Genomic DNA, 144,179 nt, shown 5'->3' on the forward strand with positions numbered 1-144,179 from the left:
TGAAGGGGTTTCAAAAAAGCCTGCTAAGACTTATAAAACAAAGACTGAATTAAATGGGTTAAGCATGGAAAGAATTAATAAAATAACAACAGTATTGTAATGGTAAACAACTTTGAAAGACTTAAAACTCTGATCAATGCAATGACCAATTATGATTCTAGAGGACTCATAATGAAACATGTTAGCCACCTCCTAAAAAAGATTTATGATGGATTTAGGAGAAATATATACATCTGGAATATGATTACTATTGGAATTTATTTTGTTTGACTATACATATTTGTGATGAGTTTTTTGCATTTTTCTTCCTTTTCAATGGGGCGGGGAATGGAAGGGAAAGGAGGTAAATTTTTAGTTATTAAAATATTAATTTAAAGAAATTCCATAGATTGTTTTCAAAATTGTTATCTGAGCTTCTTTCTAAACTTCCTGTGTCTTCCCTTAAAGATACTTAAATAGCCTTCTTTTAGGGAGCCACTATTATTCCCTCACACTTTCCCTCCAATTAGAAACAGAGTTAAAAAAAAAAAAGAACTTTGTATAATATGAACATAGTTGAGCAAAAGAAATCCACACAGAGGTCATATCCAAAAATGTAAGCTTTTTTATATATCTTGGGCCCATTATACTCTTAAGAGGTGGGCACTACTCTTCAAGATAAGTTCTCTGGAAACATGTTTGGTCATTGCTTTGATCAGACCTCACAATTTTTAAAAGTAGTCTTTCTTCATAATGTTGTTGTCCTTATAAAAACGGATCTGCTGGCAGAAGCTAGGTACCTTGGGGTTTTCTTGGCAGAGATATTGGAGTGATCATTTTGCAGATGAAGAACTGAGGTAAGCAGAGTTAAGTGTTAAGAGTTAAGAGAACCAGGCCTGTAGTCCGGAGGTCCTGGGTCCAAATCTGGCTGTGTGATCCTGGTCTACTCACAATCCCAGTTGCCTAGCCCTCACAGCACCTCTGTCTATACTTGTATCAATTCTAAGACAGAAGATAATGTTCTTTCCAAAAATTCCATTTTTAGTGCTTATCATTCCCAGCCTTTGGGGGCATTAGGTGGTTTCCAAAATCTTGCCACATGGGTCCAAAATATAAGCCATACCTCCTCCCCCTTTCTCTGTCCAATCTTGCGTGTATAAAGCACCTATTTTAAAGCCTTACCTTCCATCTTAGAATCAATACTAAGTATTTACATGTCATCAGAACATAAAGCTTTTTGTGTTTTATGAGATTTCAGATTAGGCATTTTCCATTTCCCCTGAGCTCAGCACTGTAAAATCAAAGAGATGTTTGTTTTCTTTTGTGTGGCTGTCCTTTCTGATGCAGATTCTTCCCTCACTGCCAGCCTACTCTTCTTGCTGCTGTAAATAAACACTCTTGTTACTGGTCTCAGGACCTCTGAACCCTTATCAGTCACATGGAAGATAGGGGGCAGCTAAGTGGCACAGTGGAAAGAATGCCTGGCTTCAAGTCAGGAAGACTCATCTTTCTGAGTTCAAATCTGGCTCAGATACTTATTAGCTGTGTGACTATGGGCAAGTAACTCTGCTTACCTCAGTTCTTCATCTGCAAAATGATCACTCCAATATCTCTGCCAAGAAAACCCCAAATGGAGTCATGTGGACTGAGACACAATTGAAAAACTGAACAAAATCACATGGTTACTACTAGTCCTGGACATGTTGACCACAAGATATTTGTTCACCTAAGGAAATAAAATACGGCTGCTACATATTGCAGTGGATAGAGACCTGAGTTCAAGTCTTGCCTCAGATTACTACTAGTACTAAGTAGGACTGCTTAGTAGCTAGACAAATAACCTCTCTGAGGCTATTTCTTCATATGCAAACTAGGGATAATTATAACATCCACCTCCATGTATTTAGCATGAGAAACTGCAGAGCAAATGAGATAAATGTGTAGAGCTCTTTGCAGACTTAAAGTGCTATATTTATAATTAGGTCATATCACATATTATAATTTATAAGAGTGCTAGCCATTATTTCTATAGCTATTAAAAATAAAGACAAAAGAGGCAAAGAGTCAGGAAATCAAATGAAAACTTGCCTTGGCAGTCCATACTCTTATGACCACAAGGAGTTCAAGCAGGACTTAAGGAATACTTGACTCTGGGAATGCAATTCAGAACAGTCCAAATGCTACACAGTTGGAAAGGAAATACTGCTAGCATTTCTATGATGAATCTATTCGTATTGTGAATGTGAATTCATACTACTTCTACTATTATCTCCACCAGTTTTAGCAGCAGGAATTTCTATACTTCTCACAGATCGTAATCTAAATACTACCTTCTTTGATCTTTGATTATAGAAAGAAGAAACCTCCATACTTAAGACCTTGATGAACTTTAGTACTGATAACTGTCACTCAATTAACAAGCATTTTTGTAAGGAATAAGGAATGGCATTTGGTGGAAATGAAATTAAGAAGTTCCACTGGACCTAACGAAATGTATGCAAAAGGCAAATCAAAAGGCACTCAGAGGGGCAGCTGGGTAGCTCAGTGGATTGAGAGTCAGGCCTAGAGACGGGGGTCCTAGGTTCAAATCTGACCTCAGAGACTTCCCAGCTGTGTGACCCTAGGCAAGTCACTTGACCCCCATTGCCTAGCCCTTACCACTCTTCTGCCTTGGAGCCAATACACAGTATTGACTCCAAGACGGAAGGTAAGGGTTAAAAAAAAAAGGCACTCAGAGATAGATTTTTAAGATACCTAAAAAGGATAAAGATCTTAAAAGAATGTAAAAGATCGCGGATGCTACATTTACCAAAAATAAAATGAAATGAGAAAAATCAGCAACCACTAAGCCATGTACCTAGTTTGAGTGAGTTGTGAAGATCTAAGCTTGAGAGATGGCTATGTGAGCTGAGCGAGGTATCGTGAAGGTAGAAATGAAAAGATTTGAGAACAAATTAGATGTGTGAGGTGAGAGTGAGTAGGAATCAAAAACGGTATTGAGGTTATGAGTACACATGATTGGGAAGATGGTGGGATACTCTTGACAGTAATAGGAAAGTTAGAAAGGAGAAAATTCTGGAAGAAAAATAGTGAGTTCTATTTTGGACATGTTGAAACCTATGAGATATCCTGGTTAAGATGTCCAAGGGGCAGATACAGGACTGGAACTTGGGAGAGAGATATTGGATAGAGATGTTGTGAAATCATTCTGCTATGGCTATTATTTTTTAACAAAGGCATTTTACTTGGTAGAACCCAATATCACTTCAAAAATTATCTGTAAACAAGACATCTCCAACATGAATTTTAATGTATGTAATATGGGATATGATATAATATTCTATTATAGATGTGATTGTAAATATCAGTTCTTCAAGTAATAGCCTGAACTTGCCAATAATGTGTGATTTTCTGCTTAGAGACAATACACCCCAGAAATTTTATAGCAAAAGCGTTTGATTAAAACATGAAGGCACTATCAGTTACAAAGGGAATAGTACTGGTGTCCTTGATAAAATATTAACCAGCACAGAACCAAGTACGGGTGACTAGATTACTGCACTGGAGACCTCCTGCCACACTGACGTTGAATAACAATTATTCTTTGAGTCTGGCAACTCAACTTATCCATGCTGGTGACAGCAACCATCTCATTGTATTTTGCTCTAGCCTATTTCTTGGCATCTTTGCCATAAGATAGTATGAGACATTTAGTCTAAATTTTGCTCCTGATATTTAACCCTTAGTAAGCCACATAATAGATCTGCACTTTTTCCCCTCTCTGTAAATTGAGGCAATAACACCAATGGTTACCTCCTTCTTAGAACTCTAAGAGGGTTGTAAGCATCACTTTAAAGCACATAAATATTAGCTATTTTTATTTAGTGGAGGCAAGTAGGTGGTTCAAAGACCTGAGTTCAAACCCTGCCTCAGATTCTTACTACCTGTGTGACCCTGGGCAACTCACTTAACCTCTATTTGCCTAAATCCACTGGAGAAGGCATTTGCGAAGCTCTCCAGTATCTTTGTCAAGAAAACCTCATGAACAGTGTTGGTGTGACTCATAAGGATTCAGATACTACTCAATAACAATTTTTATGTTGTTTGTCCCCTGTGAGCCTTTCAATTTCTCTCAGCTTATCCATTTCATGGAATTATTGTATGGAAAGCACTTTATAGATCTAATTTTACATAGATATGCACACACATCCACATAATCAATAACTCTAAACATTGTTTCAATGTACCTATCATGTCCTTAATCATATCTCTTCATGACCCAGTTTGGGGTTTTCTTTTTTGTCATTCCTTCTCCAGCTCATTTTGTAGATGAGAAAACTGAGGCAAAGTTTATATAAGTCCAATTTGCTATTAAGTGAAATATTTTCCATTAAAAACCTTTCAAGTTTCCTTTTAATTCTATAACTGTGCCTTTTTATTTCAAAATTTTCATTGTTACTTTAATAACTCCTATTTATTCATAATAGTCTTCTTACGTCATCCTTCTCTGAGATGAGTTTTCTCAATTTTTTAATTTAATTAAAGTTTCTTTTTCTACTTAGGCTGACAGATTTCTTTAAAATAGAAGGGAGACATGTCTATACACAATATAAAAACTAAAAAAATGGCAAATTCCCATAGCAAATGGGGTGTGTAGTTGTGCCAAAAATTGAAATCTAGTTTCTTGTCTTTTGAATAGTCCAGTTACCAGTAACAAGTGGGGATGTAGGCCTCTTCTTTGGCTGTAGCTGCTCATAGCAATTTTTGTTCATTAGCTAGTGTTCCCATTCCCCACTCCCCAACCCCAATCAAGAAGTTTCTAGATAGAAACCCAAGGCTATTTGTTGCTGCTCCATCTTTCATCTGTAATGGATGGGAGGGAGGGGAAGGAGAGAGAGAAGAGAAGTAATGAGGGGCAGTCACTTTTAAAGCAGAGGGGATGATTACAATATCCTTTTTTTAGCCAAACTGAAGCTGGCCCCTAAAGTCTACCCTCTTCCAGTTCCCAACATGTGGGGCCAGATCTGGAGGTCTGTGGTAGAGGCACTCAAGGTTTTTAAAATCAAAGAAGCATCAGAGAACATTTTTCTGTTCTCAATCCAGTTCCCTTTTCCTCCTTTCATCTGTAAGGTGGGACCTCAGAGATCACAAACCGCCCTTTGTCTTCTTCCCATCTAGGGTCATCCAGATAGAGAAAACTCAGTAGTATAATAGAAAAGAGATGTCCAGGGGGTCATAATACCCCAGTTTCTCCCTTTCCCCCTCATTCTGACTTCAAGTTTTGTTAATGTTTAATAAATGTTGATTGAATACTTGACCGATAAGCACCACTGGAACTGTTCAATGGGTCTGTTGTCATAACAATAGCTCAGGGTAGATTAGTTTGTTCAGATAGCTTTACTCAATAAGATGAATTCAGAATATAAGTGCTTTGATGAGGATGCCAGGAAAGAATAGGAGGAACTTTTGCAGGAAGAGGAACTTTGGAGAAGGCTATCATGACACCCCTTCCTCACCACTGCCCCCTAATCCTTTCAGTTGGAGCCTCAATCTACAACTCGTCTCAGTCTTCAAGCTTAGTAGATTCTTGTCCTTGCATTCAAGGCCCTGCTTAGAAACTTCTCCTCTGAGGCGCAGAAGGAAGTAAAGAATGCAAAGCTTTGCCTAGGCTATTAAAAAATTCTTCATAGTAGAGAGAAACCAGTCTAATTTCAACTGATCTTCCTGGACCTTTCATTTACACTTCAGTTTTCTCCATACCCAGACCTGTCAATACTAGCAATGAGAGTGACTCAAAAGAAAAAGCAAGTGTGACCTTGAAACCCAGATGAGGTTCAAGCAAGTAGATATGAGAAACAGTATAAGACAACATGTGATTAAGTACCAAAGCATGTGGAACAGACAAGAAATAAGTTCTTTGAGAATTCAAAAAAGAGATTTTGATGCACAGTTGAGTTGTGAAAAGCTTCATAGAGCAGATGATGAGATTGAGCTCAGTCTTGGAAAATGTGTCCACCTTGGATAATCCGAGTTGTGTATGGCATGGTGTAGCCAGAAGACAGATTAACGTGGTTAGACCAGGGCATATATGTCAAGTAGGAAAAAAAGTAAGTTCATTGATTGAATGCAAGATAATGAAAAACCTTAAATACTAAGTTGGGAATTTTGAGCCATATTCTCTTCACACAAAAAAAGTAGAGCAGGCTAGTGATGATGAAATCAGCATCTTAAGATCTTTTGTTTGGCACTATGATTGAGATACATTGTAGGAAACTAGGATGATAGCAATGGGAACCAATGAAAAAGGATGGTCAGTGAGGCATCTGGAAAACTTGATAGGATTTGTTATCTGAGAGAAAGAGAAAAAAATGAAAGATGCCGCAAGTATGATAGAATGGTGATTTGACTAACGGAAACAAGAAAGTTACAAGAAAAAAATTCTGAGGCAAAGGGAAAATTGAATTTAGCTTTCTTTAAACCCTTACATTGCATTTTAGAATCAATGCTGTGTATTGCTTCTAAGTCATAGGTGCAGTCAGGGCTAGGCAATGAGGGTTAAATGACTTGCCCAGGATCACACAGTTCAGAAGTGTCTGAGACCAGATTCGAACCTGTCTCTGGGCCTGGTTCTCAATCCACTGAGCCACTAGTTGGTCCCTGACTTCTTTATTTCTTGAATTGAGAGTTTCTGGATTGTACATGAAGGCAGAATTCTTTTAAAGCTTAACTCAATGGCCACCTATCCCTCAACCTTCATATGGAACAAGTTCCTTTCCCATTCTCAAATGTACTTTTTATTCATTTAGGTATTATTTTTGTATCATCTTCAGTGAATGTATCAGATCTTATTATTATTCTCTAAATTCCAGGGGAGCAGGAACTCTCCCTCAAGTGAAAGTACTCACACTAGATAGAACTTGCCACTGGTTTGTATTGCCTAACCTTTCTAGCCTTGAGTGGAATTATCAATTCTATCAGTTTTTTACAAATTTGTTCATCCCTTGGATTTCAGATGCCCCAGGGATATAATAAAAACATCCATAGTTTAGAGGTTCCAGTACTAAATCACTTTTGCTTCTTATCTTGTCTAACCCTGAACTTGAGTTCTAAACCCTGAGTTATTTTTGACTCCTGGGACCAAACTCCTCTATCTTTTGCCAAATAACACACACACACACACACACACACACACACACACACACACACACACACACACTAGCACTTTGCCTTGTGAACTAATTTCTTCACAGTTGTGGTACTCCCTTATTTATTCCTCTCCTCCCCATAGGATCCAGGGATCCTGACGCTAATCACCTACCAACCCAGACCTCTGCCTCCTACCATATTTCTCTGGGGTATTATCCACCTTTCTTTTTTGTCTATGAATTCTACCATCTCCCCAGATTGCCTTTCTATGGTTCTTTCTATTTCCTGGGCCTTGCCTGGCTTTACACTGGCCTGCTGAAGTAGCTGAGACATGCTAATGCTAACAAATGTAGACTTTGATTGAGGTGTTACTATGAAGAATTGCAAAATGACAGGGCAACAAGTAGTAATTAAGAACCAAGTGTATGCAAAGTCCTACAAAGAGCAGTGTGGCACTAAGTTCATGAGAAGGGAAAAAGTCAGGAACTAAGAGAGTAGTATTGGTCAATAAAGTGAGAAAATTGAGTTTATAGTGAAGTATAAAGAAGGTTCTTGCTACAAAAAAAAAAGTGAGCAGCACAAAGATGGAAAAGAGGAGTGTAACTCTCATTAGACAGATGGATTCTGTCTTCTATCCTTTTGTCTATCAAATTAATTATGTCACACCCAAATGGAATAATGACTCTAGTACCTAGTCAATAAAGAGGAAGTACTTGGCCATGAGCAGACAAATGAAAAGAAGGGAATAGATTTTATGATATTTCTGCCTGGAGTCTCATCTCTAAAAAGAAGCAGTCTGAGACAGTCATTTACTTCAAGTGTTAGCCAATAAAGCTCTGAAAAAGAAGACCAAGGATGAGTAAATTTGCATCAATAAATATGGAAGGCATGAAGAAATTAGTTATAATCTATGCAGAGGGAACATGCTATATTTGGGTTTCTGCTGCTCCCACTCCCCCCCAAAACAAACTGTTATGAAGAAGAATGAAGTATTTCTTGAAAGAATGGAAGGTCTGTGCCTATGAAGAAACAAAGGAAAAGGATGTCAAAAAGCAAAGTGGAATTGTCATCTACAATCAGGTGTTTGAAGGATGGCAAGAGTGTTACACAGAGAAAGAAACGAAACACCCCTGAACATTTGCAGCTTCATTTTAGGCATCAGAGCTCTTCATGTAAAAGGGGTGTGAAATACCTGGACATTTCTGGAGGGAACAAATAGTTGTTTGTCAAGGCAAGGTGATCTAATAGTGTCATCAAGTAGGAGGTCATCTGGTAAAGAAGAGAAGAAAAGTTTGGGTCATGACATCCTGCTGAGGGGAACCAAAGCAGCTATTTAGTGACCTGACATAGTCAAGAGAGATCTGCTCTGTTCCTGGAGCATATATCTGGTACACAATGGAAGCACAGTATGCCAGTAGGCTCTGGCTATAGAGTAGACTCTTCAGCTCCCTAGTTCTTGATGCTAGATAATCTGTTCATGAAACCTTTGATTGCATTACATTTTTGACTACTATATCACTCACTATTGTTTTATATTAACTCAGAGTCTATTAAAAACCTTGGATTTTTACATTTTAGAATTGCCATTTAGCCTCAGGTTCTCCATTTTATACTTTCAAAGTGATTTGAGTTATAGACTTTTTTCTTTTAAGGACAACTAATTCATATGAAACAATGTCCAAGATGAGAATCAGCAATAAAGCCCATGGAATCAGATGACTATATGTAAATGTACATGTATGAATAATACATATATAAATAAGGAATAGGATAAACTACAGGTCACACTGTGAGAAAGTGAATCTGCCCTTACACATTTAACTGAGACTTGGTGGGAAGGAACTTATAGCTAGAATGGCTATGGGACGTTGAAGCTTATTTGGAAAGTAAAGAATAAATCAAAGGAGCGATGAAGTAGTAGAACTGCATACATATTAAACATATAGACACATGTAAAGGAGACTAGGACCCTAGGAACCATTACATGTGAGGCTAGTAAAACTCCTGAATGCTGCCTAAATCAGATTAGTATGTAATTGGGAAATGTTTAACAAAACAAAAATAAAAAATAATATAATGTTAGCTTGTGGTCTAAGTCAATGCCCCAGGGATCTGTTTCTATTTGAGTTTGGTAACACATATAGTGCATTTGGGTAAGGATCAATAGAGTTAAACATAGAAATTATATTAATAGAAGCAACAGAATACCTAGACTAATGATTCTTAACCTGGGGTCTATGAACTTTTGTTTTTTTCAATTTTGAGAGTATTGGTTTCTTCTGTAATCTCATATATTTGGAAATAATTATTGTTTTCAAAAGCAACTGAATTTATTTTAAATGTAATGATATATTTGGAGACATTATTCTGAGAAGGAATCCATAAGCTTCAATAGTCTGAGAGAGAGGTGCCTGACTAAAAAAGAAAAAAAAAAGCCAAAGAATCCTTGACTATTCAGGAGGAATTTGGGAATAGATCACAGAAACCTTGAATGAAAACATGAAATAATCATGCTATGGGACCCATTTTCTGGATATTTGCTAAATTTGTCTCTGCTAAGTATAGGAAAGCTGATAAATTTGTGACTATACAAATCATGACTTCATCCTTCAAACAGTGGAAGAAGTAGCAAGGAGAACTGCTTACAGGTTTGAATTGTGCCCAACAAAGAGAAACTGGTTGTTGTGAAGTAGAAGTGATAGGAATATTGAGGGGCAAGTGGCAATTTTATCACAGAGTTATTAAAGTGAATAAGAATAGTATCTGATTCCTCTACAGTTTGGAATTGACACTGACACATTCAGAGGAAGGCCGGGCTAGTATTTTGCAGGGAAAATTGATCCAAGAGGCATGGGAAAGTCCTGAATAAAATTCCACAAGAAACAAGTAACAATTATTCTTATGAGTAGGAAGGGGAGAGCTGCTTTAAAAGAACAATGTCGATGCAGAGGAAACACCAATATGTTCAGATAAAAAATACATCTGTAGAAGATGGAAGCAAGAGTATGAATACAAAAGGGCAGGATCTTACAAGAACTATATCAGCAGCACTAAGGTCCACCATGAACTGAGTCTGGTGATAAATACTAATAACAACAACAAACACATTTTAAATTCATAGTGGGAGAAAACGAGGATCAGAGAAGGAATTAAACTGCTAAGGAGAGTGTATGGTATGACCATAAAGATAAGAAGCCTGAACAACTGAAATATCACTTTGTTTCTCTTTCCTCTGCCACAGAAGATGATCGTCAGACTTGGCAGGATAACAAAAAATGGTGATCATAGAGAGGAATCATGAAAAGTGAAGAGATGGTCAGACAATATGCAGTTTCCCTCAAAGAGCTCAAGCCTGCTGGCCCAGGCTATTTATATCAAATTGTAAGAAATTTGTGATCTTGGGAAGAAAAGCAGACCTGGAAGAGCTGCAGGATTCCACAGCAGTAGGGGATGGGCAGGAAGGACAGAACTTTGGAGTGAGGGGGGGAAGTGAGCTGACCTGGCAGTTGGGGAAAAGACTTCTGTCTGGAAACCACACCAGAGAAGTTGGCTTGGGCTAGATTCCCAACCCAGCGATCTCTCTCCCTGTGATTCCTGACCCAATCCTGCCGAAGAAGATAACCCAGCGAACAGGACTTGCGCTATAAGCTGTTCACAAAGAAAGATCTTCTCCAACCCTCCTGAAGCCTTGAACACTGGGGACACTTGCCTGAGCAGTCAAAAGTCTAGGTTTCTTCGCTCTGACCCCAAAGGGCCAGGTTAGCCAATTCTGATCTGCCAGACTTTAGGGGGAAGGGTGTTAGCCAGCTAGGGGCTCCTTGTTAAACCCTGTTAGTGAGATCCAGTAACTGGCTCCAGTCATCAATCTGAAGGGGGGGGGGGGACAGGGGATGGAGAGAAGTGACATTTCTCTCCCCAGGGAGAAAGAGTCTTACTACAACAAGTCTCTTCAAACAAGATCCCTGAGGGAACAGCAGTTAGAAGTTAAAGGCAGCCATAGTGGGGTTTTGTCAGGGAGAGCTGAGAGGACAGACAAAACATCCTCTCTCTCTCCTGTGACTTTTCACAATATCTCCTTCCCCACTCTAGAACTGTCTAAATATAAGAGAAGACTCCATTTTCTCCTCTTATATTACAGGATAGCACTGGAAGAAATGGGAAATGTGTTTGGTGAACTGCTGTCAGTGACCTTTGATAGATCTTGGAAAATGGGAGAGATGCCTTAGAGAAGGGCAAATGTCCTCATTTTTTTTTAAAGGAAGTCGTGCTGTGAATGAGACTTCTTTCTGACAAAGTCAGATCACTTGGATAGGGAAGTATTGATCACTAAAAGTCAGCAAGGCTTCATGAAGACTAAGTCATCTCACAATGGCCTCATTTCCTTTTCTGGCAGAGTATTTAGATGAGTAAAATAGATTGCTGTAGATACAGTAAATTAAATTATAGCAAAACATTTGGCAAAATATTTTGCTTGCTTATCAGATAAAAAGACATAGGCTATATTATCATATATTTAGATTGAATTAGACCAGGTTGAATGACCAGACACAAAACATAGCTATTAAAGGAGTGTGATGGGAGAAATCTACCAGTTTTCCCCTATGTTCCAAAGAAAGCAGTTTAGTTTTCCCCTCAAATGATTCAAAGTTGTCCCTGGGATCTGACTGGCTTCTGCCTTCCTTTTCACAGCTTCCTGGTAACATAAACACCCCACCAACATGAGTTGGAGATCCTCTGATGTGTGAAGTCTGATGAAGCTCCACACTCAGATGTGTTTTCCTGCAGGGATGAAGGATAATGTGTGTATTCCACCAAATGGAAGAGGGCATAGGCTTCTGTGGAAGGATTAGCTCAATGGGTGCTAGAAGGAGCTTCTTGGAAGAGTAAAGAAAGCACCAAGATGACTGTATCCTGGTTGTTTTTGACCATCCTCCAGAAGCTAGATTGTCAATACAATAAAACTGGAAGTGTACTGGATCTTGGTTTGGGAAAGCTAATAAACCTGGTGGATGCATCAGTGTTAGGTTCTTAGCTGTTAGGAGTGGAAAGTGACAGGCTACAGAAAGGTACCTGTTGTGTGGTCTCCAACTCCGAGGTTATTCTTTCATTCTGTGTTCCATTAAAATCGGAGCCATGAGGCAAGAAAATGAGAGTGAAAGTGAAGAAGAGATCAGGAAATTCTCACAGTTGGTAAAATCATGAAAGCAAATCAAAATAAAACAAACAAACAAAAAACCCCAGACATGATTACTGCTTCTGGGAGGGTCACAATTTGTGTGTGTATGCGTGATTATTCTTTCTATTTGCATTGTTGTAGTCATTGTGTATATTGTGTTTTTGGCTTTGCTTACTTCACTCTGCCATTAATTCATGTAGAGCTTTCCATGGTTCTCTGATTCACTCCATGCATTATTTCTTATAGAACCACCATATTCTATTCTATTCATATTTGATTTGGGATTTATTTAAAGAGATCTCTCTTTTGCTCTAAGCATTTACCTAAAACTTGCTGGAAATGAGCTGCTTTTTATGGAAAAGGAAACAAGTTTATAAGAAAGTAATAAAATTTTTAGATGAACTCAGTCAGGGGCTCATTTTCCAGACTTTCAAGGAAAGCAAGTCAGTTCTTTGTAGCTCAGTCTACATGACCTGGATTATTCTGCAGGAGTAACTATAAACTCCTTGAGCATGAAACTGCATAACAGAAGTAATATTTTCTCTTGTTTTAAAGGCCTTTCATGTTTTGATATGCTATAAGATTGATTGGAGAAGGAAAGGCAAATTATTCCAATATCTTTGCCAAGAAAACCCCATAAAAGAGTCAAGAAGAGGTAGACATGACTGAACAGCAATTAGGTAGACAGAAAAAACATATTCCCTCTGGCATATTCCACAACACAACTATGATCTATGACAATAATTTCATGTTGAAAAAGTAGGGACCAGGTGGAGTCACGATGGCAGCACAGAGACAGCAAAAGTTCAGACCTCTGAAAACCCTTCCTCACTAAATAAAAACAAAATACTTCTAGAGGACTGAAAACCAAATCTAACAACAGGACTGAGCTAAGGAACCCTCCTGCTGGACCCAACTAAAAAGGTACGCCCCCAAAAAAGCCTGAATTCTAGAACATTCCGGTTTAAGGGGAAGAAAGAAGGAAGGCCCCAGGACCCCTCCCCCACCTACAGTACTGAGCCTCCAGCAGTGACTGGAATCTCTTGTGTATTAGAAATGGATAATCTGTGGAACTATTTCTAGTTGCAGTAAAGGGATACTCTTGCTAGTGACTAAAGAGATACTAGGGGACACCTCAGGGTGCCTAGTTATAATGGAAATAGAAGTACTTCTGAGAGATAGAGAACTACTATTAGAGAGAGAGATTCTGGGGTTGCCTATTGATCACTACTGATGGCTAATAGATTAATATTTTTCCTACCCTACTCCTCCCTCAATACCACTCTTTTCTGAAACCTTTTGGCTTCGCCCCTCCCAACTGAGTGGATTCTGAGGTTTATGAGGAAACACTCTTTTCTCTTCCTTTCCCAAGTAAGGGGATTTATTGGGAACAACAGGATGGAGGACTGAGGTAAGATGAGGTGAGGGGGATAATGGTTTCCCTAATCTATAATGAGGGATAGGAGGATTTTAGGAAATGTCAGTCCTGTCACAACTGTGACACAAAAGTCTGTCAAGGAGATGGAGGACAACTGTTTAATCTTCTTTCTTCTTCCTTCAAATTCAAATCTCACATATACAATCAGTTTGTCAGATTCAACTACCACCATCAGTCACACAAAACCTTCTTTTTGCCTTCCCTCTCCAAAGCCAAGAGCCTTCAGCTTAGGACAGAAGCTAACATGGATCTGTTCAGAGCTTCTTCCCCCTTCAGCCTCCCTTAACTCCCCAACTGACTTTCCTGGGAACATTCTATTTGGAATCTTCACCTTGATTGACAGATGAGGTCCCCATCTTTCTGTCTTGCATGCATGAAGTTTTCATGCCTCTTCCACATTCCCCCCCTTTTTTCTTAAAAAAATGCACCCTGTATTTTTTAATGATACTTACCTTTAATATAATTCTATCTACCTATTCTCAACTCCATACTATCTGAAATATACCTTTACCTTCCCAAAATAACAAAATCCTAACTTATTTTAGCTATTCTGTCTACCTAGATTTATGCTAAGAATGATATGGGAAAATGGTTTAGGTAAGGGATTTACATGAACACAGTTTTTTACAACAAATCATGTAACAATTTTTCAAATCATTCCAACAATTTCACTAACATTCAGAATATGCAATTGTCCTATTTCCTAATATCTATAAATTTAACCAAGAAAATTCCTACCACTAACAAATACTAACTTATACTAACAATGCAATCTAACTTCTATACTTAAGAACTATGTCTGTCTCTACTTCCTTAAGACTTGAACAAATTCTCTAGGCTGTTACTATAGTTAGTCATTAGAATATATTAATAAATTACTCTAATATAGTTAGCTTGTTAGTCAATTAGTATTTACAGGTGTACATAGGTTGTGCCTATTATATATGTACATTCTTCTAGACTTCTGTGCAAACTCATGCAAATAAGAAATTTCTTAGTCTGTATGAATTTTTCACAGAAATTTTATCAGTGTGTCTTTTTGTTATGCAACTATGCATGTTGTATACTTACCCATTCAATGAGATATCTTCCTAAAGTGTAATCCTATGTAGCATGTGCATGCATATATGTGATGTTATCATGTATGATGCAGTCTTACATATCTTCATGATCAAAAGCTCCAAAATCTCAAAGTCCTTACATGTCCTTTTATGTTGCTTGTAGAAAGTCTTTCTCTCTGGTCCGCATATCACTCTTCTTTCTTCTTTCACTTTTGAGTGAAGTCTTGTGTTCTTCAAATCAGGATCCATCTGGAATAATCAGGAACCAGGAACACATGGGAACATATATGCATGTTAGGTTTTTATGTGTGCATGAATGTAAGAGTAAAATTTACATTTGCATGGAAGTAGGTTGAAATTTCATGAATGTTTGTCAGAATTTATCAATAATTCTTCATGTTTACAAGTAAGCCATACATGTGTTCTCTTCATGCATGGGGGTAATATTTGCATATGTACATCTTCATGAATGCAAATAAGCTGTACATGTGTTTTCCATGGGTGGGTATGAGCATTATGCATAAGTTCTCAAGATTTTTGTTAAGAATAGTGATTTGAAGTTGTTTCTAATCTTTTTCTGTGTGACTTTTTACAAGAAGATTTATTATATGGTTACTGTAATTGTTTCTTGTATGGTTACTGTACTTATTTCTTGGAGATAGAAATTAGAAAATCATGCATTCATTTGAAATAACATTGTTTCTCTGTTCTGTTATTTTGATTGGCTGGCAGAGATTTCATATAAAAATTATATAGAGGCTTTTTTATGGCTGCTAATCTTTTCAAATGCATATCCTTCATCTGTGTTACTGGCTGCATTTCTTTGTGAAACTATATTTGCTTCAGGGGTGCTATCCTTTCATCATTTTAACATGTGCAGTGCTCTCTTTTCTGTATTCTGGTGGCAAGTACTCTCATGTACTTTCCTTTGTTTTCAGTAGGCTTTCATTCACAAGACTATTTAGGACTGGTTTTTTAAAATCATTATTCTTGGGCTATTCATGTTGCAGTTCATGACTAGAACTTTTTCTTTTTCTCAGATGTCACTTGTATGTATCTTCACTGATGACATGATTGCATTATTGTGTCTAGTGAAGTAACTGAAACTCTGAAGTAATATCTTCATGGTATACCCACTCTCTTTTCCTTCCCCCGGTAGAGACTGTTTTAGGATGAAGGTAAAGAGATATGGAAAAATTTTTTCAGTTTTCATCTGTAACTCGATGTTAAAGTCTTGTTATAAGAAATTCAGCCAATGTGAATCCATGTTTCTATAGCATTCAAGATGTTTGTGTCTGTCCTAGTGAAGAAGTTGAAGTTTTATGCTACAAGGTTAGGAGTGTTCTTGTTGAATTACTTGTTCCTCTTTTGCTGGAATAACTTATTTTCTATGCTACCCCAAAACTAGTCTTCATTCTCATAAGGTTTTTTGAGTAGTATGATGCCCTATGGAAGTACAACTAATCTAGGTTTCACTGTTACAGCATGAATGGTACTTGTCATATTTTTTGAAGTTAGAGAATAGAAGTGAAATTGTGTATCTATCTCTCCTCCAGTTCTCTAATCTGTTCCTTAATATCCACCTTCCCATTCAAAATCTATATCTGTACAAGACATGTAATTCAACTTATCTATAAAGTCATCTTCATTATCAACCCCTAAGCTTGCATAAATTTCTTGCAATGGTATGCAATGTGTTCTGTACCCAAAGAATAATTCCTCATCATAGTCTTGGTAATATTTTGATTGCATTGGTTCCAGGTATTTTATCTTCTCACTTGTGTCCCACACATCCCCTTCTGCATCTACCTCTTCATAAAGCTTATAAAATTGATAAGGCATCTGCTCTAAATCATCTTCATTCATTATAATTATGCCTTCTGATATTTATTATGATTCAGTATCTGAATCTGAATCATTGAATCCAATCACTATGTTCTTTGGATTTTTCTCAATATCATGTAAACTTTTGTCAGATGTTGGTAACTCTGGTTTTGCATTTTGATCTAAGCCTATGTCACCAGCTCCTGTGTTTCTCATATCAGCTTCAAGTAGTATCTCACTATTAAGCTTTAGAATTTCATTTTGAATTGATAAACTGGATGGTATGGGGTTAGCTTCTTCTTGCAGATCTATAATGTTAATAATCATAGATCCTACTCTACCACTAGTCTGAGTTTTATGTTTATCTTCATTCTCATTTGACTGTGTAGAGATAGGAATATTTCCCTCTACTTCATTATTTTCTTCTGGGAATAAGTTGGCATGTCCCCCTGCATCATCAGTAGGATGTGTGCCTTTATTCTGTCCCACAGCACATACATATGTTTCTGGATTTGTAGCTAAGGTGTTTATAACCACTAAATCAGTGTCCATGTATTTACTACTCTCTGCCAGTTACATATGTAGCCCAGTTAATTCTATTTGATTTTATTCATTTCCTATGAAGTCTCCATTTGAGGTTGTATTCTCTACTACAATGGAACATGAACCTAAATCACTGGGTAGGCAAGAGTGCTAGTATGGAGGGAGTACCTTGTTGGCACAGCTGTGCCTGGCTCGGGGCTTTGAACACAGGCTGCAGAGAGGCAGCTGGAGGAGAAGCTGAGAGAAGGCAGTCCAATCACAGACACTCCATATTGCACCCCACTTCCTGAGGTTTTTGCCTCAGGGCACATCCAGCTCTGCAAGATCAACTCTGCCCTGGCTTAATATTATCAATAGGGCAGATAAGAAGCCTTCAGAGGACAGGGAAGTTCAAGCTCCAACACCCCTCCCCCAGTCCACTGAGAGCCTGCTGACTAAACTCCAAGGGTAAAGGCTGCAATTACTACAGAACACCTTAATAACAAGGTTGGAAACCCAGCTTCTTTTCAGCTTCTTCTGACAGATGGAGAAGATATGGCATTAGGGCTCACTCTGACCAATCAGCAGAACAGAGAAGAAGCCCCTTCAGGACAGAATAGCCCAAACACACAGATCCAGAACATAATGAGAGGAGAAAGACTACAGGCAATTACAGGGGGAAAGAAGGGGTAAATATGAGCAAACAACAGAAAAAGAAAAAAGAAATTACAATCAAAACTTTCTATCAAGGAAATGAACAAAAGAGCAAAGGAAACAGAGGAAAATCAAGGAACACCAAGCAAAAACACATAAACTCCAGTATATTGGATGCAGACTTTGGAAGAACTAAAAATATAATTAAAAAAACAATTAAGAGAGGCTGAAGACACCTGGGGAAAGAACTTAAAAAACAATATAGTCATCTGGAAACAGGCACTTGAACTAAAATAAGAAAATAGTGTCTTGAAAGCCAAAAGTAACCAGCTTAAAAATGAGACAAAGGAGATGAAAGATAACCTCCAAAGAAAATCAGACCAGAAAGAGAAGGATGACAAAAAGTCAGGGATGAAATCCAGTCTTTAAAAAGTAAAATACAACAACTAGTAGCAAACAACTTCACAAAGCAGCAGGAAAATATAAAACAAAATCAAAAGAATGAAAAAATTGAGGAAAATATGAAACACTTCATCCAGAAAACAGATGATTTAGAAAACAGGTCAAGGAGAGACAACTTAAGAATCATTGGTCTACCGGGAGATCATGACAAAAGAAAAAGCCTGGACATCATACTACAGGAAATTATCCAAGAAAACTGCCCTAAAATTCTAGAGCAAGAGGGAAAAGTAGAAATTGACCCAACTAACAACTCCCAGGAATGTGATAGCCAAATTCAAGAACTATCAGACCAAGGAAAAAACATTACAAGCTGCCAATAAGTCATTCAGATACCATGGAACCACAGTGAGGATAACACAGGATCTGGCTGCATCTACACTGAAGGACCAAGAGGCATGGAATATGATATTCCAAAAAGCAAAGGAACTAGGTCTACAATCAAGAATCAATTACCCAGCAAAACTGACTATATCCTTACAGGGGAAAGTATGGTCATTTAATAAAATAGAAGACTTCCAAGCATTTGTGAAGAAAATACCAGACTTGAACAGAAAATCTGATGCCCAAACAGAACTCAAGAGAATCATCAAAAGGTAATTAAGAAAGAGGGAAAAAAGAAAAACAAAGCAAAGCAAAACAAAACAAAAACAAAAAAAACCTTTTTTTTAAGAGTCCCAATAAGTTAAAATATGTATCCCTATAAGAAAAGAGGATATTGGTAACTCTTAAAAATTGTTATTATCACCTGGGTAGCTAGAAGAATTATACTTAGAGGGAATAGTGACAAACTGTATAGGATGAAATGCCAAGACATAAATATGTATATAGATATATGTATGCATAAATATATATATATATATATATATATATGTGTGTATATATATATTTAAAACTAGAGGTAAAAAAGAAGTTAATGCTAAGGGAAATGGAAGAAGAAACAAAATGTGGTAAATTTATATGTTATAAAGAATCACATGGCAAGAGTGGGGGAGAACACCAATGCACTGGAAGGATAAAGAGATTGGTGATAGGAAATACTCAATTCTTAACGTGGATTGAAATTGCCCCAAAGAGGGAAGAACAATCAAATCCATTGGAGCAGAGAATTGGTTTGTGCCCTATAGAGAAGTAGAATGGTAACAAACAGACTGGTGAGAAGGGAAGCAATACAGGGGAGGGAGAGGGTGGGTAGTTTAAAAAGACTATAAAGAAAATAAGGGGGGAATAAGAAGGGAGTGGAGGTAGAAAGGGAAGTAAAATAAAGGTGGGAATTAGGGAGGCTGATTAAAAACAAAACACTGGTGTAGAAGGAAACAGTGAAAGAAGAAAGGGCACGTCTAGGAGTGGAAATCAAAATGCTGGGAAATACACAGCTGGTAATTGTAATTCTGAATATGAATGGAATAAACTCACCCATAAGACACAAGCAAATAGCAGAGTGTATTAGAAACCAAAATCCCATCATATGTTGTCTACAAGAAACACACATGAGGAAGGTAGACACACATAGAGTAAAAGTAAGCAGATGGTGCCAAATCTATTGGGCATCAACTGAGAAAAAGAAGGCAGGAGTCTCAATTATGATATCTGACAAAGCCAAAGTAAAAATAGACCTAGTCAAAAGAGACAGGGAAGGTAATTAGTAGTGGTAGTCTCTCGGTGACCGAGAATGACTATAAAATCTCTATCAAGTAATGTTCTGATGTTCCATGCTCCTAGTAGGAGTTTCTTTGTATTTTTTCTTTGATTATGACCACTTAAAAGGATGACCTGCCAGCTGCAGTGTGCTGACCAGGTGTTTGTAGAGCAGGCAATGTTTGGGACACCTTTTCTAGTCCCCTCCCTTGATTAGGGTGAGCAGTGAGCCCTAGGGTGAGCCCTAGAGAGGGCTGCTCAGTCACCCAGGATGCTGCCGAACTTCCCTGCTGCCCACAGGGCTGAGCAACCACTGGTCCGTGGGCCGCCTATGTGCAGGATTGTGACTACAACTGCCAGTGGTCACCTCCACCTGTTGTGTCGCCACTCCCCCATCCCTGCAGGTCTTGAAGAGGGTGGACGGGGTTAGGATAGATGAGTGTGCACAAAGATACTTGTGCTTGAAAGAGATTTAAGTGGGAAAGCCGATGCACAGAGACAGTCCCACTCTCTCGGCATTGGAAGCCTGGGTCCAGTGGCATGAAAAATTGTTACATCTAGAGACTTCCTCAGCTGCATTGGATAGCCATTTTGTCCTTTGTGCTCCAACACGTACTAAGCACTCCACAGTGCTTTGCTGTGTCGCCCTCTCAGCCTTTGAACCTTTTTATTGGTTTCTTCCGTCTGTTCAGCCGAAGCAGTCTTCACATGCTGGGTGAGCAAGGCCCTGGTTCACCTGGGGTCGATGACCTGATGGCTACACTTACAAGGTTTGGCCTGCCTGTCGAAGCCTTTGCCCGGGGTGTGGCTGCTGCCACATGCTAGCAGCTACTGGGAGCCACAAGTGAGATCTGGGTGTCAGGTGGGGGTCAATTACATCCTGATAAAAGGCAGTATACACAATGAGGAAATATCAGTACTCAACATGTATGCACCAAATGGCATAGCATCCAAATTTCTAGAGGAGAAACTAGTGGAGCTCAAGGATGAAATAGATAGAAAAACTATACTAGTGGGAGACCTGAACCTTCCTCTATCTGAACTAGATAAATCAAACCAAAAAATAAATAAATAAGAAAAAAGCAAGAGAAATGAATGAAATCTTAGAAAAATTAGAGTTAGTTGATATGTGGAGAAAAATAAATAGGGACAAAAAGGAATACACTGTCTTTTCAGCAGCACATGGTACATTCACAAAGATTGACCATGCACTATGGCATAAAAACATTGTAAACAAGTGCAAAAGAGCAGAAATAATAAATGTGACCTTCTCAGATCACAATGCAATGAAAATAATAATTAGTAAGGGGTCATGGAGAGGCAAATCAAAAATTAATTGGAAATTAAATAATATGTTTCTACAAAACTGCTTATTTATAGAACAAATCAGTATGGGAGAGATTAGTTTTAGATCAACATCTCACAACATACACCAAGATAAATTCAGTATGAGTGAATGACTTAAATATAAAGAAGAAAACTATAAGTAAATTAGGTGAACACAGAATAGTATATATATGTCAGATCTTTGGGAAAGGAAAAAATTTTAAGACCAATCAAGAGTTAGAAAAAATCACAAAATGTAAATTAAATAATTTTGATTACCTTAAATTAAAAAGGTTCTGTACAAACAAAACCAATGAATCCAAAATCAGAAGGGAAGCAACAAATTGAGAAATAATCTTTATAACAAAAACATCTGACAAAAGTCTAATCAATCAAATTCATAATGAGTTAAATCAATTGTACAAAAAATCAAGGCATTCTCCAATTGATAAATGGGTATAGGACATGAATAGGCAATTTTCAGATAAAGAAATCAAAACTATTAATAAGCACATGAAAAAATGTTCTAAATCATTTAAAATCAAAGATACAAACCAAAACAACTCTAAGGTATCACCAAATACCTAGCAGATTGGCTAACATGACAGCAGTGGAAAATAATTAATGCTGGAGGGGATGTCAAAGTTGGGACATTAATGCACATAATGCTGATGGAGTTGTGAATTGATCCAACTATTCTGGGTAGTGTGATATGGAAATCACTTTAAAAGACATATATATTAATTTAAGGTCGCCAAGGAATTCAGCTATGTAATTCTTAAATGAAAACTTAAGTCAGCTGCCAAACCTTTTGTGGAGTTTTTAATTACAAATAGGAGGAAGAAAGGTATGAGAAAGAGAGAGAGAGAGAGAGAGAGAGAGACAGAGAGAGAGAGACAAAGACAGAGAGACAGAGAGACAGAGAGAGAGAGAAAGGGGAGAGAAGGGAATAGGGCTTAAATATGCACTCTGCTTAGGCTGGGCCAAAGGCCCAAGACCTTGGATAGAGGTGGCAAAGAAAAGAGATCAGTCCCTATCACTCACGTGACCAAAATGGAGAAACAGTCTGAGGGCCTCCACTCCAAGCACCAGGCTCCAACAAACACACTCCTCTCCACCCAGGAAGTTCCAGCACTCCTCAGCTCTCCTCTACCTCACTTCTTGTGTCTCACCTGTGCCAATGGTGGCTCTAGCTTAACCCAGGACCTCTCAGAGATCTGTCCCCTTTGCACATGTCTGTTGAAGGCCATATCCTCAAATAATTAAATCTTGAGCTTTGCTGCAGCCCTTTCTAAACCCTGTTACCTTGAGTAGGGTGGAGATTGTAGTTTCCAAGACCTGATTCTGTCATTCCAAATATCTCTAATGTTATTGATCAGGAAATAGCCAAATCCCATCCTCTAAAGAATGGTTTCAACAGGGTTGAGTAGTTTTGAAATTCACAACCCCCCTCAAGGCCCAAGGAAGGCTAACCTCTCCGATGGGTTTTGTAAACATACTAGCTATGAAATCACAATAGTTAGAGATAAGGGAAAAAATAGGAGAGAGAGAGAGAGAGACAGGAAAACCAATGTTTTTCTGGGCACATTGACAAAAGCCTATTAGGGGGCAGTGCCCTTTGGCAGAAGAGTGTACATTCAAAATAAATTCAATCAACCTTCAATTCAACCAACCACAACCCAAGGTTAATTCTTGATCTTGACGTAATGTAGGTTTTCTGGCATCTTTCTGCAACAGTTCATTCTCTGGATTTAGGAGTTAGCAAGCTTCTTCCTTGAAGATGTTTCTCAAACAAAAAAAAACTTTTCAAAATCTTGGAGTTTTATTAAAATACAATCCCCCCCTGAAGTGGGTGTTAAAAAAAAATCCAGTTCAGCTCAGGATGCATTGTTGAGTTATGGGGGTATATGAGTCAGTTATTAAAAGAATTCAAAAACAATAAAAATAAAACAAATAAAAAAACAAAAATATATAAAGGGAAAAATATGGAAGAAAGTAAAACTTTTGGGAGAAAGGGAAGAAAAAAATTCAAAATCAGAATCAAAATAACAAAATCTATGTATAAAATGTTGAGTAAACAAGAATAACTTCATCATGGGCCTCTGTAAAGGTCCAAGGTAAAGTAATTTTTATCCCACAAGTCTGTAGGACAGAATGCAGTAATATTTCACTTACTCATTTACAGCCAAGCCTACAGGAAGTTGTCATATTATAAGAAGGAAAGGAACTAGAATTTTATTTTGATAGGGAAGAGTCATTTCCTGGTCTGACTTTTTTCATTCTCAAGGATATAGGGAGCCAGCATGATAGTCAAATTTTTGTACTTGTATGAGTACTTCATAAAGAGTGTAGATACAAGGAAGTCCTATGACTTAATGTATGTCAAGCATTGCAACCTCGAGTCCACATTAGTATTTCCTGTGTGCTCTTTTGGCACTATTCAGGTAAAGTCTGTGCTCCTTGTTTTTATCCCATTTCCTGGAATAAGACACAAACATTAATCATAGTCCCATAACATTTTATCAATAAATGGCAGGTTCCCAACAGTCTAAAGCTGTTTGGGTGTGTATATTTAAACTTATATTACTGTAGAGAGAGAGAAAAAAAATTAATTGTATGTACCTTTTGTGAATGGGCATCCCAATACTAGATCAACAGTTTTTGTCACTAGTAAGGCTGTAGCAGCTACTCCTCTAAGATATGGTGGTGCTCCTGATGCTACTGGGTCCAGTTGGGCAGAATAATAGGCAATTGGGTGCTGAGAAGGTCCCAAAGTCTGAGTTAAAACACCTGAAGCTACCCCTCTTCACTCATGTACATACAAAGTAAATGGCTTGCTGTAATCTGGGATGCCTAGAGTGGGGGCAGACAGGATAGCCTTTTTTAGATCTGATAGAGCTGACAGGTGTTCTGGTTCTAATTTGAGGGGTTCAGGGACCGAATCCCTTGTTAGTGCTATAAGGGGTTTAGTAATTTCCCCATAGCAAGGAATCCATTGTCTACAAAACCCTGTTGCTCCCAAAATTGCTCTCAACTGTTTCTTAGTGGTAGGAGCACTTAAATTTTGAATATTCTCAATTCGTCTGGGAGAAATCAAGCGGGCACCTGCAGTCAGGATGAACCCCAAATATTCTACTTTAGGGAGGTAGCACTGAACCTTATCTTTCGAGATCTTATGACCTCTTTTGTGCAATTCCAAAAGAAGGTGCTTGCTATCTTCCTGACATGTTTCCGCATCTGTTGAGGCCAAGAGTAGGTCATCTACGTATTTGATTAATTTGCTGTTTTTAAATTTTATGTTATTGGTATCTTGGCTCAAAATTTGCTCAGATAAGCTTGGGCTGTCTACGAAACCTTATGACAAACGACTCCAGCAGTATTTAAGGCCCTGCCAGGTGAAAGCAAAGATATGTCTTGAGTTCTCATGTATGGGTATGGAAAAGAAGGCTGAGCACAAGTCTACTACTGTAAAGTATGTAGCTGTGCTAGGAATAGAAGAAATAATAGTATTGATATTGGAAACTATGGAGTGTCTCTTTAGAACGTGATTGTTCACAGCCCTCAAATCCTGCACGAATCTATAGAGGTGTTTGCCATCAGGCCCTCTTTTTGTTTTTTTAATGGGCAGGATGGGCGCGTTGTATTCAGATTTACAAGGGATTATTATTCCCTGTGCAATTAATGAGTTAATTACTGGGGTAATTCCCTCAATTGCCTCTTTTGAGAGGGGATACTGAGGAATGGAAGGAGGTGGGCTAGATTTAGTTTTTATCTGCACAGGAACAGCTGACTTAAGTAAGCCTACATCAGAAGATGTGGCCCAAAGAGACTCTGGTATATCTTCAGGTATTGCAAAGGTGGGATGCTCTTTTTTCTCCTGACTCTCTGAGAGAATTACAGGGAGTAAATTTAAAGATTCCTCCGGTACTTCCAATGATAAGGAACCATCTGGGGAGCGGGTTATTGTGGCTCTGAGTTTGCATAGAAGATCCCTCCCCAGCAAATTTAAAGGGGAGTCAGGCATCAAAAGGAAGGAATGTTGTACCTCTAGGGGTCTTACAGACACCATTCTAGGAGGAAGTCTTTTAATTCTTTGGGTTATTCCTGATACTACCATTACATTCTCTGAGCCAACAGAATAACATTGTAAATCAGGTGTTCTCTTTAATACAGACCAGGAAGTTCCAGTGTCTAATAGACAATCATAATAGGTGTTACCCACCTTTAAAGTAATATGGGGTTCATTAGTATGGGGGGGGTAGTGGACAGGGACAACGGGTAGTAGGACATCAGTGTCCAGAAAATCAAAGGTTGTATCCTCTTATTCCTGTGCCCCAGCCCCCCGCCCCAGACACCTTCATTGTGTTTGGGAAGTTCCTTGGGCAACCCCCTGAAAAGCACCCCCATGAAGGGCACCCCCCCGAGGGGCATTCGCGCCTTGAGTAATTTTTGGACGACCACCATTTTTTATATTTTGTTGTGGAGTTATTTCATTTGAGTTATCATTTTCCCAATATCTATTCCTATAGTCATCATTCCTAAAGTTGTGGTTTTCATTGTCATAATTATATTTATTTCTATAATTATCCCTTCTGTAGATGTTATTAAACTGAGTATTCCTTCCTATAATCTTGAGAAAAGCTCTACACTGTACCGTATTGTGGCACTTCTTCCCACAGAAGTGGCAGGTAATGGATTGATAATTAGATTTCTGGAGAGGGGCAAGTGTCGTTGGTTCATTATCATGCCCACTTTCTAATTTAGTTATCCTATCTATTACACATCTCGTTTTTTTCTTCATTTCCTCCACGTCATCATTATATTCTTTCTCCTTTTCTTTGTTTCCCTTTAAAACATATATAGCTGTTTTTCGCAATTCTTCAAGGTCCATATCTGACCATCTTGGGCATTGTGTTCTAAAATAATTCTTAATTGCTTTGCAAGAGTTATTGACAAAGATCCTTCTGACTTGTCTTAAGCTACTCTCTTTAGTTAGGTCCCAATCTAAGTATCTGTCCCCAAACTCGATTATTCTTTCCATGAATCTGGAGGGTGTTTCTTCCTCCTTTTTCTTAATTTTTTCAAGTTCCATCCACTTATCTGTACTGTCTGCACATTCCTTCATTGCCGTAAGGATGGCCTCTCTACAACGGTATAGTTGTAGATAATCCTCAGGATTGTTATAGTCCCATTCAGGATCCTGAGATGGCCAATGTGCTGCATTAAGCCCCCAGGTTTTGTTGACATGAGCAATTATTTTATTTTTTTCACGTTCAGTTAAAAAAGCCTGTAGCAAGTTCTCAACGTCTTTGTAAGACGGATTATACTGAAAAAATATGTCTCCCATCTTTTTTGTTACTAGAAAGGGATCTTGTTCATATGTGGGGATATTTTGTGTAAATTCATTGATTTCTTGGGGAGTAAACGGTACCCTGTGTCTTAAAGTCACCACATCTCCATTCCGTCCTATTTCAGGTACTTCTCTTAGAGGAAACAGGCTTCTAGTTGAGTTTTGTACCTGTGGGTCAGTTTGACGAGGACAGGTTTTTCTAGGATGGCAAGATTCCCTTTTGGCTGGAATTTGGTTTTCTGCAGGAGAGGGAACATGAGAAACTGGGATTGCAGGGGAAGGGTTTTGGGGATTAAATTCAGTCAAAATTTGCACTACACGAGAGAAGCAGTCTGTTAACTGAGCTACAGAGAAGGTTTTTTTTTTTCCATCTCTATTTCAGGGAGGAAAATTTCCTCATTCAAAGATTCAGAAACAGGTCTGTTTCTGATAGAGTGGGTGTTTGCCAATTGATCCTGTAAGAAACATTTTAGATCTTCTAATTGGGCTTGCATTTTATCCTCATTTTTTTTTATTTTAGCATCTCTAAATACAGTATTGAGGAGTACAAAAATGACAGTACATATTAATATAAAAAATTGGAGGTATCCTGCATTCCTCAATGTCCCTAATTCTTCAACTGCCATATAAATGTCAAAGAATGTGTGTGTGTATATATATATATATATCTATATATATATATAGTAATTATTTCTCTAACAGTCTTCACAAAACACGTGGGGAGCAGGGCAAAGCAAAAAACTTTCCACAGGGTATTTTTTTCTAATCTAGGAAGTTGTTCCTTAAGGAAAAGGATATTTAGAAACAGCTCTCCCAGCCAGGACTTTAGGGTCCTGTTGCTAAGATTTAAAACAGCTGTTTTCTATCTAACTATCAGAGACACAGCTGGGAAGTATCTGAGGTTGGATTTGAACCTAGGACCTTCTGTCTCTAGGCCTGGCTCTCAATCCACTGAGCCACCCAGCTGCCCCTTAAGATTAAAGAGAAGAAAAATAAAAACTGCTGAGTCCAATTTAACTTAAGGAGAAAAGAATAGAGAGAAGAAGTTTTTTATACTCACTTGTTCTAGCAGCTGTGTCTTTAAACCAAGTTAGCTGTTAAAAAGGACTGAGTTGTGAGAAAGTAGAGTAAAAAGGCAAGAAAATTCAGAAGTTTATTGAGAGAATTCTTTATCGACTTACGTGGTCAGCCACAATGTGATTTGGAAATCACTTTAAAAGACTGATATATATTAATTTAAGGTCGCCAAGGAATTCAGCTATGTAATTCTTAAATGAAAACTTAAGTCAGCTGCCAAACCTTTTATGGAGTTTTTAATTACAAATAGGAGGAAGAAAGGTATGAGAGAGAGAGAGAGAGAGAGAGAGAGAGAGAGAGAGAGAGAGAGAAAGGGGAGAGAAGGGAATAGGGCTTAAATATGCACTTTGCTTAGGCTGGGCCAAAGGCCCAAGGCCTTGGATAGCCGCGACAAAAAAAAGAGATCAGTCCCTATCACTCACGTGACCAAAATGGAGAAACAGTCTGAGGGCCTCCACTCCAAGCACCAGGCTCCAACAAACACACTCCTCTCCACCCAGGAAGTTCCAGCACTCCTCAGCTCTCCTCTACCTCACTTCCTGTGTCTCACCTGTGCAAAGGGTGGCTCTAGCTTAACCCAGGACCTCTCAGAGGTCTGTCCCCTTTGCACATGTTTGTTGAAGGCCATATCCTCAAATAATTAAATCTTGAGCTTTGCTGCAGCCCTTTCTAAACCCTGTTACCTTGAGTAGGGTGGAGATTGTAGTTTCCAAGACCTGATTCTGTCATTCCAAATATCTCTAATGTTATTGATTAGGAAATAACCAAATCCCATCCTCTAAAGAATGGTTTCAACAGGGTTGAGTAGTTTTGAAATTCACAACCCCCCTCAAGGCCCAAGGAAGGCTAACCTCTCCGATGGGTTTTGTAAACATACTAGCTATGAAATCACAATAGTTAGAGATAAGGGAAAAAATAGGAGAGAGAGAGAGAGAGACAGGAAAACCAATGTTTTTCTGGGCACATTGACAAAAGCCTATTAAGGGGCAGTGCCCTTTGGCAGAAGAGTGTACATTCAAAATAAATTCAATCAACCTTCAGTTCAACCAACCACAACCCAAGGTTAATTCTTGATCTTGACGTAATGTAGGTTTTCTGGCATCTTTCTGCAACAGTTCATTCTCTGGATTTAGGAGTTAGCAAGCTTCTTCCTTGAAGATGTTTCTCAAACAAAAAAAAAACTTTTCAAAATCTTGGAGTTTTATTAAAATACAATCCCCCCCTGAAGTGGGTGTTAAAAAAAAATCCAGTTCAGCTCAGGATGCATTGTTGAGTTATGGGGGTATATGAGTCAGTTATTAAAAGAATTCAAAAACAATAAAAATAAAACAAATAAAAAAACAAAAATATATAAAGGGAAAAATATGGAAGAAAGTAAAACTTTTGGGAGAAAGGGAAGAAAAAAATTCAAAATCAGAATCAAAATAACAAAATCTATGTATAAAATGTTGAGTAAACAAGAATAACTTCATCATGGGCCTCTGTAAAGGTCCAAGGTAAAGTAATTTTTATCCCACAAGTCTGTAGGACAGAATGCAGTAATATTTCACTTACTCATTTACAGCCAAGCCTACAGGAAGTTGTCATATTATAAGAAGGAAAGGAACTAGAATTTTATTTTGATAGGGAAGAGTCATTTCCTGGTCTGACTTTTTTCATTCTCAAGGATATAGGGAGCCAGCATGATAGTCAAATTTTTGTACTTGTACGAGTACTTCATAAAGAGTGTAGATACAAGGAAGTCCTATGACTTAATGTATGTCAAGCGTTGCAACCTCGAGTCCACATTAGTATTTCCTGTGTGCTCTTTTGGCACTATTCAGGTAAAGTCTGTGCTCCTTGTTTTTATCCCATTTCCTGGAATGAGACACAAACATTAATCATAGTCCCATAACATTTTATCAATAAATGGCAGGTTCCCAACAGTCTAAAGCTGTTTGGGTATGTATATTTAAACTTATATTACTGTAGAGAGAGAGAAAAAAATTAATTGTATGTACCTTTTGTACAAGAAATGAGGAAAGGGGAAAAATTCAAATATTCAAAAGAAAAGCAATAATTAAAAAAATAAGGAAAAGAGAAGAAAAAATCAGGAGTTCAGTGTGTTTTTGAAAAAACAGCATCCACTTTTCAGTGGATTATTATCTTCAATGCATGCGATAGGATACAGTCAATCAGTCTCAGCAGAAAATGCTCTCTTTACATGTGAGCAATGAATCTAAGAGTCGTTTTCTCCAACCTTTATAGATGTTGGAGTAGTTAATATTTGGAATGGTCCTTCCCATGAAGGCTGAGTTGCTCCAGTATGCTGGAAAATTTTAATATGCACCTTGTCTCCTGGGTTCAGGTCGTGAAGTGAAAAGTCTAGTGGTCAGGCTTGTACTGCAGCTCCAGATTCATGAAGTTCATGCAGTTTAGCCATAATTCCTGTATATAGGAAGCAATAGTAGTATCTCCCCCTAATAGTGAGGTATATGTTGGGGAGAAAGGCTTAGCCTGTATAGGCAGATGTCCAAAAAGCATCTCAAATGGTGAAATATGTAAGTCTCCTCTAGGCCTGCTTCTAAGATAAAATAGGGCCAGAGGGAGAATTTCAGGCCATTTTAAATGAGTCTCAGTGCATAATTTTCCACTCATAGTTTTAAGTTCTTTATTCATCCTTTCAATTTGGCCTGAGCTCTGGGGATGATACGGAACATAATCCCCAAGCAAGAATATATTTGGTTTAAGACAGAATCAGTAAAACGACTTCCTCTATCAGAATCAATACGTGCTGGCAGGCCAAAACGAGGAATATTTTCTTTTAAAAGCACCTTAGCAACAAAAGCCGCCGTGGCTTGGGTCGCAGGAAATGCTTCCGGACATCTGGTCAGTTGATCTACTATGACTAGACAAAATTTATAATGTCCGGCCTTTGGCATTGTTATGAAATCTATCTGTAGGTGCTCAAAAGGTGTGTAAGCCAGAGGACGCCCACCGAAAGCTTTGCCACGAAAGGCGTGTTGGTTATATGCCTGGCAGGTAGAGCAGGCTGAACACACTTTAGAGGCGATGGTAGTTATACCGGGGGCTATCCATACTCTCTTAACAGAGTCCATAATGCCCTGGGTACCAAAGTGACCATTTTTATGTACAGACTGGCAAATTTGGCGATAGAAACTTCTAGGGAACAGGGGTTTCCCTTCAGATGATACCCACACTCCATTAATCTGTTTTGCTTTAAAATTTTTGTTTCCATTTTTCCACTTCCTTTTCATTATAGGAAAGTGATAAATTTAAATTATCAGTGGTTGTTAATGTTAAAATTAATCCAGGTCCTTCTATGGCTGCTAGCTTTGCAGCGACATCTGCTCAGTCATTTCCTCTAGAGACAGGGTCAGAGCCACCTGTATGGGCAGAGCAATGAACTACAGCTAGGGCTTCATGCAGTTTGAGAGCAGAAAGAACTTCACTAATAATTTCTGCATTAGCTATGGATTTTCCAGCTGAGGTTCAAAATCCTCTCTGGAGCCATAGCATCCTGACTGAGTGACAAATGCCAAAAGCATATCTAGAATCCATATAAATTGTTGCCTTTTTTCCCTTGGAAATTATACAGGCATGTTTCAGAGCTATGAGTTCTGCCCCTTGAGAGCTAATATTAGAGGGCAGTGAAGCTGACCACTCAGTGGCAAATTCTGTGACTACAGCAGCTCCAGTGTAGCGTATGCCATCTCTCATAAGAGAAGAACCATCAGTAAATAAGACCAGATCTGAGTTGTTTAAGGGAGTGTCCAAGAGGTCATCTCAAGGCTTTTCTGCCATGGACACTAGTGTTTCACAACTATGTAATGGTTCTCCTGAAGTTGGTAAATCTGGAAGCAAGGTGGCAGGGTTAAGAATTGAACAGCGCTTCAAGGTAATGTTTTCATTGTTTAACAAGGTTATTTCATACCTTGTAATTCGCTGATCAGAAAATGCCTGTGTTCAGTGTCTTAGCAACAATGCTTCTACCTTATGTGGGCACATAATTGTGAATGGGCATCCAATACTAGATCAACAGTTTTTGTCACTAGTAAGGCTGTAGCAGCTACTCCTCTAAGATATGGTGGTGCTCCTGATGCTACTGGGTCCAGTTGGGCAGAATAATAGGCAATTGGGTGCTGAGAAGGTCCCAAAGTCTGAGTTAAAACACCTGAAGCTACCCCTCTTCACTCATGTACATACAAAGTAAATGGCTTGTTGTAATCTGGGATGCCTAGAGTGGGGGCAGACAGGATAGCCTTTTTTAGATCTGATAGAGCTGACAGGTGTTCTGGTTCTAATTTGAGGGGTTCAGGGACCGAATCCCTTGTTAGTGCTATAAGGGGTTTAGTAATTTCCCCATAGCAAGGAATCCATTGTCTACAAAACCCTGTTGCTCCCAAAATTGCTCTCAACTGTTTCTTAGTGGTAGGAGCACTTAAATTTTGAATATTCTCAATTCGTCTGGGAGAAATCAAGCGGGCACCTGCAGTCAGGATGAACCCCAAATATTCTACTTTAGGGAGGTAGCACTGAACCTTATCTTTCGAGATCTTATGACCTCTTTTGTGCAATTCCAAAAGAAGGTGCTTGCTATCTTCCTGACATGTTTCCGCATCTGTTGAGGCCAAGAGTAGGTCATCTACGTATTTGATTAATTTGCTGTTTTTAAATTTTATGTTATCGGTATCTTGGCTCAAAATTTGCTCAGATAAGCTTGGGCTGTCTACGAAACCTTATGACAAACGACTCCAGCAGTATTTAAGGCCCTGCCAGGTGAAAGCAAAGATATGTCTTGAGTTCTCATGTATGGGTATGGAAAAGAAGGCTGAGCACAAGTCTACTACTGTAAAGTATGTAGCTGTGCTAGGAATAGAAGAAATAATAGTATTGATATTGGAAACTATGGAGTGTCTCTTTAGAACGTGATTGTTCACAGCCCTCAAATCCTGCACGAATCTATAGAGGTGTTTGCCATCAGGCCCTCTTTTTGTTTTTTTAATGGGCAGGATGGGCGCGTTGTATTCAGATTTACAAGGGATTATTATTCCCTGTGCAATTAATGAGTTAATTACTGGGGTAATTCCCTCAATTGCCTCTTTTGAGAGGGGATACTGAGGAATGGAAGGAGGTGGGCTAGATTTAGTTTTTATCTGCACAGGAACAGCTGACTTAAGTAAGCCTACATCAGAAGATGTGGCCCAAAGAGACTCTGGTATATCTTCAGGTATTGCAAAGGTGGGATGCTCTTTTTTCTCCTGACTCTCTGAGAGAATTACAGGGAGTAAATTTAAAGATTCCTCCGGTACTTCCAATGATAAGGAACCATCTGGGGAGCGGGTTATTGTGGCTCTGAGTTTGCATAGAAGATCCCTCCCCAGCAAATTTAAAGGGGAGTCAGGCATCAAAAGGAAGGAATGTTGTACCTCTAGGGGTCTTACAGACACCATTCTAGGAGGAAGTCTTTTAATTCTTTGGGTTATTCCTGATACTACCATTACATTCTCTGAGCCAACAGAATAACATTGTAAATCAGGTGTTCTCTTTAATACAGACCAGGAAGTTCCAGTGTCTAATAGACAATCATAATAGGTGTTACCCACCTTTAAAGTAATATGGGGTTCATTAGTATGGGGGGGGTAGTGGATAGGGACAACGGGTAGTAGGACATCAGTGTCCAGAAAATCAAAGGTTGTATCCTCTGATTCCTGTGCCCCAGCCCCCCACCCCAGACACCTTCATTGTGTTTGGGAAGTTCCTTGGGAAACCCCCTGAAAAGCACCCCCATGAAGGGCACCCCCCCAAGGGGCATTTGCACCTCGAGTATTTTTTGGACGACCACCATTTTTTATATTTTGTTGTGGAGTTATTTCATTTGAGTTATCATTTTCCCAATATCCATTCCTGTAGTCATCATTCCTAAAGTTGTGGTTTTCATTGTCATAATTATATTTATTTCTATAATTATCCCTTCTGTAGATGTTATTAAACTGAGTATTCCTTCCTATAATCTTGAGAAAAGCTCTACACTGTACCGTATTGTGGCACTTCTTCCCACAGAAGTGGCAGGTAATGGATTGATAATTAGATTTCTGGAGAGGGGCAAGTGTCGTTGGTTCATTATCATGACCACTTTCTAATTTAGTCATTCTATCTATTACACATCTCTTTTTTTTTTCTTCATTTCCTCCACGTCATCATTATATTCTTCCTCCTTTTCTGTGTTTCCCTTTAAAACATATATAGCTATTTTTCGCAATTCTTCAAGGTCCATATCTGACCATCTTGGGCATTGTGTTCTAAAATAATTCTTAATTGCTTTGCAAGAGTTATTGACAAAGATCCTTCTGACTTGTCTTAAGCTACTCTCTTTAGTTAGGTCCCAATCTAAGTATCTGTGGGAGTAGAAACACAGAAGAAATACAACTGCTTGAATTAATGAGTCAAGGGGATATGGCTGGGGATGTAGACTGTAAATGAATATCCTAATGCAAACACCAACAACATGGAAATAGGGTTTCATCAAGGACACATGTAATACCCAATGAAATTGCAGGTCAGCTGCCGGAAGGGTTGGGGGAGGGGTTGGAGGAAAAGAATATGATTTTGTAACCAAGGAATAATGTTCTAAATTGACTAAATAAATTTATTTAAAATAAAAAAAAAGAAAATCTTGTACTGTTGGACTTCATCTCCTAGCATCCCTTTCCCTTTTGTCTTTACATTTACATTTGTTATGTGTGTATATATAGTTTTTCCCTACCCTCACTCTTTTTTCCTACATGCAGGCCTGAGCGAGCTGTTTCTCTAGCCCTTTATTTTCATTTTTTCTTCGTTATTATTTATATAATTCTTGGAGTATTTTGGATATTAATTTTTAATTTAATTTTTAATCTACATAAATCTCAAAAGGAAGACACTAAAATTAAAGAAGGATTTGGAAAGGCTTCTTGCAGAAGGTCTGAGTTTAATTAAGAATTAGGGAAAGTAGAGAAAGTCAGGAACCTGAAGTGAGGGAGGAGAGAGTTTTAGGAATGGGGGACAAAAAGTGAAAATGCTTTATGTTGACACAGAATGGGATTTTTCTGTCTGTAAATTAAAAAAAAATTATATTAAAAGCACAGCCGTACTCACACAGATAATTAATGTTTTCAATTATGATGAAATTTTATAGCTTGGAAAGTCTAATGTGCTTTCTTTCTTTATATTTCTTTTAAAAAGTATTTTCCAATTATCTGTAAAAAACTTTAACATTCATATAAAAAAATTTAGAGTTCAAAATTCTCTTCCTCCCTCATTATCCATTCCTCTCATTGAGTAGGCAAGTAATTTGATATGTAAGACATTTCCACATTAGTAATGTTGTGAAAGGAAAGAGATTAAAAAAAAGAAAAAGAAAGTAAGAAAATGCTTTGATCTGCATTTAGAATTCATCATTTCTTTCTCCAGAGGTGGATAGCAATTTTCTCTGGATACTAGGTCACTGTATTGCTGAAAGTAGTGAAATCCAAGAGATAGAACGTTATATATGAAAGGAAGAACAAGGACTCTAATGTCACTGAAGTGCAGGGTATAGGGAACTCATAGTAGGAGAAAGACAGGCATATAACAAGACTATAAAGGTAAGAAGGGTCCAAGTTATGAAGAACTTTAAAAGCAAAAGAGAACTTTTTATGTGATCAGGGACGCAATAAGATGCCACTATTTATAGTGTTTTATAGTATTTATATTTATAGTATTTATAGAATAGACATTGTCAAACCTGTGCTTAAGGAAGATCATTTGGCATCTGAGTGGAAAATGGACTCGAGTCAGGAGAGACTTGAGGCAGGAAGTCCAACCAGAAGCCAAATGAAGCACCTAGACTTGACCTGAAAAAAGGTGGGACCAGAGTGGCGGCTGTGGCAGAAAAGGGAAAAGATAAATATACAAGAGATTTTACAAAAAAAGAAAAATAAGACTTGGCAACTTTTTTTTTTAATCCTTACCTTCCGTCTTGGAATCAATACTGTGTATTGGCTCCAAGGCAGAAGAGTGGCAAGGGCTAGGCAATGGGGGTCAAATGACTTGCCCAGGGTCACACAGCTAGGAAGTGTCTGAGGCCAGATTTGAATGTAGGACCTCCAATCTCTAGGCCTGGGTCTCAATCCACTGAGCTACCCAGCAGCCCCCTTGGCAACTTTTTGAAGACAAGGGCAGTAAAGAACCAAAGTAATACCTAAGTTGTGAGTCTGTCTAAATGAGAGGAGAGTTGTACTCTTCATAGTAATAGGGAAGTTAGCATCGAGCTGTTGGAGGAAAGATGAATTTCTTTTTGGACATGCTGAATTTAAGATGCTTATGGGACATCCTTCTGAAGATGTCTAATAGGCAGTTGGAGATATAAGACTAGTGGTCAGGAGAGAGGTTTGGGCTAGACAAATATATCTAAGAATTATCTATATAGAGATAATTTAATGCATTGGAGCTGAGGAAATCACCAAGTAACATAGTACAGAAGACTGAGCATTGGGGGATACTGTGAGATTTTAAATGGTTGAGGTCTTAAACTGTAGTGATTAAAATAGTGGAAGATGTACATTGTGATAGATATAAGAGAGGGTGAGTAAATTGTGACTGCAGAAAATATGTTTCACTACAGTGTCTTGGTTTTTAAATCAAATATAAGGTGGTCGCCAGGGAAATATTCCCAATTATTCAAATACCCAAGTGAACTGGGTTTATAGAGATTTTAATTAATACAAATGTGGAATTAAAGAAAAGAGAGAAAGAGAGAAAAAAGGAAATAAGTATGAAGGGCCTTAAGCCAACATGGCTTAGACCTGAGTCTTAAGAGAGAGAGATCAGTCAGTCAGTCTTTTAACACTCACCACAAGGTCTGCCTAAGCAAGGATTCTAGTGACACCAGGCCAGCATCATCTCAGCTGCTTTCACCAGCTCCCTCCTCCATCTGAATGTTTCAGAATCAGTCCTTCCTCAATCTGAATGTTTCAGAATGACCTCCTCAATCTGAATGTTTCAGAATGACGTCCAGCTCTTCTCTGAGCTCTTGTTGTTAAGGGCAAAATCTCCTATGTCACCTCCCCTAAGTTCTTCCATCTACCAATCACTGCAGATGTTTTCCAAAAGACAGCCCATTTTGAATTCACAGCTGAGTAGATTAATCTCTTTAGTAAGTCAGAAAAAAATGCTGCTCTGTCGACTAATTTCATTAAGAGAAAACCTCTGAGTAAGTTTTCACCTTTTAGGTCTAAGTAGTTTACAAGTTGCCCCACCTTTATAGGCACCTAGCATCCCATTGTATCAATTCCAAAAACAGGCATGGCTCAAAGAACTCCTTTCCTTTATAAGTATGGTTTTCAAGTACTTTCATTGTTTAGCAAGGAGTTTTCTGCCCTAAAGCATTCTTAAGTACAGGTGGAATCAAGGTCCTCCCATAGCAAGGATTTTTCTCCCCTAAGGCAGTCTTAAGTAGGGGTGCAGTAGGGATACTCCCATAGCAAGGAGTTTTCACATTCAAGTAGAGTTCTCACTCTCTGGTAGGGAATTATTTCAAGTAGGGAATTGGAGGATTCCTCAATGTGGAGTAAAATTTTTAACATTCATAAGTCTGTGAAATTTTAAGGTTTACAATACCCATTTATCAAGTATTGCCCTCACAAAGGAAACCAAAGAGTGGTCAGACAGGAATGAGGAGATCCAGAATGAAGTGTAAGGATAAAATAGAGATGAAAAATAGAGATCAAAAAGAGGGAGACTGACATTGTCAAAGGCTGTAGGGAAGTTAAGAAGGATTAAGAAAAGGACAGATTTAGCAATTAAGGGAACATTAGGAAGTCAGCTGAGTAGCTCAGTGGATTGAGAGTCAGGCCTAGAGACAGGAGATCCTAGGTTCAAATTTGGCTTCAAACACTTCCTGGCTGTGGGACCCTGGGCAAGTCACTTGACCCCCATTGCCTAGCCCTTACCACTCTTCTGCCTTGGAACCAAAAAATAGTATTAATTTTAAGGTGGAAAAGAGAGAGTATTATGAACTTTGGAGAGGGCAGAAACCTGTTAAGAGGAGAAGAAGCAGAGGCATTCATTGATTGCAAATGGCTTTCTTAAGGAGTATAGCCAATGAAAGGAGGAAAGATGAAGGACTAAATATAGAGGGTCTGAATAGAGTTAGGGAGGATTTTTTGAGGATTGAGAGCTGAATATCTTTTTCTTTTTAAACATAATTTTGTTTGGTCATTTTTATACATTATTCATTGGAAACAAAGATCATTTTCTTTTCCTCTCCCCCCACCCCTCCACCTCCTGCCACCCCTCTCCTAACCAACTGCACGATTCCACTAAGGTATCACATGTGTCCTTGCTCTGAACCCATTTCCTAGTTGCTAGTATTTGCATTAGGGTGCTCATTTAGAGTCTTTCCTCAATCATATCCCCTGTAGTCAAGCTGTTGCCTTTCCTCTGTGTTTTTACTCCCACAGTTTGTCCTCTGCTTGAGGACAGTGGTTTTTTTTTCTCATAGATCCCTGCAGATTGTTCAGGGACATTGCATTGAAACTAATGGAGAAATCCATTACGTTCGATTGAACCACAGTGTATCAGTCTCTGTGTACAATGTTCTCCTGGCTCTGATCCTTTCACTCTGCATCACTTCCTGGAAGTTGTTCCAGTCTCCATGGAATTCCTCCACTTTATTATTCCTTTTAGCACAATACTATTCCATCACCAATATGTACCATAGTTTGTTCAGCCATTCCCCAATTGAAGGGCATCCCCTCATTTTCCAATTTTTTTGCCATCCCAAAGAGCGCAGCTATGAATATTCTTGTACAAGTCTTTTTCTTTATTATCTCTTTGGGGTACAAACCCAGCAGTGCTATGGCTGGATCAAAGGGCAGAAAGTCCTTTATCGTCCTTTGGGCATAGTTCCAAATTGCCCTCCAGAATGGCTGGATCAATTCACAACTCCACCAGCAATGAATTAATGTCCCAACTTTGACACATCCCCTCCAGCATTCATTACTTTCCTTTGCTATCATGTTAGTCAATCTGCTAGGTGTGAGGTGATACCTCAGAGTTGTTTTGATTTGCATCTCTCTGATTATAAGAGATTTAGAACATTTTTTCATGTGCTTATTAATAGTTTTGATTTCTTTAACTGAAAACTGCCTATTCATGTCCCTTGCCCATTTTTCAACTGGAGAATGGCTTGATTTTTTGTACAACTGGTTTAACTCTTTATAAATTTGAGTAATTAGACCTTTGTTAGAGGTTTTTGTTATGAAGATTGTTTCCCAATTTGTTGCCTCCCTTCTAATTTTAGTTACATTTGTTTTGTTTGTACAGAAACTTTTTAACTTGATGTAGTCAAAATTATTGATTTTATATTTTGTGACTCTTTCTAAGTCTTGCTTGGATTTAAAATCTTTCCCTTCCCAAAGGTCTGACATGTATACCATTGTGTTCACCTAATTTACTTATAGCTTCCTTCTTTATCTTCAGGTCATTCACCCATTCTGAGTTTATCTTGGTGTAGGGTGTGGGGTGTTGATCAAAACCTAATCTCTCCCACACTGTCTTCCAATTTTCCCAGCAGTTTTTATCAAATACTGGATTTTTGTCCCAAAAGCTGGGGTCTTTAGATTTGTCATAGACTGTCTTGCTGAGGTAATTTACGCCAAGTCTATTCCACTGATCCTCCTTTCTGTCTCTTAGCCAGTACCAAATTGTTTTGATGACCACTGCTTTGTAATATAGTTTGAGATCTGGGACTGCAAGGCCACCTTCCTTTGTATTTTTTCCCCATTATTTCCCTGGATATCCTTGATCCTTTGTTCTTCCAAATGAACTTTGTTATGGTTTTCTCTAATTCAGTAAAAAAGTTTTTTGGAAGATCAATGGGTATGGTGCTAAATAGATAGATAAGTTTGGGTAGGATGGTCATTTTTATTATGTTAGCTTGTCCCATCCATGAGCAATCAATGTTTTTCCAATTGTTTAGATCTACTTTTAATTGTGTGGAGAGTGTTTTGTAGTTGTGTTCATATAGTTCCTGTGTTTTTCTCAGCAGATAGATTCCTAAGTATTTTATATTGTCTAGGGTGATTTTAAATGGAATTTCTCTTTCTAATTCTTGCTGCTGAACCAGGTTGGAGATATATAGAAATGCTGATGACTTATGCGGGTTTATTTTGTATCCTGCAACTTTACTAAAGTGGTTGATTATTTCAACTAGCTTTTTGGTTGATTCTCTAGGATTCGTTAAGTAAATCATTATATCATCTGCAAAGAGTGACAGCTTGGTCTCCTCATTGCCAATTTTAATACCTTCAATTCCTTCATCTTCTCTAATTGCTACTGCTAGTGTTTCTAGTACAATATTAAATGGTAAAGGTGATAATGGGCATCCTTGTTTTACTCCTGATTTTATTGGGAAGGCTTCTAGTTTATCCCCATTGCAGATGATGTTTGCTGATGGTTTTAGATATATACTGTTTATTATTTTTAGGAAAGACCCTTCTATTCCTATTCTTTCTCGTGTTTTCAATAGGAACGGGTGTTGTATTTTATCAAAGGCTTTTTCTGCATCTATTGAGATAATCATGTGATTTTTGTCAGTTTGCTTTTTAATATGGTCAATTATGTGGATGGTTTTCCTCATATTGAACCATTCTTGCATTCCTGATATGAAGCCTACCTGATCATAGTGGATAACCCTTGTGATGACTTGCTAGAGTCTTTTTGTTAGTATGCTATTTAAGATTTTTGCATCTATACTCATTAGAGAGATTGGCCTATAGTTTTATTTCTGTTTTTAATCTGCCTGGCTTTGGGATCAGTACCATGTTTGTGTCATAAAAAGAACTTGGTAGAACCCCTTCTTGGCTTATTCTGTCAAATAGTTTGTATAATATTGGGATTAGTTGTTCTTTGAATGTTTGATAGAATTCATTTGTGAATCCATCTGGACCTGTGGATTTTTTCTTAGGGATTTCTTTGATGGCTTGTTCAATTTCTTTTTCTGATATGGGGTTGTTTAGGTAATTTCTTTCTTTCTCTTTTAGTCTAGGCAATTTATATTTTTGTAAGTATTCATACATATCACCTAGCTTGCCATATTTGTTGCCATATAATTGGGCATAGTAGTTTTTAATGATTGCCTTAATTTCCTCTTCATTAGAGGTGGGGTCTCCCTTTTCATCTTGGATACTATCAAGTTGGTTTTTTTCTTTCCTTTTTTTTTAATTAGACTGACTAGTACTTTGTCTATTTTATTTGTTTTTTCAAAGTACCAGCTTCTAGTCTTATTTATTAAATCAATAGTTCTTTGACTTTTAATTTTATTGATTTCTCCTTTGATTTTTAGGATCTCTAATTTAGTCTTCATTTAAGGATTTTTAATTTGTTCACTTTCTAGTTTTTTAATTTCCATGCCTCAATTTCCATTGGCCTCTGCCCTTCTTAATTTGTTTATATATTAACTCAAGGATATAAATTTCCCCCTGAGTACTGCTTTGGCTGCATCCCATAGGTTTTGAAAGGACGTCTCACCATTGTCATTTCCTTCAATGAAGTTATTGTTTCTATGAATTGTTCTTTAACTAGCCGGTTTTGTAGAATCTATTGCTTAATTTCCAATTAATTTTTGATTTATCTCTCCATGTACCCTTACTAATTATTATTTTCATTGTATTGTGGTCTGAGAAGGTTGCATTTATTATTTCTTCCCTTTTGCACTTGTTTGCAATGTTTTTGTGCCCTAATACATGATCAATTTTTGTGAATATACCATGTGCTCCTGAAAAGGTGTATTCCTTTTTGTCCCTATTTTTTTTTCTCCACATGTCTATTAACTCTAATTGTTTTAAGATTTCATTTGCTCCCCTCACCTCTTTCTTATTTATTTTTTGGTTTGATTTATCTAGTTTGGATAGAGGAAGGTTCAGATCTTCCACTAGTGTAGTTTTTCTGTCTATTTCATCCTTAAGCTCTTCTAGTTTCTCCTTTAGAAATTTGGATGCTCTGCCATTTGGTGCATACATATTGAGTACAGATATTTCCACATTTTCTATACTGCCTTTTATCAGGATGTAGTTACCTTCCCTATCTCTTTTACCTAGATTTATTTTTACTTTGGCTTTGTTAGATATCATGATTGCGACTCCTGCCTTCTTTTTATCAGTTGATGCCCAATAGATTCGGCTCCATCCTCTTACTTTCACCCTATGCGTATCTATCTTCCTCCTGTGTGTTTCCTGCAGACAGCATATGGTAGGGTTTTGGATTCTAATTCACTCTGTTATTTGCTTGTGTTTTATGGGTGAGTTCATTCCTTCACATTCAGAGTTATGATTACTAGCTGTGTATTTCCCAGCATTTTTATTTCTATTCCTGATCCTGCCTTTTCTTCTTTTATTATTTCCTTCTACACCAATGTGTTTGTTTTTAATCAGTCCCCCTAGTCCCCATCCTTATTTTACTTCCCTTTCTATCCCCTCCCTTCTTATTACCCCCCTTATTTTCCCTGTAGTCTTTCCAAAATTCCCCCCAACCCTCTCCCTCCTTTGGACTGCTTCCCTCCCACCAATCCATTTTTCACCCTTATACTCCCCTATAGGGCTCAAATCTATTCTCTGCCCCAATGGATTGGATTGTTCTTCCCTCTTTGGGTCAGTTTCAAAGCACGTAAGAGTTGAGTATTTCCTGTCTCCAACCTCTTTACCCTTCCAGTGTATCGATATTCTCTCCCCTCCCGCCATGAGCTACTTTGTGACATATCAATTTACCCCCATTTGTTTCTTTTCCCATTTCTTTTGGTATTAGCCTCTTTTTTTTTAGTTCTGGTTGTGTATGTATGTATATATATATATATATATATATACACACGTATATGTATTTATGCATGCATATATCTATATTCCCATTTATGTCTTGTCTTTTCATCCTATACAGTTTGTCACTGTTCCCTCTAAGTGTAATTCTTCTAGCTGCCCAGGTGATAGCAACAGTTTTTAAGAGTTACCAATGACGTATTTTCTTATAGGGATACATATTTTAACTTATTGAGTCTCTTAAAAAAATTTTTGTTGTTGTTGTTGTTGTTGTTTTGTTTTGTTTTTCTTTTTCCCCTCTTTTTAAATTATCTTTTGATGATTCTCTTGAGTTCTGTGCTTGGACATCAAATTTTCTGTTCAGGTCTGGTCTTTTCTTTACGAATGCTTGGAATTCTTCTATTGTGTTGAATGACCATACTTTCGCCTGTAAGAATAGAGTCAGTTTTGATGGGTATTTTATTCTTGGTTGTAGACCTAGTTCCCTTGCTTTCCAGAATATCGTATTCCATGCCTTTCGGTCCTTCAGTGTGGATGCAGCCAGATCCTGTGTTAACCTCACCGTGTTTCCATGGTATCTGAATGGCTTCTTCTTGGCAGCTTGTAATATCTTTTCTTTCATCTGATTGTTTTTTAATTTGGCTATAACATTTCTTGGTGTTGTCAGTTGGGGATTAAATACAGGGGGTGATCTGTGGATTCTTTCAATCTCCACTTTCCCCTCTTGTTCTAGGATCTCGGGACAGTTTTCCTGGATAATTTTGTGTAGTATTATGTCCAGCCTTTTTCTTTTGTCATGGTCTTCTGTTAGACCTATGATTCTTAAATTGTCTCTTCTCGAACGAGTTTCTAAATTGTCTGTTTTGTGAATGAGATGTTTCATATTTTCCTCAATTTTTGCATTCTTTTCATTTTGTTTTATAGTGGCCTGCTGCCTTGTGAGGTCACTTAATTCCAGTTGTTGTATTCTGGTTCTTAAAGACTGAATTTCATCCCTGGCTTTTTGGTCATCCCTCTCCTTCTGGTCTGATTTTCTTTGGAGGTCATCTTTCATTCTCTTTACCTTGTCTTTCATCTGCTTTTTCTCATCTTTCATCTTCTTCAACTCATCTTTCATCTCCTTTGCCTCATTTTTCAGCTGTTTGATTTTGGTTTTTAAGACACTATTTTCTCATTTTAATTCAAGTGCCTCTGTTTCCAGATGACTTATCTTAATTTTTAAGTTCTTTTCCCAACTGTCTTCAGCCTCTCTTAATTGTGTTTTGTGTTCTTCCACAGCCTGTATCCAATTTGCTGGGATTTCTGATTTATCGTTTGCTGATCTCTCCCCCTCTGTTCCATTTGCTGAGTAGAAGCTGTCTATTGTAGTTTCTTTCTTCTTTTTCTGTTGTTTACTCAAATTCACCCCTTCTTTACTCCCTGTATTTGTCTGTGCTCTTGTTGCTCTTTTTTCTTTTTTTTTTGGTTTGGGGGCTTCTGTCAGTCTCCCCTCTTTGAGCTTTAACAGGAGATCTCTTGGTGTATCTCTGGTGGAGGTTTGTTGGGGTTTGAGCTTCCGTGTCCTCTGGAGGCTTCTGATTGGATCAAAGTCCAGCATCAATGAGGATGGGTGTGGAGCCTGGGCTTCCCAGAGTTCTGGAGACTTTTGATGGGATTAAGTTCAGCTTAGTTGGGCTGGGTGTGCTCTGAGTCCAAAACTTCCTGGGAGGCTGGAGCAAATATGGAGGATCTCCACAGCTCTGGCCAGGCTTCCAGGTCTATGCTCCCTCTCTAGCTCCTTCCCCCCACTGTCTGTGTTGGACACTCTGAACTTATCACAGCCCTGGTTGCAATGTACACCCTCCAGACCAGCACCTTTGCCCACCAAGAATTTCCTGCTGCTGCTGGAGTCTGGGAGTCTCAGTGCTCTGGGTGGGAGGGGGGATGGGTCCTGGGAACTTCCTTCTGTCTTCCCCTTAAACCCGGGTGTTCTTGGATTCTGGCTTTTTTTCCCGTACCTTTTGAATTAAGTCCAGCAGGAGGTTTCCTTGGCTCTGTGTTGTTGTTAATTTTGTTTTTCAGTCCTCTGGGAGCATTCAGTTTATGATCGGTTAGGAAGGGTGTTCAGAGGTCTGAACTTCTGCTCCTTCTAGGCCACCATCTCGACTCCTCCTTGAATATCTTTTTAAGCAACAGGAAAGCAGTCAATTGGCATGGAGAGAATGAAAATGAGTAAAAGAATGAGGATGATAGAGAAAGCAATCTGCTGGAGAACACAGTATGGAACAGGATCATTTGTGTGTGTGATTTTGGCAAAGAGAAGGGCCATTTTTTGTATTGGAGATAAAGGTAAAAGTATCTAAATGATGAGTATGGAAGAAAAGAAAGGTCTTAGCAAATGACCTTATTTTTTTTTAAAGTAAAATATGAGACAAGTCAGCTGAGAGTGTAAGGAAGAAATATTAAAAGTTTTAGGAGGGACAAAAAGTTTTATTAAACATGCTCTTAGGCTCATTTACTTCTGTTCCAATGTTTGGCACAAATCTTTTCTTTTTAAAACTAGTATAAAGGTTTCAAAAATCACTCCTTTTTTAAACATAATTTGAGCTGTGGTACTGCTAGGCCTCCTTCATTCCTATCCCCTCCACTCCCACCCCCTGCCATTATTTCCCTCGAAATTCTTGACCTTTTTACTCCATATTAATTTCACTATGATTTTTTTCTAGTTATATGATATAAACCTTTGGTAGTTTGATTGGTATGACATATAACTGAATTAAGTAGTATTGCCATTTTAATTTTTGCTTCATACTATGCATAAGCAATGACTTTCTCTAATTTCTCATTTTTGTTTCCTGTAAACAGTATATTTATATGTATTTAGTTCTTGTGTCTGTTTCCTGTAAATAGTAATTTATAGTTGCATTTGTATAGTTCTTGTGAAACTTCATAGGCAGATCTGCAAGTATTTTATATAGTCACTGGTCATTTTTAATGCAACTTCTCTAGCTCTTTTTGTTGGGTTGTATTAGCCTCACATACAAATGCTGATGATTTGAGAGAATTTAGATTACTCATGTAATTGTTCCAACTAATTTTTAAGTTGATTTTTTTAGAGTTAAGCACACTATCATATTATTTCCAAAAAGTAGTAATTTTGGTTCTTTACCTATGCACATTTCTCTGATGTGTATTTCTTGATTTATTATTATGGTTAGCATTTTTAGAAATATTATCAAGCATGATTTTGAGTGATTCTGCTGTTTTGGTTTTGTCTTGGTCATCCCTGGCATCATAAAAGGATTCTTTGGTTTACTTGTTTTTATTGCTAAAGCTTCATGAGGTAAGTTGAGTTACAGGTCTTCTCACCTCCAGGTGTCAGATCAAATCGAGAACTTTTCTTTATTATGTTATTTTTTTTTTCAAATTAGACTTCACTTTTTCATGGGAGTCAGACTATGTTAAGCCTCTTTTTTTGCCTTTCCCTTCACCATAGACACTAAGACTCCCCTCCTCCTTTTATGATCAGCCTAAGTTGAAGTCCTTTCCTTGAGAAATGAGGAGAGAAGAGAGAGACCTTTCCTTTATTCTTTGCTTAAAGATGAGGTTGCCCCTCCTCTGGTGGAATAGATCATGCCCAAAACATTCCTTATAGGGATGTGTAGGGAATAAGGACTTTTCATTTTTGCTCCTTTCATTACCTATTTAAGTTCTTTCCCACCCCAACCAGCTGACTCCTTTTTTCCCCCTTTAAAAGCAATAGATAGCCATTGTTGTTCAGTTGTTTCAATTTATTTTTGTTTTTTTTTTTTGGCTCTGTGTCCCCATTTGGGGTTTTCTTGGCAAAGATGCTGGAATAGTTTGCCATTTCCTTGCCCAGTTCATTTTAAAGATGAGGAAACTGATACAAACAGGGATAAGTGATTTGTCCAAGGTCACAGAATAAGTCCCTGAAGCCAGATTTGCACTCAGGAAGATGAATCTGGCCTGGCAGCAATAGTAGTTGTGTTACAAAATGAAACAGGGATCAAATAGACTTATTCATTAGACATTTCATAGAATGGAAATGGATTTACATCACTTAAGTAACCCTTTATTTTGAAGAGTATTTTTATAGTATTTCTCATTTTAAAAATCTACTAAATTAATATTTCTCAAAAATGCCCTGAGAGAAAAAAATTGGGAAATATTACAGCTTCTTATTAGTGTTAACAAATGGAGATATTTAACTTGTCTGTGTGACATTAAATGAAAGAAGTTGGCAGAAAGTCAACAAGTAGTTGTAAGTGGCAAAGCCTTAATGCTACAGCTGTTAGGGAAACATCAGTATCTACCTTTTTTTTTTCCTGCAAATAACCTCCTTTTAAAAAATTTTGGGTATCTTAAAAAGGAGGTTTTATTCAAGGCAAACATCTCCTTATAGACTAGTAGTAAGTTTAGTGATCATAGGTCTCATATTTAAATACCCCTTTTTGGTTGAAAATAGAAAAAAGAAGTAAAAATGTTTTGTTTGGAAGTATTTGCTCCATGTGATAACCAAACCACAGGCATAGTCAGTTGATAAATCAGAATTTATTGAGTGTCAGCTAAGCACTGGAAATACAAGGCAGGCAAAAATCAGTGCTTCTTTCCAAGAAGCTCATAAAGTGAAATGACAATATCAACCTTTGCAAAACCAGTGCCCTAAGAAATAATTAGAACTCAGAGAGCCTGATATTGGTTTCTTTGCATTCAGTATTAGGAATATGCTGCTATTTTATCCTGTCTGTTATTAGAACTTCTGGAAATTTATTCTGGAAAACTTCTTAGGAGATTCTTTGAAATATTATTCAGGAAAAATAATGACAGTTATATATATATTCCCTGGAGAAAATTATTCAAACCCTTTATGGTGAAGGTAGAAGAAAATATCACTGATGATGTGCTTAATATAAAAACGGAATTATAATTTTCCTTAACTTTGGATAATCTTCAAATTTCTCCAGGTACCACCTTAAAAAAAGAAAAAAGTTACATTAATTTTTGATATGTTTTTATAACCAATCAAGTGATTTGATTCTATATTAAATTTTCAAAAAATGATTTTCTTTTCTTTCTTCATTTTTCAGCTTCTGCACTTATATAATTATATATATATATTGTGTATATATATGTATGTACATATTATGACTTTCATTAACTCTTCTTACCAAAAGATATATGGCTGCAAAATGCCATAAGGAGGTCAACATCCTTTCTTAGATCATACATTCTTTATATATATGTGTGTGTGTGTGTGTATCTTTATCAAATTACAAATGTTCTTTCTTCAATTCTCCACTTTGTTTCACCAATAGGTGACTTAATCTATGATTTTACTGATATAGAAAACTCTTCCATGAGAAAATTCCCTCTATCAAGGCAGGCTGGCAAATTCTTTTTAATTTAGTGTTCTTCTGGGATTTGTGACCTTGTTTTTCATTTTCCAATATTTTGATGACTATGTCAATATTGTTGTTTTCCTTATTAATCATATATGTTTTTTTATGCATTTAAAAACATGATTCTGAGAAAAGGTCCATAGGCATTATAAGACTATCACAAGGGTTCATGACAAAAAATAGGTTAAGAGCCCCAGTCTTAGAGAGTTCTCTAGGGAAAAGGTGTCAAATGTATGGCTTTAAGACCACCTGAATATGGCCAGAACCAGATTAAGAATAGGAAATATTTAACAAAATAAATGAAAATACAAGAAAACAGAGATAATATTTTATTAATTAATTAATAATAATAATATAACACTTTAAAACTCAGTCAACATGTAGCCCACAGGAATCCTTATGTAGGTTTAGGGGACCCCATTTCTATTTCAGTTTGACATCACTGGCTACTAAGAAGTAACTTACCTAAGGTCACAATATAAAGGAATGTAATTTTTTTTCCAAGCAATATATCAAAGTTTCTTATGGTTATTCTTTTATATGTGTGTGTGATTTTATATATATATATATGTATATATATAAAATCACTTCCAGAAAAGGTAGATAATATTCTGATAATAGGTAAGATCAGTGAATCAACCATTGAGAGTTGGAAGGTACCTCAGAGAACATAGAGGCCAAACCCCTCATTTCACAAATTAGAAAATCTAAGTCCAGGGAGTTTAAGTGAAGACCCACCCATTGTTCTCCAGGGGTGTCAGAGATAGCAGCTAATCCCAGGTCCTAGATTTCAAAGTTAGTGCACTTTCAACTAAATTGCAAGTGTCTAAGAATTCTGTTCTTAAGTCAGTAAGAAAGCTTTGCTTCTAAAAACTGACCTAAGACATGGCCATCTTAAAAATTATCTCAAGAACAAAAGCAGGTAGATATCTTCAAATATGAAGGGCAGAGTAGCCTCATGGGTCACTGATAAGAAAGCAGAGGATGGACTTAAAAGAAAGGGAAGAAGAAAGAACCAAAGTTGAACTGTTTGAGAGTTATATATTAGAGCAGATGGATAGCAGATAGTAGTAGACCTTGGGGAATAGGAGGGAAAAAAAAGAGGGGCTAGTTTATGATCCAGCTTGGACAGAATATGCCAAATCTAGAAGAGCAGGTGACTTCAACATTTGTCTACCCTTGAGGCATCAGTAATTTTGTAGTTGAAGTAGAAAAGATGAACAACATTGTCATACAACTTATGTCAACACTGCCTTCTTGATATCTAACCTGAAGATAATTGTAAATAAGATTATGCCTAAAATATACCAGACAGCTTTCCAATTTTACCAGCAGTTTTTGTTGAATCAATGAATTCTTACCCTAATAAACTAGACTATTATGTTCATTTGCCTTATACTAAATCTATCTCACTGATTAAACTCTCTAATTTTTAAGCAGTACTAAATATTTTTGATTACTTCTTAATATAGTTGTGGATTCAGTATGCTAGTTACCCCCTTTCCTTCCTTCCTTCCTTCCTTCCTTCCTTCCTTCCTTCCTTCCTTCCTTCCTTCCTTCCTTCCTTCCTTCCTTCCTTCCTTCCTTCCTTCCTTCCTTCCTTCCTTCCTTCCTTCCTTCCTTCCTTCCTTCCTTCCTTCCTTCCTTCCTTCCTTCCTTCCTTCCTTCCTATTTTTTGTCATCATTACTTTTGAGATTTTTGACCTTTTGTTCCTCTAGATCAATTTTATTATTTTTTCTAGTTCTATAAAATAAGCTTTGGTAGTTTGATCTAAGATAAATATTTAACTTAATAATTAAGGCAGTGTTGGTATTTTTTATTATATTGCTGTGGCCTATACATGAGTAATATTTTTTCAATTACATAGTCTATATTTCTATAAAGAATGTTTTATAGTTGTATTAATATAGTTCCTCTGTGTCTGGATAAACTACCTATTATTTTATATATTCTGTAGTTATTTTTTAACTAAATCCTTCTTTTAAAAAATTAAATTACAGTAGATTAAAATTTTATATTTTTTACCAATTAAATATTATGACAAAGAGATATTCACACATGTTTTCCTGAGTTATATGACTGAACTTATCACACATCTTCTCTTCCCTTCCCCCTCCCAGTGCTGGCAGGCAATTCGATTTGGGGTTATACATTCATTATCATGCAAACATATTTCCACATTGTTTGTTTTTGTGAGTAGTAATCTTATAAAACCAAAACCCCAAAACATAAGCCCAAATAAACAACTGAAAAAACATGCTTTCACCTGCATTCTGACTCTTAACAGTTCTTTCTCTGAAGATGGATAGCATTCTTTGTCATAAGTCCCTCAGAATTGTGCTAGAACGTTTTTACTAATTCAACCCTTCATTCCTAATATAAATCCAACCTGATTATATTGTATAATTGTTTTACTATATTAATATAGAGTTAGTTAGGGTAGTGTAGTAGCCTTACTCTTTACCAAGAGAAACCCTTCTACCTGTTCAAGTGACCCCATTCCATCCCATCTATTCCAAACAACTGCTCCTTCTGTTATCTCTCATTTTCTACTAATTCCCTAATGCTTACAAACAATGTACATGTTCCTTCATAATGAAAAAAACTTTCACATGATCCTTCTAGCCCTACTATTGTCCCATACCTCTTTTGCACTTTGTAACTAAATTTCTTGAAAAGGTCATCTACAATAGATGCCTCCATTTTCTCTCCTCTCACTCTCTTCTTAACACTTTATAATCTGTCTTTCTACCTCATTATTACACTGAAATTGCTTTCTCCAAAATTATCAGTGATCTCTTAGTAGGAAAATTCAATGGCCTTTTCTCAATATTCATTCTCCTTGACCTTTGTGAAGACTTTGACACTGTTGATCACCCTCCCCAACTTGATACTCTCTTCTCTCTACCTTTTCCAGAAACTATTCTCTCTTTCTTCCTTTAATTTTCTGATTGTTCTTTGTCAGTAACATTTACTAGATTCAAATCTCCCTCAGGGTTCTTGTCCTGGACACTCTTTTCTTCTCCCTCTTACACTATTTCATTTGTTGATCTCATCAGCTCTCATGGGGTTTAATTACCATCTCCAAGCTAATAATCCTCAAATCTACCTATCCTACCCCAACCTCTCTAATGGCCTTTTATTATTATTATTGTCTTTTATTTCCAAATGCCTTTCAGACATCTCAAACTGGATGTCCAGTAGACATCTTAAATTCAACATGTACTAAACTGAATGCATTATCATTGTCTAAATTCCCCTTCCCTGCTAAATTGCCTATTTAAGGTAAAGGGCAATACCATTCTTCCAGTTCCTCAGGCTTGCAACCTAGGTGTCACCTTTGACTTTTCAATCTCACTATCTCTCACCCCCCCCCCCATATCCAATCCATTGTAAAGGTCTGTCAATTTTTACCACTACAATATCTTTCAAATATTCCCCCTTTCCATCTCTAACACTGTTGCTACTCTAGTGTAGGCACTCAATGCCTCAAACCTGTATTACTAAAATAGCTTGATGGTGGGTCCTCCTGCCTCAAAGTCTCTTCCCACTCTAATCCATCTTCCATCTAGCCACCCACAAGTGATTTCCCTAAAAACAGATCCAACTATGACACTCTCCTATATCCCACAATAATTTAATAATATCTAGTGGACACAACTGCCTCTAGGATCAAATACAAAATGCTCTCTGTTTAATATTCAAAGCATTTCATACCTTAGTCCCCTCCTCCCGTTTCAATCTTCTTATACCACACTCCTTGATACAGTGGCAATGGCCTTCTGGTTGTGCCATGAACAAGACACTCCATTTATTGACTTGATGTATTTTCTCTGACTGTCCTCCATTCCTAGAATATTTTCTCTCCCTCTTTATCTCCACCTCCTAGGTAACCTGGATTTCTTCAAGTTCCAACTAAAATTCCATCACTGTCAGAAGCTTTCCCCAACCCTCTGAGTTCTGACTTTTGTCTGTTAATCATTTCCCATTTTAGATGTACACTCTAATTGATCACCCTAGTGATCATCAACATCATGGAAAGGGGTTTTGATCAAGGACACATGCAAAACCCAGTGAAACTGCACATTGTCTATGGGAAGGAGTGGGGAGGGGAAGGAGGGAAAGAATATGTTTCTTGTAATGAAGGAATAATGTTCTAAATTGATTAATTAAATAAAATTAAAAAAAAGAAAAAATCATTTCCCATTTTATCCTTTATATCACTCTTTTGTAAATATTGTCTGCTTGTTGTCTCCCCATTAGATGGTGAGTTTTTTGAGGGCAAAAACAATCTTTTGCACTTTTTTTTTGGTATCCCCTGTGCTTAGTATAGTGCATGGCATATAATGAGTGTTTAATAAATGTATATTGACTATGTGGTCCCAGAAATTCAGTGGACAGAGGCAGTTATAGACAGATTTAGGAATTCTTGAACCTGGCCTCTTTGATTGATCAGAGGATTCTGTAAATTTCATCAAATTCCTGGTCCAATCAGAGGAATTTCTAGCATACTTAATATGAAGCATACTCTGGCTGTTCATCTGTTATACTCCATTCAGCAAACATTTATAAATCATAGTACCATATATAAAACATACAATATACAAAATTTGTGATGAGAAAGTTGGTTGCTCAGCTTTAATGCATAGAAATGAGATAATAGTAGCCACTTAATGTTTCTTCCCTTCTACCTCTTCTCCCATAATATATTGTTGGAGTCCATTTGCTAATATTTTATTTAATATTTCCATTTATGCTCCGTAGAAATACTGATCTATGATCTTCTTTCCTGGTACATATATATATATCAAGACCACATTTAGATCATAGAAAGAATTTGGAAAGGTTACCTCCTATTTTTGCAAATAGTTTACATAATATCAGAATTCATTGTTTGAATATTTGATAGAATTCACTTGTAAAACACTTTGGTCCTGAAGTTTTTTCTTCAATTGGGAGTTCATTCATAGCTTGTTTAGTTTCCTTTTCTGATAGTAGGCTATTTAAATAATTGTTTTTCCTTCTGGTAAGCTGACATAGTATATTTTTATTATGATTTATTGATTTCATCTGTTATTAGTTCTACTGGCATATGATTAGGTAAAATAGTTTCTGATAGTCATTTTTATTGCATCAACTTTTGTGACTCCTCCACTTTCATTTCTTAAACGAGCAGCTGCTCTTTTAGCTCTTTTTAAATCAAATTAAATGTTTATTATATTAGTTCTTAAAATCTTTAATTTAATCAATGATTTTCAATTGTTGTTTTTCTAGTTGTATGCCCAATTAGTTGATCTTTATTTTGTTGATGAGATATCTATTTTCCCCAAAGGATTATTCTAGTTACATTGTATATGTTTTCCATTGGTGTCATTTTCTTTGATGAAACTTTCTGTTGTTTCTATGTTTTGTTCATTCACTCATCAATTATTTAGGATTGAGTTATTTTGTTTCTAATTCTTTAAATTATTTCTATAAAGGCCCTTTAGCCTTTAACATAATTTTTATTTTATTGTGTTCACTTAAGGTTAAGTATTTAGTATTTGTGTTTCTGCATTCAATTGTGAAGTTTCTGGACCTCAGTACATGATCAATTTTTGTAAAAGTGACACACAACTGAGAGAAATGAAAATGCCTTGCTATTTCCATTCAGTAAACATCAGAGGTCTCTTACCTCTGATTTGTTTTGAAGTTCTATTCAGCTCCTTTTATTTTTCTTTTTATTACATTTGTTTATGTATGAAAGGGATGTAGAAAGGTCTCCTATTATAGGCTTGCTGTCTATTCCTCCTTTAATTAACTTTCCTTTAAATATTTAGATGCTATATTGTTTAGTACATATATGTTAAGTACTGACATTGATGTATAACTTAAGGTGCCTATAAGCATAATATAGTTTCTCTGTTTATTTCTTCATATCAAGTTTATTTTTACTGTAGCCTTACCTGAAATCATGACTGCTATGCTTGCATAGCACAGCATTAAAAAAAAAAAGGATAAAGAATTACTAAGGGCAGGTAGTTGGTACAGTGGATAGAGCGCCAGGCCTGGAATCACGAGAACCTGGGTACAAATACAGCCTCAAATATTTCCTAGCTGTATGGCCCTGGGCAAGTTACTTAACCCCAATTGCTTAGCCCTTGTTGTTCTTCTGACTTAGAACTTATACAAAGATAGAAAGTAAGGGTTAAAAAAAAAAAGCATTATTAAGGTTTAAAAGAAAAAACCTTACCTGTGATGGTATTTTGCTCTGACACATAAATTAAAGGTTGTAAATAGTGCAAATGCAATGCCTTCCAAGGACCAGCAAGCAAGAGCATATCCATACCATTCTATCACCTCTCCAGAGAAATTGGCTGCAGTAACATATTCAAACAAGCCTCCTAAAGTCAAGGAAAGCAAAATAACAAATAAATTTTTTAAAAAAGAACTGTAAACTATTAACAGTAATATGAAAGAATGATCTTTATCTCTAAAAAGGGAAAAAATCAAAATCATCTCACACCTCCAAAATTGTCAAAAAGGACAAAAACTCAGAATAATCAGTGTTGGAGAGAGTGTGGAAGGACAGGCACACTAGTGAATTATTGGTATGGCCATGGACTGTTGTAACTATTCCAGAAAGCAATTTGTAGTAATTGTGACTAATAAGTATCTAATAGTAATAAGTGACAAAAATGTCCATAGCCTTTGACCCAGAGATCCTGTTAGGTATAACCCCCCCCCCCAAAGATAACTGATAAGAAAAAAAGGCTTTACATTAGCAACACATTTTTTTTTTGTGGTAGAAAATAACTGAAAATAAAGTAGATGACTATTAATTGAAGAAAGCCAAACAAATTGTAGTACACAACTGCAATGGCATATTACTGAACTACTAGAAATACAATGAAGACTTACAAGAATTAATGCAAAGTGAAATAATCAGAGCCAAGAAAACAACATATACAAAGACTGCAACAGTTTGAAATGGAAATAACTACAAAGGAAGAAAAATCTGTCAAGTTAAAAAAGTTTAGCAATATAAGTCAAAAGTATTCTAATAAGTCTACAAATAAACCCTAATTTTTTAACCTCTCCCCAAATCTGAAAACCCCTCTTATATTCCTAAACAACTCAATCACTTAAGTGAAAAAAAAATGTTGTGTAATGCTCTCTTAAACATGGGAAATTATTCTTTGTCATTTTCTCCTAAAGCTAACTGCCAAATAGTTGAGTCTAATAAAATTCAATAGGTAGCTCCCATCTGTGGGGCATTTTTGATGCTATCTCACATAATTTCTAATTTAGGCATGTGAACAAGAAAATAGCCAAAAAGCAAATGAAACCTGAAATTTGAAGAAGTTTGAAGGGATGCCTCAGAAAAAGGCAAAACGGAACCTTCAGGACCAGTAGGAGAAGAGAGTTCCCTGAAGATTCAAGCAGTTGGAGCCAAAGAAAGATTTCTAGTCAGTCTTCTTATCTAGGACTGAACTGACTGAAGCTTCCTGCCCTAAATTGAAGACAACCTTGGACTACAAAGTTCCCTTAGGGGAACTCAAAGTTATATTCCTTGAAGAGATTTTTGATCCAGCCCTCAAAAGTTGCCATAGGAAAGAGATAATAGGGACCTCCTTATTTTCCTCTACCCTCTCCTTTTCATTTCAAAATAAATTAGATAACATTAAATTATAACAGAACTGACCCAAAGTCTATGTAATAGGAGGGAGGATTTTCAATTCATCAGAAGAAGAAAAACTGGGAGGGGTAGATTTACTCTCTGGTCTGGACTGATTGACTTCCATTAAAGTTGCCCAGCTTAATGGAGGAAAAGGAAGGTGTTACACAGAACTCAGTCCCCAAAACAGCTGCTTTCTGGTCCCATCATCTTTCAAGTCCCTCTCTCACTATTACAGGCAGCTAGGAAGAAAACTGCCTCATCAGCACAGTGCATCAAAAGAACACTGGATTTCCAATTTCTTCCCTTAATACATTATCTAATGTAAAAGGGATACTCGGAGAAAGATCACCTAATGATAGTTCATTGAAGTGTAGAGTAGAGGTGGCTGGGAATTCCTGGCTGAGAAGTTCTGAGGCTGACATTGTTGAACTGACGAGAATAACAATGATGAATAATAGAAGGGTTTCCTCTTTTCTTGAGGAATATTTCTAGTGTATGGCAGGGACTCTGATATTTGTCAAAGATGACAATACTTTTTATAGAAACAAAATAACAAACAAAAATCTCCCTGGAAACAAAGTAAATGTCCGTTAACTAGGTAATAGCTGAATAAACTAGTATTTAAAAGGGAATAGTAATTTTAAGACATGATGAAAAGAAAATAATCACAGAAATATGGTGAAGACCCTGAATTAGTACAGAATAAAATAAGCAGAATGAAGAAAATATCCAAAAGAACTATGATAATATAAATGGAAACAATAACAATAAAAAACCCTAAACACCATTTAATTATAATGACCAAGATAGAGACAATCCACCTCCTTTCTTCTCTGCAGATATGGTGGTCCAGGATGTGGAATATTATAAATATTGTAAGATGTTGTTAGTCAGATGATAGGTTAGTTTTGATGAAGACTTTTTCTTTATTAATATTTGTTACAAAGGATAGAAAACAAAATGGTAGAGAAGGGAGGAAACTATTTGGAAATTAATACAACGTAAAAAAATCCTCAAAGAAAATTTTAAAAAATGAAACATAAAAAATAGAATGTATGTTCCTTAAGACACTCTTTTCATTTTGGTTTTGTAAAACCCCACTGAATAGGAAAATTTCTAGCGCATAGTGCTAATAAATGCTTGCTGGTTAACTAGCTGACTGGATACAATATTATACATGACACCAAAAAGCTACTGAATTTAAGAGTCTTAGTCTCAAAAAAAAAATGATAAAATAAACTTTCTTCCTCATGGTAGAATTCAAGATGTGGTCAATACACTGTCAGATTTAATCATTGGGTTGAGTAGTTTTTAAGTTTTTAAAAAATGTTCTAAGAAAATGTTCCATTTAGAGATATAAGAAAATAATTATGACATTAAAAAAGAAGATAGAAGGTGAAGTCAAGGTGGCAGAGAAGAGGCAGCAACCCAGAAAATATTCCCAAAATTCCACTTTAAAAAGAGCCAAATGGAATTCTGGAATGGTAGAGTCAACAAAGGGTGGGATGAAATATTTTTCCAGTCCAAAACAACTTAGAAAGTTGAGAGGAGAGGTCTCTCACATAGGGGTGGAAGTCAGCCTGAAATGCATGCAATTCCCATAGCAGTAGTGGTTTTGGAGGCTTTCTAAAGAGCAGCAACAGGTTTAACAATTCTAAACCCAGACATTCCAGAGTACAGAGGAGTACAAATATCTTCAGCAATAGCAAGGCAAGCACCATTTGAGTGTTAAGACCAGAGAAAAGTTTGAAAGTGTTACAAGGGAATCACTTTAAAAGACTGATATATATTAATTTAAGGTCGCCAAGGAATCAGCTATGTAATTCCTAAATGAAAAACTCAAGTCAGCCGTCAGCCTTTTTTGGAGTTTAATTACAATAGGAGTAAGAAAGGAATTAGAGATAGAGAGAGAGAAAAAGGGAGAGAAGGGAATAGGGCTTAAATACCCCTTCTGTTTAGGCTGGGCCAAAAGGCCCAAGCCCTTAGATAGCTGGGGCAAAGAAAAGAGATCAGTCCCTATCACTCACGTGACCAAAATGGAGAAACAGTCTCAGAGGCCCCCACCTTCAGCTTCCTTCAGAGCAAGCCTTCACAGAGTCCCCCGCAATCACCCCGACCAAAACTCCTCCTCCACCTCCCCGAGTTTTCAGACCCCCTATCTTTAAGGAAAACCCTCCAAGTTCCTCCCCTCAGTTCTCCCATCTACCAATCACTCTTCATCAATTTCCCTGTGCCAATGGAGGCTCTAGCTTAACCCAGGACCGCCCAGAGGTTTCTGGCTTTTGCACATGTCTGTTGAAGGTCATATTTTCAAATGATTAAATCTTTATTCCTTTGCTACAGCCCTTTCTAAATCCTGTTAACTTGAGTATGGTAGAGATTGGAATAATTAAATTTTGATCTAGGCTGCAGCCCTTACTCAATCCTATTAGGACTGAATAGGGTGGAGATTTATTCCAAGTATCTCCATTGTATCAATTCTAAAATCAATCAAGACTCAAAGAAATTCCTGTTCTATGCTTAAGCATAGGTCAAAGCCCTTTCCATTGTTCAGCAAAGGGTTTCTGTCCTAAAGTAATCTTAAGAAGGGAAGAGAAGGAACCTCCCATGCCAATGGGGTTCCCATTCCAATAGACTATCAGTAAGAAATTTTCCAAGTATGAAATATCCCAATGGTGAAATTTCCAACATTTATAAGTCTAAGGAATTTTGAGGTTTACAAAAGAAAAGTGTAAATTAGATATGGAGCCAATAAGAATTCCTAGAAGAGTTAAAGGGATAAGAATGATAGAGGAGGAAATGGGAAAAGAAATGAGAATGATACATGAAAATTATGAAAAGAGAAATAACAGCTTGGTGAAAGAGACATAAAATAATACTAAAGAAGAATGGGCCAAATGGTCAAAAAAGTGGCACAAAAATTCACTAGAGAAAATAATTTCTTAAAAATTAGAACTAGGGAGAAGATGGTAGAATAATATAGAAGATTACTTGACTCTCCAAATTCCCCCATAAGTTAACATTATGTCTCAGCCTGAATGTTAATAGCAAAAGAACTATTTAAGACAACACAAGAATTGTTGAAAGTTATGACAAAAAAAAAGTCTAGACAATATACTTCAAGAAATTAGTAAGGAGGGGGCAGCTAGGTAGCTCAGTGGATTGATAGTCAGGCCCAGAGACAGGAGGTCCTGGGTTCGAATCTGGTCTCAGACACTTCCTAGCTGTGTGACCCTGAGCAAATCACTTAACCCCCTTTGCCTAGCCCTTACCACTCTTCTGCCTTGGAACCAATATACAGTATTGATTCCAAGATGGAAGGTAAGGGTTTTAAAAGAAAAGAAAAGAAATTATTAAGGAAGATTGCCTGGAAGTTTTAGAACTAGTAAGTAAAATAGAAATTGAAAGAATCCACTGATCACCACCTGAAAGAGACCTCAGAATAAAAACTCACAGGAATATTACACTTAAGTTTTTAAGGTCCTAAATTAAGAAGAAATTATCACAAGTAACTAGAAAGAAACAATTTAGATGTTGTGGAGCTATAGTCAGGATAACACAAGATTTAGCTGCTGCTATATTAAAAGACTGAAGGGCATGGTCCATGATAAATTGAAAAGCAAAAGAACTGTGTTTATAACCAAGAAGAGCCTACCCAGAAAAAAAGAGCATAATCTTGCAAGGAAAAGAATAAGATATCTAATGAATTAAGGGATTGGGTATTCTTAAAGAAATTCTTAAAGAAATAACTATATAGAAAATCTGACCTATAAATATCAGGAGAAACATAAAAAAGTAAACATGAAAGATCAATTGTTGAATGTAAGTTTACTTCTATCAGAAAACATTATTTCTAACCCTTAAGAATGATATCTTTATTTAAGTAGTTCAAAAGAGCATATATAGGTAGAAGTTTTGTAGTTGAACTGAATATAATGGAATGATCCTTAAGAAAATGGAATCGAGTAGGAGATGTAAAATGGAACAATGATCTCATATAGAAGCATGAATGGAAGAACTGTTAGAGTGGAAAAGGAAGAGGGAGTGGAGGGCTGGTAGTGCTGGAACTTAGTTCTCATCAGATCTAAGGCAAAATATCTACATCTACAAGTATAAAAGTCTTCTTTTTTTTTACATTTATAATTTTTATTTTATTTTTTAACTCAAAGATATTTTGTTTTCCCAATTACACAGAACAATAATTTTCAACATACATTTCCCAAAATTATAGAATCTAAACCATCTCCTTCCCTCCCTTTCCTCTCTTGCTGGTAGATGGCAAACAATTTGATATGGGCCATACATGTATTATTATGCAAAAGACATTGCCATATTTAAAAGTCTTCTTAACTTAAAGAGAAACAGAAGGGCAAAGGAATAGGATAAGAGAAGAATTTTTAATAACAAAATTTTACATTGTTTTCCAAAGTTATGAGAGAGGAACTTTTAGAAGGATGTGCAGATTAAGAGAAAAGAGGGCAAGGGGAATGGACAAAGCAAAAAAGAAGGGATTCTTAGAAGGGTGAGATGATTTAGAACTAGGAAGGGAGAGGATAAAGGAGAGACTCAGAAGGGGTATCAATTAAAGAGGTAGAAGTTATTTTACCTAATTAAATGCCAGAAGATTGAAAGAATTTAAATGAAACAGAAGAGTACTTACAGAAATATATACTGCTTATTTTATATTTTTGTAATTACTCTTCCATTTCACTCTTTTCATTTTTGATGCTAGTGATTTGGTTTTATTCCTTTTTAAAAAAAATCATGTTAACCAATGTTTTCTATATTTTGTTGTTTTGGTTAAAAAACACCTTAGTTTTATTTATTAATTCAATGCTTTTAGTTTCAATGTTTTTAGTTTTAGTGCTTTTTAGTTTTAGTTTCTCACATTTAGTTTTATTAATCTCACCTTTAAAAGAGACCAGGTATCATATTTCAAGAAATTATTATGGGAAAACTACCCTGATATCTTAAAACCAGAGGGTAAAACAGAAATTGAAACAACCCACTGATTATATCCTGAAAGATATCCCAAAATGAAAACTCCCAGAAACAATATAGCCAAATCCCAGAGCTCCTATGTCAAGGAGAAAATACTGCAAACAGTCAGAAAGAAACCATTTAAATATCATGGTGCCAGTCAAGATCACACAAGATTTAGCAGCTTCCACATTAAAGGTGCAGAGGGCTTAGAATAGGATACAGGCTATGATTACAACTAAGAATAACATAATTAAAACTGAGTAGTAATCATTCAGGGGGAAAGAATGGATATTTAATGAAATATTTTCACTATTTCTGATGAAAGACTAGAGCTAAATAGAAAATCTGCAACTTATTTATTTATTTGTTTGTTTGTTTTTAGGGACCCTTACCTTCCATCTTAGAATTTCTAAGGCGGAAGAGTGGTAAGGGCTAGGCAATGAGGGTTAAGTGACTTGCCCAGGGTCACACAGCTAGGAAGTGTCTGAAACCAGATTTCAACCGAGTACCTCCCATCCCTAAGCCTGGCTCTCAATCCAGTGAGCCATCCAGCTGCCCCCAAGAAAATTTGCAAGTTAAACACAAAACTCAAGAGAATCATAAAAAGATAGACATGAAAGAGAAATCATAAGAGATTTAATAAAGTTAAACTGTTTATACCTATGTGAGATTATACATGTAACTCTTTTAAAATATTTTATTTATACCCCTATTATATGTAAAAACTTCTTTTTGTTTTGAGTTCAAAGTTCTTTCCTTTCTTCAGACCTTCCCTTTTTCCCTCCCTCCCTCTCTCCCTGCCCTTTCCCCTCCCTGAGATGGTAAGTAATCTGATATTTTTTTCATATAATTTTACATTTGTAATCATGTACTTTTTTGATTCTGTACAAGGACATTATAGCAGTTGTGTATGCCATTTTCCTGGTTCTATTAACTTTGCCAAAGCAAAGATTTTTGAGGGAGCAATACGGAATATGGACTGGAGAAAGAGGCTAGGGAGCAAGGGAATTTAATTAATAGATTGAGGGAATAATCCAAATCAGAAGTAAAGAAAGGTAGAGTGGAAAAGAGTGGAGAAAATGACATGTATGTTTATAAGAGAAGATGTGGATATGTAATGAAAGAAGTATGGTAACTGACTGGATCTGAGGGGTAAAGAAGAAAGAAAAGTTGAGGATGATGTGGGTTGCAAACCCTGGGTGACTGGAATGATGCTGGTGCCCTTGACAGAAATAGGAAGTTATTAGCATATGATTACAGGTGTAAAAGAGAAGAAAATGAGCTATTTATTTAAAAAGATCAACTATCCTATAATGAAAGGGTTAATTTCATTTTGGGATGATCTGCAACCCAGGGACAGGCATCTTTGGAAAGGTGTTCATTCACCTAGGCTCCACTGCCAAGTAGGAAAGTTGTGAAATGCTTTGTGAATTATTTCATGTCAGATAACTAAGGAGAAAATAAGAACAGTAACCTTTATTACAGTTATTTCACCTTATTAGCAAAGTATAAGGTACAGCTCTCATCTTTACCTATTCACCTACACTACAAAGTGGGAGGAAAGCATTGAATAGGTGTAATACAAATGCACAGTGAATAATAATGATAACATTTCACATGTATATAGAGCTTTACAAAATACTTTTCTCACAACTCCTTCATCCCTTTAGGACAAAGAAAGTTCTCCACCTTCAGAGCAAGAACTGTTGGGAGTTAGGATGCAAATGAAAGCATAAAATTTTTCAATTGTTTATTTGTGTTTATGTTTTGGGGTTTTGGTTGTATAAGATTACTCACTTACAAAAATGAACAGTAAGGAAATGTTTTGTATGATAATACATGTATAATCCAGATCGAATTGCCTGCCAGCCATGAAAGGGGTAAGGGAAGGGAGGGCAGGAGATAAGTTCAATCATATAACTTAGGAAAACATGTGGAAATTTATTACATATAATTGGTAAAATAAAAAATAGAAATAAAATATAAAAAACCCACAACTCCTTGATCCCTAAGTTCTTTGATTCCACACAGGTAGTAAAGATATTATTATTCCTCTTTTAATGAGAACGAAGCAGTAAAAAAATATAGACATACATTAAATTATAGTAACTACATTAAGGGACATTCAAATCTATAATCCTATAGAAAGACTCAATTTTCCCACATAAAACACTGAACATTAACTAAATGGTTCAGTGGTCAGGTTCATCATAACCCTTTAAGCTCATCAAGTAGCTAATATTATATTCAATTTGGATGCATATCAGGATCTCAAGTGATTTAGGCATGAAATTCAAGCAGGATTTTTACTTACCTCTTGGTATTTTGTACCCAGTCTCTCCTGGTTTTCTCAAGTTTCTTAGGATATTGTCAGAATAAACATTTATTAGCATCCCCATTAGCCATATGGCACAACCTAAAAGGGAAAAAATAAAAGTAAAGATTTCCCTAGTGGTTATAAATATTAATATAACATTTAACACAAATTAACATAATTTTTTCTTTTTAAAAATTGATTTAATCATTATCACTACCAAAAACAATTTAAACACATGCAAAAATTATGTGCTATGCCACAAACTTCACATTGTTTATACTTTCTTTAAAAATACATAAATTATATATTTGTACATTGTTTATACTTTCTTTAAAAATACGTAAATTATATATTTGTGGTAATATAAACATTCTCTCCTTTTGAGTCCCCTCTGGATTTGTTTTGATATTTTTTCTCTTGATTTTGTGGCTATTCTTTTTAATGTAATCATGTTATATATTATTCTTATTCTCTTTTCATGTCTTCATATATCCCTTATTTTCTATATACTTCCAAAATTTATCATTCCTAATAACAAAATATATTTTATATTCAAGTATCACAGTCTACTCAGCCATTCCTCTTAATCATTGCATTTGCGTTATTTCTAGTTTTTTGTCATTACAAAGTTTCCATAAATATTTTCATATATACACATACTCACAATAATGCCTTAGTACCTAATCCTAGTAAGGGGATCTGTAGGTCAATGACCATGAACAGCTTAACAATTCTTAATATATATTTCTATTTCTTTTTTTTTTTAATTCACGGCAGATCTAGCAATGTAATATTATGTCTATATCTCCATGTTCCTATCAGCATTTAATTGGATCATCTTAAGGTCCATCTGATTGTCAGTTAACATGTATAATCAGGACTATATTTAGCTAAAATGATCACTAGGCAACAGATACAATTTGTTGCCAGATCCATAATTTTTCCAAAACCAGGTCTTTCCGATTTTCTACCTTTTCCAGTACTAATATATATATCAGGAATGTTACAGAAGACAGACATCAATCTTACAGCAACCCAATCCAACAAATTGTGGTATATGATGGTGATGGAATACTATTTTGCTATAAGAAATGATGAATAGGATGATTTCAGGAAGAGCTAGAAAGATAGACATGGATTGATGCAGAGAGAAATAAGCAGAATCAGGAAAACATTATACATGGAACAACAATACTGTGGAATGATCATCTGTGATAGACATGTCTATTATTGGTAATACAATGATCCAGGACAATTCTGAGGGGCTTAGGACAAAGAATGCTATTTACCTCCTGAGAAAGAACTGTTGGAATCAGAATGTAGATGAAAGCATATGATTTTTCAATTGTTTACTTGGCTTTATGTTTAGAAATTTTGGTTTTATAATATTATTCAATTACAAAAATGAACAATATGGAAATATGCTTTGCCAATGCAGCTGAGGAAGTCTCTAGGTGAAACGATTTTTTGTGCCACTGGACCCAGGCTTCCAACACCGAGAGAGTGGGACTGTCTCTGTGCATCAACTTTTCCACTTAAATCTCCTTCACGCACAAGTGTCTTTGTGCATACTATGAAAACGCACAAAGACAATCATCATACTTGGTTACCGAAAGACTACTACTACTATTAATATATGTATAACCCAGATTGAACTGCTTCCCAGCAGGGGGAGGGGAAAGGGAAGAGATGTGTCATATGTGTCATATGTGTCATATGTGTCAAGGAAGTTCATTCCGTCCCCCTCCTGAGTAGCTTGACCTGTCCATCAAAAATTCCTGACATAACACAGTTGTGCCAGGTTTGCGTCCCTGTACATGCTGTACAACAATAAAAGTTGAGGCTTTGGGCTTGAGGGAAGGATTGAAGCAAGAACAGAACAAAGAAGGAAGAAGTCGGGAACAGAGCAGGCAGGTAAAGGGGGTAAGGAAGAAGAGACTTGCCAGCTAGGGACCATGTGTTCAGGTTACTTAGAGAAGTAATTGTCTACCCTTTCTAATAAACTTTATAAAATATATATCTGGGTAGAAATATTTCAATTCTTATACATATAACTTAGGAAAACTTCTGTGAAAATTTGTTATTACATATAATTGGTAAATATATATTAAATATATATATATATATATTATATTTTTAAATGTAATTCACATTTATTAACATTTTAAAGCTTGTCAGTTAGAAGGGATCTCAGAGGCCATCTCATTTAACTGAAGAATTCTGTCTATAACATACCAACAAAGTGTTCAATCTTTGCCTAAAGACTTTCTCTCTACTGTACTAATCTTCTTATTAGGGAGTTAAAGCTATCCAAAGTTAATATGAAGTCCATGCTACTAATTTAAATACAAAGCTTATAGGTAATCTAGCCTTCATAAACTCTAATAGTTCATTATTTAAATAGTTTTTTTTAAATTTCTATTTCTACATTAACCTCAAAGTATATAGTATAAACATTATTATCTTCATTTCAGTGATGAGGACACTGAAAGAAACTCAGGTAGTTAAATAAACCAGGACTCAAATCCACTTCTTCTGCCCCTGAGATTGATATTCTTTCTACTATATTATGTTGCGTTTTAATAGTCAGAAATAACATTTTATCATGTAATTGGTTATCAGACTTACCTATGATAAAACGGGGATCTTTTATCCAGTTATCAGAGTACTCTGCATAATTACTCAAGTATTGGCTTTGCAAGAATCCATTAAGGGTGCAGAACAGAAATGCACTCAAGAATATGAAGAGTGGTACCGGCTTTCCTCCACGAATCAGAAAAGGGAAAATTAATGCCCTAAGGAGAACAATTGACAATTTAATAATCACATAGATTGGTGAGCTCAACAAAGGAGGTACTACCTACAATGATGCAAATTATAATCTATCTATGCTTCACCACCCAATGTAGCCCCTTTCCCCTTTCTTCTGTCAGGAAAGGAAGGCTAAGTGTGGAAGGACTGACATATCCAGTGTGAATGAAACTGGAGCATGCAGGCTCTCCATTTGGCATCCTTTATTCTATGCATCCAACCTGCCCATCTATGAACGAAAGAGATGGGTTAGCCATATGGTAAGAGTAAGAAATACTGTTACAAATAAACTTGATCTGAAGGCTCATCACCAGAGTTATAAGTACTTATTAGCAAAGATAGAGAGTGGAGAGAGAGATAGAGAAAGAGAGTGAGAGAGATTTCAGATTTACTAATTTAAGAAGATCAAATATCAGATTTGAGCCCAGCAAGGTCCCCCCATGACAAGCTGTCACTTCCCAAGCATCAGCCCAGGGAGTCAGTCCACTCAAGAGCAGAAATTAAAAACAACAACAACACAACATATATATATATATATATATCCTACTCTCCTTCTGAAGCTTGCATTTTAAACCCCACTAGCTCCTCCCTCTGTGGTGACATTGTATGTTGACACTGATGCAAAGCCAATAGAAATGACATTACTCTGTGACACCTATGTCTTATTGTTGGGGTGATGTGGGATGGAAGTATTTTACTTCACACAATACATAATGTACAGCTGATGTGCTTTACTGGTATTTTCTTAATGTTATCTTTAATACTTTAATACTACCTTCAAATCTCTAACAACCTAGTTTATGAAATTTAAATAAAATCAGAAAGTCATAGGCTCTTAGTATGTGGCTTAAAGGTAAGGTTATTTTGTAAATTAATTACTTATTGTTCATTATTAAAGATTTCAGTAATATAAAATATAGAAAACTATTAAAATAAATGCTTGAGGTAAGAATGATATGAGATATAGAACTCATAGTGGTATTGCTAGATCCATGGTTATATATAATTTTATAGCTCTTTGGGCATAGTTCCAAATTGCTCTACAAAAGGGACAGTTCAGGTAACAACTCTACCAACAATATATTAGTGTCCCATTTTGCCACATCTCATCTGTGATAAAAGGATGAAAAGGTTTGCAATTTTCAAAACTGTTGCAAAAAAACTGAGAAATGCAAACCTAGGAATCACAGTGGCATGTGACCAAGGGTCACAAGGGAGCCTGAGGATCTGGGAAGATTCCATGGACCAAATGTTTGTCTTGACCTTGTCTGCTCTCCTGGAAGACCAAAGGAGGAGTTTGCCTGTGACCAACGGAGGGAGGAGTTTTTTTCTGGATTCTGGCTGCTGGCAGCATCAGTCTGGATTTACTTGAACATCTAATAGCAAAAGATCCTGGCTCTTTTTGATTTGGACTCCTGTTGTAAGATTGGGATATTTGGGAAGTTAAGGTTTTAGTTTAGTAACATAGATTAAATTATTTAATATAGTTTAGTTAGTTTTAAAATAAGAATAAGTATATCCCTAAATCCTTATTCCTTTCCCTTCCCAAACAATAAAGCAGATTTATTTATGTTTTCCTCTTGTTTCTCCCTTATCTCAAATCTTACCTTAACACATCCAACATATATCATTTTCCTTTATTGTCATATTGGCCAATCTAAGAGGTGTGAGGTGATACATCAGTATAATTTGCATTTCTCTAATCAAGAGTAATTTAGACCATTTTCATATAATTATTGATAGCTTTAATTTCTTTATCTGAAAATCGCTTGTTCATATCCTTTGCCCATTACTAATTGGGTAATGACTTGATCCAGTTATTTTTGTATTTGAGAATTCAGGCCTTTCTAAGAGAAATTTGCTGTAAAATGTTTTCCCAGTTTGTTTTTTCCCTTCTAATATTGGTTATAATGGCTTTATTTGTACAAAGCCTTTTAAATTTAATATAATAAAATTTATTATATCTTAAAATGCTTTCCATAGCTTGTTTGGTCATAAATTCTTCTCTTCTCCATAGATCTGTCAGGTAAATTAGTCCATGCTCCCCTAATCCTGTTATGGTATTATGTCTAAATCATATAACCATTTTGACCTTATCTTGATACATGGTACTAGCCTATACTAGTTTCTGCCATACTGTCATATAGTGATATTATCAAATAATGACAAATTATCTCAAAAGCTGAGATATTTGGGTTTATCAAATACTTGATTGCTATGGTCTTTCCCCCCCTTTATATTATGTATCTAATATATTCCATTGATCTACCATTCTATTTCTTAGCCAGTACAGATAATTTTGAAGATTATTGCTTTCAAAATGAATATTCTTTATTATATTTTTAATTTGGAAAATAGTATAACCAGGTAGCCTAATGATATAATCCAACTGACTATGGTAGTGAATTATTGTATACCCTATATATAGTACATTAGTAGAAAAACACAAGTTGTTGGGAGGAAGGGAGGAAATAGGTTTAGTGGTGTCCAATTGTGGTAACAAATATAATTCTTTGATAATATAGATAATTCAGAAAACTTGATAATATAAATAAGAAAACTTCCAAAATCCATGAAAAAGCATAACAGTTGTGAATCTTAAAACTGCTCAGAATCTACCTTGGAACATTTGGTTAAGGCTATTCCCCATTTAAACAATGAAGGTAGTTGGTCAGGAATGTATATGAGAACTTTACATTACTCCACCCATACTTAGGCATACTTTAGGGGAAGATAAAGTTGTAAAACTCCTTACTGAACAATAAGAAAAAGTCCCCAACCCATACTTATAATGAGGCCAAGCCCTTAAGATAGGACTATTTTTAGATCTAATACAAAAGGGTGCTAAGTACCTATGAAGGTCAAATTAATCACTAAAAGGGCAAGCTTAGCAAAGAGATGTGAATTAAGGTGATAACAAGATATGAATTAAGAATGGTCAGTCCTTTGGAAAACGTCTCCTGTGATTGGTAGATGTGAAAACTTAGGGGAGGTGACATAGGAGAAATTTCTCTTTAAAAGGAGCTCTCTGAACCAGTTCAGGCGAGTTCGAGTTAGTTCAGCTTTGGTGGCTGAGTTGGAACTTGGACTAGTTGGAGTAGCTGGGTTTCTTGGTGGTTGAACTTGGTTGAGCTCAGGAGCTGAACTGGAGGGTCTCTCTGAACACTAGAGTTTTGCCTGGGACAAAATCTTATGGTGAGTGATTAAAGACTGACTTAGTTTCTCTCTTAAAGAGAAAGGCCTAGGCCAATGGCCTAGTCCCTAGCCTTTTCTTATTTCCTCTTACTCTGTCTCTCTCCCTTTCTTTAATTCTTTCATTTATATTAATTAAAATCTCCATAAAACCCAGCTGACTTGGGTATTTCTTATTTGGGAATTTTTCCCATGGCGACCACTTATTTTTGATATAAAATCAAGACGCTAAAAATTATCTTTACAGTTTGGGCAATTCACTGTCTTGAAACCCATATTTTCGCGGTCACAGTTTATGGCAACCACTCTTTTGTCTGTAACACAGTTCAAAATTAATTCACAAGAAAAAAAGATATTTCATGCTCTATAAAATATTGTCAAAATAGTACTTAAAGACAACAAAAAATATTTAGTACTTGCAGTGCTATCACATGTTAAAAGAACATCTATAAAATACAATTATAGTATCAATTCTTTGAGTCTCTGCTGCCATCCCCCAACTTTATTAATGATTGATTCACTTCTTGTTTAGTATGAGATTACTAATTCAGTTCAGGATGGGTTAAAGACTCTGGGTCCTTCAAACATTCATCACTGGAAAGTGTACTTCTATTCACCTTCCTTTCAACACATTTGATACAGTGACTAGTTTTATGTAACACTGGTTTTTCCACAGGTTCTCTTTCCTATTGAATGAATTTGTTCACTAAGTATGTTACCCAATGTTTCTATTTTCTTTTCTTTTTTTTTTAAACCCTTACCTTCTGTCTTGGAGTCAATACTGTGTATTTGCTCCAAGGCAGAAGAGTGGCAAGGGCTAGGCCATGGGGGTAAAGTAACTTGCCCAGGGTCACACAGCTGGGAAGTGTCTGAGGCCAGATTTGAACCCAGGACCTCCCATCTCTAGGCCTGGCTCTCAATCCACTGAGCCACCCAGCTGCCCCCCCCCCCAATATTCCTATTTTCTAAATAAAAATTTCCAAAAATCAGAGGACAGATGCTTTGATTTTGCAAACTGTACATTATTCTACAACAACTTAAAGAAACACTTTACAGAAACAATTGAAAGTGAGCAATGAGACTAGTTCATATTTGGATAAGTTTCTGCATGTTCCATAGGTTATTACTTTTCCTTTGCACATATTGAATATTTATCCCTCTGGAGTTCAAACTAGATTTGGATTATTCCACTATGTCAGCAACAATAATCCCCATGGTGTGAATGACCTCAAGTGTTTTTCTGCATTTTAGGAAAAAATCTTTCATGAAGCAATAGTATTCCTATTTTCACAAATGGGTTTTGTAGTAAGTAGAAAGAGACCAGAAAACATGAGTTCCAGTCATGATATTTCTAATAACTAATTAAGTTAAAACTTCATTGGCATCAGTAACCTAGAAAATGGGTGGTCTAGACTAGATGACCTTTGGGTTCCCTTCCAGTTCTAAAATTGTGCTCATGTTTTGTAGTTCTTGCCCTTCTTTGAACAACCATATCACATTATACTCTTCTCACCACACTTCCATACTCTCTTTTGTGACTGTTTGTATATGTCTTATCTTCCATCTCAAATTATAAGACTATTCTGCAGTCTATAAAGAAATGATTGTCTTATTCTTCTTTTTATTTCTTCACTTCTTCCTTAGTAGCAGAACTAAATTAATTTAACTGAGGCAAAATAAAAAAATAATAAAACTTAATTAAGAGGGCATCAGAGGATACCCTGAATGAGAAGGGATACTAGTGCCCAATAGCTGGTAGAGGGCAAAAGGCAAAAAAGAGGGTAAGTGAAAGGAAAGCTACCAATCATGAATAAGTGATGTATGAGTTGGGAAGCCATCCATATTCCTTAAACTAAAATTCTTAAGTATTTTTCATTGTAATAGATGTTATTGACAAAAATATTTCCTACAGAAAAACATCTAAAAATGAGTTTAAGACCCCAAATTAAGAGTTGGAAAGCACCATAGAAACCAAGTCCAATCTCTCATTGTGTTATTATTGTTTAGTTGTTTCAGTCATATCTGACTCTTCATGACCCCATTTGGGGTTTCCATTTCCTTCTCCAGCTCATTCTATAGATGGGGAAACTGAGGCAAAAAAAGGGTTAAGTAACTTGTCCAGGATCACAAAGCTAGTAAGTATCTAAGGCCACACTGACCTCTGGAAGATAAGCTTTCCTGACTGCAGACCTAGCATTCCACTGAGCCACCTAGCTGCTCAACTCTCATTTTACAAATGAGGAAATAGAGTCCTAGAGAAATAAAATTATTTGCTCAAAGTTATACAGCTATTAAACAGGGGCAGGATTTAAACTCAAGTCTTTTGACTCCAAATCCAATACTTTTCACTATATTATCAAGCACCTTCTTACATATATCAACAAAAAGTTATGATTGTATATTGATTTACTTCATATACAAAACTTTTTAGGAATCAAGTGTGCAATATGAGATCAAACTATACTAGGGATACTGTCAAATTTTTAACAATAAACATTTCTTTATCTCATTAAATTTGATGTTAGGTTTTATAAGTCTTAAAAATTTTGTAATTACATTTTTCTTTTCCAAACTACATGTGAATACAACTTTAAATAATATTTTCTGACATTTTTCTTCCATGTTCTCTCCCTCTCCCCCTCCCAGGATGGCAGGTAATATGATATTGATAATATTGATTATAGATTTAATATTATTATCATTCATTATTAGTAAGATTAATCTGTTGAGTTGTAACTTGATTTAATAAGGAAAAGTCAGTTTTAGTTGATTGAATAACAAATATAAAACACCTATAATATATAATCGTAGTAGTAATCACTTATAATTACATAGACCCCTTTAATCATATATATAGACCTATAGAAGTAGTAATAATATTTTCTCTTGTGTGCAAATAAGTTCTATCTCTGCTTTTGAGATTGACTTACTTGATGTAGAAACCTGTTTTTGAGATGACTGTGCAAAATGACTGGAGAATAAGGTGACCATAGAGCAGTCAAAATTTCCACTGAGAATATGTACATTTTGCCAGTACTATTGTGAACATCCAGCCTACTCTTGAGCTCTCTCAAAAAGAACAGTACATAGGAGCCTCAGGACTCTTTCTTGGAGAGGACAGTGGACAAGTTCCTTTTTTCCAAAAAAAATCTATAAAGATCTGTCACTTAATATTCAGGATCTCTGACTAAGCTGGGACTATCTGCAGACTTGTTGACTCTATCTGTCTCATGAGCATATTGACAACAATGTATTTAGCTTTTGTGATATTGATTACTATCATATTAAAGTCAATTTGCTCAGAAGGTTGATCTCAGCCTTTGTTACAGACAAAAGAGTGGTTGCCTTAAACTGTGACTGCGAAAATATGGTTTCAAGACTTTGAATTGCCAAAACTGTAAAGATAATTTTTTGTGTCTTGATTTTATATTAAAAATAAAGTGGTCGCCATGGGAAAAATTCCCAAATATGAAATACCTAAGTCAGCTGGGTTTTATGGAGATTTTAATTAATACAAATAAAGGAAAGGGAGAGAGAGAGTAAGAGGAAATAATGGGAAAAGGGCCTAGGCCTGAGCTTTAAGAGAGACTAGTCAGTCTTTTATCAAATCACCACAAGATCCTTCCAAGCAAAACTCTAGTGTTCAGAGAGACCCAGCTACTCCAACTAGTCTGAGCTCCAACTCAGCTACCAAAGCTGAGTTAACTCAGAGGCCTAAACCCCTTCCTTTTAAAGAAAAGTTTCTTCTATGTCACCTCCCCTAAATTTCTACATCTACCAATCACACTAGACATTTTCCAAAGGACTGACCATTCTTAATTAACACCTGAGTAGACTAAAACTTTTGAGTAATTCATACCTGAGTAGACTAATCTTGTCCTTTGCAAGTTGCCTGATTAATTTGATCTTCATAGATACTTAGTACCCCTTTGTATTAGATCTAAAAATAGACCTAGCTGAAGGGTTCTTGCTTCACTTTAAGTATGGGTTGGGGACTTTTCATTGTTCAACCAGGAGTTTACAACTTTATCTTCCCCTAAGGTATGCCTAAGTATGGGTGGAGTAATGTTAGAGTTCCCACCTTCCTGACCAAAGTCCCTTCATTGCTTTAAAATGGGGAATGGTCCTAACCAAATGTTCTAATGTAGAGTCTGAGAAATTTTAAGATTCACATCTTTTATTTTACAATATGGATTATACACATGCTATCATGTAATACTTATTTCCATGGTTTTTTATGTTGTAAAAGAAGCTATATGTTACTCAAACAAGAAAAAAAATCTTATAAAGGAAATAAAGTGAAAAATGGTTTGATTCAATTGACATTGAGACTCCGTTGTGTTTTTCTATGGTAATTGATAATCTTTTTTGTCCTGAGTTTCTTGGAGTTGTCTTAGATGATCATCTTACAACATTGCTATTACCATGTACAATGTTCTGCTGTTTTTGTTTACTTCACTTTTCATCACTTGACATAAGTCTTTCCAAATTTTTTTATGATTGTCCTGATCCTCATTTCTTATTGCATAATATCCCATTACTCACACTCCACAATTTATTGAGTTGATATATTGATGGGCATCCCTTCAGTTCCACAAAAAGAGCTGCTATAAATATCTTTGCATAAATAAGACATTTTCTCTTTTCTTTGATCTCTTTGAGATACAAAACTAGTAGTGATATTGCTATATCAAAGGGTATGCACAATTTTATGGCCCTTTTGGGATGGTTCCAAATACCTCTCCAGAATTTTTATATTAGTTCACAACTTCATCAACAGTGTGTTAGTGTCCCAATTTTGATACACCCCCTTCAACAGTTATCATTTTCCTTTTTTGGTCATATTAGTCAATCTGACAGCTATGAGGTGATATGTCTGAGTTGTTTTAAGTTGAATTTCTCTAATTTAATAGTGATTTGGAATTTTTTTTTCACAGGAATAAGGAGTTTTGATTTCTTCATTTGAGAACTGCCTGTTCAGATCTTTTGGCAATTTATGAATCAGGATACAAGTCTTCTATATAGGAAAGCAGGACAAAGTTGACTAACACAAAGAATAAAGTAATTTCTATTTTTTCAAAAGCTATACATAGTATTTTTATGCACATAAATACTGTAATAACAAATACTAATTGTACTGTTTAACCAAGATAACTTTGTTCTTCCTCTTCTTCATTCTTATTTGATTTAAACTTTATAACACTGAGCCCTCAGTATGTATACCACGAAAAGGAACCCTGTTTGGTCAAGTAGAAACATTTCTTAGAAAAAAAAATAGTATCTTTCATATTTTTTCCTTTCTCTCTACTTCAAAGGACAGACATTACCCTAGCTCTGACCCTCATCACTTTTTACCTGGCCTCTTTCCTATGTAGCTTCCTATATTCCAATAGTTTTCTAATTGATCTTCTCATTTCCAGTCTCAAGTCAATTAAATTCAATAAGCCTTTATTAAGTACCTACTATGTGCCAGGCATTGGGCTAGATACTGGAAATACAAAGCCAAAAACAAAAATCTCTGCTCTTGATATCTTGGTTCCATTGGAGGAAAACAAGTAAACAGATAAATACTAGATAAGATAGACATATAAACTATACTATAATAGACATAAACTATTATGACCCAAAGTGAAAGACAATGCAAACTATGCCAAATGTGTTATGGATGGTGAACACTTTTCAGCCACCTCCAGGTTTTCACCCAAGTTGTCTTATGCCGTGTTCATCAAATCTACCCAGACCCCTAGTTTGTAAGGGACGTCACCCACAAAATCTTACACCCATGCCTTATTGTGCTTTGGTTCTCTAAGGCTATCCTGTCAGAGGGTAATCTCTGGTAATCCTTGTAGATTCTTCCACACTAGAAAGGCTTCTCCTCTAGTTATAGCAACAAGCAACAGACGGGGTCAAATTTCTCAAGGTCATACTAGCTAAGTAGAGAAAGTTATAAACTCGGTATAGGGAGTCTGGGGTTGTGTTAATCCTTTGGCTACAATGACTAATTCGCCAAAGAAAACAAGAAAGTACCTTTTAGCTACAACAGTAATAGCTGAAAAAGAGGCAAAGTTAATAAATGGCAAGGGTGAAGAAGAGATGATTAAAGATAAAAAGAGCTGTTAAGCTGAGGCGGGAGGCTGTGCCAGTTCTTGGGGAAGGATCCCATTGATGGATAGCGAATATCTATGACAAAGCAAGATCCAACCCAGCCTCTTGGGGTCACAGAAATAGGACTCTTCCGACCTGTTATGGACTCTCTCCTTTTCTTTATACACTCCTGACACCTAAGGCTATCCTCTTTTGCTTCCTCTTGGAGGGAAAAACTCATGGGGATTACGGGGGGGGGGGGGGGGAGTGCCTTTGGGAAAGGCTGGAGGCCACCCCACCTTGCCCAACTCCAGATGCCCCAGTTTCTTTTTGGAGGAGACAAGAGGATGGACCCTTCTACAAACACACCTCCTCAACACCATTACCTTTGCAGGTAGTGGAAGACGAACATGGCCAGGAGAATGCGATTGGGCCAGTGGCTGAAGTGCTTGGCCGGGGTGCAGGTGACCACGTAGAGGGGCACAAGCAAGGACGGCAGCTCCTGCAAGGACCATGCTAGCTTCACTGGCAGAGGAGGGCCAAAACTGGCGCTGGCATGCCGGCCATAGGGAGATCCCACGAACGTCTGCACCACCCAGAAGATCGGCCCCGAGAGTCCCATTAAGAAAGAGAACAACTCTAAGTTACCAAGTCCCGCCACGAGCGTCATGGTCCCGGCAGGCAGGGCTTGGGGCAGATTGCACACAATTCCTGAGGATGGTCCCAGCAATAGAGTCCAGAGGGGAAGGGAGCGGGAGAAGATGAGGTAAACACCAGCCTGGGATCCGAGGTCTCGGCTTTACTCAGGCCAAGCCGTAGGGTAAGGAAACAAGCGGAATGTGCAGCAGAGTGAAAGTTTAAAGAGTGGACTATGGAGAATAGAGCAAAGGAGAGCTTCAACATAGAACTAGGTAAAGGAGATTTCAAAAGGAAGCGGCTGAGGGAAGAGCCCGGGAATCAGGCGGTCAAGAGCGGAGAACGTTGATTGGCAAGTGAGTCCTTTTAACTCTAAGGAAGAACTCCGATTGGACAACAGTGCCTCCTCTCTCCTCCCTTCCAGGCCCGAGAAGATCCATGTGTGACAGATGCTGAGCAAACTTGTAATGCTGGTAATTCAAAGAGTCACCTGCTCTCCCGTTGCGTTTGGTGTCTTTCCCAAACCGGTCCAGGAACCCTAGACCAGTACGCATGCGCTCCAGGCCTAGGGTGCCTTGAATAGTGCCTGCAAAAGAAAGCTTTTCACTGAAAAGGCATCTTAGGGGTATAGCCTCCTGATGGCCATACGCCGTCAAAAACACTACTGCCATTTCTAGGACTTCATTCAACGGAGAAGTCGGATTTGGGGATTTTCTTCCTACTTCTCTCCTTAGGCTTTGTCGTAGACGACTGTTGCTTGGTTTGGGGCCTAAGAAAAAGGCCCCCCTCAAACTGGGACGTGCAGGCGGCATCATTCTGAAGCTCTTGGCGCGCCGCGTGGTCTCGGGTTTCGGTAGCATGGGTCGGCGGTACCGGAACCGGCGACGCTCGCAGCAGCAGCAGCAGTCTCAGCAGCAACGCCCTGAATCCCGAGAGGATGCGACGGACAGGGATGGGAAGCGGGATAAGTCGGTAAAAAGAAGGGCTGTGCGCTGGAGGGTAGGGTGCGTGGGACAGCCAGGACCGGGCTACCGGAGGAATAGACTGGAGGCCCCAGCAGGACAGACCTACCCCGCCCCCCGGGGGCTCTGGTGACTTCTTGTCCTATAGATCCCCACAGGACTTCAGGAGCCCCCACGGTTTTCAAGGGCAGCCGCGAGGAGCGTTCCTCAGTCTTTCTCCTCTTTCCTCAGGGCTGGGAAGGTGGTTACCCCGAGATCATCAAAGAGAACAAATTGTTTGAACATTACTACCAGGAGCTAAACATCGTGCCGGAAGGAGAATGGGAGCAGTTCATGCAGGCTCTCCGGGAACCCCTCCCGGCCACGCTCAGAATCACTGGATACAAATGGTACAGCCGGGCCGGCGATGCAGGGCTAGGGGAAGAAGGTGTTCTGTAACTGAAACACTTTTGGGGAATTAAGTCACGTGACCAACACTGGACTAGTGTGTATCGAGTGTTAATTGAAATTATAGATTTTTTTTAAATTATTAATCACACCTTTTTTGTTTTGTTTTTCTCTTGTGCAAACCTTTGACCGTCATACTTTTTTCCCGTTAGTGGATATAAATATTTTCGATCTTGTTAATGTAGACTATCCAGCATACAACATACACTTTCTTCCGTTTCTTTATGCCTTATTCTTCAGGATTTCTGTTCCTGTCATCTGCAGTAGATTCTACCCAATGTGCCTTCTGACTTTATATGGGTATGCAGGGAGAGGCAAGACCTGCACCTTAGGCCTTGCTTAAGTTATGATGTCACTTTATCTTAATCCCTTCTGTTATAATGATTTTATAAATGGTAAAATGCCAAAGCCTGCTTTTACCCATAAGGTATTTTTTTTTCTGGGTCAAGCATGAATTTGAGTTTCTGAAAATGTTTCCCCAAGAGTGGCAATTGTATAGCATTATATGGCCGAGTTTTTTACAAAGTGGGTTGTTAGGTGGCACAGTTTCTCAAATATCCAGGTAGCCCTCAGTCGTTTCTGGACCTAGCTCATTGTCCATTGGGATGTATCTATACTGATACATGATTTATGTAATTGAATGTAGTAGACTGGACAATAATCATTTTTATTTTTTTATTTTATTTTTTTTTACTATATAGGTTGATCTGTTAATAGGTCATAGGCTTCATGAGGAGATACTGTTCTGTTTTGGGTCTTGATGTCCTTGTCACAGTGTCTTTTTTTTTTTTTCAAATAACCCTTACTTTCTGTTTTAGACTATGTACAAGTCTTAATGCAGAAGATTTTAAAGCAGAAGAACAGTAAGAGTTAGGTATTTGGAGTTAAAGCCACTTGCTAGTGGTCACTAGTCTGAGGCCAGATTTGAACTCCAAGCCTGGCTCTATCTACTGAGCTCTAACCTGCCCTTCACAATATCATTAATAAACAAGAGAATCCCTCTTCCTTTTGGATTTTGTCCAGGGTATTATCTGTGACAGTGATAAACAATCTTTGACCGTACCTCTTGTTTTCTCTGTTCATGAAAATATCTTGATGTTTGATAAGGGTCTGCACAGTGGTTGTATTTTCAAAGTCTTCTATGACCGTAACATGCCAATCTTGTTGGCAGAAAGTATTTTAAGGCTACATTCTGTTTTATTGAGTCAAATGTGTTTTCTAATGAAATAATGAACCCAATAGCATTTTCTTACAACCAATATGAAGTTGTGATCTACTGGAGAAACTTATTTAAATGAAAGCTTGTTTATTCCATTCTTATTTAGGGTGTAGTCAAGAGCTGAACAGAACCTCAGACTAGTTAGTCCAACCTCTTCATTTTATAGTTAAGAAAATAGATCTGGGGAGATAAATTTGCCCATGGTCATACAGGTACAGTAAGCATCTACAGTCAAATTGGACTCTAGGTCTACTGACTCCAGAATCAGTACTCTTTCACTTGTACAATTCTGATACACTTAATATTTTATAGTAATACTTAATATTTGTAGCTCATTCCCATATAGATGATGTCTTTAAGTATAAGGATATGGCATATGGGTTGGTAATTTTTGTTGCCCTCTTGACAACCTCTTTTCTGGGAGTAGTAATGCATCTCCCCTTCCCTAAGAAAGTTTGTAAATTAACCCCACAGTGCTTTGGATTTGTGCTCTGTATTTGGTTTGGTCTAATTCTTCCCAAGTCCATTTTCTTAACTTTCATTTTTTGTATCTCATCACATTGGATTCTGAAATGTTTTAGAGTCCTAATACTGTAATTCCACTACCATTGATGAGGAAAATTCAGGTTACATATATAATGGTAAATCTATTGTATTTTCTATTTTTTTCTTGTACTCCTAATTGTGCCAACATACTGAAGGTAATCCAACAATCTCATCAAGAGTAGGAAATATGATCTGGATAGTTAGTGTGTTAATTTCAGACTACCATAGCATATGTCAGTTGATAACAGAATTAAAAACATTAGTACCTCCAGAAAAAAAACATCATTAATGAGAAAATGATCCTAACTATACTGAAAAGGGAATTTTAAAAATGTTTGGTTCACCACCAAACACTTGGTTTGGATGGATCATTTAATTCTTTGACCTTTGGAGAAAAGAAGGGATTGCAGAATAAATACAGCTTGATGGAAGTTTTTCTTTACTGTCCTTTGCCTTCTGCTTTTAGGTCTACAGGTTCAGATCATTGAAGTGATTTGGTAGGAATAGTTATATTAATGAAGTTTATTTTAAGCCTGTCATCTTGAAGGAAGAAAGAAAATGAGAAATATTTAGTTTAGTTTTTTTTGTTTTGTTTTTATTTTCAGTTAAGAGTAGTGATAGAAATAATGATAGATGCCTTATTTTCAAGCTTAAAAAAAAGTTAGCTTCAAATTTTAAATAAAGGTGTTTGGCAGTATTTCTTAAGGGGGGAAAATAATGTTTTAAGTTTTCTTTTAAATAAAACTGACATCAATTAAACTATCATCCCTTCTCAACAGCCATGCAAAGGAAATTCTACATTGCTTGAAGAACAAATATTTCAAGGAATTAGAGGATCTGGTGGTAGATGGACAGAAAGTTGAAGTACCACAGCCTTTAAGCTGGTAGGTAAAAGCATGTTTCTTGTTTCTGACTACTCTCATATCTAAATAATTGCTACTGTTAGTATGCTTTCCTATGATAACTCCATCCTGGATTGAGGTTTTTCATCTCGAGAAGTTTGTGCCATTTCTTTGCCATCTGTCATATATTGCCTTCTATGGCTAGATTTTGACTTGTACAAATTTACTTCCCTTAGATTAAGATAAATTTGACAAATTTGTTATACATACTTTTGGGGAAGGGACCATGACATGTTTCTCCTCAGTGCATTGCATGGAAATGATTTGATTAACTTAAATTAAACAAGCAGTCCTTTGAAATTGAAGTAATTCACATTTTGACTAGACTATCAAGTAAAAACAAAGTAGTACATCCATAGATCTTAATCTAGAAGAGAAAAGGAGATAATCTTGTCTAACTCCTTTATATTTTTTAGATTAGGAAACTAAAATTATAAGATTAAATGATGCTATTTTTGTGACATTGAATAGATAGAAGAACCTAGATTTGAACTCAGGATTTCTGATTCCATATCCATTGCTCTTTTTATTATGCAGTGCTGCCTTTTATTTGTTGTTCAGTTTTGAAGTGTCTGAGTTATTTTTGGTCGTTTGTAAAGATGCTTATAACAATTATTAAAAATGTAAATTGTAAAATAAATAACTTTCTTTTCCTCTCCAAAATTCTTAGTTTTCAGCTATGTCATGGTATATAATCATGATTTTTCCTTGTCATCTAGGTGGCTTATGAGTCAGGAAAGCCTGAGTTCAAGTGTGATTTCAGATACTTAAAAACTGTATGACTTTGGGCAAATCATATAACTGTTTTCCTCAATTTCCCCAACTGCAAAATGGGGATTATTATAGTAGCACCTACCTGTTGAGGATAAAATGGGACAATATTTGTAAAACAAAGTGCTTGACATAGTGTCTGGGACATAGTTGTTGCTATATAAATGCCAGCCAGCCATTATTATTTATTGTTATTAGTTCATTTTCATCAGATTGCTCTTATATGTTAATGGATTAAAAAATATATTTTTTGGTAAATATTTGGGCCTACTTTTCCTCTTTTTTTCTTTAATTGAGCACTGTTAGATTTAAAATGGTTGATGTCTTAAACTGTAGTGAGTTAAAATGGTGGAAGATATAAATTGTGATAGATATAAGAGAGGGTGAGTAAATTTGGCCGCAGAAAATATGTTTCACTACAATGTCTTGGTTTTAAATCAAATATAAGGTGGTTGCCAGGGAAATATTCCCAATTATTCAAATACCCAAGTCAACTGGGTTTTATAGAGATTTTAATTAATACAAATGTGGACTTAAAGAAAAGAGAGAAAGAGAGAAAAAAGGAAATAAGTATGAAGGGCCTTAAGCCAACATGGCCTAGACCTGAGTCTTAAGAGAGAGAGATCAGTCAGTCAGTCTTTTAACACTCACCACAAGGTCTGCCTAAGCAAGGATTCTAGTGACACCAGGCCAGCTCTATCTCAGCTGACTTCACCAGAGAGCCTTCCAGCCAGAGACTGTTCAAAAGGGCCTCTCTCCAGAACCTCCAGAGGGACAGAGTCCCCTTAGAGGAGCTCCAGCGGGACCTCCTTAGAGATTGTCCTCCAAGAGCTTCCCTTCTCCAGAGCCTCTCTCAAGAGATTCTTCCCAAGCGATCCTCATCAGAGATCCTCCAAAAGGATTTCTCCAAAAGGATATATCTTCAAGAGATTCTGCTTTTTCTTATATAGGGGTTTTTCTCCCATGTCACCTCCCCTAAGTCCCTACATCTACCAATCACTGTAGACTCTTTCCAAAGGACTGCCCATCTAAATTCCTGCTAAGTCGACAAATCTCCTCAGTAAGTCTGAAGGAGAGAAAACACAGCTGAGTCAACTAATCTCATCAAGAGAAAACTTGCCCGACCCTTTTAGGTACCTAGCATCCCATTGTATCAATTCTAAAAACAGGCCTGGCTCAAAGAACTCCTTGCTTTATTATAAGCATGGGTCCAAGTACTTTCATTGTTTAGCAAGGAGTTTTCTCTCCTAAAGCAGTCTTTAAGTATGGGTAGAGTAGGGGTCCTCCCATAGCAAGGAGTTTTCTCCCCTAAAGCAGTCTTAAGTACAGTTGGAGTAGAGGTCCTCCCATTTCTGATCCTGGCGAGTTCTCACATCAAAATGGGGAATGTTTGTCAGTAGGGAATTTGTTCCAATTAAGAATTCCCCGATGGGGAAATTTTTAACATTCACAAGTCTGAGAGATTTCAAGATTTACAGCACTTCAGTATTCTATGTCATCTTAATCAAATTAAGGAAGAACTGAAATTAGAAATAAACTTATTTGACTCATTAGTTAGATTTTTTTGAGAAGATGAAGTTTGAAATTCATCAGTCAGGCTTTTTTTGAGTACCTGCCATGTTTTAATCATCTTGCTAAGTACTGTGTGCATTTATACAAATAAACAAAAGAAGTATGAGACATCAAAAGGCTCACTAAACTAGTTGGAACACAATACTGGTGAATAGTGTATGGCATATAATTTATTGTCTAAAATTCCCCTACACTCTTCCTGTATGTACATTTATCTTGAAAGTAATTCTGTAATCCTGAGTTAATACTTGGTCCAAAATCTAAGGGATATGTCTTTCAAGTTCAAGTATTCTATGGGCAAATCAATTTTTTAATTATTATGCTATAGAGTAGGAAATGATTGAAGATGATGAAAGAAATGATCAAAGAACTTTGAAGGAATAAAGAGGAGCCTTTGAAAACTAGAGCATGATCTGAGGAGTCAAGAACATTAATGGAGATTAGCAGGGGAGGTTGTGATTGATGATGTTAGATACCCAGAATCATAGAGAAGAATGAAATCAGAGAAAAAGTTAATGAATTTGGTAATGTGAGAGAAAGAGTCAGAGACAGAGAGAGAGAGAGACTCTATGGTATCTCTTATTATTCACTGTTGCAGATTGAGCCACATCCAGGGATGCTGAGATAGTGTTTAGAGAGAAGCCCATTTTATCGTAAAAGTAACTTCCAGTCAATACTGAATAATTAAATTATTACGGACAATTTGCTTCTCATATTTCCTGACTGGGATTTTCCCCTGGTGTGTGTGTGGGTGTGTGTGTATCTGTCTGTCTATATCTATCAATGACTTTCCAGCAGTCTAAACATACCAATTGTTTATATCTAAATTGCTTCATATTTAAAATCAGTTCACTGCCTAAAAATGTCATACATATTGAAAATTCATATATTAAGAGGGCAGAATGCACTTAACTCAACCTTATGTTTCTATATGTATTTGATTGTATCTGATGCCTGTGATTTCTTTTTTTTAATTAAGTTTAATTAATTTAGAGTATTTTTCCATGGTTATATGATTCATATTCTTTCCTTTCCCTCCTACAAGCCCCCTCCCATGGCTAATGAGCAGTTCCACTGGGTTTTACATTTGTCATTGATCAAGACTTATTTCCATATTATTAATATTTGCATTAGGGTGATCATTTAGAGTCTACATCCCCAATCATATCTCCATCTAACCATGTGATCAAAGCAGTTGTTTTTCTTCTGCGTTTCTACTCCCACAGTTCTTTCTCTGGATGTGGATAGCATCTTTCTCTTAAGTCCCTCAGAGTTGCCCTGCATCGTTGCATTGCTGCTAGTAGAGAAGTCCATTACATTCAATTGTGCCACAGTTTATCAGTCTCTGTGCATAATGTTCTCCTGGTTCTGTTCCTTTCACTCTGCATCAATTCCTGGAGGTTGTTACAGTTCACATAGAATTCCTTCAGTTCATTATTCCTTTTAGTACAATAAGATTGTTCAGCTATTTCACAATCGAAGGGCATTCCCTCATTTTCCAATTTTTTGCCACAACAAAGAGTATAGCTACAAATATTTTTGTAGAAGTCTTTTTCCTTATTATCTCTTTGGGATATAAACCCAGCAGTGCTATGGCTGGATCAAAGGGCAGACAGTCTTTTAAAGCCCTTTGTGATGCCTGTGATTTCTATTAGGATCTTTTCACTGTACAGGTAAAATGGATTGAGATAACTTCCCTATAGAGATTCTTAGCTTTAGTTTGGAGGGACTCATTACCACTTATTGGCTACAATTCATTAAGGTGTGGAATGATTATGATCTTCCTTGGTAAAGAGAGTACCTGCATTAATAAAATAACATCTTTTGAGTCTTGCAGGCTGTATTCAGTCTAGCTTCACAGATTTAAGAAGACCCCTTTTAAAATACTTAAAATGAATTATATGGTATTTTCTATTCTACAGAGGGCCAATGTGATTCAGAAATAAGTGTACCAAATGTAAATGATTCTATTCACAGCTTCATTGAAAGGCATTTATTAGAGTATTATATTTTATAGCATTCTTTCTATTTCAGATGTGTTTTAGATATTTTCTAGCTATCTTCAAACCTTAAGATTATGTAACTGTCTTTAGAAAAGATAAGCTGATGATTTAGTACTTAGCTTTCTTTTTTAATCACTTGAAATGAGATTACCAAATACTTCCAACTTTTTTTTTTTTAGGTATCCAGAAGAACTTGCATGGCACACAAATCTAAGCAGAAAAATCTTGAGAAAGTCTCCACAACTGGAAAAATTTCACCAGTTTTTGGTTAGCGAAACTGAATCTGTAAGTTTTGTTTTGGTTTGTTTTTTTCAAACATACATTCTGGTATAATATTAAACCTGAAAAGGATATTAGAAATTTAAAGCCATCCATAGCCCTTCCTCCAATCCATTTTATAGTATAATTCATCCAATGTTTATTGTTTCTAAGTGCAAAATTCGTGGTACCAAGGTGCTACAAAGGCAAAAATCAAGCTGCTCCTGACTACAAGAAGATAATATTTTTCTGAATCATGAGGGCATTGAAATCTAGAGAAGTAAAATGACTATGCCAAGATGACATTGCTAGTTAATAATATTTTATGAATTCCACACATTTTAAAATTTCTGTCAGTAATAAATTTCCTCCTAGGCCACAAGAGTATTGTGTCGATATGTTCAGGGGAAAGGAGGACAGAGAAAAGAGATTTCCATATCTGTATTTATATGTTTTATTCTTTAACAAGTTACTGTAACCTATCACCTTTGCCCATTCTTCCTCACTCTCCTACCTCTAGGAGCTACTGGTAGAGAAAGTAGAGGAAAGAAACACCAAGCATTATACTATGTGACAAAAAGAAGAGTTTTCTCCTTTCCTGGTAGAAAAGGAGAGGGTAGGGATTCTCTCTTCCAGTCCCTCATTCTCATAGCTTTGTTGTTGATCAGAGAAGAGTCACAACTCTTTAAGCTATTTTTACTCCTCAGATAGTTGAAGAATGAGGAGTGAAGTAGGAATGAAAAAGAGACCGTGAAACTACAGAAGAGTCCCTGGACATTAACCCTAGAACAGCCTTTTGGTTGACTGCATCAAGTGCAATCTCTGATCTTCTGACTGTTCTCCCAGACCTTGCATAAGAGATTCTGAATGGAAAGGGGAAGACAAGGCTAGAGATGAGTTGTAAATGCCATTGGTATATTACATTAAAGGTTGCTAAGTACATGACATTTCAATCTAGGCTAGGAAAGAAATGAAAACGGAATAGCATCTAGCTTTCATTTTGTGGGATCCAGTAGTCTCAGACCCCTTCAATCTAAGAGGGGATCTTCGGATAGAAGCTGGATAATGTCTGGGGTGAGATGTTATAGCTGGGATCTTAGGATTTTTTGTTGAATTTAAATGACTTCTGAAAGTTTCTTCCAACTCATTTGACAGATTTTTAATATACTGTTTAAAGAAAGAGCCTACATAAATTAGTTTTATCTATATTTGAAATACTATCTTTTACAATGTGTGAAAATGAGTAATGCTTTATTTCTAAATTTATCACTCATATCAATTGAATTAAAGCCCAGGTTAAAAGAAAACAGTTTAGCTAAATAATTAATTGAACAGAAACTAAAGGAGTATTCTATTTCAGCCCATGATCAAAAATCAAAGGAATTTTTAAGATACTCAGTTTATTTCTGACTTTACTATTTTCCTTAAGATGAAATTTATGAGCCTATGGTTAGATATTTGGGCTCCTCACCAAGTGAAGTGATTAGATCCCCAAAATCTAATTTAGAACTATGACCAAAAACTCACTATAGACTGTGTATATCCATTTTAACCTAGAGGTGTCACTACTATGTCTGTATCCCAAAGACATATACGAAAGAGGGGAAAGAGTCATATGTACAAAAATAATTAGAATCTCTTTATATTGCAAAAGAACCGGAAACCAAAGAGATGGCCATCAATTGAGGAATGAGTAAGCAAATTATAGTATAGGAGTGTAATATAATACTATTGGACTGTAAAATGATTTCAGAAAACCTAGAAGACATGTACAGACTGCTGCAAAATTAAGTGAGCAAAAAGAGAACGATTTATGTAATAACATTGTAACACAATTTTGAAAGACTTACTCAGTTAGGATTTTAGAGTACAAAAGGTAAGCATGCAGCCCACTACATCCTGATAGAAATGCAAAATGAGACATATAGCATGAGCAATACAGAAATTTGTTTTACTTTTATTTTACATGGTATGGAAAGGGTCATAGAATTAACTTCTGATGAATGTGGAAAAGAGAGTACAGATAATTGATAAGTTGCCATTTTTAAGAGCCAAAAACCATTTTTTGTGTGGTACTCCAGAGAACCAAAGAGCAGAAGATAGAAATTAACAATGATATAGATTTTGTTTCTGTATAAGAAAAAAAACTCCCCAAATAGAACTTTCCAGCAATGGAATGGCCTGCTTTGTTAACTTGTGTGATTGAAAACTATTAAGTTTAGGCTCAATGACTCTTGGATGTATCGTGAGTGAATTTTCACATTAGAAGGGAAATTGAACTGGATTAGTTATGGTTCTTTCCAAATCTAAAATTCATTAATCTAGAGATTTTAGACTGGGGGTGGTGGGGGGGGGGGTTGATGTTATTTTAATAGGGGAAGATGGACCAAGTAATAGTTATCAAGGAATCCTTTATACACTTACATGGCAAAACTATCAAAAGTGACTTGAAAATTTTTTGAGATCTGTTTTGGTTATTGTCATATAACACATTATGGTCACATGCTTGGTTTTGTGTTCACATTGCATTAAAATAGACGATCTGTTTACTTTTTAATTTTGAAATAGCTATTTTTGTGCTTGTGTGTTTTTGCTGTTTTATAAACATGTAGTAACTAACATTTTTTTCTTCAGGGAAATATTAGTCGTCAGGAAGCTGTCAGTATGATTCCACCCCTGTTGCTTAATGTTCAGCCTCATCATAAGGTATTCTATATTTTAAAAGTCTTAAAATTTTCTTTAAAACAAAGGATTTAGGATTACTTGGAAACATAAGCTTTTGCCAAAGCTGCTTAAAAAATTAGTAAGTGCTGTCCTTTACATGTAATAATAATAGCTGACATTTTTGTAGGGCTTAATATGTGTCAGGCATTGTGCTTAACTCTTTATAATTGCTACCTCATTTGATTCTCACCATAACACTGGGAAGTAGGTGCTATTATTCCCACTTAACAGATTAGGAAACTGAGAAATAGATTTGCCCAGTGCCACATGGCTTGCAAGTGTCTTGAGGCTAGATTTGAACTTGGGTCTACCTAATTCCTGGCCAGGTGCTCTGTCCACTGCTGCCATACTAATTGAACTTATTTGTCCATTATCCAAATTAACAAATTTTAAGTGCTTTAAAAACTAATTTTTCAGCTCACATTTTACTGTTCCATATTGTCTTTATTTCCTTTGTCCTTTATATTTTTATTAATATTATCTTACAACCATGAGATGATACATTTAGATCTGAAAAGGGGGACTTGGAGGGCTAGTCTTCAGGTAGCTCAGTGATTTGGAGCTCTGCACTTTTGCCCTTTCCAAATCTTCAATGCTACAAATCCTTGCTACTGATCCAGCCTGTTCTTTTTGCAGATAAGGAAAATGAGAATTAGAGTGCTTAAGTGATTTGCGTAACCTCAATGGCATTGAGTATATTGCAGAGCTGGAATTCAAACCAAAGCCCCCATGTCTCAAGTTCACCTCTCTTTTCCCTATACCATACAGCTTTCCTATGAACTTTTACATTTGAATTTAGCCATCTTATGTACAAATAATTTTGCAAGTGCTATTGAAAGCATATTTGGCATATAGTTTTTATCTTGATTAATTTTAAGCACATTCCATTCCTCATATTTGTTCTTAAACTCCCTCTCCTCTTATTCTTCCTTTGCTCTGCTTCCCATAGCTAATTCAGTTACATATTTAGAATTTTATTTCTGTGTGGCCAGCTCTAGCATTTGGCTCTCCCATGATATGTTCAATACAGTTAATAAACATTTTTTAGATACATATCTTGCATGGAGCATTTTCTCAGTTGATGCCTAAAATAGACCTGTAAGGTAAATAGGAGAGGTGATCTATTTTAGTGTGCTTTTAATAAATCTTCCTTGGAGAATGTTATTTTCAAAACAAAAACATCAAATACTTTCCCCCTGCTTTCATACATAGATTTTAGATATGTGTGCAGCACCTGGATCAAAGACTGCCCAGTTAATTGAAATGCTTCATGCTGATATGAATGTTTCCTTTCCAGGTATGTGATGCTATTATTATTTAGGTGGGGGGAAATGGTTTGTTTTTGGTGGGGGGATGAGGGAAAGGCCAAAACACTCTGAAAGTGTGACATCTTTAAAATTAGGTGCTTTGTTAATTTGCAGTATTTTTCAAAATTAAAGCAGTTAGTTATTTTCACACCAAACTTGTCAAATATAGATCTCATTCTTAATGTAGCAGTATCTAGTTTGGAGGTTGTTATTAATATATAAATCCTACTCATAGGAATTTTTAAAGTGATCTTTAAATAAGTAAATCTTGTATTACTTTGACAAGTTACGATGACACTTTTATCTTTTTTCTTTGACATCGTGATTCTTCTTAACAATGAAATTTTGTAATGAGTAAGCAGGATATGAATCAGGACATTTAGATTATGTTATAAGGTAATGATGTAGCAGGGTTTTTTCTCATTACCAGCTTCTGATTTACTGATTAAATCATATATCCCGAAACAGGATTTAAGAATGAAAAATTTAAACTGGTTAGTGAACGAAATTGGTTCTAAAAGGGTCCAGCTGAATGGCTCAGTGGATTCATTGCCAGGTCTAGAGACAGAAGGTCCTGGGTTAAAATCTGGCCTCAGACACTTCTAGCTGTGTGACCCTGGGCAAGCCACTTAACCCCCATTGCCTAGCCCTTACCTCTCTTCTGCCTTAGAACCAATACACAGTACTTATTCTAAGATAGAAGATTAGGGCCTAAAAAAGAAATAAATAAATAGGTTCTAAAATTAGTTTGGTTATATCAACTCAAGAGCAAAAAGGTAGTTTAAATTCAACTTCTGTTTATATCCTTCAAGTCTGTAAGAGTTTGACCTTGACAAGATCGCTTCTTTACTTATAAATCTATAGAAAACAATGTCTTAAACAGTGAGATCAGCAGTTAATTATAATGCTTAATCTAGATACAGTGAACCAGATAGCCACTTCACACTTCACTCCATCTTTGTCCTTCCCTTCCCCAAATACACTTGGTATGTTTTAGATAGTAATTTTATAACAGATCAAGTTTTTAATGTTATCAACAGATATTCTTATTGAGAGAGAGGAGCTAGGATTATTAGAAATAAAGCTCTACACTGTCCAATCCTGAAACATTGGAGCAACTTGCCTTATGTTTTTTCAGTCTTGACCTCAATAATAGCTTTGTATGAGCAAAGCTTTGTTCCAGTCTTGTTTTATTGGGCATGCTTGTTAAGTCATGGATGAATATGCTTTTGTATTTTAGTACTTTTATGGACAGGAGTTTCTTCTGCTTTTAGTTATTTTCTGCCATTTTGTAGTAAAAAGCTTTTGATATACAAGTTATACCAGGAATATTCATTTGTCTTCTTGCCATCAACTAATCTTATCATTCAATAATTATTTTTAGAATGTTTTAAAACAGCAGGGAAGATAATTGAAGACTGTAGGGCTATACTTGCTTTTTTACTTGAGGTGAAAGGAGGAAGTATGGATCTGAAGTTGGTGTTCCAAATGAGCTTGATGATGATGCTTGTCATCTTTCCAGCTTGTAAAGATTGTTTGAGTCATTCATTGACCATAAAAAAGTGAATGCCTCTTTTGAACTTGCATATGTGTAAAAAGTATCTGTAGCTCTCCCTTTTTACCATCAGTGATTTTATGGAGTTGTAAATTTAAGCTTAAGCTTTTTTTTCCCCCCTGAAGACATCTGGGCATTGCTTATTTTATTAACTTTCCCTACTGTTAACTATGTAAAATTAATTTGTTTTATCTGACATTACAATTTTATATTCCCAGAGGGATTTGTTATCGCTAATGATGTTGACAACAAACGCTGCTATTTGCTGGTTCATCAAGCAAAAAGGTTAAGCAGTCCTTGTATCATGGTTGTAAACCATGATGCTTCCAGCATACCTAGACTTCAAATAGACATGAATGGAAAGAAAGAGGTTCTCTTCTATGATAGAATTTTATGTGACGTGCCCTGCAGGTATTTTTTTGCCATTTTTTCCCTCTAATAATAATAGTGTTATTTATAGTACATCAAACTTTTGCTAATATCATTAATCTTATAGATGAGTTTTTTTTAACGTAGTGAAATTCTTTTATGTAAGTGATTTTTTTTAAAGCATATTATTTTAAGTTGAGGCGTCATTTGATCACAGACTTTTCCTTTTGAACCATGTTCTCTTTTTAACAGAGAGAATAGTGTTTCAAATTAATTGAAACAATAACTAGTTTTGGGTTAATTAAATTAAGTATGATTATTATCTCTTGTAGAAGATGAATGAGGCCGAGGCACCTCAGACCCCAGACCACATAAAGCTCTTGTAGTTTTATCTGATTAATATTAATTTGTGGTATGATAACTTATACCAGTGATTGGCAGAAAAAAAGAAACATGGCTTTAAAATTCTTTAGGAGTAATACTTGAAAAAACCACAAGATGATGACACTCCTTCATGAACCTATATGTTCTTGATGTTTCTCAGTTCTTTTGTATGTTTATCTCTTCGGATGCAGCCTGGTCTCCTGTCTTTATTTCATTTCTATATGTCAATTTGTCGGGGGGGGGGGGGGATCATTCATCTCTTGTGTGTATCTTGGTGTGCCAATGATTGTTAACACCACATAGTCTTGGTAAGTGTCCTGTGTAAGCACTGAAGAAACCCAAGAAAAAGAATAGCTTTTGCCTTCAAGGAATTTGTAGTCTGTGGTATTGTTTTTAAAGAGAGGGGGCCAAGCCAATTAGAGGGAGGCTTTATAAAAATGTGTTATTATATAAAAATCATGGTGCTTTGAGACATTTAAGGAGTTCTTTTTCTGTGTGCTTTATGTCTTCTTTCTCTGCCTGTCTGTTTCTTTCCCAATTTACTTTAGCTGTATTAGAAAATTGTAGTATATTTTTATTAAAAAAATTTTACTTCATTCCTATTTTTAAACATGATATTAATCTTTCTATTTTTCTTCTTTTAGAGTAAGACCAATTGATAGCTCTTTATTTATGTAGTTCTTTTATTTACTTAATTTATTTGTGAGCCTTTGATCCTAAAAGAAAACTGGTTTCTTGTCCTTACTCTATTAACCAGTCAGGTTTACCAATTGTCTTTCTTGTTAGATAGAGCTAACTTGACAGTCTTATGTTTATTTTCAAGATAGGTACTTTTCAACTTGTCTTAAAACATAAGCAACCTATCATAGGTGGTTTTAAGCAGTCACAATTATTTCCAGAGAAATGAATTAAAACTTACAATTAGAATTTATGGTTTTTTAATTAACATTAATTGTTGAGTTAACGATACATTCAAAACTGTTTTTACTTGAATCCTTTCCTTGAATCATTGAATAATTTTTCTAATTATTAAAATTAAAAATAAGGTTACAGTGTAGATAGAACATTCTGTTCCAGAATTTTTAAAAGATAGTGAATTCCTAGTTTGTGCAAGATTCTTTTCAAATTGCCATTTAAGGAAAAAACTCAGTCAACAATTTAGTCAGAAAATGTATATATTTGTAATTACTTGAGACGATAAAGTATTTTTAATACAAACATTTTTCTTTTCAGTGGAGATGGTACAATGAGGAAAAATATTGATGTATGGAAAAAGTGGACAACACTAAATAGCTTGCAACTACATGGGTAAAATATGCATTAAATTATACATAACTTCAGAAAGACTTTCTTTGAAGTAAACCTATTTGATAAAATAAAGACTTGAAAAAATAATTTATCTTAAGTTGATCAGAACATTAAAAGTCCAAATTTTTATTTCAGTTTATTTTTGTAGGCTCTAAAAATTGGTTATAGTCCAAATTGCTTTATGAAGAATCTGAATTTGATGTGAATATTTTTAATAAGAATTCTTTAATGAGCTACTATATATGGTGACTATCTCAAATGGGGAGGGGTTCTGAAAATCTGCATAAAAGATTCAATGTATGGGTTAAAAAAAAATCTAAAACTCAATAGCCACATGTTGAACATAGATGGTATTGGGCTATTTTTATAGGTTTATTTGTTATCCAAATGACCTTTTATCATAACATTCTATTAGTTATCCTTTTGCTTCTCCAATTATTTTTTCCCAATATTTCTTTTTGTTTCTTTAGCCTATATTTTTAGATCTAAAAGTTCCCCATTTACTGTAAAAGTTTATTTTTTCTTAAATAGCTAGTAGGAATGGTAATACTATATTAAAGGCTATCTTTTTAGTAGTTTCAGTAACCTTTCCCTGAGATATATAAAGCATATGTCAAAACAGTAGAAATTTTTATTACTTTAAGTTTTAGAAGTAAAATAATTACTTTTATATATGTGGTATGAATGTTCCTTTTAGTTTAATAATTTTAGAAACAACAAGCTAATTACATTTTTCTTGAAAGTTTCTTTTTGTGTTCCAACAGGTTTCTTGGAGTCAATTTTGAGGGTGTTAGTTTATTCTGCTATATTTGTATTGAGATTAAGCAATAAAAGATCCTAAATACTGTTATTGCAGCAAGATTTGAAACAAAGTAAATTCTTTTGCTGTAAATCTACCCCTAGCAAATACTTGTTAATAGTTCTATTTGCTCCTATAATGAAGAGTCCTATAACAGTTAGTTTGCTAAATAGCAACATTATGTATGTAAACCAAGTAAATCTCAATGATTAATTAAAATAATTCTGTTCATTATTTTATGAAAAACTATGAAAATAGATTTTTCATTGGCATTGCAAAGTTCTCCTTGTCATCCTGATAGACTAATAGCAGATACCACATATTCTTTAATCATTTCCATACTGGAGATAAATATATAGTGTTTGTAGCCAGACAAGATTTGTTGGCTTTTCTCATGAGCATAGCTGTTAAGAGACTAATAATCCAAGAGAAAAAAAAAAAACTTGAAAAAAAAATTCCAATTCTTAAATATCCATTCCATTTAATTTATAGCTTTGACCATTTGCTAGATTTTTTAGCTAGTTTAACAGTAAATACTGAACATGTACTTTCATATTACCTTCATTAAGCTAGTGTTTGCTTAGCTCAATTTTTATGAATTGATCAAAGTATTTAAAGAACTTTTAGTCCAATTTTCTAAATGTGGATTTAATGACCGGGACTTCATTTCTATTTAATCTGATGTTTATAATCCTTTTAGTTTACAGCTTAGGATAGCAACACGTGGAGTTGAGCAGCTGGCTGAGGGTGGTAGGATGGTGTATTCTACTTGTTCATTAAATCCTATAGAGGATGAAGCAGTTATAGCCTCACTATTGGAGAAAAGTGAAGGTAAAAATAATCTTTTTAAAATTTGTACATACATGTATATAATAGCCTAATGTGCTTAATATTTCTTGAAATACTGGAAATGTGACTAAAAGGAAATGAACTTTATTTTATAATCTTGGTTTTATCACTTATTTGTATAACATTGCATTCCTTTGCAAGTATTTCATATATATTGATTGGAAGGTTTGTATGAAATTTTCTAATGCTTGAAGGGGATGTGGCAAAATTAGGACACTAATGCATTGTTGGTGGAGTTGTGAACTGAGCCATCCATTCTGGAGGTCAATTTGGAATTATGATGGCCAAAGGGCTATAAAACTGCATATACTTTGATCCAGTAATACCACTACTAGGTCTATATCCCAAAGAAAGAAAAAAAAGAGAGATGAGGGAAGAACCTACTTGTACAAAAATATTTTGAGCAGCCCTTTTTGTGTTGGCAAAGAATTGGAAATTTAGGGGATATTGATCAATTGGAGAATGACTGAACAAATTGTAGTATATGGTAGTCATGGAATACTATTGTGTTATAAGGAATGAAAAACAGGATGATTTCAGAAAGAGCTGGAAAAGCCTACATGAACTGATGCAGATTGAAATAAGCAATATTGTGGGATGATCAACTGTGAAAGACTTAGCAATATCGTGAACCAGGACAAATCTGAAGGACTTATGACAAAGAATGCTATTGAGACAGAACTATCAGAATGCAGACCAAAGCAAACTATTTTTCACGAGTTTATTTGGGTTTTTATTTTTGGAGTTTAGTTTTATTTGAGTATTATCTTATAATAATAAACAATATGGAAATATGTTTTGCATGATATAATACATGTATAAGCCAGATTAAAAAAAACCAAAAGAAATGTCTTAACACTAGTTTACCCTCACCATTGGTCAGTTAAGAAAAAAAATTAACTGCCTGCAGTTTTCAGTAAAGATCTTAATCTTTCCCATCACTATTCAAAAGACCAAACTGAAGAGAAATTATATACATAATATAAATATTTATTGGTACCTCAGCTTATCTTTCTAAAACATTTTCTATATAATGGTAGCTGCTATTGATAGCTTTATCTGCTGAGGTAATAGTTCTAATCTACTATGTTCAGATTGTCCTTTTTAAAAAATTATCTATTTTCATTATTCAATAAGAGTCTTTGATCTTGAGTTTCTTAAGTCTTATAGGCTCAGTATTCCATACTTTTTTTTATTTTTCTAGACTACATATCTGCCTATATAAAGTATGTTATGAAAAATTGAGATTGTATTTGTTCTTTTAAAAAGATGGTTTCAGGATTAATTATTTGAACAATAATTTATATGAATTATATAGATTGAATAAAATTATACTCTGAACTTCTCCAGGTCACTTGTTTGTTTATGTGGTAACCAAGATTTTTTTTTTTAATCAGCAGTAGCTAAGAATTTAGGTTTTACTTTTATGCTTTTAAGGAAAGAGAAGAGCCAAATTACATCTAGAGCCTTTCCTTCAGTTTTGCATCAAATATGAAGTTTTCTCTTGATTGTGTAACTTTCCCAAATTCATTAAATAATTTCAGCTCTATTTTGTACTATAGGTCACTTAACTTGGGGTATCATTGTTGCCACATATTTACTTTTTTAAGCATTGTAAAAATAAATTTGGTGAGTTATAAAATAAAATATTTAGATGGAAAAACTGTTCCAATATAAGTTCAAAACTTTTCAAAACTGTTTAACTCGCCAATCAGGTTCAATCTGTTCGGATACTTTTGATAGAGGTAATCAAAAGTATTCTCATTGATGAAGTGAAGCTCAAATGTGAACTTCCCTTCAGGGCGAGGCACAAGGATGCTAAAGAGACTCTTATAAAAATAAAATGTTTTTTGAAATATATAAGGATAAATAAAGGATTTCTAATTCTAAGGGATTCTAAATCCACCCAAATAAACTCCCTGGTTCCACAAAGAACTGCTTCTCCTGTGTTTTACAGACTACACTAATCCTCCTTGATCTAACTAACCCAAATTTATGCTATCTAAATAAAAACTACCACTATTATCTGACTTCGCCTTCAAATTATAAAATGGCAAAGGCTAGCTGGTTGAGTCTCAACAAGAACCAAGTTAGGACTCTGAATCTTAAAAGACTCAAAATCCAGATCAAATACTAGATCTTTCTTTGGTCTTCTCAGATATAAACCAATCTATAAAAATCACAATAGATGGTCACTAGTGTTTCACAAGTTGGAAAAGGAAAACACTGAGCTCCTTCAGAACTTTCCCTCAGACAGAGAGAGAGGCAAAGATGTTGCCTCCTCCATCCCTGAGAGTCTCTGCCAACTGCCAGAGAGAGTAATTGACATAGAAAAATGGTTATAACTGTCAACATCCGAAATTAACATACTTTCTCAGCTCTGCTTCAAACTCCAATTTTTTTCTCAAGCCAGCCACTTTACTTCTTATCTCTAAACTAATAAAACAATACTTATTTTCTAATATCATCCTTACAGCATACAACTTTTACTTATTTAGATTCTCAGGCATTTTTAAATACTTATATTTTTAAGTTGGATGGGCACTTTTAGTTTAATACATTCCTGCCTCTTGTGGTATTTTAAAAAATAATGTGTCTCCCTAAATTCTTTCCTTTCACTCTAGTCCCATTTATCAAGTCCTATTTGATTATATCTTAGAAAAATCTCTCATATCCATATCCCCTCCATTTTATGACTCCCACCACTTGATTGGTCTTTTGGCATACAGTCCCTCCACCCCCACCCCTCTTCAGTGTATTCTTCATGGAGCTACCAAATAAAACTTGATCTTACCCTTAATTTGAGTTTACTGAAGACCTGATTGTTAGGTATTTACTGGCCCAAACTGAAAGCAAAGTTTGTTGCCTCCTGCCTACATTCCTACTTCCCTATGATTTGTAATGGCATGCTATGAAAGCTAAGCCCTCTGCCCCTTAAGCTTTTGTAGCAGTGCTTGGCCATCATAGGATCTGGGATGGGAGGGAATGGGGAGTCATCTGGAGGATACCCAGTTTCTGATCTCTATTCCTCATGATTCAGAGCTGATAAATGCTAAGGCCAAATTTTTTCCTTCCCAAGTTCTTTGTGCATCTCCCTCTCTTCCTAAGCCCTACCCCTTTATAGCCCCATGTCTCTCTTTTCTTTCCATTATGCCCCCTGAAACCCTTATGCTTTTGTTTCTAAACTGCCCTTTGTTATATAATTTAAGATCCATGCCGTATATAGCACTTAATTTAGATACTTATTGCTATAATCTATCATCATTCACCTTTTATGAAATTGCTCATTACTTGGCATCGAATTTTCTTTTCTGCCTCCCTTCCCTCATTCTTGAATATTCTTGTACGTGTCTTTTTCCTTATTATCTCTTTGGGATACAAACCCAGCAGTGCTATGGCTGGATCAAAGGGTAGGCAGTCTTTTATTGCCCTTTGGTCATAGTTCCAAATTGCCCTCCAGAATAGTTGGATCAATTCACAGCTCCACCAGCAATGAATTAATGTCCCTACTTTGCCACATCCCCTCCAGCATTCATTACTTTCCATTGCTGTCATGTTAGCCAATCTGCTAGGTATGAGGTGGTACCTCAGAGTTGTTTTGATTTGCATTTCTTTGATTATAAGAGATTTAGAACATTTTTTTCATTTGTTTATTGATAGTTTTGTTTTCTTTATCTGAAAATTGTCTATTCTTGTCCCTTGCCCATTTATCAATTGGGGAATGGCTTGATTTTTTGTGCTCAAAGAAACAACTGGAGGAATTCCATGTGAACTGGAATGACCTCTAGAAATTGATTCAGAGTGAAAGGAGCAGAACCAGGAGAACATTATACACAGAGACTTATACACTGTGGTACAATCAAGCGTAATGGACTTTTCTACTAGCAACAATGCAATGATCCAGGACAATCCAGAGGAATTTATGAGAAAGAACTCTCCACATTCAGAGGAAGATCTGTGGGAGTAGAAACACGGAAGAAAAACAACCACTTCATCACATGGGTCAATAGGGATATGATTGGGGATGTAGACTCTAAACAATCACCCCAGTGCAAATATCAATAGGTCTTGACCAAGGACACATGTAAAACCCAGTGGAATTTTGCATTGGCTATGAGAGGCGGTTACGAGGAGGGTAGGGAAAGGAAAGAACATGATTTTTGTAATCCTGAAAAAATACTCTAAATTTGTCAATTAAATAAAAAAATAAAGAAGACCAATGAATTCACACACACACACACACACACACAAACCTTAATTTCATATGCTACATTGATGTTGGTTAAAGTCTTAGAAAATATTCCTTATTGCAAATAAAGATAGAAAACTTAAGGTTGAAGGTTCGTGTCTTTCCCCCACATCCCTCCAATTTCAAAACAAAACAAAAATCTAAACTTGAGATTGCTAATAATTTTAATGGGACACTTAATTGATGTTTGTGTGTATATGAATACACATACATATAATTGTAAGTTATTAACTCTCTTCTTGTTCAGGTGCTTTGGAGCTTGCTGATGTTTCTTCTGAATTGCCAGGATTAAAGTGGATGCCTGGAATCACACAGTGGAAGGTAATAAAATATTTAAAATATATTAAGTGGCTAAAAGGAATAATAAACTGGAGCGGTTCCATGTGAACTATAACAATCTCCAGGAATTCATGCAGAGTGAAAGGAGCAGAACCAGGAGAATGTTGTACATAGAGACTGATAGACTGTGGTACAATCGAATGTAATGGACTTCTCTACTAGCTGCAATGCAATAATCCAGGACAATTCTGAGAGATTTATGAGAAAGAACACTATCCACATCCAGAGAAAGAACTGGGAGTAGAAACGCAGAAGAAAAACATTTCCTTGATCACATAGTTTGATGGGGATGTGATTAGGGATGTAGACTCTTAAGTGATCGCTCTATTGCAAATAATATGAAAATAGGATTTGATCAGTTTGGCTATGGGAAGGGGGTAGGGAGGAGGGGAAGCAAAGAGTCTGAATCATGTAGCCATGGAAAAATATTCTAAATCAATTAATTAAATGAATAAATAAAAATATATTAAGATCATTGTCATTTCATAGAAGGATTCACCAATGACTGAAATATTATTACATTTAATTCAGTGAAATGTTTTAGTAACTTGAGTAATGTATTTAGATTCAGAAATTAAACAGTTAATAATGGAATAATTTTTCATGTGCAACAAAAACTCCATCCTGTGAATGGAAAACGAGTTGTTTTATTCCCATCTCCTGAATTACATCCTTTTATTTTCTCAGGGATAAAATGTAATCAGCTTTTTCAATATGAAACAATTCATTGCTTATGATTAAGGTGAAGGTTTTTAAACTTAAGGTTTCTGATTTTATCATGTAATATTTATGTGCATTTTTCATATGAGTTGGTTGTGAAAATTATTGCGCGCGCCTTTGGCCCCTTTTATCACAGTTTTGTTTTCAGTACAAATGCAAACTTATTAACAGTAATGATACTTATGTAACTTTTTCCCTCTATGCTTTTTAATAATTTCAGACAGCATTGGTAGATTCAAATGATGTTTTTTTCTTCCTTCAGGTAATGACAAAAGATGGGCAATGGTTTGCAGATTGGAAAGATGTACCTCAGAGCAGGCATACTCAAATTCGCCCTACTATGTTTCCCCCAAAAGGTCAAGAAAATTTAAAGAAAATGAACTTAGAACGTTGGTGAGTTTACATATACTGGTAATGGTATATATTATTTTGTGTCATTTTAGCTTCTGAAGTTTAAGGTGAAAAGGAATTCTGTTGGTAAGCTTTACAGTAAATTTGAGATACATCTCCAAGTTTGTGTAGATTATATCCTTTAGCAGAGTGTTGGTTATTTAAAGGAACTTAGTGTCTTCTATAACCTTTAATCTTCCAGTTGTCTACAATACATGTATCAGATTCTCCAGCCACATTCAAGGTGTGTAAAAATATTTCTAAAGGTACAAAGACCCATCCTTATTGGAGATACATATGTTCTCTGTACATATGCCTCAAACCTGTATTCAGCTTCAGCTTCTATACCTTATTCCTGATAGGTAGGGAAAAGGAAGCAAACTATGAGAATCATGACTGGACATACAGGCGAAAGGGATCAAAATTATTTGCAGAGATGCTGAGTTCTTGCATGATTATAAGTCACTGTTATTTTGTAATGAACTGACAGAAAAGACAGTTGATTGCAAAGCAGTTACCAAATTTCTGAAGGACAAAATTTGATCACTGTTTAATTTGGATGCTTATGTTAAGTTGTTCTGCTATGCTACTCAGTTAATACATGGGGGTTTTTGTTTTAAATAATGCAATGACTACAATCAAGTCTCAAAAAACTGCTGAGGTATTTTTTTATGTATGAAATAATTTTAAAAGATGAATAGCTTGAGTGTTTATTTTTTTTTATTAGCCTACGAATATTACCACATCACCAGAATACCGGAGGGTTCTTTGTCGCAGTATTAGTCAAGAAATCTTCGATGCCTTGGAATAAACGTCAGCCCAAGGTAAAATTTATTTTCAAGAACAACTCTGCTAACTAGTACTACATTTTTAGATGAAACTAAGAACTTCAGTTGAAGACAGAATGAATAGGAAGTGTGAAGGAGAAGGTTACTAGGCCACAAGGTAGACAACCTTGTGTTGCAAACTGCTCTATAAGTATTAGATGATACTGTTACACTACCATTATCAACCTAAGTGAGGGGAAAAAATACTCTTACTCAAAAGGAATAGTGAATCTTTATACACACTAGAGTTATTAAAGTTAAGGTGGATAAAACTGACAATGCCAAACATGCTAGCAATTTATATATCCAAGTAATGATCTGGACTTAATCTTTTAGGTCTTTTCTAACTCCATATTACTTTTAGAGTAGTAATGAGTTTTGCAACTATATACTACTTGTTTTATGAAATAGTTTTTTTGTGTATTTGTTTTTTTTCAGATTTACCTTTAAAGTATATGAGAGAGACGTTTTTTGTTATAAATCTGGGTTATGGTAAACAAGTCTGTTGCCCTTTAGTCTTTCATGTTTCTGTAATGTTTAGTCTTGTTATTTTTCCTCTCAAGAATTAAAACATTCTTAGTGTATATTCTATTAGATTTCTGTTTAACTTCTTTGCACTAAACTCTTGATAACTAAAACTTCACAGTGTGCATGATTATGTGCAATCATATTATGGATGCCCATTCTGGAGTAGATTGTGCTTTCCTGAGATTGATCGTTGTGTTATTTCATGAGCTCAAAAAATAGGTTAGGAACTTGGGAACTTTTCGTGCTCCCAAAATGGTCTGATACTGGACATAGGCTGATTGCTACCCCCTAGTTCTGTGAATAACACTGTTTAGGATTGAGCAACAGGCTACTGCTGGATTCGACCATTCTCAGCCAGCTGGGAAGTTCCCTTATTTCAGAGTGGTAGAATTGTAGGTTTCCTGTTGGTCTGGCACTCCCAACTTGTTTATTCCTTGGTAGTAGTAAAAAAGATATAAAGGGGAGACCCAGACCCAGAGTGGGTAGAGTAGTTTCCACTTAGGGATTCCCCTGAATACCCAGCTATGATCTCCAGGTATTCTAACCTTTGGTTAGTGAGAGTGAAACAGAATAACTTTCTCTCACTGGGCCAGTTTTGCAAACGCCTTGCAGACAAAAGCAGTATCTCTTTTATTATTAGAGGGGATACAAACTGAGGATCAGAACAAGGGGTCCCTAACTAAGGGATCTAGCTAGTCCCTTACAATCCTCTACATCCCTCACAAGAGGGAGCCTTCAGGTCTTCTGGCTAATTTACCAGCTCCCTATTTCTATCTCGGTGTTCCCCAAAATCTGACTAAGCTATCTATCTATGAGCCTCAGTAGTTGGTTAGTATTTCAAAAGCTGTCTCCAAAAACAGTTATGATTAATCTCAAATGGCTAAGTGCACCCCAGGGGGTCTGATCCCTGAGGTAAAACCTCAAAGCTGATCTGACAGGATTTTTAGATAAAAACCTTCTGGAAAGCACAGCAGGTGTGGTCAGATCCTTTTCTAAATGTTTCCCAGTCAAACAGAGAACCACTAAAGATGATTTAGGGGTTTACTCCTTCTCCGCAGTCAAGTTGAAGTAGATGAGCTCCGACAAGCCCCCTTTCCTTCACCCTTCTGGACAGGAAGAGCTGAACCTCCTACAGGAAGTCACTACTCTCGCAGATGTCACTTCCAAACTGTTCCTCCTCTGCCTTCTGCCTGCTAAAATCCTTTTCCTTGAGTTCTTAGTATGTGTCTTAAAGATAGCCTTCTACTTCTCTTAAATCTTATCCTATCTCCATCCTTTTCCCATTACAGTAGGCTGGGCTAAATGCCAGAAGTGAGACTCTGCTGTGTGCCTGCTGCCCTAAGCCACCACCCCAGTGCTGATTTCCAAATTTCCTCCTTAATACATTGCCCAGAGATGGCGCCATCCACTTACCCCTTACCCCCCATACATATCTGTGACCCAGAACTGGGTAGTAGGTGACAAAGCTGCTAGATAGTACCCATCTATCTCCTTCACAGTAACTTGAAATAGGTCTGGGGGTGTTCTATATGTCTGGAACTTTTCTCTTGCTGCACAGCCCTCATTGGGTGCTAACCCTGTTTCTAGTATCTGCAGACCTCCATCTATCTCCCTGTGCCAACCCAGGCTAGACAAAGGACTCATTGTGACTGTTTCTGGATTTCCCATCAGAATTCAGTGTAGTATATTTTCTAGATATTTGGAGGAATTTATTGAGGATGGGTCACTGCAGCATAATGATTACCACGTAGCCATCTTGCAGGGTTATATTATGACTTTAAAGAATTTTTTTTTTAAAGAACCTTTGGGTCTTTTGCAAAAGTAGAATTGAAGCTGTTGTCACTATTAAACCTTTATAAATAAATAACTCTTGTAATCATTCTGGTTTATTTCCAAGAAAAAGTCTTTTCTTTTTAGATGAATTTGCCTGTTTTCATCTTTGTGGAAATTAAAAAACTTTGTAAGACAATAAGTATTACATAAAGATTCTGGCTAAATGACCTATACACATTAGCTGCTTATACATATTTAGTAATAGTGATGGTAGTTTTTTTCAAAGTAGGGTTCTTAATCTAGAAATTATGTATCTTTAAAAATATTATTGATAATTGTGTTCAGCATAATTGGTTTCCTTTGTGATCCGATCCCATATATTTTATACATTTAAAAACATTATAAGAGGGGGCAGCTGGGTAGCTCAGTGGATTGAGAGCCAGGCCTAGAGACGGGAGGTCCTAGGTTCAAATTTGGCCTCAGATACTTCCCAGCTGTGTCACTTGACTTCCATTGCCTAGCCCTTACCACTCTTCTACCTTGGAGCCAATCCACAGTATTGACTCCAAGACAGAAGGTAAGAGTTTAAAAAAAAAATTATAGGAAAGGGCTCCATAGGCTTCACTATACTCTCAGAGACATCACACAAAGGTTGAACAATTCCCATTTTGGGGACTGTGAATATCTGAAGAATTTACATACACTGGTTTTATCATTTCATAGAAATGTGCATAGCATGCATACATATGTACATATATGCCACTTCAACTTGTTAGACTCCATTTCCCCGTATAACCTGCTATAATCATATGTATTTTGAGTTATATAGATATTTAGATATATGTACAGAAGCATAAGATGTATTTATTTCACATTTTAAGCTTTGTTTAAATCATAGGCATTTGAGCATTTCCATTTTTCCTCATTAAAACAAACAAATTTTCAGGCTGTTACTTCATGTTATTTGTGTGCATTATTGGGATTGGTCTTATTTCCCCCTTGAAAGATTTGATTTATATTAAATTTATAATTCCAATATTTTAAACCTTCAGTATATGTAGTTATTAGGAAAATACAAATTAAGATTAAGTGATTTTTTTTGTTGTTGTTGGCCAGGATCCAATCTAATTCTGATTCTCTGCATTGGAGTTGATGATAAACACATAAACACATTTAAGTTCTACTTATGTAAAATATATTCCTGACTTTGATGGTTCTCTGATAGCTCCAGCGAAAATTTCCTGTAGACACAGGAGAAGCTGTAGAATCTGGTCCTTCAGTCCCTGTAGACGTGACTGCTTCAGCCCCTAAAGAAACAAGTCTTATAGCTGCAGCCTGTGCAGAAACAAGTGACAGACCTATTACTGAGACTGAGCAGGGGCAAACCATTCAAAGAACTCAGCATTTGGAGACTGACTTAAACAAGAAAGATGGTGTGTGCGGGTAAGCAGTTTATAGTCTCATATGTATGTTTTTTTAATTTTTAACACCAGTATTAAATTTGATTGGTTCTAAGATGCCCTTTTTAAAAAATAGAACAAAAAATGATCCTTTCCTATAAATACGTATTTTTATGTTTATATATTTATAATTTTGATAGATCGATTTATCAATCAATAGATCCTTTTCTTTGGGTGGGATGAAGCAATAGAAATTGCACACTTAATTGACATAGAAGTTAAATATATAACTCCCATAATTTGGTGGGACTTTACAAGTTGTTTTCCAAGAATTTTTTTTGTTGTTCTTTGCTGGGGGTCAAAAAGTTTAGCAAGGCTGTTTAAGATCAGAATTTTTTCATTAGCTTATATGTGAAGCCAAGAAGGCTGTGGGGAGAGGTGTGGATAGGGTGGAAGAAGAGAATTTGAGAAAATATTTCTTCCCTACCCCCTACAAAGAGCAGCAGGGGCTAGCCTAATGGGGTTAAGCATCTTGCCCAGAATCACACAGCTAAGAAGTATCTAAAGTCACATTCAAATCCAGATCTTCCCTCCCCAAGGCCTAGTGCTCTATCCATTGTTTCCCACCTGCCCCAAGGATAGATTCTTGCTAATTTTTTAAGTAGTTTTGATTGCCATGATGATTAATTACAAATTTGTTGGCTTTATCATATAATTGCTTTAGCCCACCCCCATCGAAGAAAATGAAGTTATTTGGATTTAAAGAAGATCCATTTGTATTTATTCCTGAAGATGATCCTTTATTTCCTCCTATCCAGTAAGAATAATTTGTGCTTTATTTTTAATGAATTAACAAGTAATACATAGTCATTAGCTAAAGATTATTTTCATGTTGGGCTGAATCATAAAGACATGACATTAATCTACCTTTTTTATTGAAAAAAACTCAGTAATTTCAGATCAAATGAGAACTCTTGTGTTAATGTGTAATATAAAATATTGTGATGTCTGCCACAGCTGTTAATAAATTTGTATTAACTATATGGAACAGAATAAAAATATATTTTACCTGGAAAAATGTAATCTTAACACTAATGCTCAGCTTGTTTAATGCTAACAAATCAAATCCTCATTTTTATTTTGAGGAATTTTCTGTTAAATATTTTTATCTTAAAATGGACCTTATTAATTAAGATTAGTCACACCTCAGATGGAAGCTTACTTGCATTTAGATTCATATCAAACATTAATCAGCTTCTCAGATAAATGACTTACATTCTTTTTCCAGTGTGAAAATAACTGTGTTTTATTTGACACTTTCCAAGAAAGGCTTCTAAATGTATTCAAGTTGCTATTAGGAATCTTTTCTAAACTATGTAAGCTTTTAATCTGGTTAATAATTAGAGATTTTTTAAAGTTTTAACTACCCAACATTGTTTTTAAAAAGAATTATCTGCTGCTCATTATTCTAATCATTAATTTTCTCATTTTTCTTTAGCTATAAAATATGTTCTTGTAGTCCATAATTAGTGCCTTGCATGTACATCCCTAGAAACCTTAGTGTTTTCTAGGAGGTAAAGAAATATTCTTGGTAAAATACTAATAGTGGTATCAGTTAACAGTTTCTTCTTGTTATGTCTAAACATTTCCATCTTAGCTTCACTTTCGGGGCTACACCATTTTCCTGGCCTATTTGTCCTATAGATTAGGTCTGTTATGGTATGTAAGTGATGTTCCTTAAATGGATATTTTACCATATGTGAAAATAAAATTACTTTTAGCCATAGGTAGTTTAAGTGAATCTTTAGTTTTGAACTTAATGTAATTTCAGGGGTAAAATAGCCTAAATTATCAAAAGCTATAGGTAAAGAGCAAATCATATCTCTTTATAGATGATGTATTTGGAAACAGAATGGAAATTATTAAGTTATTATTATGATTATTAAATTATTATATATTATATATGTGATTATTAAATTATTAAGAAGTTGTGAAATAATGAATTCTAAACTCAAGTCATATGAAATACACTATTTTGTTTACAGGAATTTTTATTCTTTGGCTCCTTCATTCCCAAAGATGAATTTATTGACTCGAACCCAGGAAGGGAAGAAAAGACAATTGTATATGGTTTCTAAGGAGCTAAGAAATGTGCTGCTGAATAATAGTGAAAGGATGAAGGTATAACTCACTTAGCTATTTAATAACTAGTGTGTAAATAGGGATATTTCTCTCTTAACTCTACTTAAGTTTTAACCCTCATTTGAGAGGGAAATCTTGACTTCTACAAATATATATATGTGTATTTTGTGAATGTTAATAACCGAGAACTGTCTTTGTGTTTAAGAAAGCATTAGGATTAAATTTCTTTAAACTCCTCTGACCACATAATTCTAAAATCTGTTATGTTGTTTTCAAAATTTGTAGCAATTAACTTACCAAAGTTAGTTTTTTTTAAATGTTAACATTTTTTGAGAAACCATGCTAGAAGATTTGTACTAGTACCTTTACATAATGTGGTTTTCAAGACTTATACCACCAAATTGGCTTATACCTGAGAATGAGCTATGTGGATTCTCCCACTGAGGAAGAAGTTGGGAAGGTTACTTTGAAGCTAAAGAGTGTATAACAGCATAAGCCTATATTCACAGGTCTCTTTTCTTCTTCTTCCTACTATTTATTTAGGTGTTTAGAAGGGAAGGACAAATTGGGAACCATTTTATTCTATTGTACTCTCAATGAAAGTGAATTCCAATCTTTGAGTTTGTTCTTTTATCATTTGTAGGTTATTAACACGGGGATAAAAGTTTGGTCTCGGAATAATGATGGTGAACAGTTTGGTTGTGCTTTCCGCCTAGCACAAGAGGTAACTCTAAAACTACTGATTTAATGAATTTTTCAAGGTGTAAGGATGGGTTGCAAGAGGGAAGATGGAATTTGCAAGAAGAGTTTGAGTGACACTATTCTCCATTTCGCTGCTGTCACTCAAACTCTTCTTGCAAATTCCATCTTTACCTTTTGCAACCCATCCTTACAAGGGCTAGTCTCTGAATGCGAAAACTAACTTGCGAAACACCTAATTTCAAGTGCATCTTTCCTAAGGATGAAATGAAAACACTTAACACTTGAGTTTTATTAGAATTTAGTATTCAAAGAGGTCTTGCTTCTTAATTTTGGAAGATTTATGCTAAGTTTTTGTTTTGTTTAAGAGGGAAATGATGACACTGTGATGACCTTTTTTGGATGACATTGTGATGATCTTTCTTTATTCCAACAGGGAATATATACATTGTATCCATTTATTAATTCGAGAATCATTGTTGTATGCATAGAAGATATTAAAATTTTATTAACCCAGGAAAATCCATTTTTTAGTAAGTTTAGCAGTGAGACATCCAGACAAGCTAAGGATATGGGTAAGTTGTTTATTATATGAACTGTGGGGAAGTATAAGCAAAATATATTTAGATTGGCTGTTTTGCTTTCTGAAATACAGTGTTTTTTGCTTTTACATTTTCATTTTAAGTTAAAAATCACTTTGTGTTTCCAGTTTTATTTTCTGTCTTCCTATAAAGAAGGCTTTCATTGGTGATAAAAATCACTTTGTTTAGACAAATCTGATTCCTTTATTTTCTCAAAGATATTTTTATTGCAACCATTATTTAGACCAAACATCATGAACAAAGTTTGTGAAACTAATCTCCTAATTTGGAGTTTTGATAACCAAGACTCCTCACATGCCATTAACTTTACCTTTTAAAATATAGTAATGTGGTGGTCTTTCAAGTACAGTTCAAAAAGTAATGTCCTTTTAATGCAAAGACAAAAAAAGTCTCAGCCCTTAAGGAGTTTATTTTCCACTAACTGAAATTTCCTAAACAGAGGTATCCTTCTTATAACCTCATCTACTGGATAAAGTTTTGTTTGATACTATCTTATCTAAAACTCTCAAAAGACTATTTAGAAAACATTTCAGTGGGACATCAAGCCAAAAAAAATTAATGGTCAAAAGCAGCAACCCAGGCACAGATTGAAATTACTTGGATTACATGTTTACACATTGTAATTTCCTTTTTTGGTTTGGGCAAAAATAGAATACTTACTGATAGGGGGGAAAACATATCTGCAGTATTTGTTATTTTTAAAAATATCTCAAAATAATCCAGAAATAAGTGAGAAAGAAACTTGAATGAGATCAAAATTTCAGTCTTTTGTGTATAAACATGTTAATTAGATGAGATTTATTCATCTTAAGCTGTTTCATTTGATATTTTGATCAATATTTTTTAGATTAAGTAAAGTGAAAAATTGCCTCCCTTGTTGTAGAGTACTGAATATCTTCCATGAAAATGAGCCTTATTTATATTTTGTTTTCAATTTTTACATTACATAGACTTTCCCATTCATGGAGACAAGTACTACATAATATAGATAAGATTAAGAAAGAAAAACATTGTTTTTTCCTCAAATTTTTGATCACTTAATATCTCCATTCTTTTATATCATGTTTTAACTTCTTTTATTCTGTGTTTCTGACTCAATTTTATAGAAACTAAATGGTAATGATATTTCTCTTGTATAATGAGTATGGAACTTTTACTGGTCTTTGAAAAGTACAAAAGAATAAAAGAAATGTCATGTTGAAACTCTCCACTAGTCCATCTAGTTCAGTATTTTGTCTCTGATAGTGCTATTGATGTAAAGAGGTTTCCAAAGGTACACTTAATTATTAGAGTAGTAGCTGGAGATATTATTGTAGTTGTACATAATGCTGCTAGAGACACATTTAACTTTTTAATTTGGTCTTCTGACCTTCTGTTTCTGTCATTGGCACTTTCCTCTTAAAGAATGCTAGATTTTCTTTATTCCCCATATCCATTCATTCACTAGATTTTGTTCTTCCTTCAAAACATCTCACTTGCATCTCTTCTCATTCCTCTTCTACCACCCTAATCTAGACATCCTCATCAAACCACACTTTAGCTTTCTTTTCTGACACCAAGGTCTTTGAATTGATCTTGCCTCTACCTCTGTCAGGAAGTTGGAAAGAAGCAGATACAGGATTGATACGAAGAACTTCCTGAAAATTAGCTATGCAGAAGTGGAGTGAGCTATCCCAAGGAGTTAAGAGGACTTACCCTTCAGTAGAAGTCTTTGACCCAAGGCTTGATGATCACTTTTTCAAGTATAATGAAAGACAAGTGTTCCCTAGTTCTGGACTTGGACTCAAGAAAGCCTGGATTTCTGTTCTGTGACCATGGTCATAATTTTCAGCTGTGCCTCAGTCTCTTAATCTGTAAAATGGAGTTAATGATACTTAGAGTACCTTCTCACAGGCAAATGAGATAATGTATGTAATATCCTCCTTTGTAAAATTAATATACTCTTTGGTAACTGAGACTGTTTTATATTGTTTTGATTTATTTTTGTATTCCTCAGCATCCTGCTTAGTTAGTTCTTTGCATATATTAGAAACTTAATAGAAGCTTATTAGATTGGATAATGTAGGAAGTCCTTATTCAGACATAAATTTGATGACCTCTTAAAAGTCCCTTTCTAGGGGGCAGCTGGGTAGCTCAGTGAATTGAGAGCCAGCCCTAGAGACGGGAGGTTCAAATCTGACCTCTGACACTTCCCAACTGTGTGACCCTGGGCAAGTCACTTAACCCCCATTGCCTAGCCCTTACCACTCTTCTGCCTTGGAGCCAATACACAATATTGACTCCAAGACAGAAGGTAAGGGTTTAAAAAAAAAAAAGTCCCTTTCCATCTCTTAGATTCTGTGATCCTAAAATATTATGTTTATCATCTTAATTTCCCATTCAAAAACATTAAAATCACCACAGATTTTCACACCACTATGTCTATAGTTCTCTATTTGAATTTCAAAATCTTTTTATAATCTGGCTTTTTTTTTAACCTATCCAATCATATTTTAAGACACATCTAAGCTTTCCCTGGCAACTTTGGCATTCATAAATCTCCCTTTTTTTGAATTCCTGTAGCATGAGTATACCAGTACATTCATTTTAACCTCTTAATTTGATAGTATCATAGTGTTGTCAGAATATTTTGTGTAAGTATATACCATGTCTCTTCAGCTAGATTATAAACATCTTCTTAAAGGTGTGACCCATCTTTTATATTTATTCTAAAACCTCCACAGTCCTAGGTATGTTGTAGGTTGTCACTTAATAATTTTTGACATTGTTTAAGTTAGTGATGGTAAATATATTTTATTTCTCTTGCAGCAAAAGGAAGCATTGTTCTGAAATATGAACCAGATGCTCAGTAAGTTAACAAATGTGTTTTGATTAAATGCCTATGTGAAGGATTTTGGTTTTTCATTTGTAAGAGGCTATTTTAAAATGGTAGGGTATCCAACTGATTTTTGTTTGTCTTGAAATGTTATTTATAGTAACTTGAAATGCATGTCCTGAATAGCTTTCCAGAACAAAATACTGAGAACATTTAAAAACTAAATTTTTATTAATCCCTGTCAGCATATGCACTATAATCAGTCAGTATTACCAGTGCATTTTGAGGGCATCCTGATAATAATACAAGCTTAAAACTGCCTCTGGCTTTAGTTAACTCTCAAAGAAAGATCATTCCCCAGAACCTTAAGTAGAAAGAAATCTTGAAAATTCTTTGAGAAATGAATAATGTCTTTAAAAGAGCTTGATTTCTTCTTGTAGAACCTTGTCTGAATGAGTAGCAATACAACTGCAAACTTAAGACTGCCCTTGACGTTATCTCACAAATTAAAATAGAATATTTTTTCCCTTCAAAATGGCATGGTTGTTAGGTTGAAAGGTAGAGAGAACACTTAGAAGCTATTAAGAAATAACTAGAAAATGATTTCTAAGTCTTTGAAATTTTGTTCTTATCTCTTTATTTTAAACCCTTACCTTCAGTCTTAGAATCAGTACTGTGTATTAATTCCAAGGCAGAAGAGTGGTAAGGGCTGAGCAATGGGGGTCAAGTGACTTGCCCAGGGTCACATAGTTGGAAGTATCTGAGGCCAGATTTGAACCTATGACTTGGCCTGGCTCTCAATCTACTGAGCTACCAAGCTGCCCCCTTCAAATATCTTTCTTCACTGAGAGGTCTCTGCAGCAATGAAATCACAAATCTAGTCAAATACATACATACATATACATATATGTATTTTCATATAAACTTACATACAAAATACATTATATGTGTATATATAAGGCAAGTTATTTTGTTTGGTTGGTTTGGTTTTTTGTTTTTTAAACAAGTAGCCCTAAGTACAGGGCTGGGTTTTTTTTTTTCTCCATAAAAATGTTATCCATTTGAGATCTATTGATTGGTTTCTTAATTCAGCATAGGGGTTGAGGGCTATACCTGTGATTGAAGTGAGTTGCCCAGAGTTTTTTGGCCAGTATTTGTCAGAGGCAAGAATTAAACCTAGGCTGTCCTGGGTCTTAAGGCCTGCCCATTATCAACTATGGCACACTTTCTGGTTCATCTTATGAAAATGACAAGATTTCTTTTAAAGAAAAATGATATATAAATTTAAGATTATAAGTATTTTTGTTTTAAGTAGCAGAAATTGTTTTATATCTTAAAACTTCAAAAGTCACCATAAATTCATTGACAATATTTGTTATCTCTTGTACTTCATCTCTTAACTTTTTAAATTATTTCGATGTTAACATGAAAAAATGAAATATTTTCATATTTTGGATTTAGAAAACCAGATACTCTTCAGTGCCCTATTGTCTTATGTGGATGGCGTGGAAAGACTTCAATTCGTGCCTTTGTGCCTAAGAATGAACGACTTCATTATCTAAGGATGATGGGAGTAGAGGTGTTTAGAGAGAAAAGAAAAGAAGAATCTGCAAATAAATTAGAGGAGAGCCAGGCCATTACCAAAGAGACGGATATGGAATGTAGAACAAAAGAATTGGTCAACTCAGATTCGCAAATGGAAGATGAATTAGATGAGTTGATACAGGAACCAATGGAAAGTGCTCTTGAAGGAACAGAGGCTAAAACAGGAAATGATGAGCCACAAGATTCTAAAACTGAAACTCAGTGCTGACTATAACAATGCCAAAGACCTGGTGCTTTTTTTTTTTTTTGCATCTGCCTGCCTTGCTATATTGAGATAAAAATCTAGAAATTTTATCTATCTGCAAATACATTTTTAAAAATATATTACAGAGGTGTGAACATTATCATACACTGCCCCTCATTTTACCCTTTTTTGGAGTTTAGCAAAAAGTATTTTTCAGTCGTTTATAAAGTAACTGCCTTTCTTGGCTCTTTTGGTTTAATGGCACTGCTGGTTTTGGTGTGTCTATTGCCGGCAATGGACTTTGCACTAGCAAAATCTTATTTCCATTGTAAGAACTGAAGAATAAAACTGCTTATGGATTTTCCTTTTTTAGAATCTTTTTGTGTTGACCATATTTGTTGGAAAGAATTCTCATAAAGTAGAGATGAATGGATCTTAAGATCCAGTAATGATTTTTAAAATACATATATAAAAATGCACATACACAAAAATGTGTATGTATATAAAAGTATATAAATCCTTATGAAAAATGCTGTTTGCTTTAATAGTTGTGTAAATTGCACATTTTAGGTGATATAATTTTTATGCAATAAGGTTAATATCTGAGTTTTCAGATAACCACTGTACCTTTTGAAATAAAGGACAAGTAAATATTTCTTGGAATACTTTTATGTATTGTGACTTTGCTTACCAGCAGAATATGAACTTATTTAACTGAATTTTTTGTATGGTTCTGTTTTTATAATTGGTGTCTCCATTTCCTTCTCACTTTCAAGTTCTTAACTCTGCAGTGTCACTTTCAACTATATCATTCAGGAGAAACTGCTTTCCAAAGTTAATAATAATCTCTTATTTGCCAAAATCTAATGGAGTGTTCTCAGTCCTCATTGTTCTTAATCTTTGTAGCCTCTGACACTGTCAGTCACCCTCTTCTTGATACTTTATATTTTCATGACAACTTTCTTATATATCTGATTTCTTCTCCTTTGTTTCTTCGGGTCACCTTGGCTATTGAGACTATTCTCCCTCTGTACTCTTTCATTTGGCAATCTCATCTCCCCATTGATTTACTTTTATGTAAATGAAGATGATTTTCTGTTTATCTAGCCCTAACCTTTCCTAACTTCTGATCTCACATCTTCAGCTGTCTATTGGACATTTCAACTGAATGTCTTGTAAACTGAATGCATGATCTTTACCCCAGCACCCTCCCCTCTTTTAGGTGGTACAATGAATAAGAGTGTTGGACTTGGATGGCCCAAGATCAAATCTAGACACAGCCTCTTAACTGTATGGCCTGGATGAGTTGCTCCAGGTCTGAGTATAGCCTCATTACTAGGGTTGTTGGAAAATCAAATGAGATCATGTGTTTAAAGCACCTAAGTTGGTGCCCTACACATTAAAAGGTACTTAATAAATACTTGTTTTCTTTTTACTATCAAGGATTGCCACCATCCCAGGTGTCTAGGTGAGATGACCTAGGTGTCATCCTTGACTCCATGCATTTTTCCTGCATATCCATTCAGTTGACAACTTATGTAATTTCTATATGATATCTTGTATTTGCCCCCTTCTCTCCTCATATAATGCCTCCATCTTGGCACAGGCCCTCAGAACTTCCTGCCGAACAGTAGCCATGGTTTGGTAGAGAATCGGCCTCTATAAAGACTCTTCCTCAGTGCAGGTTGTCCTCCACTGAGCTTTCAAACTGATGTTCCTCAAGCATAGATCTGATCATGTAATCTCCCAATTAAATTCCAGTGACTTCTAGTTACCACTGTCATCATATATAAAATCCCTCGACTTTTTATTTTTAGGCTTTCATAATCTGGCCTCTCCCTACATTAACAGTCTTTTTATGCTTTATTCCCCTGCATGTCCTTTGTGATGATGTGAAGGGCTCTGGAATGTCCTCTCCCTCCCCCTTCCTGGCTTCTTTCAAGTCAGCTAAAGACCTGCCTATGCTCAAGAAGCCTTTCCTAGCCTTCCTTAATCTTAGTGCCTTCCCTATGAGATTATCTCCAATTTATCCGGTGCATATCTTGTCTGTACATTTTTTGCATGTTGTCTCCCCCATTAGACTGTGAGCTCCTTGAGGGCAGAGACTGTCTTTTCTTTGTGCCTCTGTTTAGCCTAGTGCCTGGCACATAGAAGGCATTTAATAAATGTTTGTTGACTTGATTTAATAAGCCAAAAGATGCATGGAATAATTAAAGAGTTAATGACAGAGATATATGTGAACTTTTTTCTGAATAATGGGAAATTTGTTGGTTGGTTGCATCATCTCTGGCAACTAAACTCAGTCTCACTTGCAGAAAATTAATAAAATTTTTGGACCAGTAATGAAAATTGTATGATCTGTACTATAAGACTAAAATGTGGAGTATGTTAGCTGTCTTTAAAAAAATTCAAAGGGTTGTCAAGAGGAGAACATTTCTGAGTAGATTTATACAATCAATATTGGTGGGTAGAAGTGATGGATGTTTATTTGTAACAGTTCTCAAACTTCTTGGTCTTAAGACCCCTTTGTGCTAAAAAAATTACCAAGTGCCTCCCTCTACTCAAAAAGCTTTTATGTGGATTATATTTGTTGTTTTTTAATGATGTTTTCCATGTTAGGAATTAAAATATCTTAATATCATTATAAAAATAGTTCTGACTAAAACCTTGAAAAGGTCTCATGGGCCCTGAAGGGCCATGATGTCAGACCTATGACGTGTGCCAAAGATTGCATTGCAGAGTGCTCTCTGTGGGAATGCACACTATTGCCCACCAGAGATGGTTACTAGAAAAGCAGGGGGTCTCTGGCAGAGCTGCTCCCTTCCACCTTTTCACCACCCTCCCCACCCCTCTTTCCAGCAGCCTAATGGGAGCACTTCCTCCTCTGTCTGGGGTAAGGAGGGGAAAGGCACATGTGGCACTCATTCTGGGGTGTTGGCCATGGCACCCAGCCTCTTAAAGGTTCACCATCACTGTCCTAGGAGTTCTTAGAACACACTTTGAAAGGTGTTAGTTGGTGTAGCAAAAAGCAGTTGACAAACTAAGTTACTAGAAAATACCAACAAAAATGAGGAAGTTTGAAAGAGGGGAAGGATCATCTGGGGAATTAAGTTATATTTTGGTCATGAATTGTTAAACATTAAAATCTGTGGGCTTTGGAAGTATGTTCACTGATCTTAAGCAGTGAAGCCTGCATCAAAGATGTGTGTGTGTATTTTGGGTGCTTGGCTCTATGGTTTTTCTGAGGTAGACCCAGAGAGCCAGTGATTCCCTCTTCTTTGGCTTTCTTGATATTCTGCCTGTCCTTGCTGCTATTGCTACCAGTGCTGCTGCTGTCAAGTGGATTTCACCAGAGCCATTACTGGGACTTCTGCTTGACTTAAAGAGGACTCTTGATTGTGGGATTCTTGGGCCCTGGTCCTTGTTCCTACAAATACCCCCCCACACACACCTTAATTACTAATTTAAGAATTTAGTTTAGAATAATTATAGATGGTAATTAAAGTTTTCTCAAGACAGAAATTAGACCATTCCCATATTTGAATAGAAGTAAAACTGAGTCACAAGATGGAGTCTGTGGCTCACTATTCCTTCATATGTAAATGTAGGAGAACTAATTGTGGTCCAAGGCAATAAGGGGTTTTATATAGGATCTGGGCAATAAAACATTTTATCTTGTTTACATCTTTTATTTTAAAAAGTATTTTTCCATTTATTTCAATTTCATTCTTACAATATACCCATGAGGTAATTGGACCAGGTGTTATTCCTGCTTGACAATGGAGGAAACACTTATTTGTCTAAGGTTACAATCTGAGGATGAAACTTCTCTAGAATACTTAGTAGTCTTTCAACCAAAATGAGAATAAACAATCTTTAGGATTCAAATTTGTAGAAGAGTAAGGAAGTCATTCCAGATGTTTAATGGCCCAATGGTAACAGAATAAATGGGAAGAAATCATGGGATTCAGTTAATTTAGAGTGTATACAGAAGGCATAATGTAAGGCAATTATGTTTGGATGATCACATGCACAAAGATGAAGAAGAGGAATGCACTGGGAGAAAGGGGTAAGAAGACTAAAGGTAAAAATTATCTCACATAAAAGGCGTGCAAGAAAGCTTTTACAGTAGAGGGAAAAAAGGGACGTAGGCAATCTTTGAATCTCACTCAGAATTAATTCAAAGAGGGAAGAATATATATATATACACACTCAGTGTATATTAAGTTTTCTATCTTACCCAACAAGAACGTAGGAGAGAGAAAGGGATAAGAAATATGACCAGAAGGACGATAAAAAGGAGGACAGATTAAAAGAGGCAGTGGTCAAAAGTAAAGCAAACTTGTGAGGACAGACAGGGTAAGAAGAGAAGAAAGAACAAAAGAAAATAGGCTGGAGAGAAATATGTAGTTAATGATAATTGTGAACATGAATTGGTTAAACTCACCCATAAGACAGTAGCAGATAGTAGGATGGATTAGAAACTAGAATCCAACTATATGTTGTTTACAAAAGACATTTGAAAGAGAAAAACACACAAAGGATTGGCACAGGATCATATGCTTAACTAAAGTAAAAAAGGCAGGGATGACAATCTCAATCTCAGACAAAGCAAAAATAGACTTACTTAAAAGAGGAGATCAAAGAAACAATGTTTTGAAGAAAGGTACTATATGGAAAATGAAGTATACTTCCCAGCTGTGTGACCCTGGGCAAGTTACTTAACTCCCATTGCCTAGCCCTTAACACTCTTCTGCCTTGGAACCAATACACAGTACTGATTCCAAGATGGAAGATAAGGGTTTAAAAAAAAAAGAAAGTAAAAAATTTTACAGCAAGTTTCTGTGATAAAGACCTCATTTCTCAACTATATAGAGAAAGAAGTCAAATTTCTAGAAATAAGAGCCATTCCCAAATTGATAGACAAAGGAAATAATGAGGAATTGGGGGGGGCTGGAATTTTTAAAAAATTCTTTTAAATTGTCATGCAAAATACTTTCATATTGGTCATTGTAAGAGCACACTATTACATAACCAAAACTCCAAAATAAAACCAGTTACACCGATATGAAAGACAACTCCAATAGTTCTTTCTCTGGAGGTAGATAGCATTCTCCATCATAAGTCTTTCAGGATTGTCCCAGACCATTGCATTGCTGACTTTTCACAGATGATCGTGGTCCAATATTGCTGTTATTGTATACGATATTCTCCCAGTTCTGCTTATTTCACTCTCCATCAGTTCCCAAATATCTTTACAGCTTTTTCTGAAATCATCTTGCTTATATCATTAACACGGTAGTATTCCATTACCAATACCACAATTTGTTCAGTCATTCCCCAATGGAAGGACATCCTCTCAATTTCCAATTCTTTGCCACCACAAAAAGAGCAGCTATAAATATTTTTGTACGAGTAGGTCCTCCCCCCCCCTTTTTAAATTATTTTACTAGTAGTAATATTACCGGATCAAAGAGTATGCACAGTTTTATAGCCCTTTGGGTATGGTTCCAAATTGCCTTCCAGAATGGTTGGATCAGTTCACAACTCCACCAACAATGCATTTGTGTCCCAATTTTGCTACATTCCCTCCAACATTTGCCACTTTACTGCCATATTGGCTAGTCTGAAAGGTGTGAGGTGGTAACTCAGCATTGTTTTAATTTGCATTTCTCTAATAAAGAGTTATTTAGAACATTTTTTTTTCATATGACTATTGATGGCTTTGTTTTCTTCATCTGAAAATTGCTTGTTCATATTCTTTGACCATTTGTCAATTGAGGAATGACTTGTATTCTTATAAATTTGACTTAGTTCTTTATAAATTTGAGAACTTAGACCTTTATCAGTGTTATTATAAAGAGTTTTATTTAATTTTGCTCTGTCTTGTTAAGAGCAGAATTTCTATATAAGGGCAGTTCTTAATCTCACTCTGTCTCTAAGAGCAGAAGTGTTCTTAATCTCACAATGTCTTTTTAAGAATGGTTTTTATAAGGACAGATTTCAGTTAAGAGACATTCCATTTTCTCTGTCTTCTTAGGGGTCAGGGGTTCTGGGGATTTTGGTGTTGTTCTCTCAGTCAAGAAGATCTGACAGTTACTTTTGAGAGTTTGGGATATAGATATGAATTTGTATCTCTATCCCAATTTGAGAAAAAATCTAGTTACTGAGTGTTTTTCTCCTCAGAACTTTGAGGGAGTTTTCTGTGTCTGTGTCTGTGTGACAGGCAGTTTATAATTGACAGTTAATAGAAGAATTACTTTAAGGTGTTTGTTATTGATTTAATGTTCATCGATTAGTTAGATAAGATAGATAGTGAATTTAATATTAATTAGAGTATTTAAGTTAGGCCTTCTTTGCTGTGAACTTTAGATTTACTCCACCTGCTTAGTCTAACAAAACAGGAATGTCTACACCCCTACTTAAGGATTAAGTGTTTAGGAGGATGACCTATGACAGACATGTGCTAGCAAATGACAAATCAGAAACAACTGACAGACCCTTGGTCTATCCCAGTCGAGCTTAAGCTACCATTGGTACATGTGAGATACAGGAAAGTGATGTTAAAAACAATCTATGTATTTTGCATCACTTCCTTTCTGGGGCTCTTTTCACAGAGAGGTGGCTCTGGTGGCAGTATGCTATGAGTCTTGGCATCTTGGCATGGCCACAGCTATTGTCCAGGTTTAGTGATGAGAGTCCTTGATACACTACTGGGGGAAGCTGAGTAACCTAGTTCAGGTGAGGCGTTTTCTCTGAGCTCTCTCAGAGTTTAGGCTGGTTCTTTTCTCCTTTACCTTCCAAAACAATATCCTCTTAGGACAGCCTCTAATATTCTGAAAAGATCTCATGGTGGAGGTCTTTGAACTCCCCCTGGCACAGGCCAGGCGGGAGAAATCCTATACCCTTTCCCTCTCTCTCTTTTCCTTAATTCCCTTCCTCTATATTAATTAAACCACCATAAATTTCCAAACTGACTTGGGTATTTTATTTGGGATTTTTCCTGGTGACCAATTAAATTTATATTGTTACAACCCTAAAATTTCCCCTTACATTGCCAGGCAAGAAGATTCTTAGATATGTTTGGTTTTTTTTGAGATTTTTAGTATAGGATTTAGATTTTTAGACATAGTATAAGATTTAAAAGATATACTATCCTATTTCCTGCCTCCTATTTCTGACCCCTGCTCTCTTGTGAATACATAGGTGTCAGTTATGTACCAAACTGGTCTCTGCAACTTTTATCAGACACTGATCAATATTTATTAACTATAACATCAGAGATGTTTGTTATAAATTTTTTTCCCTAACAGGCTGTTTCTCTTCTAATCTTGGTTAGTTTAGTTTTGTTTGTACAAAAGCTTTTTAATTTAATATAATCAAAATTATTCATTTTATATCTTATAATGCTCTCTATCTTGTTTGGTCATAAATTCTTCCATTCTCCAAAGATCTGCCAGGCAAACTATTCTGTGTTCCCTTAATTTGGTTATGGTATTACTCTTTATATCTAAATGGGATATGCTTCTGCTATATTCTGTTTTCTAATTTTCCCAGAAATTTTTGTTAAAGAATGAATTCTTATTCCAAAAGCTGGGATCTTTGTGCTTATCAAACACTAAGTTGCTAAGGGCATTTAGCCCTTTATATTGTGTATCTAATCTGTGCCATTGATCTATCATTCTTTTCTTTACTCAGTACCAGATTGTTTTGATGATTGTTGCTTTATGTGCAGTTTGAAATGAGGAATTTTCATAAGAAGAAATCAGAGCTATCCATAGTCAGATGAAAAGATGCTATAAATCACTATTGATTATAAATATGAAAATAAAAACAAATCTGAGGTATTGTGTCACATCTATCAGAATGACTAATATGACAGAATAAGAAAATGACTAGCAATTGTCAAAACCAGGGATGCCCCATTGGTGGAGTTGTGAAATGGTCCAAACATTCTGGAGAAAAATTTGGAACTATGTCCAAAGGACTATAAAACTGTATACCCTTTGACCTAGCAATACCACTAGTATGTATCCCAAAGAGATCGAAGTAAAAATAAAAGACCTATATGTGCAAAAATATTTATAGTAGCTCTTTTTGCCATCTACAGTAATTTATAGATGGCAAAGAATTAGAAATTGAAGGAAATCACCTTCATTTAGAAGAACAGCTGAACAATTTGTGATATATGATTGTGATGGAATACTATTGTACAAAAGAAATGATAAGGGAGGAAGTTACAGATAAACTAGGAAGGTCTTTATGAATGGATGTAAAGTGAAGTAAGGTAAAATTAAGGCATTGTTTTACTTAGTAACAGCAATATTGTAAAGATAATAAATTATTATACATTTAGCGACTCTGATCAATACCAGAATCCAAGACAATTCCAAAGGACTCAGGGTGAAAAATGGAATCTAGCTTCAGAGAGAGAACTGATGAATTCTTTTTTTTTTTAAAGCCCTTGCCTTCCATCTTAGAATCAATAATGTCTATTGGTTCCAAGGCAAAAGAGTGGTAAAGGTGAAGCAATAGTGGTCAAGTGACTTGACTGGTGGTCACATCACTAGGAAGCTTCTTAGAACAAAATTGAACCCAGAACTTTCTGTCTCTGGGCCAGGCTTTCAATCCACTAAGCCACTTAGGTGCCCTGTGATTAACTCTTGAATGTAAACTAAAATATATGTATTTTTGCTTTATTTTACTTGCTTTTTTATGGAATAGCTAATATGAAAATAATGTTCTGCATCATTTCATATGTATAATTGATATATTGCTTGCCTTTTACATGGGTGGAGGGACAGACGGGAGGAAGAGAATTTGCAACTCAATTTTTAAATGTTGAAAATAAATAAAATAAATACATTTTAATGTATGCATTATGCAAATGTATGCAAATATGCTTATATACATGTGCATATTTATTACCAATTTTATTGACACAAAGGTTTTACAAATAATAAAATTTATAATATTCTTTGTTGTAAAAATCATATAAATGTTCTGAAAAATTCACATTAAAAAAAAGGAGTAGAGGAAAATGAGCCTGGATAGGTAAAGAGTGAATCAGTGGAGGACTTGAATGCCAGTGTTTAGATTTGATTTGCAAGGTGGTACTTCTCATGCTTTTTGAGCAGAGGAAAATTTCAATTTCTCAGTGTTGTAAAAGATATTATGATGAAAGATGTTCTCAAAGCAGTTTGCTTTATGGAAAATAGTCTGTCTCCCAACAGCATGCATCTTCATGCTAGGAATTTTCTCCTTTCGCTTTCCATCTTCCTTCAAGTCTCAATTAAAATTTCAACTACTACAAGAAAACTTTCTTGATCCTCCTTAGTTCTAGGACCTTTCCTAATTTACAATTTATTCAGTATATACTTTGCTTATAAAAAGTTTTTACACGTTGTCTCCCTCATTAGACGGAACTTGTAGAGAGAATTTTTCTTTGTATCCCCAGCACTTAGCAGAATGCCTAGTACATAGTAGGTGCTTAATAAAATGCTTGTTTGCTAACTGACAGGGAGAAGAACTCTGAATTAGGGCAGCTGATTAGGAAACTAACAAGGTAATTTAATAGTGAGGTGAGGAAGTGCCAGACATATTGGTAGTAGCATCAATATAAAGGAAAGAGTCTGAGACTCTGAAATAAAAGAATCAGGAAAAAGTGGAGTGAATAGTTTAATATAAGCATAGGAGAAGGGAAAGTCAAATTTTTAAGTTTTAGAGACTGGAAGGATGGCAATGCTATATATAAAATAAGAAGCTGTGAAGGAGAGACAGCTTGGAGAGCAATCAGTAAACCACATCCTCTAGTATAAAGTCCTATACTTGGAGTCAGGGGACCATCTTCATTTTGGGGTCTGTGACTTAGTATCTGTAACCTTGGTGTTGTGGGCCATTCTAACACCAGCATTAAACATTGGGGACTCAAGTCACCCAACCATTAAGAAAAGGAATTTTACTTTGCCCTAACATAGCAATTTTATGCAATAGGATACTAAAATTCTTCTGATGGCTGGCCCCTTGTTTCCATGAGGAAACGTATCTGTTCATCAGGGCAAGATATGGTTAAATACATTTCTGTGCTCTTCAGACATCCCAACAAATCTGAGAAACCTAGACTGTGGGGCTGGCATTTTTTTATGCCCTTAGAAGACGAGGAAGTACGTCAGGGAAGCTGGGGTCATTGAGGTCCCTTTGTCTTCTTTTAGGCAAAGTCTCATCATATTCTGGGTGGGAGAAAAGAAATTGTCAGGGGAAACTGTTCCTATCACACCTTGGGCAAGTCATTTCATGGTGGATTGTGGTGGTTCATGGGCATAAATGAATTTATGGACAAGAAACTGAAGACCATATAAACAGAGGCAGACTTGCTGCTGATAAAAAAAAAAATCCAAGGACTTCAGAGAGAGAAAGGGAGATTTGGGAGGTAAACAACTTCTTTCCTCTCTCAACTGATTAAAAAGCTAGTGTCCAAAAATGAGATTTGGCTTTCTAAGCCTCAGTCACAGATATAGAAATGGCAGGCCCCCGGGGGGTCAGGGATACAGGAAACTAACAAAGTCTGTTAAAATTAATATTTTCCAGGAATCTTGCAAACCTGATCAAAAGGACTTGGAACTGCCACAGAAAAATAGAAGGGATGGGGAGGAAGGAGACAGACAGACATATAGACACAGACAGAAACTGACAGACATGGAGAGAACCCTGTATACTATGCAAAATGGTAAAGAGAATAAAGTACAATATGGGAAGAATAGCATAAGGATGCTTAGTAATTTACAGGAAACCAAATTTCAGAAAGGATCAGCCTAGGTTTGTAATAAACAAGATGACCCAAAGACCAGAGCTTTAGAAGTTGAAAGGACCCAAGGTATGAGAGGGTAGAACCAGTGATGATGCAAACTGGCCAAGGTTTCTCAGGTAGCACTTTGAACCTGGGTCCACAGACGGCAAGTTCAGGGCTCTCTCCATGGCAAATGCTGCTTCTAGATCCTATTGGAAGGAGGTAGATTTGTCAGTGAGATTTCACTGGGCGGGACCCATGCCTGAATTATAAGACTGAAAGGACAAATCTTAATCAGAAGGAAAAGGATGGAGGTGCATGACAAGAGTGGGAATCCTGATGAACATTTGGGTGAAAATTGGCAGAGGCAGAAAGAGAAGCAATAGTGATCATAAAGAGAGAAAGAGAAAATAAATTACTTCAGGGAAACTATCACAAGCCCAGTATGCCATGACACTCACGGTGGATTTCAACTGCCTGGATAACTGCCAAAGTAACACTTGTTGAATGTAGAATTTCTGCCTTAATAAAACAGTCATCTTTTGAAAGCTGAAGAAATCAACAAAAGCAATTTATATCCTTGAAAAAATCCCTACCAAGATGAATCTAGTTGTTGAAGTGGAAATATTGGTGACCTTAAAATGAAGGGATCACTCGGATCTTAGACTTCGTGATTGAGGAAAGAAAATCAAACGTGCTTCTAAAATTTGGGGGAAACAAGTTTCAAAGAGTTAAAATTTGGGGGAAACAAATTTCAAAGAGTTAAAATTTGGGGGAAACAAGTTTCAAAGAGTTAGAGAAAAGATAAAGTCAAGGGTCTTAGATTAAAAATCTATATGGGAAGTCAGTTCAGGGGATTAAATTGAGAAGATAAGAAAGAAAAACTTGTGGTGAGGAGGAAAAGATGAAACTTTTTAGAGAGATTAAGGCAGAGGGAACTAATCTACTCATTTTTTTTTCCTGACAACATTTAAAACACAAGGGCCAGGGGTAAGGTCAGGTGACAGAATGAATATAAGGCATGACATGATTTTATAAGAATGGTATCAGGAGAACAAATACCCAGAATTGAAGCAGCTTGGAGATGGAATAGATAGAATGAAGGATTTTGAGTTATAAAGACAAGTTCAAATCCTGCCTCAGATGTTGTAACTAACTATGTGAGGTAAGGCTTATAACCAATCTCAACCTCAGTTTCCTCATCTGTAAAAGGGAGATAATAATAGTACTTAACATGAAAAGGCCATTGTATGAATAAAATGAGATAAATGCTAACAATTATCATTAAAGATGGCCAAAAAAAGTTAGGTTTGTGGGGGAGAGGGGAATGTTTACGTATCTTGGAGAAAAGAGGAAGACCAAAGAAGAGAATGAAGTGTAGCTTGGAATAGATCATTCTCAGAACTACTTAATTCCTTTTTTTTTTCTTTAAACTCTTATCTTCCACCTTGGAATCAATGCTACATATTGGCTCCAAGGCAGAAGAGTGGTAAGGGCTAGGCAATGGAGGTCAAGTGACTTGCCCAGCGTCACATAGCTAGGAAGTGTCTGAGGCCAGATTTGAACCCAGGACCTCCCATCTCTAGGCCTGGCCCTCAATCCACTGAGCTACCCAGAACTACTTAATTCTTAGTTCTTCAGTTTTTCCTAGCAAGGAGAATGATCCTTGGAAGGAAATACACCACAAAGATAACAAGTATGGAATTACTACCCAAGGTCAGTAGGTAGATATTAAGAAAACACCTTTGATTAAATAGTCACCAGGCCCAGAGAAACTGCTCTAAACTTACTGGAAAAAAACAAACAAACCAAAAACAAAACAAAACTATAAGATGTGATTGCTTTTTGGTGATGTAGATCATAGATCACAAAATGGCACCTAACTTAGGGTTCTTTGTGAAAATCAAATGAGATATTTGTTTTAAAAAAAATAATAAGAACTCACATAAGGGCCAATGAATCTACTTGTGTCCCTTTGATACTGCTTCAGAGGTTATATGGTTATTGCTGATTGAACCCATCTCTTCATAGAATTCTTCCCTTCCAGAAGAATTATGGGAAAATAAAGTGAATAAAAGAGTCCCAGATACCCAGAGCATTGTGGGACATACGGTATTTAAACCTTCCCTAACTTAAACTGGAATGAGACATGTAAATACAATCCCATTATTGCCCAAGACCCAGAGATGTTAACTTCCAAATCAGCGTGAATTTCATTTTGTGAACAAATTCTTTAAAAACTCCTGATTCTCTAGGAAACAAATGGCTTGGTGTCTTCACGCCGTGAAAAGAGCTGAGCTGAAGAAGACGAGCAGTCCAAACACAAAAGAGGTAAATGCTCATCTTTAAGCAGTGAGTCACACTCCCTTAAAACCAGAGACTTCCAAATAGGCAATTTCCCTCTGAATCCAATCACAGAAACATTTCTATAGACTTCATTATCTTACTCTGCCAAATGTCGCCTTTGCTTTCCCAATAACTGATCAGCTTTCTGTTATGCCATTTTCCCAGCCACCCACTGATGTAACGGCTTTTAAATGGTGGGGACGGCAGGGGGCAGTACACTTTGTTGGCAGATGGGATGCTCGGCCGCCCAAGCCTGTATCCTCAGCCATCGGAACAGGTTTAGCTGCAGGTTGATTTGAAATACTCCACAGTAAGCCCTGGCAGTAAGCACGGCCATTAGACTGTGGTGGGTCATGCAGGGTTTTCTTTTGTTTCCTCTTGTGGGCTGTGTAAAGGCGATCCTGTTGTTTAGAAGAATCAAGCCCTGCGTTCATTGGATATGCCCTCAAGGAGACATCCAGTTTGGCTATCCCAGGGTTAGTATCAATTCATCTAACCCTTTGAAGCTTAAAAAACAATACATTGGTCCATGGTTGCTTCATCCTCTCCCTCCTCTTTAATGGTCTAAATTTGATCAGCAGCATTGATGGAGTCCTTCTCTGAGGGTAGATGGATATATATTTTTCCCCCTGCAACTCGCTGCATTTTACTATAGCCCTCATTCCTTTCTCTCACTTCCCCTGGTCATACAACTAGCATCAGAGATAGGATTTGAATCCAAGTCTTTCTGAACTTCTGGTGCAGTGTTATCCAATATGCTGTATTAACTCTGAGTTTCCAAAACTTCTCCTAATGCCTTTTTGTTCATTCCCCTTTTGGCATCATAATCTGGCTAGTTTTCATCTTATAACCTGAGTGTCATCATGAATGCTTCCCTCTTCCTCTCCCCAGATATTCAATCAGTTGCCAAATCACTCCATTTCTTCATTTACAACATCTCTCAGACCTGTTGCCTTTTCTCCACACATATAGGTGCCATCTTAGCTCAGAACCTTATAAAACTCACATAGATCATTGCAAAAGCTTCTAATTAGTTTCTCTGTCTCAAGTCTCTTCTCACATCGGTCTATCCCACACACTGCTCCCAAAGCACTTTTCCTTAAGCACAGATCTGACTGTGGGACTGCATTATTTAATCAACTCCAGTGGCTTTCAATTACTTTTTGGATACATGACAAACACTCTTCAACTTTTAAAGTCTTATATGACTTGGCCCTAGCCCATCTTTCCAGCATCACTGGACATTATTCTTCCTTCTTCACTAGCCAAACTGACCTTCTTTCTCTGTTTCTCACATACAACACAATTGTCACCTATCTCCACACCTTTGTACTAGTATTCCTCATACATGGAATACATTCCCTTCTTACTACCTCATAGAATCCTTGTCTTCCTTTATAAGATCCAGCTTAAGTGCCATGTTGGGTATGAAACGTTTTCTGATTCTCCCCAAATATTAATGTCTTTGCTACTTTTGTAGTTATTTCTTGTTGTTCAGTCATGTCCAACTTTTTGTCCCCATTAGAGGTTTTCTCAGCAAATACTAGAGGGGTTTGCCAATTCCTTCTCCAACTCATTTTACAGATGAGGAAACTGAGGCAAACAGGGTTAAGTGACTCGCCCAGGGTCACACAGCTAGTAATTGCTGAAGCTAAATTTGAACTCAGGAAAATGAGTCTTCCTGACTCCAGACCTGGCACTCTATCCACTGCCCCATCTAGATTCCACTTTTGTAGATTCAACCTTGTAGTTAACTACTTTGTATAAATTTGTATTTATCAACTAAAATTGTATACTGTATATATTTTTACATATCAGCTCTCCCATTAGAATGTAAATTCTTTGTGAGTAGGGATTATTTCATTCTTTGTATTTATATCCCTAGTGTCTAGCACAATTCCTGGCACATAATACATGCTCAATAGATACATATTGATCAATTGATATCAGGCCAGGACATTTCCTTTTTAAGATCTCAAGCATCTTCATCTGGAAAATGAGGAGACATTTAAATAGAAGACCTCTGAAGAACCTTGGGGCTCTATTATTCAGTGCTATCCAGTTTGATAGGTATACTGGAATGAGTTTCATTAAAACATAATTTCTTCCACTTATCCTCCTACTATTTGATTGTTTATCAGCCACCTTCTGATATAAAGAGTGGCTTTGCCCTTCTATATCCTTGTGTTCAAGGTACCCACCCAAACAAGTCCCATATGCCTTTAAGTCATGTACAGGTGAGAAAGGACAGATGGAAGATCTCTTTACCATATTAAGACATGGACTCACTGGAAGAGACCTTAGGGGTCACTGAGACCAACTCATTTTATGATGAGGCAATTGCTCCCCCAAAAGCTTAAAAGTCTTCCCCGAGGCTACCCAGTTAGCAAGAGGCAGAAATGGAGCTGGTGCCCAGATTTCTTGATTCTCAGGCTCATGGTATTTCCACTGTCCCATACTCTACCCAGTATAACAGACCAGCAGATTTTATGATGCACTAAAGCCTTGCATAGATCACAAAATGGCATCTACTTCTCAAGGATGTTGTGAAAATCGACTGAGAAGATATTTGTAAATTCCTTCTTTGTTTTGTATTTTCTTTGAAGACTGAAAATAGCCCAGATTCTATTTGGGTATACTGACAGAGTCCATATAAGGAAACATTGATATTGGCCATCTCCGTTCTTACCTTTTAACCATACTGCAACTCTAATTATTGGGGGTCCGGGGGGAGGGTTGCAGTGCTTTAAAGTTTTAGAAAGATTCTACCTACATTATTTCATTTGAACTTCACCATTACCCTATGAGATAGTTACTTTATAATCACAGCTCTAGCTTTTTATCCTGCATCATGCTATATGTATAATATGCCAATAGGAAATAAATTGAGGATAAGTGACTGTGTAGTTATTCTAACCATTCCAGAGTAAGAATAGTAGAACAAAACATTTCCCCTTTCTCACTATTGGAATTTTCCCTTTGTTTCCTTAAAATTGCTGCAAAACCCATAATCATAAACATTATATGTTTTCTGTCTCCTAGATATTAGTCTACATTCGCCAAGCCTTCTCTCCCTCCCCAGATTTTCTTGTGTCACTTTGTCTGAATAACTCCTTTGACTCCTTTATTCCCTATTTGTATTTTTCTCAACTACCCATCTTCATGCTGTATCCTCTTGAAGGCAAAAACTGCTTTCTTTTTTGTCTTTTTGTTTCTCAACCCTAATGCAAGACCTTCCATACAGTCCTTAGTATAGACCTTATAGACCTTAATAGACCATATAGACCTTAATAAATGTTTGCTAAACTGAATTGAGATTGTACCTATAAGTCATCAGTACTTTTGCATAGAGGGAGAAAGAGAGAAAGGTTTAAACATTCTTTAATATTTGTCAGCTTCGCCTTTCTACATCCAAGTCCAAGGTTGCCTCTATGTAGAAAAGTCAGTAGTCTAAATGATATGATTTGAGGCTCTGGCCCCCAAATAGCCTATTCCTGCCACCAAATGACTGGTTAATTATTCCTGGAGTGAGACCATCAGCATTCCTTTTTCTAATTAATTAGGTTCTTTGTTTAGGGCTTCTGTCAGGGACAGCAAATCAAGTTGTAAATCCTTAGTGTGAATTATTAGATGATTATTGTAATCTTCCAGAAAGTATGGAGCAGGATGAAGGGGGTGAATACCTGGGGAAGGGCATGCCAACAGGGAATTAAATATAAATGTGTATACTTGTGTGTGGGTGTATTGTTAATGGATATGTAATATGGGAGAATGATTTGAAGATGAAACCTGTCTTCACAGTTAGACTAGTGCTGACCCTGCCCATCCTTCTTCTCCCCAATTTCTGACCAGGTGCTACAGATTGTATCTTATGAAAAAGGCTCAGATGGATTGCTAAAGTATGTCATTGGGCTTACTGTTTTCAAAACAATCTCCCAGCACTGAATGCCATGTTGGGCAAGGATTTTGGAGGTTAGTAGTCAGTGGAGGAAAGAGCATCTTCCAGACCTGGGGGATTAGCCAGAGAAATTCCCGGAAATGAGGGATGTAGTGTTTTGTTTGTGGGAGAGCTAGACAGCCAGAAGGCTAGTATCCCTGAATTAAAGAGTACATGTTGGTGAGTATGGTGTAAGAAGCCTGGAAAGGTACAAGGGGGAAAAGTTACAAAGGGCTTTGAGTGCCAGACAAAGAATTTTGTATTTGCTCATGGAGTTAATTGAGTAGGAGGTGACATGATCAGCCCTGCACTTTAGGAAAATCCTTTGAGTGTCTGAATGGAGAATCAATTGGAGAGCGATCAAATTAAGAGCTGTGCATATAATGTGTTAGATTTAAATTAATATTCCCAAGCTCTTATTTTCCATAAAGTTTATTAATAAGTAATTAAAGCAAATAGAAGTTTAAAGCCTATTTTTCTAACCTAAGTCTGACCACATGTGTTGATTCTCCCACTTGGCTCTCAGTCCATGCCTCTCCTGTTGAGTCAGGGAAGTCACCTGATGGGATCACACCCACACCTTTTAATTCATATTCATGAATGCAGTGCTGGCAGCAAAATGGGATGAACCTGTGGGCAATCCAGGAGGGGGTGGGGATGAAACTCCCTCTACACAAATACACATGTGACATCTATAGAAAGTTTAATCAAGGTCATTTCAAATGGAAGGCATTGGGAGGGCGACCCCTAGCTTATATGTCTTTTCAGTGTTTGCAGATTGATTTTATTAACATGCCTGGGGACCAAGGATATAAACATGTTTTAGTCATAGTGGACAGACTCACTCGATGGACAGAAGCATATCCATCAAAGAAAAATAACACTGGCATGGTGGTGAAAATATTGCTTAAAGAAATAGTTCCTAGATATGGCATTCCAGATGCCATAGACTCAGACAGGGGAAGTCACTTTACATCTAGCATTTCCATAATGTGTATAGACCAGAAAGTTCAGGACAGGTGGAAAGAATGAATAAGGAGTTTAAAACCATGATAGCTAAACTCTGTGCCCAAACTTAAATGGGCAGAGATTCTTCCACTTGCGTTGTTCTATCTGAGGACGAAACCCAGAGGAGACTTACATATTTTCCCACATGAGATATTATACAGACAGCCAGTATGGATAGGAAGGATCGCTAAACCATCTTATCTTTCCATGCTGGGAGGGGAATGCCAGTTATATACCTATCTGACACAGATACAAACTAGGCTGGAAGAACTGAGAAGGTTAGGATTATTAGTGCAAAGGGTCCCACTAGATTTCTCATTACATAACATAAGACAAGGGGACAAAGTGTATGTAAAAATTTTTGCCGAAGACAAACCCACAGAGCCCAGATGGATTAGTTCATATGATGTAGCTCTCACCACTCCTACATCGATCAAAGTAGTAGGAAAAGATTCTTGGCTTCACTCATGTCACATTAAACATTAGTATGCCCATGATAACACACCGAAAGACAACTTAATGGAAACCCAAGAATCCCCATTGCAGATGATGTTTGCTGATGGTTTTAGATACATACTGTTTATTATTTTTAGGAAATACCCTTCTATTCCTATGCTTTCTAGTGTTTTAATAGGAATGGGTGTTGTATTTTATCAAAGGCTTTTTCTGCATCTATTGAGATATTCATGATTTTTGTTGGTTTGCGTGTTGATATGGTCAATTATGTGGATGGTTTTCCTCATATTGAACCATACTTGCATTCCTGGTATAAATCCTACGTGATCATAGTGAATGACCTTCCTGATCACTTGCTGGAGTCTTTTTGCTAGTATCCTGTTTAAGATTTTTGCATCTATGTTCATTAGGGAGATTGGTCTATAGTTTTCTTTCTCTGTTTTTGACCTGTCTGGCTTTGGAATCAGTACCATGTTTGTGTCATAAAAGGAATCTGGTAAAACTCCCTCTTTGCTTATTCTGTCAAATAGTTTGTTAGTATTGGGGTTAGCTGTTCTTTGAATGTTTGATAGAATTCACTTGTGAATCCATCAGGCCCTGGGGATTTTTTCTTAGGGAGTTCTTTGATGGCCTGTTGGATTTCATTTTCTGATATGGGATTATTTAAGAGTTCTATTTCTTCTTCTGTTAGTCTAGACAATTTATATTTTTGTAAATATTCATCCATATCGCCTAGATTGGCATATTTATTGCCATATAATTGGGCAAAGTAGTTTTTAATGGTTGCCTTAATTTCCTCTTCATTCAAGGTGAGGTCCCCTTTTCATCTATGATGCTATTTGCTTTTCTTCTTTCCTTTTTTAAATTAGATTGACCAGTACTTTGTCTATTTTGTTTGTTTTTTCAAAGTACCAGCTTCTAGTCTTATTTATTAGTTCAATAGTTCTATCACTTTCGATTTTATTAATTTCTCCCTTAATTTTTAGGATCTCTAATTTGGTTTTCTTCTGGGGTTTTTTAATTTGTTTGCTTTCAAGTTTTTTGATTTGCATGTCCAATTCATTGATCGCTGCCCTCCATAATTTGTTAATATATGCACTCAAGAATATGAATTTTCCTCTGAGTACTGCTTTGGCTGTATCCCATAAGGTTTGAAAAGCTGTCTTCCCATTGTCATTTTCTTCAATGAAATTATTGTTTCTATGATTTGTTCTCTAACTAACCAATTTTGGAGTATCATATTATTTAATTTCCAATTAATTTTTGATTTGGCTCTCCATGTACCCTTACAGATCGATATTTTTATTGCCTTATGATCTGAAAAGGTTGCATTGATTATTTCTGCTTTTCTGTATTTGTATGCCATGTTTCTATGACCTAGTGTATGGTCAATCGTTGTGAATGTGCCATGTGGTGCTGAGAAAAAGGTGTATTCCTTTTTGTCCCTATTTATTTTTCTCCATATGTCTATTAACTCTAATTTTTCTAAGATTTCACTCACATATTTTACCTCTTTCTTACTTATTTTTTGATTTGATTTATCTAAATTTGATAGTGGTTGGTTCAGGTCTCCCACTAATATAGTTTTACTGTCTATTTCCTCCTTCAATTCTCCTAGTTTTGCCATTAAAAACTTGGGTGCTATACCATTTGGGGCATACATGTTGATTAGTGATATTTCCTCATTATCTATACTCCCTTTAACAGGATGCATTTACCTTCCCGATCCCTTTTAATCAGGTCTATTTTTGCTTTGGCTTTGTCAGATATCATGATTGCAACTCCTGCCTTCTTTTCTATCAGTTGAGGCCCAAAAGGTCTTACTCCAACCTTTAATTATGACCTTCAGATTATCTACCCACCTAATGTGTGTTTCTTGAAGATAACATATGGTAGGGTTTTGGATTCTAATCTACTCTGCTATTCGTCTACATTTTATGGGTGAGTTCATCCCATTCACGTTCTAAGTTATGATTTTCACTTGTGAATTCCCTGGAATTTTTATATCCTCCCCTAATTCTGACCTTTCTTCTTTTGTTATAACATTTTAAACCAGTGATTTACTTTAAATCAGTCCCCCTAGTCCCCTCCCTTGATATGCTTCCCTTTCTAGCCCCTCCCTTTCTGTTCCCTTCTTTTTTGTTTGTTTGTATGTTTTTTAGGGTCTGTTAACTTCCCTCCCCCCTCTCCTTCCCTCCCTTTTTATACTACCTCTACCCTAACCCTCTTAATTTTCCCTTCTCCCTTACCCTGTTGGATAAGATAGAATTCAAGATCCCAATGGATCCAGATGCTCTTCCCTCTCAGAGTTGTTTTCATTGAGATTAAGGTTTAAGTAATACCAATTAGCACTCTCTTCCTCTCCTTCTTATAGGAGAATTCTTCCTCTCCCCTTCCCATGTGTATCTTTGTGTGAGGAAGATTATTCTTTTTAATTTTTTTTCTATTTCTTCAAGTATATCTTAGTACCATCAATGATTCCCCCCTCCCTTTTTCTTTCTTCCCCCCCTTTCTCCATATTGTATTAATGCCCCAATATTTCCCTATGAGTGATTCTTCTGATTACTCTATTATTGCATACAATTTTTGAGAGTTACACATTACATTTTCCCCACATATTAATATATATAATTTGATATGAATGTAGTCCTTATAGAAGAGAGTTTGAATAAAAGAAAAGATAACATTTTCCTCCTTTTCCCTTTCCTTCATTTTTACCTTTTCATGTTTCTCTTGCTCTTTGTGTTTGGATGTCAAACTTCCCACAGAGTTCTGGTCTTTTCTTTACAAATACTTGGAAATCTTCTATTTTGTTGAATGCCCATACTTTCCCCTGGAAGTATATAGTCAGTTTTGATGGACTGGTGAATCTTGGTTGAAGACCCAGCTCTCTTGCCTTTCTGAATATCATGTTCCAGGCCTTGCGATCATTCAGTGTGGAAGTTGCCAGGTCTTGTGTGATCCTGATTGGCACTCCTTTGTATCTAAATTGTATCTTTTTTACTTCTTGTAGGATTTTTTCTTTTGCAGGAAAGCTTTGGAATTTGGCAATTACCTTCCTGGAAGTTGTCTTTTGGGGATTTAGTGTAGAAGGTGTTCTATGAACTCTTTCAATGCCTATATTTCCCCCTTGTTCTAGGACCTCAGGGCAGTTTTCATGGATGATATCTTGTATTATGAGATCAATATTTTTGTTTATTTCTGGCTTTTCAGGTAGACCAATGATTCTCAGATTGTCTCTCCTTCCTGTTTTCCTGATTTATCATCTTGTCAGTGAGATATTTTATGTTATCTTCTAATTTCTTAGTCTTTTGACTTTGCTTCATTAATTCTTGCTCTTTTGCAATATCATTGTCTTCCAGTTGCCTGATTCTGACATTTAAAGTCTGGTTTTCTCTTTCAGTTTGGTCTGTCCTGCTTTTTGAGGCTTCCAGTTGTTTCTCCAATTGGATGTTTTTGTCCCTCAGATTGTTGAATTCCCTTTGCATTATTTCCTATTTTTCCTGCCATAAGGCTTCCATCTTTTTGATAACCTCCAATTTAAATTCTTCAAGAGCTTGTGGACAATTTACATTTCTTTTGGAAGGTTTTGGACCATTTATTTGAGTTTCCTCTTCTGCTATTTCCCCTGTATTCTGTATTTTTCCTCCATAAACAGTGTCCAAAGTCAACCCCTTCTTCTTGCTTTTCTTGGTGTTGGGATCTTGTTCCTGGGCACTGTTTGCCATCTCTATGGGTTTTTTCTCCCCTTTCCAGTCAGAAATCTGAGTGAGGAGGGCTGGCTCCCTGTGAATGGGTCTAATGATCAAGGCTTTTGCCTTGGGCAAACTCTTGATTCTCCTCAGCTATGCTATCTTCCTGGGGGAGTCCAAGGTCTGCCCTCCCCTGCCTGCTGGGGTTTGGGGTATTACTACTCTCATTGGATCTGAGGAAGGGAAGCGAGCCACGTCTAATCTGCCACCATGCTTACCCGGAAGTTTTGAAGGGACTTCTGAAGAGAAACCTGAGCAGACTTTACCTCAGCTCCTGTCGCCCAGGGGTGAGTCAACCTGACTTTCTCTCAGGGGGCTCAGGCTGCCAAGGCCTGAGTTCCCCCCAAACTCAAGGAGGGAGGGGAAAGGGTTTAGATAGAGACAGGGACCATCTTTTCCCATTTTCCTTTTCCCATTCTTCCCTTCCCATTATTCCTTTGTATTATCTGATTGAGTTAACACTAAAAGTTATCTGTTCCCCAAGCTGAGTGTGACTGAATGGATCAAGGAGAGACCTTTTGGTCTGAAGTAATGGAGGGGGGACAAGATGGACATGAGTGTTTTGGGGAGAGCAGCTTTAGCCAAGGAGGGAAGGCAGAAGGTGGAAAATCTTCAACCCCCCACTCCTCTCTCTGAGCCAACCCATTACATCAGCTGTCTCCCCTAAACCCTGCTTTGAGAAGGAGGTTCTCCTCTTTTTCCCCCTCTCCATACCAAAAGTCCAAGCTTCCCTGATAGAACAAACTTCCCTCTTTTATCTTTTTTTAATATAGCACACACCAGGAATGGAAACATATTATCTGGTTATAGAAAATGTATATAAATGTAATGATACAGAGACAGAAGATATATGACATTTATCAAAAAACAGACTCATTAGGAAATTAAAATTTAAAACACCCTCCCCCCAAAAAGCCATTGTTGATAAAGGTAATGGATAGTTTCTCATTGGTTCCTTACTACCCTTGATAGTCATTCATTTATTCATTAAAGTTTAGTGCCAACTACATGCAGTATTATATAAAGTAAGAATATGGCAGTAACAAATAACATAGTTATCATGCTTTAATGTTTATGAAGTATTTTGCATATATTTGATCTTCACAACAACCTCTTGCTCAGGGAATCAAATTCAAATCTACAATACTATTGCTATTAGTTAGGATATGCCAATCTCTGGCTCCACTTAGAATACCAGTGATTCAGAACCTTACGCTGCCTAGGACTTCTGGCATTTTCTAGCATGTTCTGGCCATTACTCCCTGATCCATCTCATCCATTCAAATGAGCCCTTTCTACTACACACAATCATTTTACTCTATCCTGATAGATTCTTTAATTTTATAAAATTATACATAGAAACAATTTTTAACAATTGTTATCTGACATTTTGCTGTTCAGATTCTCTCTTTCTCTCCTTCCCTTCAACCCAGGTAAGAAATAGATAATCTAATATAGGTTATATCAGTGCTGTCATGGAATACATATTTATATATTTCTCCTGCCATTAAAGATATATCACACTTTCAAGAAAAAAAAATTCATGAAGGAAATAAAGTAAAAAATGGAATGCTTTGATCTGAAACCAGACTCCAACAGTTCCTTCTTTGGCTGTGGACAACATTTTTCATGAGTCCCTTGGCATTATTTTGAAAACTTGCATTGCTGATAATAGCTTAGTCCTTCACAGTTGATCATCACAGAGTATTTCTGTTATTGTATAGTGTTCCTGTAGTTCTGCTCAATTTATTTTGCATCAGTTCATATAAATCTTTCCTAGATTTTCTTCACTCACCCTATTTGTTATTTCTTATGGAATAATAGTAGTTCATTACAATCATATACCATAAATTGTTCAGCCATTCCCCAATTGATGGATATCCCCTCAGTTTCTAGTTCTTTGCTGCTACAAAAAGAGCTACTATAAATATTTTGATGTGAGTAGATCCTTTTCTCCTATCTTTGATTTATTTGAGCCACAGCCCGACTAGTATTGCTGGGTCAGAGTATGGCACAGTTTTGGTCATGGTTCCAGATTGCTCTTTAGAATGGTTTTATCAGTTTATAGTTCCACTAAGAGTGTATTAATGTCCTAATTTTCCCACATCTCTTCTGACATTCATCATTTTCCTTTTTGGTCATATTAGTAAATCTGATAGGTGTGCAGTAGTATCTCACAGTTATTTCTATTTGTATTTCTCTAATCAGTAGTGATTTGGAGCATTTTTTCATTTGACTATAGGTAGGTTTCATTTCTTCATCTGAGAACTGCCCATTCATATCCTTTGATCACTTATCAGTTGGGGAATGACTTGAATTCTCATAAATTTGACTCAGTTCTCCTCTATGTATTTGAAAAATGAGGCCCTTGTCAGAGATACTTGCTATAAAATTTTCCCCATTTTTTTGTTTTCTTCTCATCTTTGTTGCATTGGTTTTGTTTGTTCAAAACCTTTTTAATTTAATGTGATCAAAATTATCCATTTCATTTCTCAAAATTTTCTCTATGTCTTGTTTGGTCATAAATTCTTCCCTTATCTATAAGTGTGACAGGTAAACTTTTCCATGTTCCCCTAATATTGTTTATGGTATTACCCTTTATTCCTAGATAAAGTAGTATCCTCTGATTGATTCTTTATCACTCTTCCCACAATAGCAATGCAAAAACTTCTTCTCTTTTGAAACTGATTATATTACCTTTTAGCAGATGACATCAATTCATGCTTTACTGAAAAAAAAAAATATGTGGCCATACATCAATAGACCCCTCTCCTTTCCAACTCTATACTTTAAGCCATGTGAAGATTAAATTTAGCTATCTCCTGATTGTAACAATGAAGGTACTTAGCTCTTCCTTTATTGGGAAGATTGAATTGTAATCCCCAGGCTATTTTTAGATTTTAATCCCCAAAAGTGTTAACTCAGTATTTGAAGTAGATCTACCCATTTTAATCTACAAAAAAGTAAGTAACTACAAATGGTGTGAACTAACTACTAAAGGTATGATATAACCAAGAAAGGTATAATCTAACCATAAAAGGTGTGAACTAAAGAGTGGGCAGTCCTGGAGAGAGTGTCTGCTGTGATTGGTAGACATGAAATTTAGGGGAGGTGGCACAAGAGAAAAAGGTCTTTAAATAAAGGACCACAGAGGCCAGATATAGGTCAAAGTCCTGTGACTCGGCTTTGGATGAAGAGTGAAGAAGAGTCACTTGGAGGAGAGACTGGAAGACAGACACTTGGACTTGGCTGTGGAACTCAACCCTGAAGGTGCTCGTGCAGGATTCCACAGACTGCTTTCCTTTTAGGTGGTCACCATGGTGAGTGAAAGGCTGACTTAGTTTCCCTGCCTTTCTGGAAGTGTGAACCTCTGAGAAAGGCCCATCATCTTGAGACTCCTTTCCCTGATTAGGGCCTTAGAATTTCTTCCTGGCTCAGAGGAAGCCCGAGTTTTCTCTCTCTCTCTCTAATTCCTTAATATCTTAGACTCTATAGTAAACAAACTACCATAAATTCCATTTACTTTAGTAATTCATTTGGGATTTAGAAATTAAATCCCTAGTGATCACCAATTTTAATATATACCAAAGTCCAACCATAACAATTAAATTTAACAGCCATCTTAACATCATGCCCCATTCTCCCCTTTTTTGGAGTATCAGAGGATGAGATAACCCTTTTCCTTGCGGATCCCAAAACCTCTGTTTGGGCTCTTGTTTCCTTCACCTTCAGGAATTTGCCACTTTGACTATTATTTCTTTTCCCTCTAATTTTCAATCTCTCCCATCTGTTTGCAAACATGCTCAGAACTCTCCAATCCTTAGGGAAACAAAACAAAACAAAATAAAAAATCTGATTTTACCATTCACCTAAGTAATTGTCCTCTATTGCCACTCTTACAGTCACACTCCTAAATAAAATTGTCTCAACAAAAACAAAGTGTCTCATTTATATTCTTACTTCACACTCACTTCTCAATTCAACCTCTCAACTCCTGACAGTTTCTCTCCAAGATTATCAATGGTCTCTTAATTGCCAAATCTAGTGGCTTTTTTCTTAGTCTTCATTCCTCTTGAATTCTCTGCATCATTTGATTCTATTGACCACAATTTCCTCGTAGACATTCTATCTCCATCGGTTGTTGTTGTTTGTGACATTGCAGTCTCCTTGTTTTCTTTCTCCCCTTCAATGACTTTCCTTAGTTTCTTTAGTTGGATCATTATCAAAGATCTAACCATTTTTTTTCTTTTTTTTACTATTTCCTTCTGTCTTAGAATTGATACTTAACATTGGTTCTAAGACAGAAGGGCAGTAAGGGCTAGGCAATTGGAGTTAAGTGACTTGCCCAGCATCTCACAGCTAAGGAATTATCTGAAGTCAGATATGAGCCAGAGACCTCCCATCTACACCCTGATTCTCTATCCACTGAGCCATTATTTGCTCCAACCTAACCCATTTCTTTTTTCTCACTTTTTTAACTTACCTTCTGTCAGATCAATATTAGATCTAAGGCAGAAGGGCAGTAAGGGCTAGGCAGCTGGGGTTAAATGAGTTGCCCAGGGTCACTGAACTAGGAAAGTAGGAAGTGCCTAAGGCCATATTTGAACTCAAGACCACCCATCTCTTTGCTTGGCTCTCAATCCACTGAGCCCCCTACCTGCCTCCAGTCTACCCTGTTTCTAAGACTGTACTCCAGGATGCTTCATTTTTCTATCTATTTTTTTTATCTTAATGGTCTCTTTAGTTTCCAGGGGTTCAGTTATCATTTCTTCTTGCAGATTCCCTAGTTTCTTACCTGAGCTTCTATCATTCTCTGTATCCCATCCTATTAGAGGCAGTTAGGTGCAGTGAATAAAGTGCTAGGCCTGGAATTAGGAAGACCTGGGTTCAAATCCCACCTTCGATATTAGCAGTATGACCTTGAGCAAGTCACTTCTGTTTGCCTCTGTTTCCTCAACTGTAAAATAGATATAAATATATATGATAATGGCACCTGCCCCATAAGTTGTTGTGAGGATCAAATAAGTGAATATTTGTAATGTGCCTGGAATCGTTTTCTTACATATCGTAGGCACTATATAAATGTTAGCCTTTATTATTGTTATTATTATCATCATCATCAGGAGGTACTTCCTGGAAATGGATATTCCATAGACATTGCAAGTTTAACATGTTCAAAAAATACCTGGATCCTCTTCTAAGTTCCCTATTTTCACTGAATGTCTCACTACCTTTTCAGACATGCAGGCTCCCAACCTGGAAGTCATGCATTTGTGAAGTGTTATTACTGACTGATTATTCCCTATTTTATAGTCCTCCCCAAATCTGCAACTCAGGATAAAACAGAAAACCTGAACCAAGGGTAGTAGGTTCAGTGGCCAATCAATCCTCAGGATTCTGCACCTGAAGAAGCATCACCTTGTTTGTGCAAACATATAAATGTAGCTACAGGGTACGGATTTGCATTGGAAAGCAGAAAAACAGCTGTTAAAATTACACACACAAAAATCAGACTTAGGGTAGGAAGCCACTTTCCCCTTAATTTGCATTCTGCTTGCAAGTGTATGGTAAATATTGCATTCTGGCTGACAATCCAGCATAACGAATGCAAAGCACATGAGGCTTCAAGTTTTCCAAATTAACAAGATTGGGAGCCCAATCGTCTAGCCTAACCCCCTCATATTACAGAGGAAGAACCTAGGACCCAGAGGAGTAAAGTAACTCGTCCAAGGACTGAACAAAAGTCCTCTGAAGGCAAACCTGGAGTGACATCAATGCAGCATGAAGCCTTAATGGTGTTTCATCAGGACCACCAGTACAATTAGTCATAGAAGCATTGGACTGGGAGTCATCTAAGCCACCTCCCAGTCTCTAAACACAACTAAACTTGTTTTCAAACTCATTCAGCCAACAAAGCTTATATTTCAGATAGTCCCCATTTGGATTTTCCAAAGCCCATTCTACGCTCCATCAAGCTTTACAGTTTTCAGAGCATATTTCAATTACATCTTCACAATAACCTTGAGAGAAGCAGGTAGAACACTTACTGGGGTAACTAGTGTGGCACAGTGCACCAAGCGTGGAGTTGGGAAAACTTGGGTTCAAACCTGGCCTCAGAGACTTCCTAGCTGTGTGACTCTGGGCAAATTATTTAACCCATTTGCCTAGTCCTTGATTGTCTTCTGTCTCGGAATTGTTACTAAGTCAGAAAGTAAGGGTTGATAAATAAAATAAAACACTATTACTCCCATTTTTTGAGATTAAGAAACTGAGGCTCAGAAGTTCAGTGACTTACTCAATCAAGATAACAGTTGGGTTTGGGGTTAGAGACCTGGGTTCAAATTATACTTCTGTCACTTGTTTGTCTAAGGCAAATCACTTAGCTTTTCTGGCATCAAAAACAGTTTTAAATAATTGCCTAATTATGTTAAAGAATATTTATATTTGCCTGTGATAACAAACTGTGTATGTTCGAAGTATTCTAGGCTTGTTTCTGCAGTGATTCAAAACTGTTATGATGATATACAAAACAATGATGGTGTTTGTGCAGCAATTACATTAATTACATGTGTGTAATTACCTGTACATGGCAATTCTGGTTTGTGCAGTGATTACATCAAACTCTGACTGTTTATGGTCAAGTGGGACATGGCTTCAGTCTGTCATGGAATGGTTTCCAAACCACCACAAGGGTTTAACACTTGAGCTCAAACCAATTTCCAAAAAAAATCAAAGTTCAGACACAGGCATGTACCCTCGTTTGCATTTTATACACTACACCAGAGTAGTTTCCTTATTCCCTTCTGTTATCCTCTAATTATATTTCAGCTGCATAATCATGGAATCCATGATTCTGACCATTTGCATTCTTGTGGCTCACATGTCAGGCTATTTGATAGCCATGATTGCGGGGCATGTGCAAACACATTCCTGCCATCTTGAAACCATCATGAATCAATTATATTCAGCAGAAACAAACCTTATATGGCATCTTATTGCAGTATTATGGCTTTTTTCTGATTTAAATTTATTCTCTGTCTTACTCTTCTATGTGGGGGATTTCAACAAATTGGCTGGCAACAATGATCACTTATTGAGTAGAGTTTCTGCTAGAGTAGATCCAGCTTGCCATTGGTAAAAGAGAAGAAAGTCACATCTTAAGAGATGACTTCTTTATGAAAGTTAATTTACATATAAGAATTGTTTGAAATGAAGTAATATATGCAATTGAATTTTCATTATCTTTATTATCTACTACAATATTTGTTATTAACAAGTATTATTATTATTGTTATTATTATTTATATATAATTGTTATTTATATATATGTTTATATATATTATATTTATATATATTTATATATAATTTATATATAATTGTTATTATATATTAATATATAAATTAATAATATTGTTATTAACAAGAAAAATAAATATTATATTATTTTATATTTTTTATTTCATTTTATTTTATTATATTATAATAGTTTATAATAATATTATTATATTGCAACTAGTTATTCATTTTTGTCTACTGACTAGGTGAGTGAATATTTTAAAAAACTGAATTTCCATCTCCCAGCAAGAAAGCTCATAAAATTTTACCAGAGAGGAGAAAAGAGGGTATGTTTAAGAGATGTTACAAAGGTGAAATCATCAGGCCCCTAACAACAGAATGAATCTGGGGGTTAAGAGATAGTGAGGAGCCCAGGATGACTCCAAGGTTGCAAACCTAAAAGATTGGAGGGAAGAATGCCTTCTGTGGGAGAGCCAGAAAAGTTTTAGGGATAAAGATTATGAGTTCAGTTTTGGACGTGTTGAGTTTAAGATGAAGATTGGACATTCACTTCATGATGCCTGAAAGGCAGTTGGAGATGAGAGTTCGGAAGTCAGAAGAGAGATTGGGGCAGGATAAGTAGATCTGAGAATCATCAGCATAGAGATGATAGTTAAATCCATAAGAGCTGATGAGATCCCCAACTGACAAGTAAAGAGAGAGAAGAGAAGAAGGCTCAGGACAAAACCCTCTGGCTTTAGAAATCATTGAAGGTCAGAGGTTTAAGTGATTTGCCCAAGACCACACAAGTAGTAAGAGAAGTAGCTTTGAACCCAGGTCTTCTGACTCTAAAGCTATTACCTCTTCCAGAATACTATACTCTCTGCAGTTCTTATCATTTTTATTTTTCTGTTGAGGAAACCAAGGCTCAGAGAGATTAAATGACTTGCTCTTGGTGACATTAAGAGTAAGTGGCAATAGGGGCAGCTGGGTGGCTCAGTGGATTGAGAGCCAGGACCAGAGATGGAAGGTTCTGGGTTCAAATCTGACCTCAGATACTTGCTAGCTGTGTGACCCCTGGAGCCAATACACAGTATTGACTCCAAGATGGAAGGTAAGGGTTTTAAAAAAAAAAAGAGTAAGTGGCTGTATAGTGAGAGAAATTGTCCAGGTCCTCCATGTACATGCTCCTGTGAATATGTGCCAGACGATAGGTTTTCAAATTGAGGCACTATATCGTGCCTTATGTTCAGCTTGGGATCCTCTCAGCTCATTTTCTGCACTACTGGCACTTAGCGAGTTCTTCTCAGGAATGCGTTTGTGCAGTTTATTTTTCCTCCCATAGGTGCATTTCTTCACGCTGTTCTAAACTGACCATTTCTCCACCTTCACCAAGGTCATCTGGAATTCTGAGGCTCTGCTGGCTAGTTTCCCCACTTGTTCCTGCCCATCTGCTCTCTCGCTTATCATTGAAGGCACTGACTAAGCATACAGGACAGGTTCCCTCCTGAGCTTTCCTCAGAATGTTTCACTGGTGGCCAGAATGGATAATGACTCCTTGACAGAACATCAGGCTCTCCAAAGTCATTTGTTTGACTCTGGTGCCCACAGAGCTGGGATGATTTATTTTTCTTTTATTTTCAGCTTCGTTCTGCTTACCTGGGGGAAGACTGGCTGGAATTAGGAAAAGATTTGAGTATAAAGATCACGGCATAGTGGAAATCCACACAGCTGGATTTGGAAACAGGAGGCATAGGTTTGGCTCTGGGCTCTGCCACCGACTAGCTGAGTGACCTCCATTATTAACTTCACTTTTCTACACTTGGGTTCCTCATCTGTAAAATGAAATGGCTGGACTCGATGCCTTCTAAGGTTTCTTCTAACTCTAACAAGCTGGGAACTGTTAGCCTATTTGAAAAGAAATGAAGTTTTGCTCCTTTCAAGTGTGTAAGAGAAATGAAACCAGGATAACCAAATCTTGCCTAATTTAGATAATTTAGGAAACTGCTTTTTAAGGAATAGACGAGGCCTCTTTGAAATTAGCTGGTTTGGTTGCTAATAGGTCTTGTCAAAGTCTTTGAAAACAGTTTATTATCTTACGAATGGTGAATGGTATTTACGGTGTTTAATTGAGTAGAAATCCTTTTCTTCAGAGTATGATGATAAACTCTCATCCATTATTCTTTACTTGGTCTTGCCTTTTTGAAGTTTCAGCCTTCAGCAAATGACTCTATGAAGTGAGGATGCCATCCTTTGTGTGTCTCTGGGCATCTTCCTCCCCTTCCACCTCACCTTGTACCCTCAGCACCATTTTTCCAACAGCAGATGCTCATATTGTGCTTCTGTCACATTTTGGCAATTCTCATGCTATTCCAAACTTTTTCATTATTATTATATGTTATACTAGTCTGTGATCAGAGACCTTTGATGTTACTATGGCAACTGTTTTGATGGCAGCACAAAATGCACTTATATAAGATGAAGGACTTAATAAATGTTGTGCGTTCTGACTTCTCTAACAACTGGCCATTCCTCCATCTCTTGCCCTCTTTCCTTGGGCCTCCCTATTCCCTAAGACACAATAAGACTGAAGAAGATTGTATAAACTTAGTTGATAAAGCAGTGGCAGGATTTGAGAGGACCAATTTCAGTTTTGAAATAAATTATGATGTGAGTAAAAGGCTATCAAATGGCATCATATGCTACAGAGAAACCTTTTGTGAAAGAGTCAATAGATGTAGCAAACTTCATTCTGTATTATTTTAAGAAATTGCCACAGCCATCCCAGTCTTCAGCAAACACTGCCT

At 36.3% G+C, this 144,179-nt stretch overlaps 2 protein-coding genes across 4 annotated transcripts; one reads left to right on the plus strand and one right to left on the minus strand.

Moving 5' to 3' along the window:
• Positions 1 to 47,016: 47,016 nt before the first annotated feature.
• On the minus strand, positions 47,017 to 75,962 carry SRD5A1 (steroid 5 alpha-reductase 1). The gene is made up of 5 exons (XM_003340594.4): positions 75,315 to 75,962; positions 65,470 to 65,636; positions 62,839 to 62,940; positions 54,114 to 54,264; positions 47,017 to 47,452 (listed from the first exon to the last, which is right to left on the minus strand). The coding sequence occupies exons 1-5, from the start codon at positions 75,596 to 75,598 to the stop codon at positions 47,386 to 47,388; spliced, it is 771 nt and encodes a 256-aa protein (XP_003340642.2). The 5' UTR covers positions 75,599 to 75,962; the 3' UTR covers positions 47,017 to 47,385.
• Positions 75,963 to 76,169: 207 nt separating this feature from the next.
• NSUN2 (NOP2/Sun RNA methyltransferase 2) lies at positions 76,170 to 114,161 on the plus strand. Of its 3 annotated transcripts, XM_001371389.4 has the most exons (19): positions 76,170 to 76,536; positions 76,758 to 76,915; positions 79,518 to 79,622; positions 84,166 to 84,271; positions 86,879 to 86,950; positions 88,181 to 88,265; positions 90,049 to 90,241; positions 91,817 to 91,891; positions 93,391 to 93,521; positions 98,036 to 98,109; positions 99,110 to 99,240; positions 99,965 to 100,061; positions 103,591 to 103,808; positions 104,490 to 104,582; positions 105,811 to 105,946; positions 106,551 to 106,631; positions 107,043 to 107,181; positions 110,017 to 110,056; positions 111,485 to 114,161. In XM_001371389.4, the coding sequence occupies exons 1-19, from the start codon at positions 76,423 to 76,425 to the stop codon at positions 111,834 to 111,836; spliced, it is 2,400 nt and encodes a 799-aa protein (XP_001371426.2). In that variant the 5' UTR covers positions 76,170 to 76,422; the 3' UTR covers positions 111,837 to 114,161. The 3 variants fall into 3 exon arrangements, with proteins under 3 accessions (XP_001371426.2, XP_016286900.2, XP_016286901.2); XM_016431414.2 differs by lacking the exon at positions 110,017 to 110,056 and having other exon boundaries at positions 76,213 to 76,536; positions 111,485 to 111,718; XM_016431415.2 differs by lacking the exons at positions 110,017 to 110,056; positions 111,485 to 114,161 and adding an exon at positions 108,803 to 110,003 and having other exon boundaries at positions 76,213 to 76,536.
• The last annotated feature ends 30,018 nt before the right edge of the window (positions 114,162 to 144,179 follow it).

This window comes from Monodelphis domestica, chromosome 3 (assembly GCF_027887165.1).
Source record: "Monodelphis domestica isolate mMonDom1 chromosome 3, mMonDom1.pri, whole genome shotgun sequence".
Taxonomy (NCBI): Eukaryota; Metazoa; Chordata; class Mammalia; order Didelphimorphia; family Didelphidae; genus Monodelphis; species Monodelphis domestica.

What these genes read in the sequence shown, in the direction of transcription:
- SRD5A1 (XM_003340594.4), bottom strand. Translation starts at nt 75,598, where the DNA reads ATGACGCTCGTGGCGGGACTTGGTAACTTAGAGTTGTTCTCTTTCTTA. An exon ending in AGATCCCCGTTTTATCATAG is followed by an intron (nt 62,941 to 65,469) that starts GTAAGTCTGATA and finishes TTTCCCTTTTAG; the next exon opens with GTTGTGCCATATGGCTAATG. An exon ending in AGAGCAAAATACCATCACAG is followed by an intron (nt 47,453 to 54,113) that starts GTAAGGTTTTTT and finishes TCTTTTTTTAAG; the next exon opens with GTGGTACCTGGAGAAATTTG.
- NSUN2 (XM_001371389.4), top strand. Translation starts at nt 76,423, where the DNA reads ATGGGTCGGCGGTACCGGAACCGGCGACGCTCGCAGCAGCAGCAGCAG. An exon ending in CAGACAAGCTAAGGATATGG is followed by an intron (nt 107,182 to 110,016) that starts GTAAGTTGTTTA and finishes TTTCTCTTGCAG; the next exon opens with CAAAAGGAAGCATTGTTCTG. An exon ending in AAATATGAACCAGATGCTCA is followed by an intron (nt 110,057 to 111,484) that starts GTAAGTTAACAA and finishes TTTTGGATTTAG; the next exon opens with AAAACCAGATACTCTTCAGT.